Genomic DNA, 144,179 nt, shown 5'->3' with positions numbered 1-144,179 from the left:
GCCAATTGAAAACCCATTAAGCAGTGACAGGAAACGAAAAAGTGGAAAACTGGGATTTGTTCATAATTATTGCACTCAAAGAAAAGGTCATGTAATAACCCTGCCGTGGCATAATCACACTACAGCAGCACAACCTGGGTGTGTTTTAACACTGACACTTGGTAAAAAATGGATGAAAGGGCCATGATTTATATATATTATTATGAACGTTATTATTGCTTAATTTTTTTTTCTCACTTTACATTAGTATCTATGCAAAAGTGTAATTAAATAATCACAGAGTTACAGTATTGGATAGTACCAATATGTAATTATGCCATGGAATAGCATGTAGGTATATACTGTCGCTGCTATCGCCATTATAATTAATGGTATTAATGTGTATCATAGACACTATAATATATATATATATATATATATATATATATATTTTTTTTTTTTTTTTTATTAATATTATAGTTATATATATAATTATATAATTAATTGAATATAGTCACTATAGTCACAGTCTAATTTTTTAAGGCGTCTTTCATACTGTGAAAATAACTGCTAATTAATGAATAATATTAAATGACAACACGTACTGTACAGGGTTTGGTTTATGGTTAGCTGCCTGTAATTATGCATAATGTAGTGATATTACTATAGATACTACATGTAACTTGTGCACTATAATATTAACTGTTACTAGCTTCTTGTTGTCCAAGAGAGCAACAGTAACTAAGGGGGGCTTACCGATAGGTCCATCAGGAGCCTTAAATTGAGGCAAAATCATAGTTAACACTTTCCTAGTAGTGAGAATTGGTACCCAAACTGAAATAATCTTTATACTATTTGACTGGTCTCCCAGTGGTTATATTATGTATAGTTTGTCTTGCAATACATAATGAAATTAGACAAGACTACTTCAAGAAAATAGGGTCAAAAAAGTTTGGAAAAGTTTACCATATTAAATGGTCTGCAGCTTTCTGTTGAGGATCTCTAAACCTTGACTGACGAAGCTGAAAGCATGCCATGCATCTTTCTGCAACTGGACAGAATATGCAGGAAAAAATTGTGTTGACTGTCATCTTGATAGTTTGCTGACAGTTATATGTTATCATCAAGCACCATTTCATAGAGTGTGTGTAAATGGTCATAGTTGTGGCGTTCCACTAGCCAACTTGAAAACAACTCCGTTTAATTTGAGATGTCACTTTCACCCAATTTAGCAGAAATCTGGCCCCTTGCATGTCAGAGGTCTGTCATACTCAACGATTAAGAATGAAAGAGAGGTGACAGGCTAAATGACTGCCTCTGACATTTATCTATGATTCCCTGTCACAGATTGCAAAGCCCCATTTTGTCGTCAAATCAATGTGATTTCTGCCGAAATAAAAAAGGAGTACAACACAAACACACAGCTGTAATAAACTGAATTAAGATGCAATTTGTGGAGTAACTTGTGTGAATGTATGTGATTGTGCTTTTGCCTCTTTATAGACTTGCCATTGAAAATAGCATGTTCATAGGTGTGTGCAGCAATGTCATCATAAGGTATACTGTACTATATGTGTATCTGTTGCAATAACTAAAATAACTATTATGATTTAACTGGATGGGGCACGGTGCTTAAAGTGGAAGCATGACAAAAACAAATCAATTTTGCAGGGGGGAGGGGTGATTTAAATCGTGTTCTATACTAATCAATAACAGTAAAATACATAAACACCTTTTTTCACATAACTTCCAAATCATAGAATGAAGTTATTTTTAAGTGACCCAATAAAGTCGTTTCAAATTGACATTACGTGGTTCCCTGACAGGATTAATTCATTCAGTTCCACAGATTGCCACATCACTGAATTACAAGATTCTAGCTAATGACCTGTTAGCAAAGAATAGGCTATTAAAAATGATATGTATGAGGTTCTTCTTGAGTAAAGCAGCAAAGGCATGTGTTCATCCTTAGCTCCACTCTTCACCACCATTGTAAACCCACTAGAACTGAAACAGTTCAAAATCATTCAAAAACATTAAACTCTATCAGGTCTCCCTGTTTTGTTCAAAACACACCCCCACACACAAACACACACTTTTCCTTATCATACTGGGAAGTACAGTTTCTTTAATGTCAAGAGCAAAAATTACTTTTAAGTATTTGATTGGTTCACATACTGTCTACATAATTAAATCTAGTAGATGGCACATTTTAAAGAATAATATTAATCAAAAGCAATAAAAAACAATTTTAATAGTGTTCCTGTAGCTCAATTGGTAGATCATTGCGATATCAAGGTTGGGGGTTCGATTCCCCGGGAACACATGATATGTAAAAATTGATAGCCTGAATGCACTGTTAGTTTTTTTTTCGATAAAAGTGTCTGCTAAATGCATAAATTTAATTTAATTTAAATTTAATAGAGAAACACAGTTTGGTTCTGTAGATGACAAATAATGGTAGAGTAAATCGGACAATCTGGGGTTTTCAGTGAATATAGCTATCTAGCTAATATATTTTTTACATTCTTTACATAAAATAAAGCTATAAATTAGTGTTTCATATTTGTTTCTGAAATAAAAATCTCATTGGTTTCCACTGATTCTCCAGTGACTTTGTAAATGAAGCTTATGTCTTAAGATCTACAAGTGGGGTGCCCAAGTTAAGATACAAAATATGAATATTTTCCTTTTGGACAAAATGTTGCTGTTATGACTCTGTCCTTAATTAAAACAATATAATCTTTATAGCAGATAATCATTGTGGACTCCTGAGCCTATTCATGGCCAGAGTGCAAGAGTGTGTTTGTGCATTTAAATGCGTGTTGATCTCTCTCTCTCTCTCTCTCTCTCTCTCTCTCTCTCTCTCTCTCTCTCTCTCTGTCTGTTTTCTCTCTCTTTCTCTCTAGCTCTACTCTGTTACTTTGGCTCACATCCCTAAACTCCTGTCAGACATCTACTCATCCACAGCCCTCTCACCAGGGGTGGGATAAGATGTCCAAACTCTCCTCGACCTCCAACCCCCTCCTGCATGTTTCGGTCAGGCCCTTCAGCGCTGCCCTGGTCCCCCTGAGAGAGTTTTGCTGCCGATGCAAACATTAACAAACTGCACATCTCACTGCCCTCCTGTTAAGATAACACAATTAGCATGGGGATCAACCGCTCCGTCAGCAGAAGCCAAATCTCACCCTCAATACCAATTAACACGTAACACATCACAGACTAACACTAATTCTGAGAAGAAGGTTGATAAGGTTCTTATTTCCTTCAAGATGTAATTCTCCTTTTCACCTATTTCAGCAAAAGGTTAAGTTATAACCAGGTTTAGCTTGACAAAAAAAATTATGTTTTCATCTATACTTCAAGTAAAAATGTGTAGTTAGGTATCGATTGTATTTCTCTAATGTGAAGAAAGACATCAACGATAACATAAAATGAATGATATCCAATTAACTTAATTTATTCAGGTAATTACTGATATGCATAATAGTCTAATATGCCTATTTTAATTATGCTTGCAAGGGAATAATTTAACATTGTAATAATTAGGCATATTTTAATTAGTGCGATTATTGTATACATAATGAGGTTTACCACTTTTATTCCCTTAGAAATATGAAGATAATTTGACAATAGTTTTGAAATTCACCATGGAAAAAGGTACACCATTCCACATTCACATAATTCAAATAAAATAAAATACACAGTCATATGTAGAAATGGAAAAAGAAATACTTTTTCGGGAATTGTTTTCTTATCTCTTTATGTTATACTGAATAAATATTTTCAAAACGTCTGAATGTCACCCCATTCAAATCTTTATGTCTTTTACTCTTTCTCACCTCTCAGCAAACGTCACACTACACTGCAGTTCAATTAAGTCAAAGGGAAACTTTTCTAGCACATTGTCAAAGTTTCCTCTGACAGATATTTTCACCTCTGACAGATATTTTCACTTCCTTCTAAACATGATTCCAATCTGCTGAACAGCCATGGAGAAAATTGTGTACCATGCGGTAGAATGAAAATATCTCAGAATTATGTTTCTAAGCCAACTGTATCATTATAAAAGCTTGTTTTAAAAAAATGTTTCGTTTTATGGGATACATCAGTGAAATTCCCACTTAGTGTAATGCAAACTTTGGACACCTGTGAGGTGCAGTTTAAGGAACTTTATCGTCTTCTATGGGGACATTGTTTTCGGGAGTTTCGTTGCTCCAAATCACAGGTGGAAAAACAGGCATTTGATGGACTCACAAAGTCTGGCTGACTTTGATGTAGTGATGTCGCTTTGGTACGGTGGAGCTGCAGTCTCATGGGAAGTTGTGCTGAAGCTAAACAGGGGGAAATGCATGTCGAACATGCTCGGCTTTGGACAGTTGACAGCTGGTGGAAATAACAAAACAACCACTTCAATAGGACCCCAGAACATTCCAACACTCTTTCCTTCAGAACTGCCATGTTTGCCTTGTTCTGTCTTTGTAGAGTTTGTGTGCTCAGAGCGATTGAGATTTGGGGGGAGGGAGGGGTGACTGTAAAGGATCCAAGAGCCCCAAAGAACAGACTGGGAGTTGGAAGCTTCAGGTGGCCTTGGAGAGGATCAGAGCGACGAAAAGAAAAAAAGAACCAGAGGGAGCAAAATATCAAAGTTTTTTCATCGTTTTAAAAAAATACTTACTTAGGAGTTAGAGAGATGAAAAAGCAGAGGAAATATTCATTTTTATCCAGTAAAAGTGTGGTAGGGAATAACACTGTCCATGATTTGCGAGGGAGGTGCAAGAAGGTTTATAATACCAGGAGAGTGCTGTCTGTTAGCTTTGCCATTCATCTCAAAGACATTGCTCGGCTGCCGCAGGTATTCTGCCATCTGTGCTCATGGGTGTTCAGATCCAGATAATTCTAGGCACCATCACATCATGTATAAAACGTACACTTCTGCCATTTATAAAATTTGTGCAATTTATATGTTGTCTGCAAACCATTTTAATTTTGCCATAATAAACAATCTGGTCACACTTTATTTTAAGGTCCAATTCTCGCTATTAACAAACTAAACTCCTAATTTGTTGCTTATTAATAGTTAGTAAGGTAGTTGTTAGGTTTATGTATTGGGTAGGATTAGAGATGTAGAATATGGTCTTGCAGAATATGTGCTTTAGAAGTACTAATAAACAGCCAATATTTTATAATGGGCATACTAATAAGCAACTAGTAAATAGTGAGAATTGGCCTTTGTTACCAACAATCTCTCTAATGGCCAACAATGGAGAAAGATGTTCTTTGCAGACAATAGGTGCGATTATGATTTGTCATACATCACCGTCCTCTTCATAAAAAGCTATGTATCAGTTTAAATACTAATAGACTGTTAGGTCTTTTAATACCAATTTATAATACAATGTTTTTAATCTCTTATCACTTAAATCAGCGTAACAACTTTCTGATAATAAAAGAAGTTTAAGACCTAAAAATGAAATTGCTGGATGACTCAGACCTTCCTGTCATGTGGTGCTCTGATCTCAGAAATGAGGAATTATAGGCTGTCTCTGGACATGTAATCCAGGGTCAACGTAACCGGTCAAGATGAAATCCTGAGAGATCGTGTAGTCCACACTGGGCAACCTTTTCCTTCCCCTTTTCCACAAGGAAAAACACTAGGAGTACACCAACAATGCAATGGAGAAAATAGCTTCAAAGTTTTATTGAAGAATTTTTAATTGGTTTGATGTCAAATTTAGATAAATTTTCTTAACCATGTGTCTTTGAATCTTGGTATAGTTGAGGCAAAACTGCCTGTCAAAGAAAATCATATTCCAACACTTTTAAAAATAAAGGTTCATTATTTTTATTATAAATGGTTCCATGAAGAACTTTTAACATTCATGAAACCTTCCCATTGCACAAACAGTTCTTTACAGTGGAAAAATGTCTTTTACACTCAGAAAAATATATTGTAAGAACTGTTCCCTGAAAGAAATTCAAATGACACTTCTATGGCATCGCTCTGAAAACCTTTATTTTTAAGTGTGAGAATATGCATTGTATTACACTTTTGACAAGCCTTTGCCATTGCAGAGTTTGGACATGATGAGAGAGAGACTGCTTGTGACTAATCTTCAGTCAGTTAAATCTGGAAACATCATGGGTATGCATGTTTATTTGTAAGGCGCTAGTGAAACACTTCTGTCAAATCACCATTAATTCAAGCTGCTCTCAAAATGAGGAAGCAGAACACACCACAATGACACTTATAATGAGTCTATATGATTCCAGACAGACTCTAGGGTGAATTCACTGAACAGTATTTCAGTGCAAATAGTGTTTGTGACGTGATACGCATGAAAACAATTTGCCTGCAGCAATTACTGTGGTGCATCTATCCACCTTATTTCACAGTGCGGAAGTAAGCTATTTTCTGTGAATGAGCAAGACTTCCAATTCATTAGCTGGTATAGGTAAATAACTAGAAGAATAACAAAATGCATTAAACAGTAAAACTATTTGTGCTATAAACCAAAGTGTTTATGATTACAATGATGATTTTGAATATCAAGCAGCTTAACGGGCTGGTTTTTGTACAGCTAAAATAACTGGAAGCAGATGATACCGGAACCCTTGTACATTGAAGCTAGTAAGGCAGCATCTGCTCCCACATTAAAAATAAGGTGGGTAAAAAAAAAGAGATGATTGCGTATATTGAAAAAATAATGATAATAATAATAATAATAATCGGTTACACTTTACGTTAAGGTGTCCTTGTTGCATTGTAATTATACTTTTAAGTACTGAGTAATATTAATTAACTAATTTATTTACTATATGGTTATGTTTGGGGTTTGGTTTGGTTACTTGCATGTACTTTTGCATAATTTATTTTTATTATAATAGTAAGTACATGTAACGTGTGTAACAACGACACGTAAAATAAACTGTTAACTAATTCATGCCTCTAACAGAAACGATTCCAAAGTCTGGATCACAGCATAGTAACAATTAAAGATAACATACTCACACACAAGGACTGACTTGCAAGGCCATTTTAATTTACTTCAGAGCCAGTTTTTAGGACATACTTGCACCATTACCTGATTTGCAAAATCCCTTTAGTAAATAAAGTACCAATAGCACATAAAAAAGCTCTATCCATGCACACAATTTATTCTTAGCATATCACCCTCTGAGTTTGAAGTCGACACCCAGTTCAGCATCTGCACAGAGTTACACAAATTCACGACTTTTCTCACAGTCTGCTGAGCACCAATAGCCCTTTTCACTTGTCTATCTTCTTCACCTCCCATCTCTTTAGTTACCCTTCTCTTTATTCAATAATGGCATGAATTTCATCTCCCAGCCTGACAACCTCCCTCTCTCTTATTCTTATAAACACTCTTTCTGTTTTAACATTTCTTCTCTATTTCTCCAGCTGTGAGAACTATAAGATATTAAAGGTCCATTGGGTTTCACCCAGTACCAAAAGAAGAAATCAGGTGCGTGTGGCCTTCTCCGAGGGGAAGCCCCCTGTGGCTCGGCAACGACCTGCGAGATGGCGGCAGCATTACAAAGTCACGGCGAACACCTTCCTGCTTTTGCCTGTACTGAGTCATGACATTCTGACGAGTGACGCCAGGGGGGAACAAACAAGAGTGTGTTGCCAATTCATTCATCAAATGTGGTTTGCCCCCGTGGACTTGAGCGCATATGTGTGTGTGCCTTTCTACGCCCTTCAGGCACATCAAACTACTTACTGCCTGCTCATGAATTTGATGCAAAAATGTGTGCAGTAAAGTGAGACAGTGCAGGTGAGTGTGTGTCCTCTACTTCACTTGGTTTAGCTCGGAGAGGGCAGTGCCGGACGATAACGCCAAAACGACTTCACTTTCTCTTGTGCGTGTGTGCTGAAAGGTCTGTCACACCTCCAGCATGGTGAGTGACATCAGAAAATGTTTGCTAACTGTAGGAGCTTTGTCCTCGTCTCACATCTGTCTGCTGTCACAAACAACAAAGAAAGTCACGCGTGTCACTTTAGATCACATCATAACACAGAAGTTGTTTTTCTAGTTTGAAATTTTGAAAATGGTTTCTCAGACGCATTTAAACCATCTAGCTTGTGACCTTAAAAATCTGGTGTTATTCAGGCTATAAGAAACCGATTTAGCCAAATTACTGTGCTATTATATCAGCCCATAATTGTAAAGTTGAACTGAGAGCCTATTTTAAGAGGAAATACACCTCGGGTGCTAAAACCTTCATTATTTTTATTCTTTGTTATTACACATAATCATTCTTAAAACACACCATCATTTTACTGAATACAAAATTGCGTCTCATATATGCTTCCATTTAACAAATATTAGTTAATTAAACATCCATATAGCCTCGAGCAATGCAACTGTTTTAGTGAAGCCAAATTAAACCAATGCAAAAACAACTTACAGGAGAACAGTCAAGTAGACAAGATTTAAATGGAGAAATGAATAGCTTATTATTTTCAAAACAAGCTGGAAGGATGCCATTGCTGATCCGATAACCTCGCCGGATGGTTTGACCCCCTGTCTAGAGCCATTCTGTCTCATACGTCTTCACTGATGAACGAACATTATGTTAATCTGTGTGTGAAAGAACAGACAGTAAAGGGAAGGACCAGCTGCTCAGGTTTGAAGTCCACTGTGAACTCTCGAAAACTACAAGGTTAGTTATTTTAAAGTTTGAGAGAGTTTGCAAAATGGAAAACTTCCAGTAAATCTGTTCTGTAAATCTGCCTGAGCCATTGTATTTCCCAAAATGCTAAAGCAGCAGTAGCTTCAAGTCAACAGTGCAGGCATCAGTGATTTCTACTCTATTCTTATATTAGATCTCAACCGTCTCAAGTCACATGGTCCATCGATTGAGATTGAGAAGTTGCTTTCACATCAGAAGCACCTGATTCAAATGCATATTTATCCCAGGCCTTATCCTCTTGAAATTTGCTTTTCAGTGATTTTAATCACTGTCCCACATTTATGAGCATGCTTACATAACCTGCCAAAGTCTGGTAGATATGCGCAATAATACAAGTTAACAAACAGAAAACCCAACATGACCTCATTAGCAATTCTAAATACTTTTGTAATGTATATTTTAGACTCTATGCAAAATGCTGAGTTCAGCAGCCATTTCTCAGGCTATATTTACATCCATAACAGTATAGTATGCCCATATATACAAAAATGTACATGCAATTGTCAGACACAAATGCCTATAAATACTAATCAGATCAAGCATGGAAATGGGAAACCATGTGGGAGCATCACAATACATAGAATATGCAGATTTAGCCGCTAGATTTTCTAGACACTGCAGAAAAAAAGAGAGGAAACAACAGAGCAGCAGTTCTGTGGATAAAACATCAAGTGTTTGAGAGAGGTGGCTCAAATCACCCATTACCAAGCATGTGTTGAGTCTCGAAGTGGATGGGCAACAGCTGCAGAAGACCACTCCAGGTTTCACACCTGTCAGCTACTAACAGGAAGATAGGCACATGAGCACCGAAACTAGACAGCTGACGACTAGAAAAACCTTGACTAGGCCAATTCTTGATTTTGCTGTGACACACAAATAGTAGAAGTAAACAACCTGAAACCATGAACCTGGCTTGCCTTAAGTCAGTGGTACAGTGATTTAACTATACAGTAGCTATATTGTTGCTGTTGTTATATATGTTGCTGTGCATCATTTTATGACCAGCTGGTTTTCTTTTCCAAATCTGCTTTCAAATATAGCAATAAGCCACTCTAGGCTTGATATTACAGTTATTTTACAGGTATGAAGTGTTCCCCTTAATGCAAATGAGAGTGCCTAAAACTCCCTTAATGAAAATTATACCTATTATCTATGACCTCGAGGTACATACTCTAATATGCTAAAAGACACCAATGTTCGATAAATATAAATATATATAGACATACAGTCAGCTTTTTTTATAAAACACTTTGTACAATATAGATACAATGTAAACAAAAGTGCAAGGGGATACAAATAATTTCTTTCTAAAAAAAAAAAACAGTTTTGATTAATAAGTGAACAAATGTTGTATAAGTGTTTTCACACGTGATCACTGTGTGTACTGTAGGTCATCAGTAAATGAGTGTGGGATTAAAATGGCAGTTACCAAAATTAAACAAAAGAGTTTTTCAAATGATGTGTGTAATGTAGAGAACTGTGTTTAGAGTTTTGCTAAAGTTTGTTTCACAATATCAAACAGAGTTTAAAGCATGTAGTGTGCTTATAGTTTTGCAGATTTGGTCTAAAGATTAGTGAATGGTTCCACTAAGTGGGCCTCAAGTATCACTGTTTGTGTCTAATCAATATTTTGAAAGCTGTAATAGTTTAAGTAACATTGTGTATTTGCTAATTAGTTTTCTTAACTTGTTGTTCGAAAAGTTGAGAAAACTAAAAAAAATCTCCTACTAAAACAAGTTGAGAAAATGTAATCTCCTGAAGCTGTTTGTTTTATTTCTGGGAGTCCCTAAAAACAGGTTTGCATGCATGTGGTCTTATAATATGCATTTATTTTTACCTTACTTGCTCAACGACTCCCGAACAATTCATTTTTTCAAACCCCTCCTTTGCATGATGCTAATCTGCAGTTATTTTTCCAAATGGTCTCATTTTCATTTCATTATGACCGTAATCAGAGGTGGGTAGTAACGAGTTACATTTACTTTGTTACATTTACTTGAGTAATTTTTTGGGGTAACTAATACTTTTCGGAGTATATTTAAAAATGGGTACTTTATACTCTTACTTGAGTAAATTTCGGGGGGAAAATCTGTACTTTTACTTCGTTACTGTGGGCGACGCTCCTCTCGTTACTTTATCTTAATGCAATAAATGTTATAACTGCTTCAGTTTATTCCAAACGTGCCGTCTACTTTTCTCTGGACAATGAGCGATGCCCATTCGCGAATGATTCATTCTTTTGAGTCAATTCTGTTCAAAGGCTTGATCAAAAGAGTTGGCAAACGAGTGAATTGGTTCATGAATCAGTTTGAATGATTCGTTCAGTTCCCTGCCCCACGCGCTGAGCGTCTGAAGTGGTTCACGAGTTGTAACGTTTAACATCAGCAGCGTTGAAAACGTGGCTATGGAACTGCACTGAATCTGCAAAGGCTATTATTTGCTGCTAGCGATGGAGATCCTTATTAGATGAACACCGCGTGTGCTGTCTACTGTTTAACAGGTAATAACTTGGGCTACATTCGATTACAGTACACGATACCTGTGACATTAGTTGTACGTGTGACTTATAACAGAGAGGAGTCAAGTTGAATGCAGCTTCTAAAAGACAAAAAATAGCCGATTAAGATTGTATTAATTTTAATACAATCACACCGATGCGAGTACGTTCAGCAAGTCATATCATCAGCTGCTAAATTCAGATCTGTGATCGCTTGCTGGCGCTGAGCCAGAGATAGATGTGTTTTTACAGCGCTGCGCATTATAACAAATCACACATGATTCTTTTGAGCTTATTAAAGCATTGGCCAATCAGAGGTGTTCCGATGAGTCATCGCTAAAATGCTGGTGCTTCCTTCACTCGCTCACTGACTAAATACCTCTTTCTGGCAAATTCTCTCGTCAGAAACAACAAAGTGCAGATGTGTGTACGAATCTTTAATTAAGATATTGATTTCACAGTGTTAACAGTTTCAGTGATTTAATGGGAGTTTTCTGAGAGTGATTGAAATCTAGACTGTCAGTGAAAATGATCTTTAATAATGTAAATGTTATTTGTTCTCTTTCTGAACAATGAAAGATTAGTAACTTTCAATGTTAAATTCACATTTAATATAAAGTCAGTCGTATTAAAAATATGTTATGGCATGACACCTATATCTGTTACTTAAGTAAACAGACAAGCTTTTATAATAAATTACATAAATTGGAGTAAAGGCTGATGAAATATATACATTTATACACACACACATACATTACATACATTTTATCTATATATCTAAATAAAAATAGGCTCAGTATATATGACCCAAAGTAACTAGTAACTAACTACTTGAGTAGATTTTTTATCCGATACTCTTTTACTCTTACTCAAGTAACTATTCAAGACTAGTACTTTTACTTTTACTTGAGTAAATATTTCTAGAAGTACTTTTACTTTTACTTGAGTACAGTTTTTGGGTACTCTACCCACCTCTGACCGTAATGGCTGATAAAGAAATGTTTGAGAGAACAGTGCTGCTTTGTGTATAGAGTTACTCGAAAACTGCACATAGTGGCAAAGAATGAATTTGTATTTTCATTCAAACAAATTGCAAAAAGACCAACAAGTGGGTGGGCAATGTGCTAATGTTTCATGTTGACGTCATTTTAAAAACAACTCGTTTAAATTAGAGTTGACTCTTTCTTTTGAGTGACAATAACTTTACACAAAGTGCACAGATTTAAAACTTTGCAGGATGTTTTTATTCACTTAGAGCTGTGTTAAACACTTCATGCAAGGTAAATTTCAAAAATCCATAATAGGGGCACTTTAAACTTTTTAAGATATCTCAACATCTATATATATATATATATATATATATATATATATATATCTATATATATATATATATATATATATATATATATATATATATATATATATATATATATATATATATTAATATATATATATATATATATATATATATGTACATTTACCTACAGCAGATAAAATATGTATTGAACACATCACTATCTTTCTCTGTAAATATATTACTAAAGGTGCTGTTGACATGAAATTTTCACCAGATGTTGGTAACAACCCAAGTGACCCATACATATAGGCTATAAAGGAAATAATAAAAGTAAGTTCAGAAATTAAGTTCTGTGTAATAACATGGAATGACCCAGGGGAAATATTGAACACACTTACTCAAATTTAATTAATACTCCATACAAAAGCCTTTGTTGGTAATGACAGCTTCAAGATGCCTCCTTTATGGAGAAACTAGTCGCATGCATTGCTAAGGTGTGATTTTGGCCCATTCTTCCACTAAACAATCTTCAAATCTTGAAGGTTCCATGTGCCTCTTCTATGAACTCTAATCTTTCGTTCTTTCACAGAGGCATCATGCCCATTCAAAGTGAGGGATTTTGAGCCAAGTGGATTTTGAATGCAGATTCCAAAAGACAAAAACAAAAATTAGCAAATTAATATTTTCTATATTAAATACAATTTGAATACAATCGCACAGTGTGATTCGATCTTTCAGTGCATCATATCATCAGCTGCTAAATTTAAATCTGCGTTCGCTGGCTGGCGCTGAGTCAGAGACAGACTCATTTGTATAGCTCTGCATCATGACCAATCACACACGATGCTGCTGAGCTTATGAATGCAATGACCAATAAGAGGTGTTCAGATGAGTCATCCCTAAAATGCTTCTGTTTTTCTCACTCACTCACTGATTGAATACCTCTTTCTGCCAAATTCTCTAATCAGAAACAACAAAGTGCAAATTTGTGTACGAATCTGTAAGATTTTAAACTCACAATGTAAACAGCTTAAGTGATTTTGATGGGAATTTTTGAGAGTTATCCAACTAGACTGTCAGTGAAAACGTTCTTCGATAAAATGATCTTTGATAATGTTTTTATTCACATTTACTTGCAATTTTAAACTCACATTAAATATAAACTCAGTCATATTAAAAATATGTTATGGCATGACACTCATCTGTTAATTGAGTAAACAAACAGGTTTTCTATGCATACAGATTACATTATTAGGTTACTTTGACCATCGCCCACTATAGATCACACACACACACAACAATAAAAAAGTTAAAATAATTGAACTCAGAATGATATGATTTCCCACAACAATGTACTGGTAATGAATGAGGAGATAGCTACCCCCTTTCTATGTAAAGCGCTCTGAGTACCCAGAAAAGCGCTGTATAAATGTAAGGAATTATTATTATTATTGTTGTTATTAATGTCCATACAGAGAATTTTATTTTATTGTTGGATTCGCACCAGTCCTCTACTTCCATGGTAATTTTATTGCACGGCATTACTTATATAAGTAATTATTATTATTAGGGCTTGTCTTGAGTGCCTTCGGTGTCTCCAAGGGAAAAGAAATGCATACGGTTATTGTACTGTCTCTTTACTGCACCCTCTCTCTGTACAGTCATAATCTCATTGTCTCACTATTGAACCTCTCAACATGTCACTCTTCCACCGCTTGCAGACATGTAGTGTGTGTGTGTGTGTGCGTGCGTGCGTGCGTGCGTTTGCGCGTGTGTGAGCGGTGTTTATCGTGTCTTGAGCTCTCTATTCAGTTTCCTGTCGCGTCCACCGTTAACCGTGCATAATGAGCTGGCTGTTAGCCAATCGTGACTTTCATGCGGCACACTTATGCAGAATACAATCATCCTCCGTTGAAAAAGTTACAAATTAATTCATTTACAATGTAAATTAATGTATTGGTCATGGGACATTTCATTTTCTCTACAGGACTTATATCACTGGATTTCCAATAAACTTATTTGCTATTAAAACGCTGGCGTGGCTGGTTCTGAGTCTTTGCAGAGGTGAAAGTGTGTGATGTCATCGCCCTCTGGTGGACATTTGAGGTACTAACACATAATCTAATCTGAGCTAATCACGTCTAAAGATAAGATCTTTGGCGTTATAGCATATGATTTTCTCAAATAAATGCTCTGTTTTATAGTTAAAATAAAAGCCTTCACATGGCTTCCTATAAAACTTACCTGCTGAATAAACAGTTCACCCAAAAAACATTTAGTCACGATGTTTCAAACTCATGTGGTCTTTTCTTCTGTAAAAAAAAAACAACGTTAATTTTTGACAAATATATTTTTTCATATACTTGATGTGAATGAGAACTGGGACAGGCAAGGTCCGAAATAACCAAAACATACCAAAAAGGTATGATAAAAATATCCAAATGTCTGCAATCAGTCTTCTGAATCCATTCGATAGCTCTTGTTTAAACCTACATTGTAAATCGGACGAGCCAGTTCATTGAAAACATCCGTTCAAGGTAAGCCTACGTACGTTCAGGAATCGGACTCTATTCGCTCATAAACTCTCTTGGAGAGTTGGGGCAGATGTTATGACTTAAATTTAACATTGCTTATATTTCAGTCATTTCGTTACAGAACGTTATCGTATGGCTACAAAAGACTTGGAATACTGCCATTTTCACTTTAATGGTTCTTTTGTCATTTTGGAGCTTGAAAGCCCCAGAGCTCAGCGTGATATGGTAAGTAATTAATTGACATGAGTTTCATTTTTAAACATTTGTAAACTTTCCTTAAACACAGTGGGAATCTAGTGGGTCTCTAAACACCATTTTATTGTATCTCCATAAAACACATAGCCATCTAGAGTTCTACTTTTTCAGTATTATGTTATTTTAATATTTTACAAGCTAAAGACTGCCACATAGTACTATACATTCAAGTTTGTTGTTGTTGTTTGTTTTTGATGGTAAATGTAAAGGTTCAGTTCAGCACTGGTTTGACAGCTTCAAACTTTGTGTTTCTCATCATCTGGTTACTATTTCTTTCCTTCAGGCTTTCCTCTTCCTCATCATCTACTCTACCCGTCCGTCAGTCCATCCCTGCTTTATCACACACATACACACTTGCAGAAATACATCTGCAGGGTGTGTGTGAGTTATGGGGCTCTCTCCCCCAGTGTTGTTATGCCTTGGCACGGATGACCACTTCCTCCCATCATGCATTGTTTTGTGTTGAGCCTGTGGGCAGAACGTCCTGCCTCAGTATGAATGGGTCCAATCTCTCAATACTCACCGCTTTAGTCTCTCTCCCTCTTTCTCTCTCTCTTTCTCTCTCTCTCTCTCTCTCTCTCTCTCTGTCCCACTGATTGATGCCACACTATTTGGGCAAATTGCCTGCACACATCTTACCCAACCATTCTGGCAAGATTGTGTGTTTGCACGAGTGTGCGAAGGGCTGAAAGAGAGAAAAAGAGAGGAGGTACAGCCAGCATTCGCAAAGGTACAGCCAGCATGACAATGCAATCTAGCTTGAGGGGGAGAGAGATAGATGGATGGACGGACAGAGAGAGAGAGATGATAGGAAAGATCCATTGCGTTCTTCTTAATGTACTTGGCATCAGAGGATGGCGAGACCCGTGCCAAAAAGAACCGATTGAATCAGAAGAAGGTGAAGGAATATCACCCCGCCTGTGTCCATTTATGTGGATGTTTTCAGTCTGACAGAGTCCTGGCAGTGAAAAAGAAAAAAGTTAAAATGTGTATGCATATAGGATTTGGACCCTCTGCTCTACAAATTCAAGGGGTCTGGTTAACGCTCGGCGAGTGTGTGTGTGTGTGTGTGTGTGTGCAGGATTTGAGCTCTTCTCTGTACAGAATGAGCGATCCGTCTTGCTGGTGCTGAGGAAGCATTCCCATAATCCCACTGCTCAACTTCAAAAAGCTTTGTAAAAGACTACACAGCACCCTGCACCACAGTAAAACCCTCTCCGTCTTTATTCTCTCTCCTTCTCTTTCTGGTGCTTTTCTTCTCCTTCGTAGCTTCAGTCATCTCTGCCCCGTCTGACATCTCCTGCATTCCAATCTCTCTTCTCAATGCACTTCTCATCAATATTATAGAACTTTCTCTCTTTCCCTTGCTCACTCTGACTGTCTATTTCTCCCTCTGAACTCTTCTTCTTCTGACCCATTGCTCTTTGCTATGTTGAGCAGGTGCTATAGGATTATTTTCTTTATGTACTGCTAACTCTTATGTGACCTGCCGAGTGAGAGGGATGGAGAAGAGTGCAACCACGGGACAGCAGGAGGATGAGTGCCCTAATCAAGGGCACAATGACAGAGGTCAGAGGAGGTGGCCCCAAGTGGGATTTGAAAAAGCGTCCTCCTGCTTTCTTCCACCGAATCGCTTATTGTGTTATTTTCCAGTCATCTGGTTTTCTAAAGAAGTTAGCGAGAGCTAAATGGAAGAGAAGACCTAGCTGTTCGGTGTACATTTCAGCTGCCCTCTAAAGATACATACCTGCTGAAGAAAGTAAGGAACATGCACGTGTGTGTGTTCAGTCACCGTTTGACCCACTGCTCTTTCTGTGTTTTACAAGTACCGAACTTCAACGAAACTCCATGTAGTTGTGAAGAGTAGTAGACATGCGATGCCAATACATTATAAACGGCAGGGCCTATAACAAAGTCAGACCCTTCGATGATCGTGTAGGCCTGTCTTTTTCAATTAGCCCTTCTTTTGTTTCTTTCTCTCTCTTTCAGCAGGAGGCTCAGGAATACTGAGTAAAGCCCAACCCCTGCTTCAAATATTGATAGCTCTCTTACCAGGCCTCAATGCCCTTCCAGCATGACCGGCTTCTAAAACAGAAAGGAAAAAGTGTTTGTATGCGGCTCTGTGATCATTACCACTGAAAGTGATTTGTGAGTGTGTGTGTGATATTCTAAACTTGGCATCTGACACTTCACATCAACTTCATGTTGTTATTCCTCCCTCCCAAATACTTTCTCCATTTCCTCCATTTACCATTTACAGATTCCCTTCATACTGGCCTCCTCTACCATGACCACCGTAAACGTGATTTAAATCAAATTTCTTTAGTGTTCTTTAAGTGTTTGTGTCTAACACCTCCAGCAAAAGTGTCATGCATGTTCATTGTTATACTTTGGTCATGTTTGTCAAAAATGTTAATCAAAAAGAAATGATATGTAAAGAAATGTTGCTGTCCCTGCTTAAATGGTAAAGCATGACATTAGCATAATGTCCTATGTTTGATTCCCAAGGAATGCATGAACTAATCAAATGTTTATCTTAAATGCATTGAATGTCGCATTGGACAAAAGTGTCTGCCAAATGCTTAAATGAACATTTTGGACTTAATTTAAATTTAAATGTAATTTAAATTAAATGAGAGGAGATATGGTAGCAACCCCTGAGTTGTCCTTGTGGGCTGCACACAAAAACAATCAAACGTGTTGTAGTCAGATTCACACTCAGACTCTTATGTTCTTTTTAGTGATTCAAAAATATACAGTGCAAGCAGTGTAGTCTGATTAGCAAATGAGGCTTCACAATCAGCTTTTAAATAATAACATTTATAGAAGGTGTTATTCATTATCACAGTGTCATTCACGCAAACACCATCATGGTAACACACATAAAACAGAAATAATGCAATAAAAATTTATTTAACGACATTAGGTGTAACATACAGTACATCCCTAATGTACACAACTGATGAGAAAAAAAACAATAGGGCAACTTACCATTAACTATTTATCAGGATCTTACTGTAGCATTTTTACAGTCTTTTGTCTTTTTTTTCAGTGTTGAATTACACTCCAAATATTCATGGAATGTCATAGAGTTTATAGAGGATAATACACTTGATCTGAAGGTCTAGTTCAGACAAATATTCTGTCATAATTTACCCATCTTCACCATGATGTTTTCTTCTAAAGAACATAAAAGATATATTTTGAAGAATGTTTGTAAGAATTTCAGTTACCATTGACAATCACTGTTTGAAAAAAAAGCCTCATTGTACGAAACATTTCTCAAAGTATCTTCTTTTGTGTTCCATGGAAGAAATACGGTTTGAAGTGACATGAAGGTGAGTGAATGATGGCATAATTTGTATTTTATTTTTGGATGAGCTCTTTAACTAAAGGACTGAGAGAAGAGCAGCCCATTAGAGAAGCTCTTCAGATGCTTTTAGATCCATTCCTTCCTCCACTGCACTTACTCACTATCTTTCTCAGCCTTTCTTCATCCACTTCCAATGCACCGGTTCACCCTGAGTTGTTTATGAAATGTTTATGGTTTCTATAGGTACTCAACATATGTAAGAACCGCAGTATTCAGCTCTCCTTTTAGATTCCTAGCAAACCAGGTAAAATTGTGGTACATGGAGCTGCTCCTCATATAAAAGAGCAAAAACGGTTTACAAAAACACACAGCCCTTAAGGTTAAAAACACATGAAATATTTACTCATTTAATAGCCTGTCAGCATTGTCATTCCTTTAAAGCATGACATTTATTTGCATCTCCATCTTCCTCTCACTCTCTTTCTAGCACATGCTTTTGCTGAAATGAATTATTGATTTTAGTTTTAAGTTGGTCTTCCTTTTTGTTTCCGTTCTGAATATGAATACATATCACTTTTTTACTCTTTCACTCTCAAAGCTATCTTTTTTAAAGAGCGCAAATCCATGGACGTATGTGATCGTCTCCTGAGCCTCAAAATGCGGCCTCAGCATCCAGCCATTGATTTTGTTTCATCTTATTGAGTTTCTCCTTTCCTCTCCCCCTGTCGCTCTTATATTGTATCACTCTCACCTCAGTCCATCACTTCCAGTGAGACAAAACACTTTTAAATGCAAGTTACTAATAAACTTGACTATCTATTGTTTTCAGAATTTCAGTGTATTAAAAGACATTTAATACACTAGAAATATAGTTGAAGCCTGATTTTGATCTGAGGTGAAAGGGGAATAATAAAGAATAAATAAAGGTTGTCCTTGTGGTCTGCATACGGTAAGGTGTCATGTCCGATTCACAAACAGTTGACTCTAGTTGACACTAGTTTTTAGTGAATCAAATCAGTGAATTCCAATTCACAAACAAATCACTCTTATGAACTGTCTCAGGTTACGTATGTAACGAGACACTGCGTCCTCTAGGGGGCACTTTGGGGAACACCTCGTCGTGACCCGTGTCTGAAGCATACATTGAAAAAACACCAACTTGTTGGCCGGCTTAAGCCTCCGACGTCACTACCGGCGCGACTATAAATCAGCACCGGGAGAGCACGTCATTATCTTCTTCGTCTGAAGCTTGCGTCCGAAGCATGGCAGGGAGCTAGAGGATGCAGTGTCTCGTTCCCTACTCAGGGAACTATGGTTACATACGTAACCTGAGACAGTTCCCTTTCGAGGGAACTTCGAACTGCGTCCTCTAGGGGGCCCTCTTGGGGAACAATATACCCACGCCGCCATGCTGAGGGGAATGAAGGCCAGAATCATGGCGAGCACTAAGTACCAACTCTACCATTTCCATGGGAGTTGCCCCTGGGACGTTAGACGGCTGTCTGTGACAGTACCCTTTACGGCCAAAAGGCCTAAGCTACAAACCCAACTTAATTGTTAGAGCTGAGGGTAGAGCTGATGGCTTGGAATCAGGAAAGATTCCTTTAAAGGGATACTGCTAAAAACCTAGCATTTCTACCAAGTCTTGCCTGTCACACAGGGGCTACCGCTAGCTTACGCATAAGCTTGCTGAAAGAGCTGTCTCTATAGTTCTCTAGTAGCAACACCCTGTTTAGATAGGTATCCGAGGATACATAGGTGGAGTGGCGCCCAAGATGAACGGGGCTTTTACCAACTCAAGAAAGGGCACGAAGCAACCGCGCGAAGCCCTCACCATATAGGATTTTAGAAAGAATGCAGAATACTAGCGTGCGAACTTACCACAGTGTGGATTTCAGAAAGTGTGCAAAGACCTCACGTGCACACTTACCATAGCATGGATTTTCAAATACTGTTCTAAGGAGGGGCTCTCGTGGCACTCTGATAGAGCTGCTCATAGATGGAATTTTGCATCTCAAAACAGTATGATTGAGAGTCATCAACTCGATCTATGGAAACAATACTGGAGCACTCTGGGGAAAAAACTGAGAACTCAGTCTCATATGAGAGGAGAACTCCGAGCTCAGAGTAGCGCGCTCATAGGCGACCCTTTTTTTTTTTTGGAAAAAGGGGAGCGCTGCTAAGTTACCACAAGTATCACCCAAATAGCCCCTCATGTTGAGGGAAGTGATGCTTGAGGTGTATAAACAAATACACACTGGCTGAATGGAGCCCAAGGAACCAAGGTCTAATCATCTCAAGAAAGGGAACGAAGCGGAGCGCGTAACCCTTATCGTACATGAGTCTTGCGTGCAAACTTACCACTTGTGGATTTTTAGAAAGTGCGCAAAGTGTTCACGTGCACACTGACCACCATGTGGTTTTGAGAAAGTACACAAAGCTTAGCGTGTGTACTTAAAGGTTCCTAAGCATCGCAGAGGCGCTGAATCTCACAGGAGAGGCAAGCTCAATTTTACAAATCTCGGGCGAGGGGAGCATCACCTGAGGCAGCATATACAAGAAGACTTCTGTAACTTCCACCTCCACTTCCCGCTAGATGCGACAGCACCCCTAAGCGGCCAGGAGACCCCTCTGGGTGACCTGGCCGGACATCCATGAAATTCCCTGCAGTGCTATGCCAGGCCTGATGATCAAGGAGGCTCCCTCAGAAACCTGTGATCTCAGCCGCCTTATACCGGAACATGAAGCCGGATGGCTGGTGCTGGCGAGTGTTTAGTAAACACTGTAACTGAGCACTGAAAAAGGAAACTCACAGAGTTTATTAGTAGACACGATCCACCAGCAATTAAATACACATAAGTATATACAGAGATGGTTACATTTACTCACCCACCCTCCTGCGCTGGAGCCCCACTCAAGGGGTGCCTCCTTTTAGTCTGGACCATCAGTCAGGTGGTTGCTATGAACATAGAACCATAAAAACATTATAGGTCCAGCATAGGAGACTGTTATGCGAGAGGTTTCCACCTAACCTCGATCAGGTGGAGAGCTGGTGGTTACAGGGGAATTAGGAAGGGGAGGATAAAAGCAGAAGTTAACCCTCTGAAGTCGATTAACGCATATACGCGTTATGAGGCTATTTTTCCTGATAACCTCTTAGAATCCAGAGGGTTAAAAATCCCCAAAGGGAACGAGTCGATACCTCGGTATCACTCTGATTCGGAAGAGAACGTTGCCTCGTCTAGATCATACCCCTTAGGTTCTGCTTACCTCCTGGTGACCCACGATTCCTCTAACCCCTGCCCGCAGGTGGGGGAGGAGCGCGAGTTGCGACACTTGCCTTCTGTGCCCGTCTTTGATCCTCAGATTGAGACAGGCCAGGACTCCTATGTTGTTCAGGCTCAGACCTGGACCTTCGTAGAATGAAGGATCTGAAAGCAGCAGAGTGCGCCTTCGTCTCCCTGAACTTCTCAAATCACCATCTCAAAGGAAATACAGAGAAGCTCAGAAGGCGAAACCGGAGCATTGAGAAGAAAGCATTTTTTTTCCTCCCGATGTCTGCCAGGTTCATCCACAGATGTCTCTCCGCTTCCACCATGGCCACCATAGTCCTGCCCATGGCAGAGGCGGCCTGCTTGGTAGCACGGAGAGAGATCCATGGTGCGGCGCAACTCAGCTACCTGATCAGAAAAAGGCCCCTGCCTCTATCCAGGTCTCTTAGCAGATCAGTCTGATATGCTTGAAGCACCAGCATTGTGCTGTAATAAAGCCACAGCCTGACCTGCTACTGCGTATGCCTTGCCATTTAAGCGAGATGATTTTCTGAAGGGGCTTAAATGGCAAGGAGGGAGAGTACTCCAACATCTCTACATATGCAGGGCAGGAGAATTGAGAAGGCTCAGCCTCAGCTTTTTCACCATCCTCAAATATCTCCTGGTTTTCCTGGATAAAAACCCAGCAGAGCACTAACCTCAGTATCAGAAAGTGTTAAAGATATAACATCATCCTCCCGAGGCTCTCTTTCGTCCGCCACCCTTCTTTTTTTCCTTTTTTTTTTTTTACGAGCGTGAAAGGGAAAGTCCCTCTTTAAACCATTCAGACAGATCCACCTGTATTCTCACGAGCTCATTCTGTTCCATGCCTCAACGCGGACAGGTCCTGAACCGCGGGAAGCAGATGGCTGCCAATTTTTCCCCTTTCCTTTCAGAAGAGAGACGAACGAGAGCGGAGCTTTTTCCATTGAAAAAACGCTCACAATGCACGCAGATTGCCTCCTCAAAGACAATCGCGTGCGTGCTCTTCACCCAAACAAATGACGCAAAGATCGCGTGTGTCATCAGGTGTCAAATAACACCGACACGGATGCACACATCATCTAAACACTTGCTAGTTGTCGCCATGATAAACAGAGAAAGATCGGCCTTACCTGTTCTTTCAGATGTTTCAAACAAAACAGTCAGTGAAGATGAAGAAGATAATGACGTGCTCTCCCGGTGCTGATTTATAGTCGCGCCGGTAGTGATGTCCGAGGCTGTCGCCGGCCAACAAGTTGGTGTTTTTTCAATGTATGCTTCAGACACGGGTCACGACGAGGTGTTCCCCAAACGTCCCCTAGAGGACGCAGTTCGAAAGTTCCCTCGAATCGGAACTGGTTCTATTTAGCAAATCAAAAACATACAGAATAACCAATAAAGTTATTCTAAAGTGTTTTTCATTTTGAATAATCGTTTTCGTAATGCCAGTTTTATATTTATGCAAAAATGTTTTTTTGTTGTTGTTTGTTTGTTTATTTGAATATTATTTCTGTTAAATAAATAGAATTTGAACTGAATAGTTTGTGCTGGTGTGAATTTCTAAAATGATGGAAGGTTCCCTGTATAATTTGCAAGTAATAGCTGAGATCTGGAATCAACTCAAGTTGAGAAATGTGAATTGACACCCTGCCCTAACAGCAAGTAGATAGAGAAATTAAATTAGTATGAGTTTGTCAAAGTAAGAACGTACTGCAACAGACAACATAATTTCAGTAATTCTGGTCATCCCTTGTCACAGACTGACATCATATTCTGTGATGGCATTATACAGAATAATTAGATCATAATAAAGCCACAATCATCATAAGATAATGTAGCTCTCCCTCGAGAGAGAGAAAAAAAGAGAACTACTGCAGTCTCTCTCTCTCTCTCTCTCTCTCTCTAAAGACATCTTGACACAGACTCTCTCCTCAATTATCTGTGTGCCACAGGAAGACCCTAATATCTTTGCATACGGATCAATTCATCCCCACGTGAAAAAGAGAAAGCTATAGAGGAAACAGAATAGCCACCCGATCTTCCCCAGCTTGTTTATACCACAGCTTTCAGAGTGAATTGAATTCATGAACACAGGAGGTCATCCGTTATTGAGATTACCTGATTCTGAGATTCAGTTTCCTGCCTCTGATTCACAGCATCTTCCTGCCTGTCTGCTCCCCGCTGCTTGGCTTCCTCAACATTTCCATGGGCTCATCATCTCATTCCAGAAGGTTTCACAGGGCTCAGACATACACAGTTCATTTGAACTCTAGTACAGATTCTGCCAGGCCACTTCATCCTCCCAGATGATGCTGAGATACTCTCTCAAAGTCTATACAAACAGATGTGAAGACATATTCTGTCATTCTTGGCAGGAAAGTCATGGGATTTCATGCAAGTCATTTTGAAGAAGGGAGGAGTGGTCTACAAGGAGGTCCCAGTTCGAGTCAAGTCCTTTTTGTGTGGAGATGCTTAAAATGAGAGTGTGAGTACAGTACTTATGTGACTGGCCCCACATTCTAAGAAAGGTCTGTAACAATAGTTTGTACTGTGTAAATATAAAGGGTTTTTCACAGGAATTTTACCCTTTGATTACACATTGCGCTACGTTGTGTTGTGTTTTACAGTCCATATATTTCCTGGCAGGAAATTACCAATATTTAATCTGGTTTTCTACTGATTATATTTAATCAGATTTTCTAATTTCTAATATATATATATTCATGCTGGGATAGAAGTATAAATAAGGCAGGAGATTTAACAAGACATACAGAATTTCATTAAGAAAGGTTTTAAAGGAATATGAACCCCCCAAAAATTAAAGCTTACTCACCCTCAGATCATCTAAGATGTAAATGAGTTTGTTTCTTAATTTTAATTTCATATTTGGAGAAATTTAACATCATTTGCTTACAAATGGATCCTCTGCAGGGAATGGGTGCCATCAGTTCAAACAGCTGATAAAAACATCACAATAAACCAAAAGCAATCCACATAAATCCAGTCCATTAATTAACACCTTGTGAAGTGAGAATCGGTGTGTTCATCAGAAACAAATCCATCATTATGATGTTTTTAACTTTAAACCATCGCTTCTGGCCAAAGTAAGAGTCCATTATCCATAATAATGCTTCCTCCAGTGTCTTTTCACATCAAAATTCACCACATATTTGTTAAGATTTGTTTTGGGCTGTTTTGCTAATGAAAGGTGCTTGATCTGTGCATATCTCTTTTCTGAGTCAGACAAGACTGACTTCTCCTTTGATGGAAACAATGCAGAGTACTTGTATTTAATCTGGAAACAACAGCATGAAGTTTTATATTATATATTTCTTCTATATTATACTTCTTAATGACAGATTTGTATATTACAAACACCCAGCTTTTCACTTTATAAAACATTACTTGATGGACTTGAGTCATGTGGATTATTGTGATGTTTTTATCAGTTGTTTGGACTCTCGTTCTGACGGTACCCTTTCACTGCAGAGGATCCATTAATGAGCAAAGTTATGCAGCACTTAATATCTCCAGATCTGTTGAGAGGAACAAACAAATTCATCTTCATCTCAGATGTCTTGAGGGTGAGTACATTTTCAGCCAATTTTCATTGTTGGGTGAACTATTCCTTATTCCTAAGTACCAGCTCAGTTCCTGAATTTGGAGTGAATTTGTATTGAGTTAGCAACAGGATGCAGTTCAAATTTGAATACATGGAAGAATATTGATAATTAACTGAAATGCATTGAAATTCATACAGCTGTAATTTTTAAACAAAGCAAAGAGCATTGTTATTGAAAGCTTTTTTGGGGGGGGGGGTTGAAGTTTCAAGGTTTATGGGTCAAAGATAGTTTACTGAATCACTCACCAATTTCTCAAAGAAAATGGCATTCAATAATTAACATTTGAAAAATGTAGTGTAAGTCTTGTTTAATGAATGGATATCAAATTCAAATTTATTCATATTATTCTTTTTTTGAAAAATTATGTGTTGTTGTTACATGTTTTATAAATTCAGTATTCATTTGATATGTCCTTGCTCTATTAGGACCTTCTGTTTAATGCTGAAAACATATACACTAGGTGATTTATATAAAATAATATGCCTTAAGTCTATTGAATATAAAGTGTATTCAATAATTCAATAATAAAAATCCAAAAAGGTTATTTTTGTTCTGGTTTATGCTGTCTCGCGGAGCTGTATTATAGCTCTCATGCCCAAATGCTCTAATTTCAGCACCATGGACAGAGTTTCATTCAATTACTCTGTGTCTGTGCCGCTGGAGGCGTTCTTTAAAATGGCTTAACACAGCTTATTTCTTACCATTTCTTTTAGCTGTTGTGAGCACAATCAGCAAAGTAAAGCAGCTGTCATGTCAGCCCGACCCTGAACTCGCTATAGGAATCGCTTATTTTGGTTGAAAAAAAGTCCAAAGATACAGCAATTCCTCCTGGGTTTCTGAGTCATTCACCAATTTGTTGTTATTACAGTATATATATCAGTATCAACCTGTCCTCCAACCAATACGCTTGTATAGGTCGTTTGTCCAAATCCCTGAAATACGACCCATCAGAGCGTATACTACAATTGCGCCCCTATCGGCAAAAGGTCGTTTTCATATTAATGTTTTGTACTCTTTTATTTGCCCTCTGGTTTGCGTTTCGAGTAGCTCAGTTAGTAGATTATTGTGTTATACCTTGATATGTAATCATGCTATCATGGGTTCGATCCCAGGGAACGGATGTGGACGAAAATGTATATGCTCAATAAATCATAATTTAGCATGATTTCTGTGAGGGTTAGGTTTAGGGGTGGGGTTAGGTGTAGTCATTCGAACGAATAAGCCACCTAGTAAAATATGTAGGAAATACTGTGAGATCGGTGTAAAACGCCCACACATTGCATTTAAATAAACGTGCGTTTTGATTGGTAATGACGTTATACGTCAATTCATGACAACAGACGCAACGCGATACTGTCATTATTTTTACACCCGCTAGAGGGCGCTTAACTTTAAAACATAAATATAGGTCGTAATAAATGCTTGCACAAACGACCTATATGTATATATATATATGCACACGTGTGTGTGTGTGTGTGTGTGTGTGTGTGTGTGTGTGTGTGTGTGTGTGTGTATTTGGTATGTGTGAAACTGTTGAATGACTCAGATATATACTGATATATACTGTAATAACTGCAATTCAAACAACAAATGCATAAAAAAATTAGCTGGAACTTGATAAAGCTATATAGTGAAGTGAAGCACTCAGTATTTTGCATGTGTTGGCCAATAAACTTCTTCATAGTCAATAATGCAATGAGAAACAACTACACCACACTCTTCTTACCTAATTTACTTCAGACACAACACTTGCTCATGGTCAAAACCCAGACAAACAACACCCTAAATGTAAGTTTATTACCTATGAATCCTCTTCGAAACCGCAATTAGCCTTTGATAGTCTGGATAGAACAATGGTCTAGATTTGATGCGCTGGAAGGCTATAACAAACATAATGGACTTTAAAATCGACGGAGCGCACAGAATCACCCGTTAATGGGATGCTTTGCTTTCCCTGCCAAATTTTTTTTTGGAGGCATAAAGGTCAACTTGAAATGTCAACAGAACATTGTAAATAAGATACTCTTTCATTTTGCACATAAACACATACAACCAAATGCTGGATCTTTGATGGAGATGGAGGGCGCTCAGGTGGGAACAGTGCAAAGAAATAAGTGCAATGGGTACTGAGAGGACTGGGAATGAATTCCCAAATCGCATGGTTTCCATTCAAAAAAACCTCTTCTCAGTTAAGTTTAACGGTGACTGTTGCATTTCACTGTGTAGGGAGAGAGAGAGATATTCATGGTATTTCTGCATCACAGACCAAATATGAAATTCAGTAGTTCACCTTGCCTTCAAAAAGAAACCGTTCTCCCTCAAGAACACCCACACATACACACATCACACTTACGGGCTATAAGAAAAGTTTACCCGCACAAGCCAGAGAACAGAACGAAATACTGACATAAAGAGATGGCAGCTGCACAGAGAGAAAATGTGCCAGTGCAAAACGAAGCATGACAAATGGTGGAAAGGAATTCTCTGGAAGAAACGTGAGAACAGAGGGGAGAGAAGTTGGAGGAGTGAAGGGTAGAAGAGCCCCTCGGGCAAGCTCACAGTTTCTGCCACTTTTAATTTGCTTGTCTAATTGTGTAATAACTGGCCTCATCTTCCAAAATCCTCCTTGAAATGTAGGCCTCCAATCACACCAGGCCAACCGCCTAGCGTCCGCTGACAAATTCAGCCTGACTGTTGGCGGGGACCAAATTGATCGCAGCAAGGAAGCTACTAAAAAGCCTCCATTAAGGCTAGGAGAGTGTTTATAAAGAGACTCATTCAATAATCACCATGCGTCTGCCTCACTGGCTGCGTCTGCATCTTTCCTCACTTGAAAATACAGTAAAAGGGTCCAGATGTTTTGTAGGCATGGATTTATTTTATTATTTTTTTTTTTTTTCAAAACAAGGAAATTATTTAAAAATTTGAGAAAGAAAGAAAGAAAGAAAGAAAGAAAGAAAGAAAGAAAGAAAGAAAGAAAGAAAGAAAGAAAGAAAAATAAAGTGAAATTTGATACGGTGAAAATTAGATGTATAAAGTCACAGTCAATAATGCTATTGCTAAAATAAATCATATGTTTAACTTCCACTAAAGGAAATGTGAGATAAATGTCAAATGCTTGTGTGTCAAAAAAATAAGCAACAGTCATATGAAGGCAATTCAATCTGATGTATTTCCTTATGAAAAAGGAGAATTGAGTTCAGTTAATTGCTTTGTTTTTAATTTGGTTAATGACTTTGTTTTATATGTGTATATGTTAGACACTCTGATCCCATCTTCATCGTTTTTATGGACATCTAAACTAACTGAAGCCTGTAATAAGAATGAAGAAACTGGCAACATTTTATTTCAAAGTAACCTTGCTATATCTATGTACTAATATCATCAGCTAACATTATTAATAACATTAGTAACATAACTAATAAGTTAGTAATTAGTAATAACAGTAAATGATACATAATTACAAGCACCAAACCCTATTCTAAACCTATTTAAGTATATTAAGTACATGCGGTTAAATAATATTACTCCGTACTTATTTCTGAAATTACATTGGGACAAGGACACATTAAAAAGTGTGAACAGTTGTTATTTTCCTCAGTTTTAAATAGGCTATTCTCCTTAGTAAATTAATTCTTGTAGTGACAGTTAAAGGGTTAAAGGCAAATGATTGTTGACTCCAAGAGGACAGTGAAAGTGAGCGATACAGAGGGAGGGAGACTTTGCTTTTTTAAAGGAAAGAAGAGAGTATTTAAGTGGCAGCTGTGAACACGTGTCAAAAGAAATTTGGGTCAGTCTCTCTTCAGCTTCCAGAGATATCATTTCAGTCTCTATCGCTTTCACACTTTCAAACACACACACGCACACACAGACACACAGACGCTTAAGGCTCCCTAAGGCCTGTTTTGAGATAAATTACTTGACCCAGAGTTTGTGCTTGTATTGTTGAAATATGGATTATACAATATGATACAACAGCATATGCAAACATAACGCAATACCTCATTAGCACCCATTCCACATAATGTTTTTGTTAAGTATCAATATGAAAGACCGAAGTACATGAAATGTCAAATGAAGGCAAGACACTACAGGTTAACAGGGTAAAGATTTAAACTAATAAATATCAACATACTTCCCTAGATGATTAATCACAGTACACATTTTTTGTATTAACATTTTCTAAAATGTTACGTTTAAATATGCAAATTAGGCATTGTCTAATTTAATATGCACTCATTTGCATAATTTTAAGAAAATGGCTTTTAGGATATTCTGCACATGCAAATAGATAACGTGTAGAATAAACACTTAAATGTATAGTATGGATGCTTTCTTCTGCAGAACAAGCAATAGTTTTTTCTTGCCTTAAACAGATGAGCATTTTTTAAACAAATGCTTTTCTGTTTGAGCAGACTGTCCTGGTTCAATCTGTGTCCTGGCAGAGAGCTCAAGACGGCTGACGCAAACTGACACATGACTGGATGGCAGAGGTGACAGAAACTCCATATTTGAAAAAGGAAGGAGCAGAAAAGAACAAGACAAAGAGAGAGAGTGTGTGTGATCGAGCTTTTTGCTGAAATTTAAGTAAACACAGCCTGTGACAAATGAGAGATGGTACACAGACCTATATAGATTCTATATCATAGAATGGATGTGTTTGAATTTTAAAGATGGAGGCAGTGGGTGCATTTGATGTCAGAAAAAAAAAGCCTAAAAAATGACACTGTCGTGTCATAATTCGATGTGACATGGGTCTTTGTGATAGAGTGGATGTCAGTGGACATAAGAATGCATATGAAAATGTGCACGCTCCTTTCCATATTCCATACAGAAACAGCCCTGCGGTCCTGGAGTTGAGCTCCAGCTGATACATCTCTCACCCTGGATGCTGATCACTTTCTCTGTCAGCTGTGTCAACATGTCTATGGACATGATATAGCACAGAGAGAAGTCAACCAAAATAAAATTCAGGCATCATTTATAGTACCTCCCTTCATGACCTAAAAACTTTCTTTCTTCTTTGAAACACAAATGATTTGTTGAAGAACGTTGGCAAACAAACAGATGGTTGCCATGGACTTCCATTGAATGGACAAAAAAACACTCAAAATATTATCTTTTATGTTCCATAGAAGAATTAAATCACACAGGTTTGGAATGAAATCAGGGTGAGTAAATGATGACAGAATTTTCATTTTTGGTTAAACTATACATTAAAATCCATTTTAAAGGAACAGTTCACCCAAAAATGACATTTTGACAATACTTTCAATCATTCACTTTTAGTCTTCCCCTCCAGTGAATTGTTAACTACAGTAAACAGAAGAAACAATTAAGATTTTGTGATCAAATCAAATAGACCAAATTATATGAACTTGATCAACAGATTCATTTAAAAGATTTGAATCATTCACATACATACTTTTCCCATGAACACACTATTTGCCAAATTTTTCAGTGAATAATGAAACAAAACTTCCATAAGGCTTCAGAAGACCTATTCTCACCAAAGACGATAAGCGTCATCTTTAATGTTTTAATAATCATTCTAATTCTATGAGAATAGAGATGTCCACGCCACAACTATATCAAAACCAAAATAATTTTCTAAATGATGAATGATAAAGAAAACATTGACAATCAATCAAAATCTACACCACCTTTAAGATTTTGATCATCTAAGCTGCCAAACAGCATAACCATAACATGCACTTATAGCAAATAAATGTTATCAACCATTGATGTTGAATGCTAATATAGTTATTATTATAGGCATCCTTTTAGCTATCATTCTTGGTCTCAAGACAAATTTGGTCTTTTTTTTTTACAAATTTACCTTTTATGTTTTAAGGTTCTTGAGGGTAATTAAATAACCATATTAAATTAACTGATTTTTGAGAGAGCTCAAGTGTATAGCTAGTCTTCATCAATTATTTATACCCACCCGTCTGGTTACACTATATACCAATAGTAACTACATTCTACTAACTAAAGGTAACTGCAAATACATGTCAAGAAACTCTAATTCAAGTACAGGGTTAGGACTAGCAAACTTGCGTTTCACTTACATATAATCAGATAAAGCAAAGATTGTGCATATTTGGTGTGATGTCCGAGGATTACAATAAAGTTGTTTGATAAATAAAATCTGTTTTTTCATCTGCCAGTATAATTTTCTTTATTGCCGTTTCTACCTGACTCTTGCCTTCAAATGCTTGCATGTTACCACACATCTCTCAATTAACATCCTCAGTCCTTCTCTTGGCTTTATATTGAAGAATCGGGAAGCTAAAAGCAGTCTGTCTGAGTGAGTCTGTGGAGTGATGCTTTAGAGTAAATACAAATCAATACTGCCGTACTAACTCAATTTCCTGTTAGCGTGAGGCTACATACAGTGTTTCACTGAATTAAAGAGAGTCAGACAGGATGTGCAATTGTATCTAACATAATATAATTGAATATGGAAAGCCTGTCTGCTTATTTGCGCATGTAGCAAAAGATGCTTCGTGAATGGAGATGATAGACTGTGATTAGCATTGTATTATGATATATATGAGACCATTAGGTTTTAGAAGCTTCTTTTGAAATGTCCCTGAAAAACAAGCATGTGGTTCATTCCTGACAAACGGGGAAAAATGAGAGAGAAAGTGAGGCTTGTGTCTGATGTAACATTGTGCTTAATGGTTTCAGCAGAAGCGTGTTGAACGCCACAGCACTCGTTTGCGTGTTGTTTCATTTCTAGCTATTCATCCCGTTCACCGTTCCATGTTCTTCATCTGTAACCTCTCAACATCTCTTCTTCCTCTACTGCATATAGAAAATGGTTTTTGTATTGTAATTAGACAGCAATTTGTGAGCACAGAGTTGCTCTGCACACAAGTATGAGCTAATCTCAGTAATTAATCCTCATTTACTTAGTTGCTCGGTAGTGGCAGTCACCTCTGCTTTCTGCATATTCTCTTTCTCTCTCTCTAAATTAATCTATCATTGTAATCATATTCACTTTCTGGCCAAGAATAACTTGTTTTCGCTTCCTTGCTTAGCAGTAAGCGCATTTTCCAATGAAAGCATCATTGTCAAAATCATTACACCATATTGAAACGCTTTCAAAAAAGTTGATATATTATGTATAAATACGATAAAATATGCTGTTGGTCCTATGGGTGCTGCCAAAACACAACTGACCTGCCAAAGGATGGACACCCTGAAGTTTTTTTTGGCACCAAGACATTACCAGCCAATCCTTCAAGTCATGTAGGGTGTGCGAGTTCAAACTTTTTGGTCCAGTGCATCCCAAAGATGCTCAATTGGATTGAAATCTGGGCAATGTGGAGGCCAAGGAAACACCTTGAACTCTAAATTCCTCAAATCATTCCAGAACAATGTGTGCAGTGTGGCAGGATGCATTATCCTGCTGAAAGATGCCACTTCCATCAGAAAACACTATTGTCAAAAGTGGGTCTGCAAGAGGCCTTTATGTAGGTAGCATGTGACAAATGTACGCCCATATGAATGGCCAGACCCAGAGTATCCCAGCAGGCCATTGCCCAGAGCATCAAACTCCCTCCACTGGCTTGTTATCATCTCACAGTGCATCCCCAAGTAAACAGTGTACACTACACAGCTGTCCACATGATGTAAAATAAAATGGAACACATCAGACATTTTCCACTGCCCCAAGGTCCAGTTCTGATTCTCACATGCCTATTGTTGGCACTTTCGATGGTGGACATGAGGTCATCAGTCTGAATGGTCTGCAGTGTGTGTTGTGGCACATTCCTCCCAAAGCCATCATAAAAATTTTGTGGGACTTGTGCCACAGTAGACTTTCTGTTGGCTTAGACCAGATGGGATAGGCTTCATTGCCCTCACGTTTGTAGTTTTTTTCCCTCCTCAGAACACTGTGGGTAAATTCTCATCACTGTTCACTGAGAGCAATGCCTTGCTTTTTCAGAGTTCCAACCCTAACTGAACACTTGAACCAGCTAAACAAGGTATTCAGACTCAGTAAAAAATTTTCACATATATATTTTCACAATATATTACATCATGTCATAGGGAATTAGTGAATGGAATGAGACGGAGCTGAAGTGTGTGTCTGCACCGACCGATACATGCCACCCTCTTTCACCAAACAATGAGGAAAAGCATGGTAACACAGAGGACAAAGCCTGGTTGATTGCTCTTTGTGGAGTGGAGCGCTCTCTGTTTTTCAACCCCACGAAAGCTACAGACTTAAAGCTGATGTGACAAATTACAGAGGCAGTCTCACAATGCCTTCCATTCTCAAGCCGTTCCAGATATGAGAAATGGTCGTACCACATCTCTTTCTGTAGCGGGTATCCTGTTTCATTTATTCAAAGTATTTACTGTGGTGAGGTCTGGACTGACATGGGCAGCCATGTGTAAACAGAATCCTTCATTAAGATAAAACGCGAGAGGCAGGTCTGATAAATGCAGCAGATAAATGGCTGTGGATATTTGTCTTGGCCGTGGAAAGCAAGGTTTCATCATGGCAGCACTTGCTGGTTTCGAAGTCTTGCTCTTTTCTTTTTCGGCTTTCTTGACTCCTTGTTTAGTTTTCATCTGCCTTCTTCAATTGAAACTTCTTTCATCTGTAAAGGAATATTTCACTCCTCCAAAAGTTCTGCAATTTATTAATGTATGACTTTTTGTGAAAAAATTTAAAAAATAAATATTTTGAGATGGAAGTGAATGATGACCTTTTTGCTATCACAACTAATGCCATGTTTTCGCATCTCTCACTGTTGTCATGTAGACCAACAGTGTGTTGATCCTTACTGGGTTGGTTTCCTCTGTTCATTTATTATTTAGAGCCCATTCTAGTGGACATCCGTCCATGCCATATCCATGCAGGAAATGAAGACATAGAAATCAGGCACAAGTCATGAGAGTTTAAAGATATCACCAGACGCCCTCGTGATGGGACCAGAGCATCAATTATTCACCATCTTCCAGTATTTCAGCACCCAATCAACAGCTACGATGGATTTTATCCAGCATTTTATTCTTCAAGACTGCAAACATATACAGGAAAATAAGCAGGCGAACCATACCGTCCCAGTTTGTGTATGACCTGAATCGCCTGTCTGCATAAACACTATTGGATGATGCTAATTAAGACGGGAGAGGAAGTCTTATTAGTATGAAAACAGAGACAGAAAAAGTTTTAAAATTGCAGAAATGTGACTGCATAACAGGGAAGGTTAGTGAAAGTCACCCAGTACTCAGTGCTCAGAGATCTTGAACACTATTATTTTATTATTGTTATTTATTTTTTTCATAGAATAATGACTCATTTGAATAGTCAACTTCCTAAAGAGGGGTGTTTAAGCCTTCAGCCAAAAGCAACTTTGGATTCAAATGAATAAAGCCAAAGGTTTTGGTCACTGTGACCTAAAATCAATTTTATCTTAAAAATAGCAATGTTTCTGAGTGGCTTTCAATCATGACTAAAAAAAAACCTGCTGTGACTCAGTCTTTAGTGGAACTGGGTGAACGGATAGGGAGAGAGACTGAAAGACAGAGAGCGAGCGAGTGACTGAGGGAGTAAAGAGATGATAAATGCTCTGACAAATTAGGTTAAAGTATTAGTCTGGCTTGCACTGGATGTAGCACTGGCAGCATAAATATGACAGAATGAACGCAGCCAAAGTTTGTTATCGAAATGCAAGTACAAGGCAGCGGTGATGCAGTCAGTGACAAATTGATGTCAGGGGCTAGCATAATAAAAATCATTTACCGTTGCCGTAGTTACCCAACCCTCAGTCATGCATGCCACAATAACACTAATAACTAAATGGCAAAGGTTAAATAGACATGCACGCACATGCATTGTTTTTTGTAGATTAAACCAATATATTCTGGACAATATTTATATTTTTCCGATGTTAAGATATATAATTTATACATTGCCTAATTAGATTTTTCCCCTTTTATAATATGGTTATTTTTTTATCTCTAAATAGGCCTCTTGTTTTTAATTATCTATGTTTCTCTTTGATTTTCTCACTTACACGCAGTGTTGAAGGCATCTGCTTTTTTGAACGATTTCAGCATGTGGGTGCTGATATTATCTCCCATCAGCGCTACATTGTCTTTCAGCTGCTAATTAGCCACCATTGTAGTTTTGTGGCCAATCAGAGATCTTGCTGTCTGACCAGAGTTGCTTTATTTACATCAGATAAAAGGCATAATGGGATAGGATGGATTGTGGCGATGCACATTATGATCCAAAATCTGAGCTCCTGTGCCAACTGAACAACTGGTGCAATACCATTAGGGTTATTAATTTTGATAAGATAAGCCTTGTAATGATTCATAACCCCCTAAATCTCATCTCATCCATGAATAATTTAGAGGGAATATCGGTTTATTATCTGTTAGTAGTACACATATGTTCCCTCGCTTTCATTATGCTCGGACTCTCTTGATTAGGTGTAGCGTATAACGTAACAATGGGTATTTAACCTCTAAGGGCCGGCAGAATCGCTGGAAAACACAGGCAGCCGGTGTGAATAACACAATAAATTGCCGCAACAGTCTGTAATAGAACTGCACAAACAAACAGGCTGTGATGAATTCAATTTTCATAATTTTCAGATAAGATTGCCATCTTTTATTCGCTAGTGTACTGTATCGCTAACATCATTGTCTGCGGAGTTCTTCTGCTTCAGCTTTTCCAGTCCTCATGGTAATTTTGCCCCATCGTTTTTAGCTAGCAGGCAGCAATATGGCTGTGTGTCCAATTGGAGTGGCCAATATCCACGTGAAGATCTGTGTCTTTGTTTATGCTGTGAGCACAATTGCCTTAGTTTGATTACATCGGAGTGGACGTTCATTAGTGGGAGGACAGCAGACTCATATGCATTGTTGAACAATCAGGAAAAAAGTTAGCATCTATAATTAAAGACTTGAAGAGAAAATCTAATCTTAGAAAAAAGAAAGTCACATTGTAAGATATAAAGTCTGGGGTATACACTAAATCTGAAAAGATTGAGGTTAAGCTAATACTAATATAATTACAATATAAAATAATGTTTTGTTTCAATATCTATTAAAATGTCATTCATTACTAAAATGGCAAATCTGAATTCCTCCAGCAGTCATCAATCCAGTCTCATTATTTTTCTTAATAAACAGAGCCACATTATTCTTCAGAAATCGTTCTAATATGATGATTTGTTTATTATTGTTATTATTAACGATAAAGATGTAAAATATTGATTGATATTTAGCAAAAACGTTAGAAAATGAATTACATAAATGATGTTACTGTCACATTTGATCGATTTTATATCCTTGCTGAGTACTAATAAATATCTTAATAAAAAAACACTTACTGACCCAAACCTTTTAGACAGTGGTGTATATATTCACACACATATCATATTGTGAGATATTAAATCATATTGAAAGTAAAAGTGTCACAAATGAAAGCTATAAAATCGGAATTACACGAAACATATTCTAAAACATTGTAACACTTGTGAGATATAAAGTCACAGTTATGAGAAATTATGCCATAAAGATATTAAGTTGCAGTTATCCTTAAATTTCGATTACTCTGAAGCAGAAATATATTTCTATATACTGTATGTATTCTACATACAACAGAGTGTAAATCACAAGCTGTTTTAATAAGTATATTATTGATCAGTAATGTACTGCAAAAACACAAAAGTATGAGGTCAGGAAAAGCAACATTGATTTAACACTCTTACTCCAAAAAGCACACTATCATTTATTTAATTAAGCTCTTAAATCCATCATTTGAATAGTTTAACATTAATTGTCCCACAAGAGGCACTTTGTGCCTGCGGTGTGCCTAGCCGCACTGTCCCACCTTTCCTATTTTGTTTCACAAATTAAAAACCTAACTTGCTTTATTGACTGTTGTAATCTCTCCGGACTACTCAGTGTTTACTGACTAATAGCATGAGGGGAAGGTTATGCATTAGTGATGAAATCTGAAAGCTCGGTGGTTGAGAGTCTTCGGCGATGCTTGCTTTTCAGTCTTAACAGTGAATAGACTTTGTACTGATAAAACAAAAGCCTGAGAGAAATAACAGACTATAGGGACATGCTGCATCTTTTATGAGCAAATGTTTGTGTCATATTAGCTTAATCTCTTTTTTAAATGGATTTGGGGAGGTGATTTGGGAGCTTTTGTCTGGTGTGACTCTTATTTTAGTTTGGCCGGTCCAAAGTTAGTAGGAAGAGTGTAAAAGCAAACATTTGCTACAAAAAAAAAAATTGGGCTGTTAATGTCCTCAATCAAAATGGAAGCAAAACAAAACCTTTAATAAAACTTTCAGAAAACAGTAGCCAATATGATTGCAAGGTAGCAGATGCAGCCCAACTAATTCATTCAAAACGCCTGGATTTCACCACAACACCGCGACCTTCCTTTGTGTGGCAAAGTCACGCATAATGTTTTCAATTATTTGAGGTCCTTTATTTCCCACTCTCCTGCCATATGGTGACCTTCAGATGAGAGAGAAGCGCCAGCACGGCGTAGCAGTAATGCTTAGGCAGGAAGCGCAGCGGAAACAGGTGAGAACAAACACACATGTGCGCTTTGAGTGACAGGAGCACAGATGAGACATGTTTCAATCAAAAGCGTAACGTGTGGCGACGCTCAAGGTGTCAGCATCTGACAGTTGTCATTTATAAACACACTAATTAATTCAAGCATTAAAACTTTAATGAGGGAGACGGCGCAGGTGTGTCACTTACACCTCTGGCTGATTACAGACAGTAAATCAGATGAAGACAATAAAACACATGGAATACAACCTGATCACCACTTTCAGAGTAACAGAAACACTTTCAAATCAAAATGGCAGCAGCATACTTTTACAAGCAGATCATAAACCACTGGCAGTGCTCCAGTAGTATATTTATACAGACGTTGAGGAGTTGAGAGAGCACTTGTAAAGTGACTGCAAATAAGCATACACAACATATATACAGTGCATATACAGTACAGTATATACGCTACTCTTCAGAGGTGAGATCTTTTTTTGACTTTTAGTTAGCAAAGATGCATTACATTGATCAAAAGTCCCAGTAAAGGCTTTTATAATGTTGCAAAAGATTTCTATTTCAAATAAATGCTGTCCTTTTGAACATTTTAGTAGCATTGAAATACTATTAAACACTGCTAAAAAAATAAATAAATAAAGGAACATTTTTTAATCTGACTGGATTCTATTCTCTATGAAACTCCTGGGATATTGATCTGGTTAGTTAAGTAGCACAGGGGGTTGTTAATCAATTTCAGCTGCTTTGGATGTTAATGAAATTAACAACAGGTACACTAGATGGGCAACAATAAGACAGCTCCCAAAACAGGAATGGTTTTACAGGTGGAGGCCACTGACATCATTTCTGACTGTTTTTTAATAGCTTTGGAATTGGTTTGGGTCAGTGTCACTACTGGTAGCATGAGGCGATACCTGGATCCTACAGAGGTAGCACAGGCAGTCCAACTCCTCCAGGATGGCACATCAATACATGCCATTGCCAGAAGGTTTCTGTTTCTGTCTCCCAGGACAGTCTCAAAAACAAGGAGGAGATTCCAGGAGACAGGCAGTCACTCAGGAGCTGGACAGGAACAGACTTCATGAGGGCCCGATATCCTCTAGTGGGACACAAAGACCTCTACAGGCTAAACAACTGCACCCTGATTAGGATGAAATTGGGATGAAATCATTGGGCCCATTGTCAGAATCTATGCTGGGGCAGAGAGTCCTGGGTTCCTCCTGGTGTACGACAATGCCCGGCCTCATGTGGTGAGAGTATGCAGGCAGTTACAGGTTACACCTCAGACTGTCCAGGAGCTAAGTGATGGTCCAGATCTGGGAGGAAATGCCCCAGGACACCGTCCGTTGTCTCGTTAAGAGCACGCCCCGGTGTTGTCAGGCATGGAGGTGACCGTGATTTTACCAAGTAAAACGTTCCTGGATCAACACCCTTATGATTAACCAATCAGAATTGAGGGATAACTTTTCAGGAAATATCTGTTTTAGGCATACAATCAGGGTAAGCTGCTTCTACACCCTTATTAATCAGTTATCATGTCACACTGATTTCAGGAATAAATTATGGGTAGGGTTAGGTTTAGGGGTATGGGGTTTAATCGATATTTTTGGACAGTAATGGTGATCCAGGATCAACAAAAGATGTTGATCCAGGAACATGTCTTATTAGGCATGCATACAAGGAAGTGGGGGCCATACAAACTACTGAGTACCATTTTGAGCTGCAATGAAATTTCAGCAAAATGGACTAGCCTGCTGAATCATTTTTTCACTTTGATTTTTGGGGTGTCTTTGAATTCAGCCATCTGTTGGTTGATCATTTTCATTTCCATCAAACGATGTGGCATCCTTTCATTCCTAACACATTGCCCAGTCCATATCAGTATAGATATCCAGCATGATATTTTTCCCCATTGAGATCTGATGCATTTTCAAAGTGTTCCTTTAATTCTTTTGAGCACCGTAGTTTTTGTTAATGTTTTGAATTAGATTTTATTTGATCTGCTGTTAATGTTAATTTTTGTTTAAGTTTTAGCATGTTTTTTAAACGTCTATATAGTTTTTCATTTTAATCTTTATCATTTTTATTTCAGTTTTAGTTTATTTAAGTAAGTTAAGCTACATTAAAATGAAAAAATATTGCCTTGTAAATAAGCTAAAATAAAATATTCAATTTCATTTAAGTTAATATTTATTTTATTTTAACTAACAAAAATGTTTTTAATGGTTTTAGTTTTAGTTAACTAATTAATTCATATATTAAAATAGAGAATAGTTATAATTGTATTTACTGTATTTTATCAAATATATGCAGTCTTGGTGAGCATACAAAACTTCTTTAAAAAATTAAATAATCTTAACAACCTCAAACTTAAATTCTAGTGTACTATATAAACACTTTTACTTTATTTACATGTCACAAAGACTTTAGTATGTTACGTGTTTTGAGAACAGGAGAGTGTATGATTACCATTTTAAAAACAGCCATGAAATGCAGATGGCTGTTAAGTGATTCATAATCTACATAAAATGTCAACTATAAATATTTAATATCAAACTGGGTGACAATATTCAGTGTGTATGCTCTCCTAGTATTATGCATTATTCAACAACTTTGGAGTTTGGAATGCTGGGTAAGTTTTGTATCCAACTATAAATAGGCACAAGATTCTCTTGGTAGACCAATAGGATTGTAATGACTAATTCAGCTCACTTCTGAACAGCCACTTTCATTACATGGAGGTTTGATAAGTTCTAAACAGATCAATGCAATTGGAGCATCATTGTCTGGTAGTGTCTTCAGCCTCCGCTGGCACAAAAACAGAGGAATGAGAATGAGGGAAAACAGCAGGGCTATTTTTGTACCCAACTATAAAAAGGCCACACAATTCTCTTGAGTCAAAAACATGCTTGGTAGATCTTGAAGCACATCAGTATCAAAATGATCAAAACAGAACTAAAAATAGTTGAACTGAACTAAAAAATTACTTCTTGTAAGATTACTTTATAGTAAGGTTTAATTTGTTAACATTAGCCAATCATGAACTAAAACTTTTAGTGTTGATTTATAAACATGCAACTGTTCAACTGTTCGTTTCATAGTTATTTCATTAATTAACGTTACTTGAAATGTAAAAAATTTGTTAAATTTGTCGAAATTAACTTTAACCTAAGCTAACGAATGCTGTACAAGTATTGGTAACTGGTCATTATACCTAACAGATTAGTTATGTTGTACTGTAAGTACAGTATGGAAGTGCACTTTTTTCTCCTGGAAGCACAAGATCCTTTTTGTAGATTGTGATGCACATCTGACTATGAATGTGTACACAACTGTTGTTTCACCGGAAGATCAATTTTTGATTTTTTTTGTTGAAAAATACAAGGCCAAAAAAAAAAAAGATGCATGGATGAATTGTTCACAATATGATTAATATTAAGGATTTAGAAAATAATAATACAATTCTATTTCATGCCAACTTTAACTAACTCTAATGTTACCATTCCACTTATCTCATAACCAGTTTCAAAATATGAAAATTTAAGATGATATTGGAACTTTGTTGTCTATAGTAGTGTCTATTTCAACCTCATTGAGAAAAAAAAACAGATATGAGAATGAAGAGGGAAATGCATTTTCTCATGCAAAAGCCTAAAACAATCATTAATGTTCAATAATACTGAATTACGTGGTTCTAAATGGAAGGATAAAGGCTCAATGTAACCTATGGCCAAGCTGTAGTTGTGAGCAAAAAAAAAAGTCTCTGCATCCCATTTTTGACCCACCAGTTTACCTCAGTTAAACATTTACTGTACTTACTCTCCATGTCCATATATATATATATATATATATATATATATATATATATATATATATATATATATATATATATATATATATATATAGTACATCCAACCTCCTTACTGAGAACCGACTGAGATTTGTGGGTTGATTTGGTCTTGGCTTTTCCTCATGCCCAATGGAAGAGCAACAGACGAGTCTTGTCTTTCTGTCTCTGTATGTCTCTCTTAATTGTCTTCTTTTGGAAAGCGTCCTGTTTTGTTAAGAACAGTACTTAGCTCATTAATGATGTTCTGAGGCAACTGCACACCTCTGCAGGGCAACACAGCCTTCTTGTGCGATAGCTGGGTGAGAGCGCTGGGGTCTTGTTGAAGTGATGGTCTACGCAGAGACTGGAATGTGTCATCAATCACCATTTGAAGCCCGGAGACACTCAGAGTTCCTTCACTGCTTGCCAATTTATGCATCAAGTCCGGTTGGTTGCTCACATCTGTGGTCATTTGGTTTTGTGTATTTGAACCTTCTATACATGTAGTGAGGACTGACTTTCCTTTAGCCTGCAGAACAAGGGAAAGTACATGGATATACATGGTTACATGAGTCAAAGGCTGTTTTGTATGCAGTGCATAAACTTGATGCTCAATTCCAACAACCATTTTTCTGGAGAAGACGACATGGATATGGTTTAACTGACAACAAAGATAGAGATCAGAGCTGATCTACTGCCAACTGTTCTGGCCTTTAGAAGTGTTCATTGAAGCACAAAAGTCATTAAGCAACATTAAATGAAAAGGTTTGTTGAGTATTTGTGACATATATGTGAGTGTAGAGCAGGTTTTAGTGCTGACCTCTCTCTGAGGTTTGCCTGTGCTGGTCTTTGCAGTGCTGTAAGTGGATGTTCTTCCTCTGCACAGGTTATAAGGTAACGATGCGCTCTGCTTTAGGTCTTTAGGCCATAAGTCACTGCCATGCTGCAAACACATTAACATTTGAGCATTACAAGTTGCTTTTTTCCTACTTTGTGTTTTATCAGTTTAAGCAGAATCAAACACGTGATCTTGTTGATGTCAACGCAATGCTCTACTGTTTGAGCGCAAAGAAACAGGGCAATTTTTTACAGGTGAACGTTACTAGAAAAAGCCAATAGGAAATAACAATGTTTGCTAGAAAGCAAAGGTACAGAAACTTGTCATAATGACTACTCCACCAAAAAAATTAGGGTTGATAAAAAAAATATTATAAAATTTTAATATAAAAAAAAATAATAATATAAAATTTTATATTAAATTTATATTAAAAAAATGAAAGTACGGGTATTTTAAATGTTACAAAAGAATTATTTTTCAAATAAATGCAGTTTTTTTCCCAATTCTTCAAAGAATCCTGGAAAAAATTATAATGGCATCCACAAAAATATTAAGCAGCACCACTGTTTTCAACACGAATAATAATAAGAAATGTTTTTTGATCACTAAATCAGCATATTAGAATGATTTCCGAAGGACCGTCTCACAAACTACAAACCACAAACATTTATGTGCCATTAGTTCAAACACAACAAATAAAACTCTGAAATGTACTGTATCAGTCTTTCAACTGAACAGGATGTATTTTAGATTAAACTGATAACTATTTAGATAATCATACACTCAACACAAGAAATGCTATTGTTTATCCATTTATCACAATTGCTTTAGAGTAATCATGAAAGGGAAAGTATACAAAGAGCAAGAACGAATATGCAAAAGTAATAGTTTCATACAAAAAATGAATACCTTACTTTTTAAGCTTCAAGTCTCAGGCAAGTGAAATGTTTAAAACTTCCATATATTCTCGAGCAGCTCTAACTAACACTAACTTTTTGACCTTAATGATGTAGGAACAAATGTGCTGGAACATTCTGGACCTATTCTTGAGCTGAACACTTACTAAGACAGCTCATACTTTCCACTGTGACTTTATGGCCTTTGAGTTGTTCTTCACGTCTACATCCTCATTTTAGCAGCAGGTCTCATCTGCCTGTTCCTTTACGTACCAGCACTGCTCGCCAGTTTCTATGGAAACCATGCCAAGCAGAATGCTGGGTGAAATGGAAGCAGCGAGAGGTTAGAAGAGTCTCAATGCACAGAGTATCAATTAATCTACCTGCATGGACTGCACAACCGCTTTAGTACATGTAATAATGAGATACAACAATATGTAAACTGAATTATGGAACATGCCCTCCACTCCTCGTTTACTCTACCGCTAAAAAAAAAAAACTGCAACACCTCTCTGCATCCCACCTCCCCGGAAGAGGAAAAAAATTAAGAACCGAAGCGCTTTATTTTTCTTCCTCATATCAGTTCAAAGCCACAAAAGCAAGAATAAACCTCGACAATGAAAACAGCGAACCTGTGGGAAGTAGATAAGGATGAGGCATTAGGCCCGAAGAGAGGGGCAGGAAAAATCTGAGAGGGTTAGAGGATTGGAGGAGAGATCTAAACAATGGCTAAATCATCTACTACAGTACTTCTCTGCCATCTCTTGCCTTTGGTTTAAGTTATTAGCAGTGAATCAGCTGAGTCAGGCCCTTTGTGTGTAGTAGCGCCCGGCTTGTCTAAAGAAGAGTCTGCTGGAACCAGTGTTATTGTGGCAGTCTGCATGACCTTATTTCAGCTAGAAGACCTTTCCGGATAATGTGATTTATACTCATGGAGGATGACCTTGAAAACATTCCCTCAATTCTTAGGGCTAGTTTTCGTCTAACTTTCTCTGGGAAAAGGAAATGCAGTGTTATAAAAAGAACTGTGAGGGTGTCATGGCCCTTGTGAAAAAGAAGCACCACACTTTAGCATACTAATATAATACTGAAAGACCTTAGTGTAAACAGAATGTAATGTAAACAGCAAGCTAATTGCAATGTAATGAAAACGTATTATAGTCTAAATTTACGTAAAACCTTTGAGAGCTTTTTGATCCAGTTATGTAGGACATCTTTATATGTAATTCCCTTTATTGTTTTTGAAACATGGGCAAAGTTTAATGTCAAATGTACTGGCAGTCATTGATAGAACTAACTACAAACCCGATTCCAAAAAAGTTGGGACACTGTACAGATTGCGAATAAAAACAGAATGCAATGAAGTGGAAGTTTCAAATTTCAATATTTTATTCAGAATACAACATAGATGTCATATCAAATGTTTAAACTGAGAATGTATAATTTTAAGGGAAAAATAAGTTGATTTTAAATTTCATGGCATCAACACATCTCAAAAAAGTTGGGACAAGGCCATGTTTACCACTGTGTGGCATCCCCTCTTCTTTTTATAACAGTCTGCAAACGTCTGGGGACTGAGTAGACAAGTTGTTCAAGTTTAGGAATAGGAATGTTGTCCCATTCTTGTTTAATACAGGCTTCTAGTTGCTCAACTGTCTTAGGTCTTCTTTGTCACATCTTCCTCTTAATGATGCACCAAATGTTTTCTATGGGTGAAGGATCTGGACTGCAGGCTGGCCATTTCAGTACCTGGATCCTTCTTCTACGCAGCCATGATGTTGTAATTGATGCAGTATGTGGTCTGGCATTGTCATGTTGGAAAATGTAAGGTCTTCCCTGAAAGAGACAAGGTCTGGATGGGAGCATATGTTGTTCTAGAACTTGGATACCTTTCAGCATTGATGGTGCCTTTCCAGATGTGTAAGCTGCCCATGCCACACTCACTCATGCAACCCCATACCATCAGAGATGCAGGTTTCTGAACTAATCGCTGATAACAACTTGGGTTGTCCTTGTCCTCTTTAGTCTGGATGACATGGCATCCCAGTTTTCCAAAAAGAACTTCAAATTTTTATTTGTCTGACCACAGAACAGTTTTCACTTTGCCACAGTCCATTTAAATGAGCCTTGGCCCAGAGAAAACGCCTGTGCTTCTGGATCATGTTTAAATATGGCTTCTTTTTTGACTTATAGAGTTTTAGCCGGTATCTTTTCTCTGAGAAACTCCTTTCTGATATTGCTGATATTTTTCGCCGCAGCATTGGGGGAATTGGTGATCCTCTGCCCATCTTGACTTCTGAGAGACACTGCCACTCTGAGAGGCTCTTGTTATACCCAATCATGTTGCCAATTGACCTAATAAGTTGCAAATTGGTCCTCTAGCTGTTCCTTATATGTACATTTAACTTGTCCGGCCTCTTATTGCTACCTGTCGCAACTTTTTGGGAATGTGTAGCTCTCATGAAATCCAAAATGACATTTCAAAATGTCTCACTTTCAACATTTGATATGTTATCTATATTCTATTGTGAATAAAATATAAGTTTATGAGATTTGTAAATTATTTCATTCCTTTTTTACTCACAATTTGTACAGTGTCCCAACTCTTTTGGAATCGGGTTTGTAATATAACACTAAATATATTTTAATGCCATTTTTACTGAAACAGGTACGTCTTCTGTATTAAGTTATATTTGTAATTACACATTTGAGATAATGAAGTTCAATTTAGTTAATAAAAATATATATATATTGAATAACACTGTTTAAATATAATCATTTGCTTTACATATGCTTTAGTATGTCAGTCAACACATCAAAATAAACGTGCTTCATTAAAGTGGATGATTTAAATGTGATTTAAAGCAAAATTCTTAATTTGACATTATTACAAATATAACTTTTTAAAACATAGCAAAAACATTTGAAGCATAGCTGTAAAAATGTACGTGTATCTTAAAGAATATGTAAGTTCTGGCCTTTATTTTATTAACAATACATCTGTAAGTTCACTGATTAAAAATATACTTTTACATTTTCTCATCATTTGAAGTACATTAAAAGTGCACATTTGATACAGTTAAGCACGCTTTTTCACAATGATTTAAAGCTATGGTATTAGATGGTAATACCATGTATTTGCAAGGTACTCTGAAGTACTACAAAAAAATGCCTAATTTTTCATTTCTAGATTCGAAATAAACCGCAACTAAGTGCCAGATGTGGAACAGTACCCATCTTAAAATTACATTATAAAAAACTCTTACATGCCCATTTTTAACAATATTAACTGCACATTATGAGCACTTAGAAAATGAAGAAAGCTCACCTTTACTCTGATAATGGAGGTGACCCAGTCCTGCTGAGAATCATTCCCTTTACAGCAGAAATACCTTTTTCAGGGAGAACACAGAGGCACACATTCAGAACACTGAGGCACAGTCATGCAGTACTAGTTCAAGTACTAAGCTGTACAAAACCGTTTCAGACAGAAATATGTGTGTATATATATATATATATATATATATATATATATATATATATATATATATATAAAATAATCTATTATTCAGGGACAGATAAATGTTTTTCCTGAAAAGTGTGCTGAAGCGTGTGATTCACTGTGCAATTAGAAACAGAGTTAATTGCACTCACCACTGCTGTTTTTCAGTATAAACAGTAAAACCCCAACTGTTGAAAATGAGTCAGAAAAACAACAACAGAAAGTATTCCATTAGTTTCGCAGCATTACATTCAGGTTCTCCACATCAATTTACAACTATTTTCAGCTTTTCCTGATGGCTCCACAGTCTGACCCCTTGAGAACCTCTAAAGTGCTAAGATACCATTAAATTCAGCTTAACTTTCACAGCTAGCTGACAAGCCTAATAGAAAAGATGACCTATTTTGCTTGTGTAAGAGAATTATATCAATGTTACACAGCCTGTTATACTTTACACTCTTACAGATGTAGCTGTTTTGCTGGCCTACTTCTCGTTAATTTATTAAATTCATGCTTCATGGTCTAAATGCTTCCAACTAAATTATGACCTTACACACAGCATTTTAGTCATTGTGGCTGACAAACAGCTGTTATTTCCACACAACTGGTCACGCAATGAGCATTTAAATGTGTTTCTTCAACCTCTGGCACATTGTCCCTGGTGTTTTGTTGTTGTTGTTTTTTTTAAGAAAAAAAAACATTTATTGCCTTTTTTATATTGATTTTATTGCTTCATTCTGAAAACCCAGTATAAAATATATAATTCAAAGCATGATCTTATAAAAGAATGTAATACAACATGTCAATATGTATAATATGCAAATTATCTGCGCAAAGTCTCCCACTTCTGAAATCACTTCCACCACAACAAATACTTTTGCTTCAATTACATTTTCTTCAAAAGTGTCAGTGAGGAGCTTGACTGAGAGGAAATATGATAATTCAAGGAAAACATTACATTTAATTAAGGCATTACATTTTGTTTTATTTATTTTTTTTTGGGGGGGGGGGGGGGGGTCCAATTAAGTTGTACAGTCATTTTGTCATAAGAGTGAAAATATTATCATATTGTGTGTACATTAGGTTACCAAAAAAAGAAATAAATATATCTAAAAAATTCACCCTAAAAGAGAGCCTGCAGTCATATGACTTGTTGCCACCTTTTATTAATTATTTTTTTGTTTGTTTTAGGAAAATCATGGCCACATTATATTAATCATTTTGTTTCCATGTTTTGATTTAATTAAATCATGGCCACCAATTCGTTCCCACAATTTACTAATTTGCAGCCACATATTATTAATTTGTTTTAGTTAAAGTGTGGCAATGTTCTATTCATTTGTTCCCTTGTTTTAATTTAGCTAAATTGTGCCCACACATTTTTTTGTGGAATTAAATCTTAATTAATGATCATGTTATCTTGTTTTTTTTTTTTCTGCATGTCATGTGCAGGCTGCGACAATGTGTAAAATATCTTTCCACCACACATTATCAAACACCATACCCCATTTGAAATGTGGTGAAATTGTCACTGTGGTAGAAACAACCTGTCCTCCAACCAATACGCTTGTATAGGTCGTTCGTCCAAATTCCTGAAATACGACCCATCAGAGCGTATACTACAATTGCGCCCCTATCGGCAAAAGGTCGTTTTCATATTAATGTTTTGTACCCTTTTTTTTGCACTCTGGTTTGCATTTCGTGTAGCTCAGTTGGTAGATTATTGCGTTATACCTTGATATGTGATCATGCTATCATGGGTTCAATCCCAGGGAACGGACGTGCACGAAAATGTATATGCTCAATAAATCATAATTTAGCATGATTTCTTTTGAATAAGCAACCTAGTTGCTTTCTTTTTTCTTTTGAATAAGCAACCTAGTAAAATATGTAGGAAATACTGTGAGACCGATGTAAAAAGCCCACACATTGCATTTAAATTAACGTGCGTTTTGATTGGTAATGACGTTATACGTCATTTCATGACGACAGCCGCAACGCGATACTGTCATTATTTTTACGCCCGCTAGAGGGCATTTAACTTTAAAACGTAAATATAGGTCGTAATAAGGTGCTTGCACAAACGACCTATATGGTCGTTTTTTGTTGGAGGACAGGCTCGGTAGAAATGTTTATGACGGTTCCTGTGAAGCACATATGTCTGTCCACTGTTGGACAAAAACATGAGAGTGTGAAAATGAGTACATTTTCCAGTTCAGGAAACAAAAGCCTATAGTTGAAGAAACACCCTCAAAGGCTAAATAGTTTTCATGTCAATACCTCAATGAAACAATCAAATAAAATAATGTACAAACAGATTGCAAGTCATTTAAGGGTAAATGCTATTGCAAGAATCATGCCCTGGATACATTCACAAGAAAAATTATGAATAAATGATCATTAGCACAAAAAAGAAAAAAAGAAAAAGCGCACTCATAAATTACACTACAGCCATAAATCACAAAAACGCAACATTATAGAAATGAAACAAATCCACAGTGTTAACAATTTTCCCAGCAGGAGAGAGAAAAACATAGTACAGTGTATTTGCTAAATTACGTTTAATGAATTTTGTAATTGTGAGACATAAATCTGCTTTCAGATTGACTGTGATAGTCTTGTTTCTGAGGAGGGCATTTGGCACTGATCCAAGCAGCTCTGTGTGTTTGGCACAAGAGAAAAAGACTGAACTCGAAGCTCATTTGAGCACAAACCTAGAGTTAATGTCAGAACATTTATGAATCGATTTGAATTAAATATTTAGGATTATTAATACATCTTTCAGTGTGGCCACACTAATTTTGAATAATTTGTTTCATACCACTGTTTGTGGGCTCTACGTGCTCCAGATTAATATAAGTATCATAATGAAGGTTTGGGGAAATTGTTACAAAAAGCACCAGTTTGTTGATGAAAAAGACACGATTAGGTTGCACATTGTGTCAAATGGTTTTAAGTGCACTTGATAAAAGACCAATACCTGCTTGTTGGTTTCAACTTCCTTCGTAGCCCTAAGTAACATTTAAGAGACTTTAATGGAGCCTCTCTTTCTGGTTTGGTACTCTGTGGAAACAATAGCACATGTTTCAAAATCAACACAGGGATTTTATTAAAAAAGTATTCTTTGTCTACACATATTTTAAAGTACATGCTTTAATGTTGCTTTATTACAATGCTATATACATCTATCAAAATCCTCTCCAAACAATCTGCTTTATTTTCCCCAACACATTCACTTGAATCAAAAGGGGAAAAAACTTCAATTTCCTCTTTACAGCTGTTGGGAGCCCAAGGGCATTGTGTAAACTAGCATGTGCTGACAACACTGTTGTTGTTGCCTGGAAGGGATGTACTTCGTACGTAATGCACTGCAAAACACAAGCGGCTCAGGCGAACACATCGACGACAACAAAATAAGATCTAAACGAGAGTCCTAACTTACAAAGGAAGCAAGAAACAGAAAACAAAAGCATCAGAATATCAATTAAATTTCTGCTTCACAGCCAATTCCCACCTTCTACACTTGATAATTAGCAGAATATTTCGCAGCAGCCAGAAATTACACTAATTAAAGAAAGAACAGCCTTCATTCAGAGTGCCTTCGCCTCTCCGCCTTCCCTCCATCTCTCTCTCACACACACACACATCCACAGTTCGCTCAAATATCAGTTATTAACACATCCTGTACACTTTAGGAGACTGTGTCTTAGCTCACGGAGCGTGTGCCCCTGAGGAAGAGCAGACCGGCATGTGCACAGAGTGAATAAAGCAAGTATGAGGAGATATTACAAAGAGAGAACCTAACAGACTGCAGTCGTTTAAATCACTGTACTCATTTCAGAGGGTATGAGAAGTCGCACATTACTTTAATTCAAAATGAAAATAGCCATTAAGGGTTTATTTGTTTCCTTTTTTTCCCCTCCACGCTTATTACAAGCGGGCCCCTGCGATTGGCCCAAAGCAGGTAATTTCACATCCGCTGTGTTTTTTAATTACTATTTCATCTGTAAATGCATGCTAAGAAAACAAACAGAGCTAATATGAAATGCCACAGTGAAAAATCTAAATTGGTAAACTGGCGACTGCTGCAGGGCCGCTGGCGAACACAGATACTGCGCAGAGGTTGATCCCCATGAACAGCAGGGATGGAGATATTTAAATATTACCATGGGCAGAGATACTTAAAGACCGTGCAAACCATTTTGACTCTGAATTAAGAGTGGAAATTTAGGAGACTTACTTTTATGTCTTTGTATAACAGCAGTTTTTTGTCTTGTAGTACCAGGTATCGGTCCTGAAACTTATTCCCCAAAAGCAGTTTGGAAGAACCGTCTTTGAATTTGAGTTGCTCTCCTTTAATGAAATCTTTCAGTTTATCTGTCACAAACAAAGAAAACATATTGAGTCATGCCATGAACTATTTATGAGACAGAAACTATACATATACTGCAGCACTGCACCAGTGTGGCCCCCGCTACTTCAAACTCTGGCAAGGTGTCATACATTTTTAAGATGGCTAAAGTTGTACTGAAAAGCAAGTGAAATCTCATCTGCAACACATTTCCAGCTTAACACATTTGAGAGACTAGCAAATACACATCCTGCCACATGAATAAACCTTTGCATCACAGGACTGCTTAATATATATTAATATCTTTAGTGAGGCATGTAGGGAAGCTATTACTCAGTGCAGGTAGAAAATTATGATTCCTGGCCGTCATTACTGATGGTTTCAATAGGAAACCAAAAAGAGTGTAAAAGCACTTTCTAAAAAAAACCTGCTTTGCTTTTCTGCAACTACGCCATTTATCATCAAGAATGAAAAATTGATCAGGAAATTGGTACAGCGACTCTAAAAAGTTATGAAATTAGGCCAGAATCAGAAAACTTTATGACTAAAAGTAACTAGTGCTAGGCGATTTATTATATTTTTGCAATGATCTTATTGGCCACCAAGTTAATTCAGTTCACTGATTTAAAACTCAGATTTATCGATTTATTAGGGTCATCAACCAAAAATATCTCAATGTGGGATTTTTCATATGATAAAATAAACATGAGAGAACTAAGATAGGTGTCTGCGGTTTTAATAGCATCTCTTATTTAAACCTCAATAGTACAAATGAATGATATGCTAAAGTCTGATTCAGTTAATCATTTGAAAGGGTCCGATTTTTACTTCAATTATTTATTTTAGTCCTCACCTGAGATTGCTGGAATTGGCATTTTAATGTTTTAGTACAAATATGTTAAAATGCTAAATAAATAAATGAACAGTATCATTCTTGCTAATGATCATTTAGTATACTAAATACTAACAAAGCTGAAAAATATGAGATGAACACAGCTCTAAGAATAACCTCAAGCTAATCTTTGAATGTGGCTCCAATTAAAAACTGACTGTAAATGTAATAAAATAATAAGGTTGTTTAATCTGTCGATCATAGTTTAGAGCGATCTGCTGGGGTAAGACATTCATTGTTGGTACCTGAGTTGGAATCTGTCATTTTAGAGCCAGAATATTTCTTAATGAGCAAGAAGGCCGAGCTGGGATCCTCCAGAGAGCTCCACTCCAATACCTGCTCCAGAATCTTCTCTTTGTAGTGTAAGGGCCGCTCTGAGCAAAGAGAGAAATGATGAACGCAAAGCTCCATCTGACTTCTTTCACAATTGATTGCAACTCCACAGAACAGAGAGGCCAGAAACATATGCTATGCAAATATATTAACACTTCTAGCTTCGAGCTACACAAGCTCGATTTCACACATCATTGTGCTTCAAAACATGTCAGAACGCAATTCATATAAGTATGTTTGATGGACTGCATGTTGCAATGTGGAGAGCGGACATTTGTGTAAATGTTATGTACATTTATACAAAATGTTCCCGGATAAACATACAAAAGAGTATCGTGAATTTATGAATCAGTAGGACTGTATATTCTTACATAGAGATTTCATAAAAAAAAAAAACAATGCTCCTCATCATCACCACCCCCCCCAAAAAAACAGTTTTTGCTTTGGGTTCATCCTCCACACAAGCATAATTATGTGGTGCAAATTTGTAATTATCGCCAGCCAATCTGACTATGATTAGAAAACACACTCAAGTGCAAAATAGATCCATTATCAAGTTGTAATTTGTAAAAAGGAAAACACAATGCTTGCTATTGGCAAAAATCACTCTTACACCACCTGTCTCTCCCTCCCACAAATGCATCACAATCTGCTAATAGTTTCGCATAACCCTCATGAAATAATAATATTACTAATCATGCGCATTCACTTAGCTATTGAAGCATTTTAATGTGTGTGTAAGCCTTAGAGGAACATCATTAAATGCTCTAATAATTTGCTATACACTTGCTAAAAAGACGCTTTATGTAGAATTCACTGGCAAGTTCAATTTAAATACTGATTTCAACTGTTTTTTATTGTTTTATTGTAAGATTTAACAGCAGCAGGACCCTTACCCATCTCTCCATTCTCAATGACCTCAAAAGTGGTCCAGAGATCTTGAGCTTTGACCTCCATCCCCTTCATCTCCAGAGTGCTTATGGCAAGCTCGTCCGACCTCATGCTAGGAGACACCTTATAGACACAGACATCAGTATTATTCTGTTTTCTGTGTTTTAAATGTTCAAGACTTCATTTCCTTGTGCAGAAGGATTTATCTATTTTTGCTGGAGGAGAAATGAGAGGAAAATAGGAAAAAAGATATCAAAGTGTCAAGAGATAAAACACTCTGAAGCAACCTCTATTAACTGAGGTTTACCTTGACTACTGATAAAACACAATTACTCTCACAATTGAATCAAACATGCCTTTGATTAACTGCAGTTTGATTTAGTCTGTGGCAGTATACCCTCTAGGTTCACACACACACACACACAACAGAGAGAGAGGGAAACAAACCTTGATTAAACAGCACTTCTCTGGCTCCTTTTTTTCTACGTAGACTTCAAATATCAGGTCACCAGCAGGAGAGAACTGCAAACACAGGTAGAGACAAACACACACACACACACAACTTTAAATACATACTTAATTCATATAAATATATAGAAAGAAAGAAAGAAAGAAAGAAAGAAAGAAAGAAAGAAAGAAAGAAAGAAAGAAAGAAAGAAAAAGAAAGAAAAAAAGAAAGACTGAACTCGGAGAAACTAAGAAACTAAGCACCCAACTGTACAGCAGTCTTTGTGGATATAATACAAAAGCAATCAGCAGCCCATTCAGTTCAGACCAGCGTCTGTGTGTGTCTGACTAAATGACACACAGCTGGAGTCCCACACATCATTTAGCAGCATTACACAACAAAAGCTGGCAAACATCTTAGCTCATGTAAACCACAGATTTAAGCTCCTCTTCTAAACGAATGAAACTGCGTTGGCAAAATGTATTTAAATGTAGCCTAAATGACACACATGCTTCTGTAACATTCTATAAGAACAGTGTATAAACACTCTTATTCAGATGTTCTGTGTCTTACACAACGAAACGTGGTTATTTTGCATCCAGCGAATTGTACTAGTCAAAAGTTTAAACACAACTAGCCGAGTACATGTTTCTACTATCTGATTTAGAGCAGTGGTTCTCAACCAAGGGGGCTGAGATACACTGGGGGGCCGCGATAAACATGGTGACTTAAAATGTTTACATTACATTAAAAATAATTAAGTAAAATGCTATGTTAGTTGGTTAATATGTGAGCACCTCTGGATCCTGTTCAGGTGTAATATACAGTACAGACCAAAAGTTTGGACACACCTTCTCATTCAAAGAGTTTTCTTTATTTTCATGACTATGAAAATTGTAGAGTCACACTGAAGGCATCAAGGGCTATTTGACCAAGAAGGAGAGTGATGGGGTGCTGTGCCAGATGACCTGGCCTCCACAGTCACCAGACCTGAACCCAATCGAGATGGTTTAGGGGTGAGCTGGACCACAGACAGAAGGCAAAAGGGCCAACAAGTGCTAAGCATCTCTCGGGGAACTCCTTCAAGACTGTTGGAAGACCATTTCAGGTGACTACCTCTTGAAGCTCATCAAGAGAATGCCAAGAGTGTGCAAAGCAGTAATCAAAGCAAAAGGTGGCTACTTTGAAGAGCCTAGAATATGACATATTTTCAGTTGTTGTAATGTTCAGTTGATGTATATAATTCCATATATAATTCCACATGTGTTAATTCATAGTTTTGATGCCTTCAGTGTGAATCTACAATTTTCATAGTCATGAAAATAAAGAAAACTCTTTGAATGAGAAGATGTGTCCAAACTTTTTGTCTGTACTGTATGTGTATGAAGGGCCTTAAAATAGTGTGTAGGAGAATAGGTGACCACTGAGTCATAAAGGTTGAGAACCACAAATCTAAAGGCTTATGCTTAAAAATGAGTTTTCCCATAAATAAATGTGACCAGGGACCACAAATCCAGTCATAAGGGTCAATTTTTTGAAATTGAGATTTATAAATTATCTGAAAGCTGAATAAATAAGCTTTCCATTGATGTATGAAATGGATGAGAAATTTTGATTTTTGTTAGAATATGAAAATATTTGGCTGAGATACAACTTTTTGAAAATCTGGAATCTGATGATGCAAAAAAATCGAAATATTGAGAAAATAGCCTTTAAAGTTTTCCGAAGTAAGTTAAGTTCTTAGCAATGCATATAACTAATCAAAAATTAAGTTTTAATATATTTACAGTAGGAAATTTACTAAATATCTTCATGGAACATGATCTTTACTCAATGATTTTTGACATAAAAATGTTCAAAATGTTCAAAAGTATTTTTCATGGGCCAGTTCCAACATTGTCCTTGCCCAAACTTAAACACATTCACTGAAACTTTTTAAACTTGGACAGTATCAAACAAAGGAAGATTAATTTGTTTTTCAGCTTATCTGAACAAATTGTTCCTTATGGTGCCAGCGAGGTATAAAGCAGGAGACAGAAAGGTTAGGTAGCATAAAGAGCTTGCCGTTTGCTCTAATTTGCTCAAAACAATACCAATACAGATCAAAGTGATTCTGTGACCTGTAAAAACATACACACATATATGCCAACACAAGGAGGTTAAAAGCTAAATGCACACATGCATGGCCTGTAACATCATGCTTTAGAAAAACCTACAAACACACACATACACACCTATTTAACAGGAAGGTTAAAAGGGATGACTTACTGTGGTGTCCTTCCACCTGGTGATAAAGCTGTTTTCTTTCTCCATTTGCCTAACCTGCTCTTCACTGACCTGTTTTAATGGACCCACACAGATAAACACAGATTAAAGCCCCTGTGCACAGTAAACAGACCTGCTCACATCCCCAGCAGCAAAGTCAGGGCATTTCAACTCTTCAAAAAGAGTCCCCTAAGTGCACAAGTTTGCTATGGCCTGTCAGAAAAATTACACAAGCAGGTCAATAACATACACAAGTGAAATAGAAGTTGTCAGATGATTTTAATATATAATGGCCAACAATTGATATCTAATGGTGCGAGCTATTTTTGCATTTCTAAATGTAAATATACTGGAAAAGAAATAATGCTCACTTAAAGCTAATCTGTTAAATGTAAGCTCAAAAATGATCCTACAGTACTACACATTATGTTGTGATGCTTAAATGTATTTTATAAAATATTGAATGAATGATTTTTAATGCTTTTTAATTTTTTATAACAATACCTTAAATTTCATATTTTGACAACATTGTCACATTTGTAAAACACAAAACAAAAATGTTAACTTATACAGTAAACTTTAAATTTGCACCTGCATGCCTTGCTGTTATGCTGCATATTACTTTAGTGAAATTTCCCATATTTTCCTCTAGATCATGGCTGTTAGCAACACTAAACTTCACGTTTCACACGTTCTCCCTCTCTCCAAAAGTACAAGCGTGTGTATGTGCGAAGCCAGGGGGCCTCTGAATGTACGAGCGGGCCGAGGGGGAATTAGCACAGCACATCACTGTAAATCCCATTACAGAGGCACGTGTCCAAGTGCAACACGAACACCGTCCCCTTCTTCACACACTTACACTAAAGCTGCGCATTTCACGGAGTTGAATGGAAATGCTTTTCACTGTTCATAGCACTATGGAGTTTGTCATATACTCTGTAATGGTTAAACAGCCACAGCTTGCCAGTTTGTTATAGCCCTCTTCAAATGAGGGGTACAACACAGAAAGGCGTCTATTCTCACGAACAATAATTAGAATGGACAAGAAGATCAATGTCTCACATGTCCAATTCTTCAGTAATGAAGAGACCAAAACTGACTACGAAATTAAGTTCTTGTGTATTAATAAAAAGGGTATAATGGTATAAATTATTCATTAACCCCACACACCTGTGAAAACAACACTGTGAAATGTCTTTTGGCTCTCAAACCGTATATATGAGAGGAGTGAATATTGGAGCGGTCTCATATTTAGCAGGCCCTTGGAACTCAAGCGACAGGGATCAGCAAGGTTTGATTTCTGAGAGAGAACACACGTTTAACTCACAGAGAAGAGCTGGATGTAATTGTTGATGAGGTCCTCCACCACGCGGGTCTCCTGAGCTGTGTGTCCCTCCGTCTGAAACAGGCACGAGGAGAAAACACACGCCAGATTCTGCGTGTTCATCTGGTTGATACGCGAGCACCTCTGGATCCTGTGCAGTTATAATATATGTGCATAAATATGGAAATACTTCTGGAAAAAGACCTACATAAATCATAGATGAGTAAACACACACCGTCCATACAAATGTATACGCTTCCGAATTCACTGAATTCTGTGTGTAATAACTGTTGCAACTCTTGCATGCAAGATCGAGCTTAAGTATTCATAATAATAATAATAATAATTAATTACATTTATATAGCGCTTTTCTGGGTTCTCAAAGTGCTTTACAAGAAAGGGGGAATCTCCTCATCCACCACCAGTGTGCAGCATCCACCTGGATGAGTAAAGTAGTATAGCAGTATAACTCTTTATGATGCCTAAATTAAACTGTAATATTTACATAGATTGACTTATGTATTTTTTTATTATTTATTTAATCATACTACTGTTGAAGATTTTGCTGTCTGTAGGTTTGTTTTTTATGTTTCTGAAACGTCTCTTAAGTTCATCAAGTCAGTAAAACCATCATACTGTGAAATATTATTAAACTTGAACAACCGTTTTCTATTAAAAATGTTATTTATTGCTGAGATGCAAATCAGAATTGATATATTCCTCCATTCTTCAGAACCATGGGATAATTCAGAAATGTAACGTAATACTCTGATTTGCTGTTTTAGAAATTTTGTTATAATTATCAATGCTGAAAACAATTGTTCTGTTTAATATTTTTGTGGACACCATGAGAAATAAAAATTTCAAAACCACAGTATTTATTTGAAATAGATTTTTTAATGCAAAAGTGTTCACTGCTTTTAAACTCAAAGTGTTTTTAAGTTTAAAAATATATATATATTGTGCAGATTTTTTAATGGTATTGTACTGTATGTAGTCAAATAAATACAGTATTATCAAATAGGAAAAACATATTTGATCACTGTGTCACTGTGTTATTGTAAGCAGAATTCTAAGGCAATTTTATGAAGAGAGCGATGGCAGGAAGTGATTTAAATAAAGCACATATAAGCAACAAAAGAAAGCAGGCAGGTGTAAATGCTGTGTAGATCTGAACACAGCAAAACGGTTCTTGTACATCATGGGGGAAATGTTAGGCTACACTCCAAATATGCCAAAAGGGCCAATTAAGCCTTCTTCAAACAAATCCAGTCATTACAAGAATATTTTGAGCAATATGACATACCCAGTGAGGGTTTGGAGTGCCCATGTTTACTCTGAGCTATAACCAGACTTCAAACATCAACACAATAGCAACTGGAAATTTTACTGGCTTCAGAGCATGTAAATGCAGAATGTTGTAGTAAAAAGTGTGAATTACCTGTACAAATGCTGCAGCAGAGCACCGAGTGTTGACCTGTTGACTTCGGGTAAACTCTGAATGTAGGACGAATATTTTTGTACTCTGACCTTCTCATCCTGTTCATCTGCATTTATGGACAATAAACACTATTTAAACTAGAAATGTAATGTGCATCCTCATAAAGTTATGTTTGCATTTTACACACATTCAGTAGTTTGGTGCTGGTTTTTACTCACACCATATGAAGACTGTTCTCATACTACTTTTCTATAAAAAGTGTTTTAATTATATATGATGTCAATCAACCAACTTAATGCATTTTAACATTATAAAATGACTAAGAGAATCCACATGCTCATTAGCTGATGACTCTGTAGCCACGCTAGTAGCGTTTCATGATATAAAGAGTGAAAATCAGTCAAAAGAACAGACTTTTGCTTTTATCGCACTTTACCCGTGGAAACAATGTGAGAATCAGTACCTCTACAACTGAAAAAGCAAAAAAGATCTGAAGCCAGACGACTGACTAAAACAAAGATAAAGAATAAAGATCATGCTGATCCACATCGATGGATAGCAGTGTGGCATTTAACACCTACCTTGGTTTACTGTAATTAAAGTACAAAAAGAATGCTGATGCAAACACTAGCTAAAGAACTATTGAACACACCTTTAATAACAACCAACTGGACTTTAGAGTAGTTTGATCTATAATTGAACACAAATTAATGTTCATTCACAGGAACAGATTAAGTGGTTGGCAGCACTAACCAAGGGCAGAGATCCAAAAAGGGTACAGCTCTTTAGCCAATAGAGCATCTTCACTGTGAGACAGGAAGCTCTTGAGTGTGTCTGTGACATCCTCTAGCCGGTGGTCTTGAGCCCGTAGCTTAACAACCCGAGCGTTCTTGGTAAAGTCCTGCAGGAGCTGGGCCACACGGCCCGGGTCACCGTTCTTCTGGTAGATTCCCTCATAACACAAACCTGGGGGAAAGGTCAATTGTAAGAGCTTTGTGAGATAACTTTATAGTGTCTTCTATGATATAATAAAAAAAAATCTTAATAATTTTCAAAAATTAGATACATTAAATACTTCACATTTTAGATCTCACAGGAATATAAACAACTCACCATATTGGGTGACAAAAGCAATGCAGCTATCCACAATGATAGGAACATCATTTTTATTCATCTGCTGGTTGCAGAGAGCCATACCGTCCGTCCCAGCTGCCAACTGGATGGAAGAATGCCACAGTGCAAAGTCCTTGTCGGTGATGCCATGTATGTACACAGTCCTGTATTGAAAAAAAATACACATACACATACACATTTACAAATTAAAATATAATTCACAAAAAGAGGAGTTATGACAGCATGGTGACAACACTGTATACTTCAGTTCAAAAGGCTCTTATGCTCGCCTAACAGACCAAAAATACAGTAAAAACTTAAATATTGTGAAATATTATTAAAATAACCGTTTACTTTATATATATATATATATATATATATATATATATATAATTTTTTTTTCTGTGATGGTAAAGCTGACTTTTCAGCAGTCATCACTCCAGTCCTGTGTCAAACAAACCTCAAAAAAACATTTCTAATAAGCTAGGTGCTCAAAAAACCTTTCATATATCATTGTTAAAAACTGTTGTTATGCTTATTTTTTTCAGGATTCTTTGACGAACAGAAAGTGAAAAAGAACAGCATTTACTTAAAACAGAAATATTTTGTAACATTATAAATGTCTGTTGACATTACTGCCACTTTTGATCATTTTAATGTGATTGAATACACAAAAGAAAGTACTAATTAATTTGTTTCTTACTTTCAATGAATAAATGAAATACCAAACTTTTGAACGATAGTGTTTGTTCACAAAAAAATATATATCAGCAGTCTTTTATGTTGCATTGTGGTGTCTAGTGTACTGTACCTCCCACTCTCAACCATGAGTAAGACCTGAATCTTCTCATCACCCTCCATATGAGTGGACACAGCTGAGGAAAAAAATATAGGAAAAACTTTGCTGAAGCAGTCCATAACTCCATTACCTTGACAGAATGATAAAAGCACTCTTAGACAAACTAAAATGAAAAGCATTAAGACTGAAAGAAAACAGAGGAACATGAAGTGAAACAAATGATGAGAGCTTTAGTGTTTCGTAAACTTTCCAGCTGGAGTAAGTGGAGCAGAAAGCTGAGTGCTGCTGGTCATTAGTTTCTACTGCAGTACATGAGAAAACTGCCTCACTGAACCCATCAGACGCATGCACAGTTGTACATACACATTCAGAGTCATTGATTCTTCAACTAATCTTCCTCACATCTGTCATTTTCCCAGTCCCTTTTGTCTCTCTCTTTCCCTCAAAATACCAGACCTCTGTTGAAAATCATATTCAATGACCAAAACTCTCTATCAATCTTTGTATTATGTTTAATAAATTAATCAAATTTATTAAGTCAATCACTTGAATTCAATCAAGGTTGTTTGCCGTTTTAAGGTTGGCAAATTTTGTTTACCAATGTTATTGAAAAAGATTTTTTTTTTAAAAGGAAAGGAGCGCTACTGGGCACACAAGGTTTATTAAAAGCCATTACTGAAAAGAGGCAAACATTCACTATCACAGTTTGATAAAAACAAACACCACTCACTTCATCCTTTTAACCTCCCTTAAACATTAACGCCCTTAACTTTTATTAAGGAATTAAAAAAACAGAATTAAACCAAACAGCCTTGTAGTGCTGGGGCTAGCATTGAAATTCCAGTAACACCTCTCTCGGCTCTCTTTTGCTTGTTTACACATATATGGAAATTATTTACAAGGATAGAATGACTTCAGATTAAAGGTGGCCAGCGAGCTTTCTTTCCATTCAGTGTTGATAGATGAAATGAAGTCAATTTTAAAAGTAATTATCCTTAAAGTTCCCAATGGACATTCAGTTTTTATTGCAATAACCCAACTGTTGAACAAAAGGATTGATACAACTTTCAAAAATACCTTAATTTTTTTCTAACTTTTGCCTTAATGACAGCAGCACTCAAGCAGCATAAACTCCATAAGCTTGTGTAAAAAAGGTCTCCAGCATGATCTAAAAAGCATCTCGAATTTCAATCTGACCAACTGTACAGAGTCACATAATTAATGTCACACGTTTATTTTGATTAACTAGAAATGCAGAACCTGAAATATTTCTCAAATGTGGCTTTCAAATTTAAGGTTGTGTTTACATTTGTAGTTCAGCTCTCATGGTCCAGACCAAAAATGAAAACTATACATTTGGTTTGTTTAGGGTTAATTTTAACACCGAATCTAAAGATACAAAACTAAGTGCATAAGGATATGGTCCCAACCTAATCCCCTAAATTAGATTTTTTTTAATCCCAGATTTTCAATGTGGCCTCTGACTTTTGGACCCCACTGTACTTGAGGCAACTTTTAAGATCTTCAAGAACAAATGGATCCTTATATCAAGAACCTGCATGTACTTGCGTGACACATTTCAGGACCATGGACAGCTAAGCCTTTGACAAACACTACAACATTACCATACTGTCTTTCAGGAAGTTTAGAGAAACTATTCAGAGGTGCTTTGAAGCATTTACTTACAAAAGACTACGAGAATTCCTTTCAAAAGCTTCAAAAAATATTATGTATGACTTTCAGATGTCATTTCTACACAAAGCTTATCCACTGCTAAATGGATGAATCTGACATTGCTCTACTGTTTATGGCAGAAGCTAGTAAAAAAGGGTGAGCTAGGGCGAGCTGTGAACTGCTGGTCTGCCTATGTCTGTGGCCTAATCTAATTTCACAGAGTTGCAGCTCTTTGAGGCCCATATGTTCTGACGCTATAGAGATCTTAAACCACTGGAGACGCTTCGTTAGCGTGCCACGCTACATTTCAAGGCTCTGCGAACTGTTGAGGCATCACCCTCTTAATCCTGCCCTGAGTATGTTGGCTTTCTGGATTTGATCCTTTTTTTGGCCTTGAACGGATTAGGAAAAAAAAAGATTCATTGATTTTTTCTGCCTCGTTCTAGCGCAATTGATTGAAAATGTTGCAAATCTGGTCCATGGGTGCCAAGCTCATGTCAACTACCTCCCGCCCAAACATGATTGCCATCGGCAACAGCGGTCTCCCTTGGAGACAGACGAGACGTGTGACCAGACGAGTCTTTTAGAGACATGGGAACGGAGTCAAACATTAGCACACTGAATGCCAACAAGGAAATACTAGCAATAGACAGAGAAGGCACAGAAGACTAGGGCTAGTATTTCAGACGAGATTTCAAGAAATGATTGTGAGGCTCAAGGTGTCTCATATTAATAGTGAGACACTTTATCTCAGACATCACTAATGTAATTCATTAAAAGAATAGACTATGGACAATCTTCTTAAACAGATGATCCTACAAATGCCTACTAAGATCATATAATGAGTGTGAAAAATTTAATAGAATTAAAAGGGCACATACAAACACACATTCAGTGGTCAATTTTAGGATTTGTTCACCCAGAAACTATGAACTTGAATGACTTTCTTCTGTAGAACACAAAGGGAGAATAATGTGATGGATGCACTTACATCCATTAGAGACATCGTTTTTAAGCTCCAAAAAGGATGATTTAACACAATGAATGTTTCATGAATGCTATGTTAGCCATTATTTACTGCTAATGTTTGTCTCGAGTGACCTGTTAACCACTGCAATCAGATCACTGAATCAGAAAATTGAAAAAAGCTGGGAATTTATATTATATTTATATTATATTATATATAAATGGAAAGAATAAGCTTAATATTTTTAATCTCATATATATATATATATATATATATATATATATATATATATATATATATATATATATATATATATATATATATATATATATATATATATATATATATATATATATGAGATTAAAAATATTAAGCTTATTCTTTCTATTTAACTTTCATTTAGGATGAAGTACTAAGATTAGAAAAAAAATATTATAAAAATTAGCTATATAAAGATATAAAGAGTTTTTTTTGGGTAATTTTAGAGCTTGGCAGTCCCAGTCTCATTTACTTTCATTACATTAAAAAGAATAGCCATGATAATTTTATAAAAACTAAACAAAAGAAAGAAAGTCATACAGGTTTGGAAAAACATGGATCAACTATTCCCCTAATATCTTTGATTTGACTGTTATGCATGCATTTTTGTTCTCACTAAGCTCCTGTAGGCGTTTGAGTCGAAGAACTCCCTCCTCTTCATCTTCATCTCCAGAACAGAAGTAGAGTTCTGTGCCCACCAGTGTAAACCATCCCATTCGCCAATGATAAAGGTCATGACCCTCTTTATAGTGCAGTCGCCCAATAAGCTCACCATCCTGCCTCAGCAGAGCATCTGCCCTTGCAGGGACAAAACACTGAAACGAAAGAGAAAAACATTAGATGCGTGAGAAGCAGAGAAAACATTTAAAAGTCAGGGGCTTGTGCAGATGACACAAAGAAGTTTCTAGTGTTTTCTGCCAAACAGAAACTACAGCTAACCCTGGAGTTGCATTAAACCAGCATATACAGATAGAAGTACAAACACAAACCCCCTTTGAACATTCCCTAGCTGAGCTCTCAGAGTTACACAAACACTTCAGCCTAGACACTAGCACCTCCACACTTTACTTAAATGGGAATACGTGTGTGTGTGTGTGTGTGTGTGTGTGTGTGTGTGTGTGTGTGTGTGTGTGTGTGTGTGTGTGAGAGAGAGATGAGAGGCAAGTGAGATGGATCTGTTTGAAGGAGTAATAGCATACACCCACTCGCACAAGAAAAACACTAACGCACAGACACAACAGGGACATAAACACAATAAAATGACCTTCAAGAGTCGATGCATACAGCACAGTGCGACAAACACTGCAATTCATATTTGCACATATATGCTGAACCCCTGCAATGTTGAAGTTGCACTAAATCTTTTAAGAGTTATTTTATGTGTTCGAGTGAGTGTAACCTTGGCGATGGCATATGTCCAATCCTGTTGTGCGTCTGAGGTCTCCGCTCCAAACACCAGCACTCTCTGAGAGCGCAGGTACAACTCAAAGGTGAACACTGGCCTGAGGGAGGTGTGGAAACAGCACAATTAACACACACACACACACAAAGTGACTGAAGCACGCACATGCCCACATGCTCACAGCTGTGAAACAGAAAGGATGGTGATTAATCTCTGTTAGTCTTTTGCTCTTACAATAAACAGCTGAACGCTGGAGATTAATCCAGAGGGAAAGGTCACTCTCTTAATGGCTTTAACAGCTCTGACTTGTGGCCCATATTTTTGGACAGGGGGATATTTATGTTACAGTAGCGAGAGTAAAAGAATTCAAGAAAAGGGGATATTTCAGGCTAATCGGGTTAGAGGTCAGCCAGCATTGTTTCCTCTCATTTCTTGTTAGTGTTTGTTGGTGTATGGAAACTTTGAGATTTGATCACATCTAAAACACTTTCCGTAACCTCTAACCCACAAAAGGTGGTCAGATGAATGATTTGAGGATGTGAGAGAAAGAGACAGAGAGGGAGGGGGAAACACGTACCCTGTTTCGGTGATGTTCTCAGTGATGTTGATGGCCAGGCTCACCACATCGCTGATGTCAACCCTGCCTATGGGTGTAGCGTTTTTCTCATTTTCATAGTAACTAAGGAATCCACCTTCCAATGTACACCAACGGCGGACCAGGTCTGAAACATACAAATAGAAAATTAGTAATTATAGCATTTAGTGGAACTTCCTGTTATTGCTCATACAAACAGATTGAAACAACTTTAATGCATAAATTCTCCATTGTTGCACTATAGACATGAACAACAGACAATTCCACAAATATAATCCAGTCATTTCAACAGGAATCCACATGATTGGAGTCTCATGTGAATGTGAAAAAAAAGTTCCCTGTGTAGTTTGTGTTCAAATTGGTCAGGCAAATTCACCAACAGAAAGCTGCTCAGTTACTTTTGTCTGAATAGCTTCAAGTATGCAATTTTGACAATATACTTTCAGAATTTGGTGTAAAAACTGCACCATTAGAGTTGCTTTGAAGGATGACTGTGGTCAACATCCAGAACATGTCAGCAACCGCATAGTGATGTGTTAAAAACATTTAGACTACATTTTACAATTTTATATGTTCATAGTAGGCTCTCTATTCGCTCAGCATACTTTAGGCTTTGCTTATTACAATACAATTTAAAGAAACCAGAGAGTTTCCAAAGAAGGCCAGTTGCAACAAATGGTAAACATCTCTAGGTTACGTAAGTAACCCTAGTTCCTCGAAGGAATGAGATGCTGCGTCAAGCGCTTTGGGGAAACGCCAAGATCAACTCTGAATATTGAGTGCAATCTGTTCAATGGAAGGGCATGACGTCACGGGCCGGGTGACGTAACGACCAGGAAGCTATAAAGGCACCTGCCACGCAGCTGACTTCAGCTTTGAGTAGGGAAGCAAGCGCCGGCAGGGGTGCCAGGAGTATGGCTCTGCGACGCAGCGTCTCGTTCCTTCGAGGAACTAGGGTTACATTCGTAACCTAGAGATGTTCCTCTTCAGGAACTCGAGCTGCGTCAAGCACTTTGGGGAACGATGTGCCAACGCTGCCAGACTACCAATCCCCTGCCTAGTGTGTATCCGAAGAGCACAGCTAAGGCAAGAGGACAGAAGAGCCCGGAGCGGTTTTGCATATCAAGATTGTAAAATCTGGCAAATGTACAGGGCGTGGACCATCCCGCAGCGTTGCAGATGTCCAAGAGGGACACGCCTGCTAGAAAGGCCTTAAAGGCAGCCATACCCCGAGTAGAGTGAGCCTTGGCTCCCAAGGAAGGGGAAGACCAGAGGACTCATAGGAGACGTTGATAGCCTTGACTATCCAATGACTAAGAGTCTGCTTAGAGGCAGGGGAACCCGTTTTAGGAGGACCGTAGCAAACAAGCAATTGGTCAGATTTTCTCCACAGCTCTGTGGACGTATGCATCCAGTGCTCGCACTGGACACATACAATTTAGCTTTTCCTGGTCTGGCTCCCGAAAGGGAGGAGGGCAGAAGGCCTGCAGTACTATAGGTTGTGGGGTAACAGAGGGAACTTTAGGAACATAACCCGCTTGAGGGTATAAGAATGCTTTGGCCATACCAGGGGCAAAGTCTAAGTAGTTAGGGGCCACCAAGAGGGCCTGAAGATCTCCAACTCTCTTTAGAGACGTAATCGCTAGTAACAGGGCAGTCTTAAGGGTCAGATATCTATCTGATATATCTTTTATTGGCTCAAATGGAGCTTTACAAAGAGCCTCTAACACCACAACCAAGTCCCACGGGGGAATACGGGACCGTACTGGAGGTCTCAGCCTCAGTGCATCGCGGAGGAAACATGTAACTAGGGGGTGTCTACCCACTGACTTACCATTGAAAGGGATGTGTTAAGCAGCTATGGCGGCCACGTACACCTTTAAGGTGGAGTGAGTTAACCCCGCAGAGAGCCTAGCTTGTAGAAACTCCAGAACTGTACCAACTGGGCAGTTAACAGGGTCAAGCTGGCGGTCTCTGCACCATGAGGAGAAGAGTTTCAACCTCAGGGCGTACAGTTTCATCATAGTCGGAGCTCTGGTTTGGGGGGGGGGGGGTCTCAATAACCTCGGTTGAAAGACCGGAAGCTACGAGCTGTGCCCCCTCAGGGGCCACACCCACAACTTCCACAACTCCGGGCGAGGGTGAATTATTTTGCCCTGCGCCTGAGAGAGTAGATCTGTCCTGATCGGAATCTCCCATGGAGAGCCGTCGAGGAGAGAGATCAGATCTGCGAGCCATACTGGGCCTGGCCAGAACGGGGCAACTAATAGAAGACAGACCCCATCCCAGCGTACTCTCGCCAGAACTCCCGGGGGCAGAGCGATAGGGGGAAAGGCGTACAGACAAAGCCTCAGCCTGGTCTGTACCATAGCATCCAGTCCCAGCGGAGCTGGATGAACTAGAGAGAAGCAGAGGGGACATTGCGATATCTCTTGAGTCGCAAAGAGGTCCAAAAACTCTCCATATCTACTTCACCACCTCGGGGTGAAGCCCCCCGGGCCTCGGCCCCTGTCTCAACAGTATGTCTGCTCCCACAGTCAATCTCCCAGGAATATAGACACCTCTGAACGAGAGGAGTTTGTCCTGGGACCACAGAAGGATCTGGTGTGCCAGCTTGTACAAGGGGCGCGAATGCAGATCTCTCTGGTGACTGATATAAGAGATCGCCAATGTGTTGTTGGTGCACACCAACACATGGTGACCTCTCAGGTCTGGGAGGAAATATTTCAATGCTCTATGCACAGCTAGCATCTCTAGACAACTGGTATGCAATGTCAGATGGCGACCGCTCCACAGACCGCGGGAAGGGTGGCCACTCATGACCGCACCCCAACCGGTGAGGGATGCATCTGTCGCTAGCGTTACACGGTGACCAAGAGCTCCTAGCACCGGGCCCTGATTCAAATACCAAGGTTTCTTCCATATGTCTAAGGCACGAAGGCATCACCGCATGAACTTGATAGTTCGTAATGGATTCCCCCTCTGGGAAAATCCCTTGGTCTTGAGCCACCACTGTAGGGGTCTCATGTGCAGGAGGTCAAAAGGTATCACGTTGGACGCAGCTGCCATAAGCCCTTACAGTCTCTGAAACTGCTTGACAGTGAGTGACTGGCCTTCTCTGACTCTCTTGACTGAGGTAAGGATTAACTCAATTCGAGCAGGAGACATACGTGCCTGCATCCGTGGTCGAATCCCACACTACACCTAGATAGGTGGTTCTCTGAACTGGAGAACTCTTCTTGGCGTTCAGTCTCAAACCCAGCTCCCCCATATGTGCGATAATGCATCTCGATGTCGAACTGCCATCTGCTCTGATTGAGCTAAAATCAACCATTCATCGATATAGTTCAGAATGCGGATGCCCTGCATACGGAGGGGAACCAGAGCCGCATCTACACATTTCGTGAACGTGCGGGGTGAGAGTGCAAGGCCGAAGGGAAGTACTCGATATTGGTGGGCTTTGCCCCCGAAAGTGAACCTCAGAAACTTCCTGTGTTGTGGAAGGATGGATATATGGACGTATGCATCTTTGAGATCTATTGTGACAAACCAGTCCTCGGATCTGATTTGAGCTACAACCTGTTTGACAGTGAGCATTTTGAACTTCAGTGACATTACTGAGAGGTTTAGATGACGTAAGTCTAAGATCGGACGCAACCCCCCATCCTTCTTTGGAACTATGAAATACCGGCTGTAAAACCCGGACTCCCTGTCTAGAGGAGGGACCACCTCGATGGTCGCCTTCCTTCATAGGGTATTCACTTCTTGTTCCATCACCAGAGCCTGCTGGGGGCCGACTACTGTCGGTGTAACCCCATTGAATGTCGGCGGCCTTCCTTCATAGGGTATTCACTTCTTGTTCCATCACCAGAGCCTGCTGGGGGCCGACTACTGTCGGTGTAACCCCATTGAATGTCGGCGGTGGATGGCCGACGATAGCCTCTTTCTATTCTGTGCAGGACCCATTGAGATACATTTGGCAGTAGTTTCCATGCTGCTAACTAATGTACTAAGGGAATCAGTCTCTCGAGACTGACCTCTGGTGTAAGAGGCCCCCGAAGCTCACGGGCGGAAATAACTGTGAGCAGTGCTCGCTGGAAGCCGCTGCGCCCTGAAACTCTGGCAGGGTTGGCAGACCCACCTCCCGAGGGCACTGAGGTGAGATGGGCACCGTGTAATGAGGTGGACACCGCTCTACCCCAGTAGGGGCCGCCCTCTGTAGTCGTGACCGAAATGCGTCATGACTTCTTGGCCGTGGACCTCCCAGCCTGAAGTATGGCTCCATCGGATTTGGATTAGGCTGGGAAGTCGCTGGCCCAGAGCGTTGCTTCAGCCTCTGGTCCCGAAGCGGGGAACACGGGCGGCAACGCTCTGTTTGTACGCGGAGGGAGCTGCTCCCGCCCAGCAGTCCCTCCAGTACTAACTTCACGAGTTAAATAACTGTCATTATATTCCAGAATTTAATGCAATCAAACAATCAGACAAGTAAACACGGTCTGGATTGTGATACAATACACATTGAAGTGATATATTGAACTTCTCGAAGTTAGATAACGGTCATTAGATTCCTCAGAATTTAATGCAATCCAACAATCAGACAAGTAAACACGGTCTAGATTGTGATAAAGTACACATTGGAGTCATATATTGACTTCTCAAAGTCATTAAATTTCTCAAAATTTAATGTAGTCAAACAATCAGACAAGTAAACACGGTCTAGATTGTGATAAAGTACACATTGAAGTGATAGAACTAACTCCTCCTTATTAAATGGAGTTTAAACAACCAGCCAAGCGGTCGGGTATGGAAAAATTCACATCAAAACTGAAAATGATGTAATACACGCGTTGCCTCGAATAGCTTAGTCACACAAACAATATTAATCCCCTCAGAGATTAAATAGCTGCTCATTAACGCTGCCCGTATAATGTTAGGCATTACACTGTTTATTGTATGCTGGTGCTTATGCAACTTTATGTCTGTGCAACTACAAGCTCGCCGACGCCCTCCGTGTCAATCTCCTCGGAGAACGAAAGGCGGAGCATCAAGCCCGATTTATAATAATATAAACCGGGTATGATCCATAAAGAGTAACCAGAATTGGTTTAGTTTTTTAGAAGAAAAAAATGGAAATGATCTAGTCAAGAAAATAAAAAGAAGTGATTTAGCCATACATTATTCAAATGTACGTAATTAATTGAAGCTTATCTAACTTATATGTTTGTATTCAAGTAATAAATAATGTATCAGACACTTAAATACATGTCCTTTCAGTACAGTTGACTTATTGGCTCAGTCCTTTTAGTCAGCAGTTTTCTGATTATGAGTATTACCCTCAACACCACTTTTACTGTACTCAGCCAAAATGACAAAATTATATGTAATTGTAAAATCAGACAAAATTTTATGATTTTACAAGTGCTTTACTCAACACTGAGAGTGTGTTGAGTTGCAAAGCACAAGTACATCTGACAAGGCCATTTTTAATAAAAAAACAAAAAAACAGTTTCCTCCCAAAGCAACCATTTAAAAAATGATTTAATAAAACAAAGTGATATTTCATTATGTGAAATATCAGAAACACTGATATTTAATTTTATGAGTATGAATGCCTTTAAAGAGGTGTTTAAAAATGCAACAAAAACATTAATGCTAACTAAAAGCGTTTGGCATCACATAAAAGTGCAGTTTGAATCTATAAAAGATAAATCAAGGAATGTTAAGGCCTGTAAAGAGAGCACATTAAGTACTAAAATCAAAGAGATTCTCTGCAATCTGCTTCATAAATATTTCAATAAGATGTTACACTCTTTTTCCAACTATTACATTAAGTTAGTTAAGTATTACTAGCTTTGTTCAACACAATCTAAAATATTCAGAGCAAAAGTCATTTTCATGTAATACAACTGTCATTTGTCTTGTAAAAAAAAAAAAGGCTGATGGTCTCTTTCTCAGCGGAAAGGCTTATGTGATGTTTCCAGAGGGGAGCTATTAGACAAAATAGTGGATTAACTCCATCCTTGTGTTACAGTGACACAATGTTTTGTTCCTGACAATGTCTCACCTGATTCATCTATAAAACTGGCACTTCATTAATCCAGTTAGCTGGGTTTTGTGAGGGAACAAACTGTTCTGTCGGCAATGTCAAGATGAGAGTTAGGAGACCCTACATTATGGGCAAAGAGGGGTTATCCACGTGACATTCAGAGTGATATTTAACCTTTAAAGTGATGGTTGATCAGTGAGAAACTTCAGGTGACAGCGCTGGTAATTGGTCACTGTTTGGCAATATCACGACACAATAATGCAGTGTGTACATACACATGCACACAAGTCCACAGGCAGCTGGCATTTACTATCAACAACTATCCAATGTGGCTGTCTCTCAGTATCGAGTGTGGTGTAATACAATAAATTGCTGGTATTTATTTCCCTCACACCTCTTCACCTCATCTGTCTGAACCTCTCCAGCTCAAATGCCACCACAGTAAGTGCACAAAAACCCTCTTGTCACTGTCTTTTCATTTTCTTGTTTACAAAGGGTATGGATATATAATCTCTGAACCAGTCTTCTCAGGAAACATGAAGAGGTGTCCTTTTCATTAGTCATTATATTTGAATTTGCACATCATGTGGACAAGAGTCTTTGTCTACTTCAACTACATCAGGGTCTTTAAGTGAATTGAAACCATTTTAAAAATTTCACATCCACATCTCAATACCAGTCAGGTTGCTGAGGTCAAGCCTCCTGAAATTCAAAATGATTAAAAGATGATATGAAAGGCTTTTCACAAGCAGAGTTGCACATTTATGTTGTACACATCTAACATGTGCTTGAATCTTGAAAAGGCTGGAGCATTCCTGAAAGATGTGCATATCTCCTTTATTTCTGTTGTGTCAACTTATTTTATGCATATTTGTATACACCCATAGGCCATGGCTGTCTTTACCTGTGATCATTCAAGGTTATATAGGTAGACAGGCCCGAGAGCTGCATGTGCTGTTGAGAGAAGCATTCAGTAAAATACTAATGCTTGAAAGAGGAAAGAGACAAAAAAAATATTACAAACATGGAGTTTCTTGCAATGACTATAACAATCCAAGTACACCTTGTTAAGTGTTTTTTTGTGCACAACAAACAACTATCAACTATACCAGGGATAGGCAACCTCGGTCCTGGAGGGCCACTGTCCCGCAGAGTTTAGCTCCAACCCTACTTAAACACACCTGAACAAGGCAATCAGTGTTTTCGGGATTACTAGATAGATACAGGCAAGTGAGTTTTTATGAGGGTTGAAGCTAAACTCTGCAGGATAGTGGCCTTCCAGGAGTTGCCTATCCCTGAATACGTTATTGTTCAAAATTTGGTAGTCAGTAAGCTTTGTTGTTAGAAAGTAGTCAGCAAGTTTTGTTATCACTTAACCAAAACACTTATCACAATAACATTAGGCCTTTTTCACAACGAACGCATAAGAAAAGCAACAATGTATCTACAACAGCCGACTGTTCTGCTCCATACAGAAAACAAAATTATTTCTGTGCTACTATATTGCTAATTTTCTTTAATATCAACCATACATCGCAATCAGGGGTTTTCCATTGAGAATTATTACAACTTAATGGTGACAAAATGTCATTTATGAGAAAATATGTAACATGAGAAGTGGAATCACATTATTAATCTCCAAAGAATGACACTAACCCCCAAACTGGAGCTATAAACTAATTGAATCAGCTGTGATTCTGTCAATGCAGTCACTATGTATGCATGGCGCCCAACAAATGTCTACAAACAACAGGAGAGTAGTTTACTGAAGTAGTTTATATACTGTTTTAAACACAGCTATATTGCAACAAATGTTTTGAAAAGTAGGTTTAAAATGCATTTTCTGCCGAGTTTACTTTAGTACAAGCAGTAAAAGGCCCAGCACCAAAACACACATGTACAGTACGCTCCTGGTAGACAGAACCACTTTGCTAGCAGCATGAATACTGTAACCTATTAACATGGATGCAAAAATAAATACGAGCTGCTTTCACGTGCATCAACTGTTGAGAGACTGTTGAAGAAAATCTAAAGGTCAAATCGTTGTGAGCATTTATTTATAATGTGTGAGTAAAGCGACTCATATTCATGCAAGCTCAGTGTCTTGGAGCCCAGTATCGCACGGTTCAGAGGCTTAGTCATCAATGGACATTCCTCAAAATAATCTTGTTTTATCATTTACACAGGCGGAAACCTCATGGGGGACCTCTTTCAATTGCGGATGGACATTGTTTGCTATGAAAGGATCGGAACATTGATCCAGATGAAGGAAATGAATGAGTCTCGATTGAGAAGTTGCCCCGGCTCTGAGACACACAGCTACCAGCAGTGACAGGCAATGGGAGCTTGTTTTAGATGCATTATCCCCTTTAGAGCATGGGGCGTTTCACAAGTACACACACACACAGAGGAATTGCGCTGCATGATTTATAAAGGGGCAGATGTGGTTGTTTTCTCCTCTTCCCCTAAAAGCAAGATTCCTCTGCGGGTGTCAGCGGAAGCTCAGTAAAGACACACAGAAAAACACTCTTTCAAAACGTGCACAAACATCAGGGTTGGGCAAAATTCGGAATTTGAGAATACGCTTTCAATTTATGAATGTACATTTCAAACGAATTGGCAACACCCCATAGGACGTGTGACAGGAAGAGGAATTTACTGAATTAAAATTCAAATTTGGTTCAACCCAACAACAACAGATAACTCAGGAGTTCTATTTAGCTGCCTTCTGGGAAAATGATGATAATAATAACAAATAAATAATAGAGTAAGAGAGTAAATTCTTCCACAACGGTGCATAGAATTACATGATTTAACATAAATGTCTATAGGTAGCATTTCAAACATTGTCTATTTATATAATGTTTCTGGAAATACACCATATGTTGTTTTATTTTATTAGCCTATGTATTATTAAACACAACACTTTATTGTAATTATGAATTCCGTTAGAATTCCGCATTTCTAGTTTGAGCAGTTACAATTTCAATTGGCTGAATTCACTGAGAAGCAGAACTGGAATTTAAAATACATTCTCAATTCAATTCTGAATGGTGCATTAACCCTAAACACATACATTTATGCACACCCACAATCCAAAATATCCTTTACAATGACATCTAGTATTTTAGTAATCCATTAAGGCTGCCGAATACTCCTGTGAATTAATTGTGAGAACCTTGTTTTGTAAAATATCAATGCCAAATAAATGGGAATTTAAAATGTAGAGAGATTAAGCAGTGTAACAGAGATAGAAAGAGCATAAGAGACAAGATCGGATGAAAAATCCCATCTCCATAAGTATACGAGAACAAAATTGCTATGAACAGAAACAGAGGAGAGAGATGAACAACACAAACTGTGAACCTTGCATGTTTCAAACAATGAAGTAACATTGAAACGCTGAAGAGGTTTTGATCTGTGTTTTCTGATCATGCAGTGTTAGGGAACAACTAAAAGCAGCAACAGAAAAAATGGCTCAGATTAAATCACTGGATAGTTATCTATTTAAAAAATATACTGGCCAATAAGCATATTCAGTGTGGTTGGCTACTTTTTGTTAGTAGCGTGTGGTGTTTGCTCCTTGTAGCAAAAAATGTTGCTACAGCTTTAAAGTGCAAGTCAGTGCAACAACCGGACAGCCTCAAATCCAACAGACCGTGCTTTTATTAAAATCCCCAGAACGAAACCATAAATTATTGACATTAGGTTTTATATAGAGCATTTTAGACCATTAGCGTAAAAGGCTTTAAGGCAAACCTCAATGGAAGAGCTTTAAAAAAGTAATTTTTTTAGGAATGGCACAAGCAACGTTTTCCTGTTGATTAAACAAGTTTAAATGCACGGTTTAAGTAGTACTGCTGAATATTTTAGAAGGGACTCTACTATTAAGACACCATTAATTTGTCTGCACACTGTTTTTTTTTTTATATTTTATAATAAATTTAATAACAAGGTACTTTCAGCTTGACATTAACATTCTTTTTTTAAAGGCATGTAAGATATTTAAACAATGTTGGCTTACAAGTAAAAAAAATCAGTAAATAATAAAAAAGCAGGGTGGGGGCAGCAAACTGATGATTCTCTAGAGCTGTAAATCAGCACAAGTCAGACAATTAAAAAAAATGTTGCCTGACCTACTGTTTCTAAGCAGAAGAGAACCAAAAGGTTTTCATATTTTTGAGGAGATATTTTTCTAAAGAGTCAAAGAGTGGTACTTGCAAGTGCAAAAGTCACCTACACTATGCAAGTGTGTTGTGTGTGGCTGCCATGGTAATGTTATGTGGTTGCTAATGTGATCTGAGTGTTTTCTAGAATGGTGCGATGCGGTTGCTAGGGTGGGTACTGGGTGGTTAATTAATGGCCTAAGTTAAAAGAAGCCAGTCCCATATGACTATGATATTCTGGTCTCTGACATGGCTCACATCCCTTCTCCATTTTCACTCCTTTAACATTACCTAGGCCAAAATTGTACGATTAATATCGTAAGAAGAAAAACACCCTTGTGAAAAAGTTCACTTTAGAATACTTTCTAAAAGAGTCCTTATTACAGAAATAACATAATTTAAAAGAATATACAAGAGCAAACTAAATGTATGTTCTCGGACACTCACATGCTAATTGTGCACTGAAAACCCTAATAAGTTGACTGAACTAAATTGATTGAGTAAACTCGTTGCCTCAATTTAATTGAGTAATGGAGTCTCCCAAAACTTACATATTTAAGTTTATTTAACTTGACGCTTTTGTAGACTCTACCTAAATCACTCAGAGGTTTTAAATGTTGATACTTGATTCATTTGAAGTCACCATTGTGGTGGAAAGTGTTTGGTTTAGTTGGGATCTTGGTCCAGTTGCTGCTGGGTTGGTGAATTTTAAAACGCTGTTTTTGTGGTGAAAAAAGACAAATTTAAATGAGCTCAGGTGTTATCAGATGTTTTTTGTTGATGAGAAAGTCATCACATAATACGTATTTGAGATCATAAAATAAGTTTTGTTTGATATTTTTAACAGGCACCAAGAGCAAAATACTTATTTTGAAGATGGACAAAATGAATGCATTTGAAATATTTTGAGTAAAAGAATCAAGTACTCACACACACAGACTTCTAGATTTAGCATATGCATCACAACAACGGTGACAAACAAAAGAGCTCCATAGCACAAACTCATCCTTATTTTACAGCCTTTTTTGTTCTGATTGTCACCATTGATGTGATGCATATCCAAAATCTTGATGTCTGTTTGTGACGATGTGATCTGTTTTCAAAAAGTAAGTACATTATTTTATCTACTAGGTTTCTATCCATAAAAGTGAATCCACAGTTGCAGCAAGACATTTTATTTTAACTTGTCACCATTACAAGCAAGATGTGCATGTCTGATCTCAACTCTCATTGCCACAATAACAGTGTTTTACAACACACAAGTTACAGCAGCAAGAGACAAGCTAACACCAATAAAGAGCTGATGACACCTGAGCTCATTTAAGTTTGTCTTTCTTCGCCACAAAAACAGTGTTTTAAAATACACTGTTACAGCAGCAAAAGACAAGCTTTCACAAGAAGTAACTGGACCAAGATCCCAACTAAACCAAACACTTTCCACCACAATGGTGACTTCAAATGTATAAAGTATCAACATTTAAACCTCTGTTAATTCTCAATAAGAGCTTCTCTAGATGTCTGACAGAAATAAAGTCACAGAAAACCTTGTAAGGAGGATCTGTGAACGTCTATATCGGACGTACAGAAGACATAAAAAACATTTTAAAAAAGACATCATAAAACATTCTGCCTCCTCAGTGGACATCTTTTCAACGTCTGCAAAGACATAAAAAGATGTCCACTGGACGTAACTTTGCCCAATGGATTAGGTTGATGTTAAAATACGCAAACATAGTAATTTTTTGTTAAGTTTACTCAAAAAAGCGCTAGCGATAAGTTGCCTTATTTTTTTAAGTTGACACAACTTTTTTTTTTTTACAGTGCAGTATAGGGTTTACTGTATTTTCATAAATATTGTGACATTTTGTCAAAAGGTCAAAGTTTAAATATGCTGTTATTTGTTTTACTTCAGTGTGCAAAAAGTGTGCGGTCAAAAATAAGAACATAATTTTCTGTTAAATTTACATGTTGAGTTAACTTAAATATATAAGTACACTTGAAATTAATACCAAGTTAAGTGAACATAATCGTTTAAGTACATTAAATAAGCACCAAGTTTGGTGAACTGAGTGATTTAAGTACAATCTACAAAACCGTCAAGTTAAATAAACTTAAATATGTAAGTTTTGGGAAACTCCATTACTCAATTAAATTGAGGCAACAAGTTTACTCAATCAATTTAGTTCAGTCAACTTATTAGGGTTTCCAGTGTATTGGTTTAACGAGTTAAGCAGTAACGTTAGCTGCCATGTTCTTTCTCTCAAAGGAAAACGATTGGGCCACTTCATCAAATACTATAAGTTGTCGTTTCAATAATCATACCATATCAAAATCACGTACCACAAGGATAACATATTTCACTAGTAGAAATCATGCAAAACAACTTTATATCTACATAACTTTACTCACCTAACATAATACACTAAAAAAAAAACGTCATCTTGAAATGTAGTTCAGCAAACCAAACAGACCAAAAGGACGAATTTTGTAATCCACCAATCAGTGCTTTTGTTCTCTTGTTGCTAGGCAGAATTCCCCCCATGGCCAATCACATTAAAGGAAGAACAGAGTGACGTTGAGTTTTTCCAAAAGGATTACTCATGATTTTGAGCTCACAACACTTGAAATCTTAAGTTTATGCATTTTGAAGGTAAATTAGTTAAATTAACTCATATTTTTAAGTGGCAGGGCCACTAACCAAGTTTAGTAAGTTGTTTAGTCAACTTACTAAACTTGGTTACTAAACTTGGCTTACTATTACTTGGTTTTTTAAGTCAAGACAACATTAGGGTTTACAGTGTGTGTTTTGTGTGTTGCAACTTTTGTGGTTGCATTTTATTTCACAGTATGTGCACTTACCTGTATTTACAGTGAACTAACCTAAGAAATGACTGGATGATAAAAAGTTAACTATATGGGTTAGGTTTAGTTTCAGGGTTAATACCTAGTTATTACCCAGTTATTGTAATTATTATAAAAGGTACATAAGTAAATGTGTGAAAGGGCTGTAAAATAAAGTATAACTGCTTTTTGGTCCACTTAGATATATATTTATTTGGGATTTAATAACTCCTATTGTATTTGTAATATGAAATATGATTGAAGAATGGCTGCAGCTGAAAGTACAGACAAGCACTGGAAGTAAATTAACTTAGATTTAAATATGTATGTTATGTACTCAAATTTGTGATTACATACTTAGTTTGAGGAATTTGCTATTTAATACTTTAAATCTAATAATATTTTAATAATATATTAAATGAAATATCAAATAACGCTGCAGAATTTATAAACGCGTACTTTACATATGCTTTAGTATATTAGTTAACACATCATTAATAGTATATTAGTGGACTTAAAAACATTAAGAGATTCATATTAAGAGATTGTTCTCAAAATCTCAAATGTACTTTCAAGGTGAAACATTTAATTTGAGGTTATTACAAAGTGTACTTTTTAAAAGTTGTGAATATTATGAAACTTAGTCATGAAAAACTCTCTTGAAGTTACTTAAGTGGTCCATTATTTCATAAAAATCATATTTTCTGTAAGAATAAAAAACACTGCTCTTTAGTACAACTAAGTGCACTTCTTTTTTCACAAAGGTATGCATTTTATCTATACATCTTATGCAACCGTGGTTTATTTGAGAATGTTCTGAAGAACACTCCAAAGTTTGGTCTTGGCGTAACTGGCAGTTCAGGAAAGTTTTAAGATTCTCATCCGCTTGCTGAAGTTTCTGTTTGTTCAAAGAATAATGAGGCATCTGTTTATTATCATAACAGATGTTCTTTAAACTTTCAAACAGTCATCACATTTACTTTTAAGATACTTAGAACTGCATTAAACCATTTTCAACTATCAGGGTCTAATTCTAAAACACAGCTTGCTTATTTCCAGTGCTCATAAACACACACGCACACACACAGTGATATCAGGGAAAACAGGCAGAGGACCAAAGCAGGCTACCACAGCTTGAGACAGATGTCCCCTAGGGATACAAGATAGAGACGAGCCGAAAAAAAGAAGAAAAAAAAAACAAACAAGCTCCTACAGTAGAACATGTGCTCCAGATGCTTGTGCTACTCCACCAAGAGTCCAGCTTAATGTAGGGCCCTTTCCTGGCCCCGTCCCAAGAGAGAACTTCTGTCTAACCACCGATGGCCCTCTCCAGATTCTTGAAAGAGAACAGCGTGAGCACAATGGGTGCCAGAGAGACGACGGGGAAACATACTTGAAAGAATAACATCTTTGGGGGGATTTAGTGTTAGAAGAATGGGGTACTCAAATGAAGGGGACATAATAATATTACACAAATACGGTGCAACCATTTCCAGCCATGGGTGAGGATAAACAGGAAGCGCAGATGAATATTCATAGGTAATTATTTGGATGAATGGATAAATGAGGAGGTGGGTGTTTGGATGGATGAATGCAAGGACAGACGGACTCACCGGGTCTTCCTTTCCGGTCCAGAGTGGCCTTGCCAGCGTTCACAGAGCAATAGAGAAATCCATCCATAAAAGACGGAACATCAGCCGAAAAACTGCTGTCAAATACTGCTTCCAGCTTAGGAAAATCTATAAGAGAAAAAAAACAGAGAGAGATTAAAAAGAAAAAGGAGAACAGCCGATTAGGAATAATCCTATAATGTGGTGAGGACGAGAAATGCTGTTTATATGGAGATCAATCGCATTATATGCAAACGCAGCTCGCTATTCCTGCTGCTTTCAAGTGAAATTCAAAGTTTTTAAAAACTATTTACTTCAGAAGCTTCTTGATAACCAGTCAGTCTTCCTGCAAGGTGTCAAACAGCTTTTAACAGCTACATTTCATCCATTTTAATATGTTTATTTCTCATTTTCCAAGGTTATTTATTTAGTAGGCTTGTAAAACTTCCATTCAAACATAGAAGCTCAAGGTTAGAATTTGACTCTGCTACCTTCATTCTGCTCTACCTCTTCATCTGCTCTCCCTATTTGCCTCCTTCCATTTTAACTCCTTTTTCAGCCAACTACCTTATCACGTACTGATTAAATTAGCTACTACGCTCAGGTTCAATTTTCTTCGGGAAGGCCGGCAGTACAGATGAGATTTTATCACACATTTCCAGTCGCCAATATGGAGAAAGTTCAAATAACTTTAATTGAAAAGCCTTTTAATTGAGGGATCTTTCCATCCATCCATCTCTTCCCTCCAGCTACTGATACTCCTCCGTTCGAACGAGAAGGATTAAAAGTGATAATGAGATAGGACGGAGGGAAGTCCAATTTGGCGATCTCTGCACACATGCCTCCAACATGCAAATTGAGAATGTATGCGTATGTGTATGTTTCCACTAGACTATAGTAATCGGAGAGAAACAATAGAACTTGTTGCAAGTTAAACGTGTGAGTATGTGTGTAAGATGATGACTGAATTATCTGACTGAGAATCACATTTACAAGCCATTAAGTTAATGAGGCCATAGCTCCACACAGATACAGAGGTTACGCAAATGTTGTCCTGCTGTTGTTATGATGTCAGTAAGCTTAACAAAACATTGGCAGAACACTGTAAAACATTTTTTTTTCGGCTTTGCTGATTGGAGGATAGCTTAATTAGGATCGTTGGCACACTTCCTGTAAAGGCCCCAAATGAGCAATGTAATGACACACACACACACAATCTACAGCTAATTATAGACACTTTCAGGGGCAATGCCGTCTTTAGGTAAGGATTTGTGTGTGTGTGTGTGTGTGTGTGTGTGTGTGTGTGTGTGTGTGTGTGTGTGTGTGTGTGTGTGTGTGTGTGTGTGTGTTAAAGTCGTCCATTAGCATGTGAGAAATGCCTGAAAATTTGGTTGAACACCAGATGCTCTGTATTTAAATGCAAAACAGTAAAACATAAAACTTTCCATTTAAATAGCATGTTATTTATGGGGTCAGCAAGATTATTTTTTTTTTAATAAAATAAATTAAATTTATCAGTTTTGCACCAAAACAGCATATTAGAATTATTTTTAAAGGTTCATATTAAATGGCTGTTGAAAATTCAGCTTTGCCATCACAGGAATTAATTAGATTTTAAAATATATTTAAAAAAAGAAAGTGGTCATTTGAAATTGTTATAATATTTCACAATATTACCATTTTTACTGTATGTAGTTTACATCTCATTATCTGCATTCAGTATTGTTTTATACAAAGTTTTACACACTTTCATGCATATTTGATAACATGTTCACTTCTGATACTTCATCTCCTTTTCCATCACAAATGGAACCAATCCTGGTTGAAAGAAGTCTCTCACATTCACCAAGGCTGCAGAAATTTGATCGAACATACAGTAAAAACTGAATTATTGCTAAATACTATTTCAATTGTAAATATTTATTCAATATTAATACACTTTAAAATTTAACTTATTTCTGTGATGGCAAAGCTGAATTCTTTTATTATTAAGTGTCACAATCCTTCAGAAATCATTGTAATATGCTACTTAACATTTGTGGAAACAGTGATAATTTTTTCTGGAATCTTTAATAAATAGAAAGTTTTTTTTTTGTGTGTGTGTGTGTGTGTGTGTGTGTGTGTGTGTGTGTGTGTGTGTGTGTGTGTGTGTGTTTGAATTTGTCTATGAAAGACAGTAGAGATATGACAGGAAGTGGGTGGGAGAGAGAGATGGGTGGTTGGGAACGGGAAAGGTCCATGAGGCAGGTGTCGACAAGAACAGAATTGATTTGAAACAGAAATGCTTTGTAACACTATAAATGTTGCTACTTATATTTTTGATCAATTTACTGTGGCCTTGCTGAATAAAAGTATTACTTTCTTTAAAAAAACAAAAACTAAATAAACAAATGTTACTGCCACTGGACATTAGAAAGGTAGTGTATATGCGGTGGCATGCATTTCAAGGGATATTGCAAAGAACGGCGGCCTGTACACATCATGATGAAGTGACAGATTCTATAGCACACACACACCTGTGAGCTTGTTGTGGTAGAGAAACTCCATCTGCAGCCTCTGGCCCGCTTTCTGAGCCAGAAGATATGGGGTGGAGTACTGAGGGTCACCTGTTGCACACATCACATCTGCCCCGCTGAAAACCAGGGCCATGGTTTGCAGGATGTCAGGGAGAACCACTGTTGCACACAGCGCCTTCGGACACACGCACACACAACAAAACATGTTGCATGAACACAACTGGGCATCAGTGATGGGATGAGCACAGCAGCACGCAAAGACTCCACTGAAACTGACAGCACATGATGAATTAACTAACAACATTGTCAAAGTACCACTCCTTTTGCGGCTATGAAAAGCAAACATTTGTTGCATGCAGCTTTACTTGGAACCTTGGTATGGAATAACATTGACATTGACAGGAAGCGAGGCATCCAAAGAAAGAATGCAGTCAGTCCAATTAAAAAGAGATGGAGGGGGAAAGAGTCAATAAATACAATAGTGTGTCTCTGAGAGAGCAAGAGAGAGAGTGTTGGCGGGAGTAATTCAGTCGAACACTGCTTTCATCTAAAACAGTCCGATCCAGCCAAGCTATCGATCCACCTCAAACAAGCTAGATCCGCTTGAGAACAAGGACACTGAGACAGTAAACCACACACATACACATATATGTACAGAAGAATCAGAACATATCAGACTACTAGTGAAAAGTATTATATCATTTCAAATTATTTTCTTATTTTTTGTAAAAATGTTAAAGTACGATTCTTTTTAGGAAATCACTTTTATTAAGCAAGGATGCATTCAAATTATCTTTTAAACTTTAACAAAACATTATTTCAAATAAATGCTGTTCTTCTGAATGATTCATTGAAGAATCCTGACAATCATATATCATCGTTACTACAAAAATATTATGCAGCACAACAACAGTGTTTCAACACTGATACTAATAAGACTGTTATGTGAGCACCAAATCAGTATATTATAATGATTTCAGAAGGATCGTGTGACACTGAAGACTGGAGTAATGACTGCTGAAAATGTAGCTTTGCCATGACAGAAATAAATTACATTTTAAAGCAGAGTCTTATGCTCACCAAAAAACTAAAGATTTTTTTTGTACAAATCTTGCCAACCCCAAACTTTTGATTGATAGTATATGTTATGAGCATAACAATGAGTAAAAAGCTGAACTGGAAAAATAAATAAATAACATGAATACCGGAACATTTCTTTCTTTTGGTTTGTCTCATTTTAAATCACAGCAACACTTGACTTGCTTTAACTCCACAAGTTTTGTGCCATCCTGATGATCATGTTCTCCAGCAAGATATGCACTGTGACAGTTTCTTACTTGATGACAATAATGACAATACTACATTTAATTTAGACAAATAATAAAGTAAAAAATAATTAACTATTTTCTATCCTAACTTTTATTTTCTGTGTATTTATTTTTTGTACTAGATCAAAAAGCATAAAACACCAGTTCCCTTTCATTTGGTGTCTAGGTGACCTTATAATGTTCTTCCAATGACATAAATCCCAAGGGTGTCCCTTAGCGCGCGCGTGTGTGTGTGTACACATGTTCTCTAGGTCACATTTTCTAAAGAGACTTTCTGGAGGTCACTGATTTTAATTGGAGTTGTTGACTATAATCCTGATAAACCACACACATATAAATACTCCACAAATACAACATCATTATTAATTGTGCCACTGACTGCAAAGACTGAAATAAAATTCAGCAGCCATCATTCTAATCTTCAGTGTCACATGGTCCTTCAGAAATCATTCTAATATACTGATTTGATGCTCCAGAAGCATTACTTATTATTATTGAAAAATAATATTTTTGTGGAATCTGGCTTATTTTTACAGCAGTCTTTGATGAACAGAAAGTTCAAAAGAACAGCCTTTATTAATTTACATTTTTTGCAACATTCTAAATGTCTTTACTGTCACTTCTTGATGAAATGTATGTGCGTGTGAGGCCATTAAGATGCTTTCTTTTATATGAAATGCCATTAAGATCTATCGTGGTGGGGACTTCTATCACACTGAGCAAATTATAATTCTCATCTGCTAAATCTGCATTTCAACATTCATTTTCACATTAATTTGCATGCTTATTAATCAGTTCAACTTTGGCTGCATGGTGGTCCCAACAATGTAAGCACTTTAAGGTTTTTACTTTTTTCAAAAAAAGAACTTCTTCTGAATTGTTGTTAAATCTCATAAACCCAAAACCACTGCCTGCCAGGCTGACTACTGCTCGAAACTTCATGCTCAACGAAAGTATCAGACAGGAACTAAAATGAAAACTTTAAGACATATATCACATCAGGGCTTAAACAAAAACTTTGAGAACAGGAAGGATTTTTCTGGAACATTTTGTTTGTGTCTGTCCCAGACGTACCCTTCCATTTATAATCTAATCTCACCTCTGTATGTACCTGCACTATATTCTTTATCTTCCTCTCACTCTCTTTGTCTCTCTCTGACACAAACGCACACCACCATATAACTTTTTCAGAAGAACCCCTGAAAACTCCCCAGTGCTGCTCTCATCTCACACACACGTAATCCACCGTTCCAATCCTCTCGCTCCCTCTCTTTTGCACCCCCCCTCCAGAAAACAAAAGCAGGCTTGATCTGTTTTAGTGCTGACGGTAAGGAAAAACAGTATCTTTTGGCTTAGGAAAGAGTAATGTGGACAAACTCAGTAGGAACAATCAAAACACACAAGCACAAATACAGCATAATTCTGAATTATGCACAGGAAATTCATCAAATGTTTTGCGACTGTAACTTTACAGCACTTTGATTGTAGTTGCAATATTTAGTGCTATGCAAAAAGATTCAAAGCAGAATCTTGGTTTTAACAAAACTCTGGCAACCAGCGCTGAAAATTGATGAGAGCCAGTTACCATGGTAACCCTAATTTACACCTGGGCTACCAGGTGAGCCAGAGCAACAACAGATGTGCGCACACACACACACACACACACACAGACCAACATATCCAACCCTAATGGGCCTTTTAATGAGGTAGAACAAAAATAACACAAAGCCAAAAGCCAACGTTAGCACACAGGCTCTCTTACACACACCTTGTTGAGTTCCTCTTGAGTGTTTAGACCTTCTAGAACTTTCTTGTACTTTCTCTTTTTGTACTTCCTGCGAATAAAGGATGCACGCTGCTCCAGAGACGGCTGCATGCAAAGCTCCTCCTCTGAGGGAAGATTTGCTTCCCAGAAGCTGTTGAAATTTTTATTTCCAACGTCTAAAAACAGCTAAAGAGAGGGACAGACCGTGAGGACAATGTATTACACAAGAAAGTTAGATCACCCAAAAATGAATTGTCTGCACTCATACTCTCCCTCATGTCATTCTAAACCCTGATTTTTGCTCGAAAAACACACTAAGGAATTTTTAATGAAACATTTCCATTCCAATGGACTTTCAATGGAGGGACAGAAATCTCTCAGGTTTCATTAAAAATATCAATAACACTTTAAGTATAGAAATCAATTCTTAACATTAAATAGTTGCTTATTAGCAAGCCTATTTTAACATATTGGCTGTTTATTAGTACTTATAAAGCACATATTCTGCATGATCTCTAATCCTAACCAATACCTACTGTAAACTTACTAACTATTAATAAGCAGCAACTTAGGAGTTTATTGTGACAAAAGTCATAGTTAATGGCTTTGTTAACGGTGAGAATTGGACCTAAAAATAAAGTGTGACCGAAACATCCTCCTTTGTTCTTAAGGCTTTGGAATGACATCAGGACGAGTAACTGTAAATCAACCAATTTTTGAACTTTGAAAAACTATTCCTTTAAAATCAATATGTTAGATGTGACTGCCACAACTTATCTGTACCTCAATGAGTTTGTTGGTCCATATGCTGCTGTCTAGCTTCATACTGCGTACCTTTGAGATCCCAGGACCCAGGAATCGATGCTGACCTGGAAACAGATACTGATCTGAACTCTTCACATCTAAACCAGGCAATGTTAATTTAATAGTCAAAACGTCCTGTTAACTAAAAGTGTCCTGCTTAACTTCAAAACTAAGCACAACCTCACACTAAATGATATAAAGCGACGACTTGTATGACACACATACAGACAGAGTCACACTCATTATACATTTCATCGTATCCTTCCCAAGCACTCTTTTCTCCAGCCTGCCATAGCTATAATTGCAAATGAAAGGCGCGAAAAAGCCATTAATTGCTAATGAATCATAAGTAATTAATTGTGTTTGTTGGTCTGCGCATTTATTTAGCTGAACTCCAGGCACCGTCGTAGTCGTTGTTTATGCGAGAAACAGATGAATTAAACATGGCAGGGAGAAACACATATTTGAATATGGAGTGTGTGATTTTCCGGCATAATTAGAAGCATTATAGAGTACCAGTTTGCCATCAAAGATCATTAGAGCCGCCTGAGAGCCGACGGGTCTAAAGATGCTTTGTGTATGTGTTAGTGTGTGTGCATTAAGGGCACTCGTTAAGGGTTTTGTAGTGCCATTTAAGAAAACTTCTAAGACAGGAAAGTACCTTAAACACAGCCTTTGCTTCAATGAAACCTTATTTAAAGCATCGAAAGAGAACAAACCCATTAGAAAGGTGGAGAAACTATTGAAAGAAAGGAGGAGTGAAAAAATGGGCATACCGGGAGTATCTATGGTAACCACAGCCTCACTTGAGGAATGTCTCCAATCACAGAGTTCGATTTAAAGAGCTTATTGCAATTACACTAGTAAAGAAACAGACAAACCCGAATATGTGTCACAGCCAGGGATGCTGATTGATATCAAAGTGTGTTGGAAGATGAAAAAAAGATGGGGCAAAAAAAAAAAACAGAAGTGAATGAAGGGGAAAAAAAGAAGTGGAAACGTTAGATAAGTATTATTAATGTGAAGCTAGATCGTGAGAAAGAGTCACTTCACCTGTCTCCCACTGAAGACAATTTGCTCTCATTTAATCGTTAGCTGTTCGTTATATTCCCAGTATTTTGCTCTCGCTCTCCTAATTGTCGGCTGCAGAAGCACAGCTAATTAAAGTGTCTGTGCCATAGATCCCATGAAAGTTGTGGTGCACATTTAGGGAAAGTGTTTCCCCACTCGTTGGCTTATTCAGCAGCCATTTGCACATGTTCCTCCTGTATTGTGACCTAATGTAACATTACATGGCTGCGTAACTGAATTAATTAGTTAATTTATGGCACTGGAGGGTGGCCACAATAATTAACCACAATATAGGGAAGAAGAGCAGAGGAACTGACTTAAAGAGCGCGTTGGTAGAAAATGCGCCTCCGGGCGGGTCCACAGTGCGCGTTGACTTTGCTTATTACCCACAGGGATGCGCATCACACAAACATGCCAAATATTAAAGACAAAAGGATTACAGTGTAAAAGAATATTATTGTGTAGGCTACATAAATATAAAAATGAAATGATGGATAGACATTGCGTGTATTAGAATTAGGCTACCTAATTTCAGCCTATTACTACTTATAATGATGAATGAAATTCTATTTCATCCCACGCCTTCTTCACCTCGGGAAGCTTTGGTGGATTCCTGCTTGTCCCGTAGATGATCTGATCAGTTTCTTCACTTGAGAAGCGTTCAGCTTTTCCACCAACAAATTCCGCTAGGTAAATAGCGATCTGCCATGGAGCGAGCGCATCTCGCTCTTAAAGGGAATGGGAGATGACACTCTGATTGGTTTATTGAATGTTGCGCCCATTACTTATTAAGAGAATAGGGACAACCCATTCCAAAAATGCGCCCCGGTGCACGGATCATTTTTCCGACGTTAAAATAGCAAAAGTGGATTTGGCACGCCATGAGTGCACCTGCGCCATGTGCTTTACACTTTGCATTTAGATCGTTAAAATAGGGCCCATAGTCTGTACCTGTAAAAAAAACAAATAATGAATAAATATAAATCTGTTTGTGCGTTGTTTGTTACTCTCTATGACGCAATAACTGTTCCTTACCAAACGTTTGTCTATTTTTCAGCGACAAGTTGTTTATCTATCCACGTTAAACTGTGGTGTAATCAATATTCTTTTCACAGCAAGTGATTTATAATAAGTCCAGTAACAATTTTGGGGTCAATAACATTTTAATTTGTTGCTTGAAAGAAGTCTCATGATCTCCAATGCAGCATTTATTTGATCAAAAATACAGCAAAAACAGAAAAATTATTAAGAAACATTATTATAAATGAAAATATCTGTTTTCTATTACAATATATGTTAAATATATGCTAAAGCGCAATTTATTACTCTGATGGTAAAGCTGAATTTTTAGCAGACTTTTCTCCAGTCTTCAGTGTCACATGATCCTTCAGAAATCATTCTAATACTCTAAATTGGTGATCAATATTCTTTTTTTACTTAAAGCAAGTTCAAAAGCGAAACCCTTTGTTTGATTTTGATAAGCTTAATAAAACTATTAATTTCTTTAAGAACAAAATCCTACTGATCCTTTTCAACAGAAGACAAAGGAACCAAGTAAACTTTTATTGCTTTGTGCTTTAGAGTGTGTGGTTAAGACATAGTGTGTTTCATGTTCCCTTCCTGTTGTATCTGTTCTTGATCTGTTCTTTGTGTTCGTAATTGTTTCTTACCAGCACAATTCTTGCAGATGACCACACACAGGTTGATGGAGGCCCATTCTGGGTCAGGAGCCTGACAATCAGCGCACTTCCTGTTGGACCTGTTGAACCAAACCTTCTCCAGCACCTCATAATTACACAACGTCTCTACGATGGACTCCTGAACTGCTTCTATCCATTCCTCTCTCTCACGCTCAGACTCCACTGTGAAACTGACACAAATGATACATACATACACTTTATCAGACTGATTATAGATTAAGAATTACAGTAAAAAATCTAGTCATTTTTAAAGGAATTTCAGGAATTTTTCTTGTGAGGGTGAAAGATTACCCCAAACAGATTTCACATTGGATTCAGTTAGTAACATGAATTTGCACAAATAGTTTCATTGTTATTGCATGGAAAAGAGCGCTTAACACATTTTTCAGAATGTCTACTTTTGTCTTCCATTAAAGCAATAAAGTCCTATAGGTTTGGAACGATATGAGGGTTAGTAAATTAATTAAAGGATCCACAGTTTTGGGTAAACTATACCGTTAAGCTGAAGCCCAAATATGTTACTGTCAAATTTTAACAGGGCCTGTATGCCTTAACACTCTCAAAGCACTGACTCACATGTGAGTTGTTGGTGTGTGTGTGTGCATAAACAAAATATGTTAAACATAAAACTCAAAGTTTTATTTAAGTTCACCCTGGCTTAAAACCCAACAGTTTGAGTCCCACTGGGCCCAGGTCAAGTACCAGACAAATAACAATGGTGAACACCATTTTTAAATGTTCATTATTGCATTCTGATTGGCAGTGATGAGGCACAATGCAGCCCAAATGTAAAAACCAGTAATAGCTCCGAATCTGCTTTCCAATTCCATTATGAACCCCTCTGCGCCCATTATTTTAAATGAGCACAGAGACCTTGATACGTCATTTCTGAGAAAAATTCCAATTATTTTGCCAACAACTAATACTAAATAGTCATCCGGCCTTATATCGCTCAGCGTTTAGAACGCGACTACAAACAGATCAATATTCTGTCCTGTCCACAAAAACAAAGCTAGGAGATAAAGAGGAAAAATCTTTAACAACGCGCAGAAAGAGAGCGATAGCTTTTCATAGTTTGTTGTTGTTGTTATTGTTGTGTCTTGTTTTTAGCAGGGGAACTGCATGAGCCATAAAAGGATCATTAAAAAAAAAAACACAAAAACATTTCATCGATTAGGCCTCCGCAAATGGCTGCTTTGTTGGAAACATCAGCTTGTGTGGGGTCACAGGTGAGCGATGCCTGTACTGTACAGCTGTTATAACAGAGCTGATATTTATAAAGAAAAAAAGAACTAAAGAGGAAGAAAAAACAGATCAATAACGAGTGTGCTTCAGATGGATAGTATCAGAGTGGCAGGACAGTCATAATGAGAGAGTGGGTGCTAGAAAATAACACAGCAGGCAACAAACTCTGAAAAAAGTGTTACTAAAAAGGCTCTAAAAGAAGAAATCGACAGAGTTTCCTCTGCCTTTAATACATATCACACTGCCCAGCTATGCAAGCACTCAATTTCATTATAAACAGCCAAAAAAGTTTCAACTATTTGAAACTAATCTTTTTGCAAAATTCAGCCGTTTAATCCATATTATATTTTGGTTGGTGCGGTTACTTATACTAAGAGGTAAATCTTGTAAGTAGGAACGCCTTAATAAATGAACCAAAACTAAAACTTTCACCTCTCTTGAAATGTTACAAACTAGGTAGTGAATGTAACAGTAAGTAAATGTTTAGCTTACTGAATTAAGGTTGGGTTAAAACAATCAACAATGTACAATTCCAGATACAGCTGTGAGAAAATGTAGTGAATACTTGGCATTCTAGGAATCTGGAGTTTTGTAGGAATGGCTCAGAAAATGTTATTTTGTTGCAAACATACATTCACCAGCCCCTTTATTAAGAACACCCATTCAACTGCTTGTTAATGCAAAAATTATCAGCCAATTACATGGAAGCAACTCAATACATGGAAGCAACTCAATGCATTTATGCGCATAGACAGATTTGGCCCTATTCTTCTAAACTACAGTACGTTTGTACAGTAAGTTTGGATTCTTATCACACGATATCTGCAATTTTCATGTACCAATTTGGATGGTACTAACATCTCAGAGGTGGTAGGGTCTGTTTTGTACATCTGGGATTTGCAGAGATTATGCGCTCTATATGCATGCATTGCATATAATCATTCTGATTTTTTTTTTTGTAGTAAAGGTATGTAATTAAAACATTATGTAACTAAGTGCAGAAATGATGGTGAGTAATCTTGACTGACGCTGATATTAAAGTAGCCCATCTTAAAAGTTCACGTGATCTGGCTGAATTTTATTATTATAATTTTTTTATTATTATTATTTCTTTGCCGGGAAGCAAACATATAAGAAATTTGCATGAAGAAATTTGTTATTCACGTCGACCAAAACACACAAGGAAACAATATCGTCCGCAATTACAGATGGAATTCGTTTTCAGAGGATCAATGAGTTTGCCAAAAAACAGTAGGTAATATGCTCTGTAATTATTACAGAAATTTTGTGAGGAAAACACAGACGTGACCTATTCAGACAGGATTAATATCGCAAAGTAAACACAAAGTGAAACACAAATTTCTCTAACAACTCCCTTTCAAACCGAGCATCAGAATGAGGAAGAAATGTAATTTAAGTGACTTTCAATGTGGCATGGCTATTGGTGCCAGATGAGCTGGTCAGAATATTTCAGAAGCTGCTGATCTACTGGGAATTTAACGCACAACCAACTCTAGGGTTTACAGAGAATGGTCAGAAAAAGAGAGAATATCAAGTGAGCGGTAGCTCTGTGGCTAAAGATGCCTTGTTGATACCAAAGGTCAGAGAATGACTAGACTGGTTTGAGCTGATAGAAGAGCTACAGTAACTCAAATAACCACTTGTTACAACCAAGGTATACAGAAGAGCATCTCTGAATGCTCAACATATTAAACTTTGAAGCAGACGGACTACAGCAGCAGAAGACCACACCGAGTGCTACTCCTTTAAGTGCAAACTTTTTTTTTTTTTTGAGAATGACAATGATATCACAATACTCAGATGACCTCCACTGTATTTTAAACTTTGTTTAAGGATATGATTAATAGGATTACTTTATTAACCTATAGACATCGCTCACTTATGATTTAAAAAATAAACAATATATTAAATAGGTTGCTTTTCCTGTAAAACAGCTTCTGGTGACATTCCTTCACTAAATGCTGTCATTTAGCAATAGAACCAACATTAAACAACTAATAATTAATTGCTAAAATGTAAATATCAGAAGCCGATCTACTGAATGCTTCTGAACGTTGAATGTTTAATTGTTTCCTCAATATTTTGACAATCTGCTGTAATTTTGGATGTTCATGAAGTCACTTGGAATTCACTTGTGCCTAAATAAGTTTCAGGCCCTGAGGCAGAAAATCAGCTTCATTATTATACACCCTATATTGACCCTAAATATCAATATTATACACCCTCCAGCATAGTTTAACTTTTGAATAAGCTTTTGGAGTAAATACAGCATTTTGTTTTCTACTAGCAACAGATTTTATATTCTTTGTAGGTTGTTTGAGGACTTCTTGAATTAAGGATAGTAAAATGCCCACTCCTAGCAAATGTAGAAATGGAGTTTGATCCAGGAGTAACCTGCCTGACTCTGGACTATGGGGGCCAAAAACATCCTATCATAATTCTTCCCAGGCTTATGTGCTTCAAGAACAATTCTCCTAAGTTTCTCTGAAATATCTTTTGATCCACCCACATTGCACTTGAATACAATGCATTTGTGAAAAGCAGATCAACAAAGTTCTTCTTTCTATGGCAGAATAGGTCAATCCCAGACTGGAAAAGCAATTGCACTCTTTTCATAACTCAAAAATTTTAGAGGTTTGCATATTATTTGTCAATTATTTTAAATTCTTACAATATGAATATGTTCCACACAATGGTAACTGTCTTGCTGTCTAACGTCTAGATGGTCAGGTTCTTTTGTGTGTGTGTGTGGAAAATGTAAAAAAAATCTAAAGATCTTTTTTACACAGTAAAGTAACCAATATGCAATGAAAAGTTTACATGGATGTTGAAGGTTTCTTCATGGAGCCATTTATGCCAAAAAGTGTTGGAAGCATATTATCCTCAGGTGACTCTTGAAATTATCTATAAGCAGCAACTCCATTAACACTCAGTCACACATCTAAAAAATAGTGCTCCTCAACAAAACACACACACACGCACACACACACACACACACACACGGAACTTAACTAATGCTCACGGTTGATCCAAACTAGGGATGTAACAATTAACCGCATGCTAGTTGAGATGCTAAACAAATCGCGATTCATTTAGGGGTAGGAGTTTACATGAATGCATGTCTGAGGGTAACTTACTGTCTTTAGAAAAGTTTAGATGGTATTTTTTTCATTATTTTCATCTTGCCTCTGTATAATACATATTAAAGTTCATAAGTGCAGCGTTGCTTCGTTTACAGCAGAAACCAAGGAAACGCTTTAAGCACCGCCTGCTGGCAGAGCGTGAATCTGCATATCATTCAGCCCCTCCACTGTTTTATGCAGATATTTTTATGTATAGTTTCACAAAACTGAAGTCAAACCATTCTATTTTTGCTTCAAAATTTTGAAATTATACAATCTAATTTTAATTAAAAACTGCTTGTGTTGCATGTATGCAGCATCTTTGTCTGGATCATGATTAAAATGCATAGATGCAGATCACAGACAAAGCCTTATTTTGTTTATATGAAGAGATCTATTGTATTTGTGTTACTTATTTGATTTGGGGCTTGTTTTAAAATTTAAAATTTAGTTTTGTTATTTACATTTACATTCTATTTAAATTTTGTCATTTAGCAGACGCTTTTATCCAAAGCGACTTACAAATGAGGACAATAGAAGCAAGTGCAAGTGCTATATTAGTATATTATTATAGATATATTTCAATTTCACAAAGAAATGTACAGCATTTTGTCCAAGAAATAATAAAACGACACATTTAATTCATAATTTGTCTTAAATATCTTTTTGTTTAAAAAATGTAAAAATCATAAATCGAATAGTGAAATCAAAATTGTGGATCAAATCGTGAGTTGAGTGAATCCTTACATTTCTAATCATAACATTATCAGAGTACACACAAATTTGAAATGAAATGTCTATTATGTTAGATGGTTTTTTTTTATAGAGCAAGAACTGAATAAAATATTTGTATAAATAACACAACACTTGGCTAGAGGATAAAATGCTCTAGTTAAGTACTGTAGGTAAGTGGCACACTATGGTTTTGAGAAGTCTATATACTATATTATACAAGCAACAATGCAATTTTTATTAGAAGTTAAATTCCCAAAGAACTATTCAGCAAATGAAAGCATATGAAATCAAATGTTTATGTAATCAGAACCTGTATTTGAAATTTAAAGCATCTCTGAACTCATAATCTGGAGGCACTTGTGTAAATAAATAATTATTTGCACTATGAAAACGTAATCCTCTAAGTCTGACCTTGAGTGAAACTTTGATGATTTATTTTGCATAAAGTGATATTAAGGACGTCAGGTAAGAAGCTTAACTCTGTTTGAAGGTCATCTGAAATCTCTTTAAAATAACATCCACCAGTCAATTTATACTAATATTTTATTTTGATAAGAGATTTTCTTATGCTTATATACAGTAAATAATATTTTATCAAGTTTACCAGAAAGATTTGAAAGGTGTGGTGATCTCAAATCCTTTCCTCTCAAATTGTTTCACACACGCAGCAGTGAGGTCCACCTCAGTGATGGCCAGCCCAGTATTAAAATCCTGTGAAGAACCAACATAAACATCAAAACACTCAGTTTTTCATATCCAAGAAAATTCCAACATCAGGAACTAAAACAAAGAAATGAACACAGTAGAGTAAATGAAGCAGATCAGCGACTGCTATGTGAATGGCCCAAAGCATTCACACAGTCAGACATTATGTGTGCCTGTTTAGAACACTGTAGCTGCAGGGAATGAAGTGAACAAGGAAAAGAAATTCTAACTATAAAAATGCAAGGACACTGTTGTGTGAGACGGGTCAAAGGGAGCACAGCACAGACACTGAGCTCACTGGAGGGTGAACACACACTGATCCATTGATCAGAGTCTGAATGAACGACAAAGTTTGTTTCACACAAGAATAAGCAGAAAACACAGTCTATAAAGAAAGTTTGCTATGTAACAATTACTTCAAGGGCAATATGAAAACCTCTCAGAGGAAGAAGGGTTGATTCAAGGAGGAAAGAATAATGGACAAAAAAAGCAGATTAAAACAGATAAAGGCAACTGCGCTTCAAGACACAACTGTATATATACTGTACAAGCATGTTGTGAAAGTGTAGGTAGCTCTTTTTATTTTATTATTGTCCTGGGCCACTTCAAAACAATATTTTAAAGAATGCTTTTCTTAAAGCAATTCTTCAGTGAATTATGTAATGTTATGAAATTTTAGTCTAGTTTTCCCTGGTTTACAGGGGACCTGGGTGCCTTTTAAGAAAACCACGCCAAACAGCATTTGAACTTGACAGCATTGTGAAAAAGATCAGTATGTGACATTTTGATAATGACTCCTTTTGTGTTTTGAGTCTCACGAGGGCCAGTTTTTGAGTAAAATCAAATGATATGTGGAAGATAAACTCAATTGGACTGACCAAGTATAGTTGTGAATATGTGATGTCTATCACAGTGTTTTAGACACACTCGCTTTTACATGCAAGAATCTAGAAATTTATATTTATTTATACTGTATGTATAAATACACAAAGAACAACAACTGTAATGACATCTATATTATGTCCACACTAACGATAACAGTGATAACAGTATTGTACGAGCCATAGTGTTGTCGCCTGCCACTTTAAATGCTCAAGCTCATTAAAGTTGTGTGTTTTCTTATTGACTTAAATCATAAGTGCATACTTTGAATATAAAGAGTATACTTCAGAGAGACTCAAAGGTGTATGTTCAAAAGACTAATATAACAAGACAGAGTCAGGTGTGAACAGTAGATGTGAAAAGAGTTAAAAAAGACAGTGTGAAACCGATGCTTTGATGAACTCATAACGGCAGTGAGTTCATGACCAGAGCAAGAAAACATACTTATTTTACATTATAACTTTTTGTCCTTTCAAAAGAGGCAAAAAAGGCTCTGTTACAAGCCTAACGGAATGCCTTGCACATTACAACAAAGGCTGCTGCCTTCTCATTAAGCATTGTAAATAAAATAAAACAACAAAAGCAACATAAGTGACCATTTGGAATGTTCTAAATAAACAGAAACTCTCACACAAACCATACAGAAGGTTTTATTTTTTTAACAGTACATTTAAATTCAATTGAACCAGTTTTCTCAATACTTTTATGTAGACACAACATATTTATTTTGTACGAGTACAGACAATATTTTGTCTTTGTTTGTGCTGGATTGTTTCCTTTTTTCATTCTCCTAAGCTAATAGCAATAGAATTACCTTCTTTTACAAGCATACATAATTTTGGCCAAAATAAGGTATCTAAAACTTTACACGGATTAAGTGGTTTGCATGCTGTGTTATAGGAGTTACATTTGCATAGCAACCTGGATTTCAAAAAGAAAAAAAAATTACCGACAGTTTGTTGGTCAATCCATTGTGGTCCTGTGCTTTACTTTTTGTTTGTCACGGTACATGCATTCTGAATGTTGCATAGCCCTGATTTAAAAACAGCACAACAAAATGGAAAAAAAGAACAGGGGTCTTGAGACGTTTTTTCTCAAGGTTGAACTAGTTTTAACTTGATATGGCATATTAAAACTGCAGCACATGCAGCCTATACTCCATTACACTGAAACTATCAAATTAAATGCCACTAAGTGCATTTCTAATAAACATTTAATGAAAAACCAAATAATTGTCCATTTAGACATTAGCCATCAGAGACCCTTTGAAGTGGCCATGTGTTTGGTCTTTTTGTGTTCTTTGCTGTGGAGCAAATATTTGAAGTAAGGAAATTAAAAATCGATGCAGCACTAAACTGTAGTGGCGTCACGTGACTTGGGCTTGCCTGTTAGGTTGACTTTCATTACCTTGGGGAAACATCGTGGCCTGACCTCAGAGGAGAGAAGGGCAGCACACTTCATCCTATCCAAGATGGGAAGTGGGGAAAAAACCAGCGTCCTGGGCAGCTCGTTCATCTTGTTAAATTAAATACTCCACTTCACTGAACATGAACCAAGCTACCCACCACCGCACCTTTTTCCTCTCTCTCCATCTTTATGCTCCTTTGTGTTTTCTTCATCCCTCACCAGCCACTGCTGTCTTCACCTCCTTTTGTTATTCCTCTGTTCTTGTCTCTCTGCCCACTTCCTCTTTCCCTCATTCCATTTCTTTCCCCCATGCCCTCTTTTCCTCCATTGCCTCCCATTTCTCTCACCACTTGTCGGAGTGATTGCCACGGAGAGGATTTAATGCAAAAACAATACAATCAATTTCCATTTTCACTGCTCTCTTTCTCTTTCTCTCTCCCGCATGCTAAATCGCCTGACGAAAAACAATTTCCTTGCAGAATGAAGACAAAGATGCTTGCTTGTGGTAATAAGGAAAATAATGAAAGACAAACAGAGATGATAAAGTGTGTGTGAGCGTGTGTGCCGCCTATTCATACAGAATAACATTCTCAGCTTAATCTCGTTTAAAACTGAGACCAATTGGGCATAGATCACATACGCATGCATGCGAAATGTCAGGGCTTGTGTATGCATTGTAATAACTATACTCTCAGCATATGGGCTCATTCTCATAAGGAGGGAGCACAAAACAGACGTCACATACTTTAAAACATGAAGTGTGAAAGTTTCAGTTATCAGTATCCAACTATATCCACATAAACAAAGAGTGCATAAGGAAAATGTTAGTAATTAACACAGCAATAAAGTTTCAATATATATAAATAGAGTTTACACAGAGACAGACAAGAGATTGACTTACAGACAGACATACAGATTGGTCAAAGTTTAACTGTGAAGTCTGAAGGTACTATAGACACGAACATATATTAAAGACAGACAGACAGAGAGACCGACAGATGAGATAGATACCTTCAAACTTCAAACATGGATGTTTAAAGGTAGAGAGATAAACAGAAAGACTGATCGAAGCTTGAAGGTAGACAAACAGATAAGACAGACATAGAGTGGTCAAAACAATGCCTTAGGGCTGTGAAGTTTGAAGGCAGACAAACGGACAGACGTATAGATGGATGGTTAGACAGACAGAATTATGTGAACAAACAAAGGGAGAATAAGACAGACAGACAGATATAGATAGATAGATAGATAGATAGATAGATAGATAGATAGATAGATAGATAGATAGATAGATAGATAGATAGATAGATAGATAGATAGATAGATAGATAGATAGATAGATAGATAGATAGATAGATGGCTTAGCACAGTGAAGTTTGATGGTGGACAGATAGACAGGTTGGGAGACCCTGGACATGGTTGCTGAGGTGTGTTACTTATTTTAAACTCATGTGGGCAGCAGCAGTATGAATCCAAAATGTAACAATGTAAAAAAGACCCAATTTTTAAAAAAGAAGCATATACTGTATAGATCTACCTGGTCTGTTTTACAGAGTCTGAAGCTGGTTCCCATGAGGCTGAGGTAGACTCTTCCTTTGAGGCCACGCAGCTCGACGTAGCCACTCTTGTTTGTGTTATTTTTGCGAGGCTGATGGGAAATGGAGGGCTGGGAGCTCACAGTAGACTGGAGAACCTCTAGCCAATCCTGACGTTCTCCTTAGAGGGAAGACAGAAGATGGAGGGAGGTAAGAAGAAATAGTGTGTGTGTATGTGTGTGTGAGGAACGCTGCAGTCTGTTTGAAGTACGTTAGTGAATGTACAGGTATGCGTGCGTGTGTGTGGAGAGACGCCATGCCATGGGAATAAAAGGGAAGGAAAAAGTGTCTAATATTATTGTTATACTTTATAAACTTTAAAATCTGCAAACAAAGCAGGTATGCAAAAGCCCCTGTGCCTCATTGCATTGTGTCTGCCTGTGTGTTTGTGAATGTGTGTGTGAGATGGGGGAAGGAAGCCTGTGAGGGTTCTCTTGTGCTGTGTTTAAATAGGGCTACAGGGGCTTGCACAAATTCATTGCAAGCACACACACTAGCCAAGAAACATTAACAGCTGGATACTCTTATCCTCTGCAGGTCTACAGCACCTGCCACATCTAGAGAGAGAGAGAGAGAGAGATGGGGGGGGGTGAGAGAGAGAGAGAGAGCAAGAACTCATTTCATTAAAGGTGAGTGTTTTTGCGTACAGTGTCTTTTGGACAACACTAAAATGTGCTTGTAGTCAGCAAAAGGAGTTTTCAGGTGCAATTTAAGTGTTGTATATTTTCAGATATATAACCACATTTCACTCCTTGAGTTTAGATTGTGTGGCCATATCTACCTATACAACTTATTCTATGTACTACCTCAATTTTGTTAATACTTGGGTTGATTTGACAACAATTGACAACATTTTTAATTGTGATTATTCATATTAATCCTAATTATTTGTTAATTAATCAATTTTAAGGAAAGAACACAATATGTAAGTATGTTGGATTAAACAATTACACTCACATGTGCTCTGCATATGTATAAATTAAGACACCTAAGAGGAGGTAGATTTTTGGCAACAGTGCTCTTTACTCATCTCATTCCCACATCTCATTCTGTATTCCTCACACTGCCCAGGAAATGCAAAGACTGAAATTAAAACCTGCAATAATGAGATAATATAACAACTTTGCTCACACTTTATGGACATGTGTAAAGCTGCTTTGCAAGACTGCTGCTTGCGACCTTCACTCGTAGGTGATAATTAATTAACACCATAAAAAAAGTATAAATAACTTTACTTTTGTTAAATATTCCATATGGGTTTATGAATATTTATAAATATGATTAAATCCATTAAGAACATTTTCTCTATTTTTTTAATTGATTAATATCAGTTCTCAAAGACAAAAGTTTAGCTGGTTTTTGAATGGTTAGCCCATTTTTATAAGCAATACAGTTTGGTATCAGTAAGAATACTAATACTTTTATTTAGCAAAGATGCATTGATCAAAAACTGCTTTTGAATGGTAGTGTCAAAATAACATTTAGTTTCAGGTGACTGATTCAAAACAAACTGACAGCAGAACTGAACACCCACGAGTCATCATGAGCAAAGATGGCAGATTATATAGACTTCTTCAAAAGAGAAACAACATTAAACAATTTTTATTTACTTTGACAGCCCTAGTTATCACTGAAAGTGACCATGGCTTCAACACATCCTCATAGACAGTTACAAATTGCAGTTTGCCATTACTAAATGTTACAAACCTTGTATATTGGTGGCTGCAAAATATATTCTTCCCCTTTATCCATGAAAAAGTTGTTATTCCCAAAATATTACACTCTATTTGAAAGAAGAGGCCTGCACAGCTGAAGACTGCCCCAGAAAGAGTACACAGCCATGAATGTTTGCTCACTCACACACTCTCTCATCTAAATGATCCCAGTGTGCTCGATCTCTAGCACTAATTCTCATTCTTATCTTTTGTGCTCATCCCATGACCACCCACTTCCAGCGCTTTCATTCTCTCACTCATTCTCTCTCTCCTCCTCGCTTGTGTTTATCTTAAGATTGATGACTCTTTCAGACTGCTATAAAGCTGTTTAAAGATGCATGAGCAGATTGGACCAGCGCTCTGCTCTCTCTCTGTATCAGATTTTTTATTTATTTTTTGATGGTGGAAAGTACAGTTAAATGCATGCCTAAACTGACTTCCCTCAGAGTAATTTACTTACCATGGGTCAGAGGTCATTACACAACAGCTGGAGATAAAGTAGGTACTGAGGAGGCCATTATTTGCTGATTTTCTGGGACACTATGGCACACAGCAGTGCTATTAGCCTCAGATTTACTACAGTAATTGCAATGGGGAAAGTACAGGCTGTGTCAATAACATGGTTATTGACTGGCTCATGGTGAACTCCTCAACCTTACATTGTTCATTTTACTGCAAGATGTCCGAAAAGTCTTAATGGCAATGAGAAAGTCAAGTTGCTCCATTTACTAATAATGACAATATATATGATATACTTAGGTCTGCAGACATACAGTGGCCACAGAAAGTACTTAAAGATTCACGGCACACAAAACTACAAATATATTCACCAAAAAATAGCACAGAATCATGCTAAAATGCTATTATTAATGAACTAGCTATATTATTAAAGTAAAACTCTCAATAAATCACGACTAGTATAACCTTCAGAGCCAATAAATGCTGAAACAGTTTTACATTGATCTTGAGTTGCAGCTAAAGTATCAGAATACCCCTTAAACACCACGAGTCTCTCCATTAAAAACATAATCAGCCTTTTCACAGTCTTTAAATCAGGCTATCATTGCAGCTTAGTAATGAATATTAAGAAAAATATCCCATTAAATACACAGGCAATGGTGTGGCAACTATATACACCAACAGTGTGTTTACTGTACATATTAAATCCACAGCTGTCACCATCATCATCATCATCATCATCATCTCGGGTGTTTCAGGTTTATGTCATAATATTGTGATCTTCTTGAGCCTGGCTGGCTTCGCCTCTCTCTTTCACTCGCTCTGATTCAGTGTGGAAGATCTACTCAGAAAATCTTATCTTATAGCAGAGATTGTAAAGCGATAAAAATAAGATTCAAAAGATGAAAAAAGATCAAGAGTGAGAGTGGGAGTGAATTGGTTTAAAAGAGATTAGCAGAGAGGGATCGAAACGTGAGACAGACAGAAAAGCAAAGAGGCTCACCTTCTTTCTCTGCCCGAAACACAAAGGTTCTTGCAGACGTGACCACCTCAAACTTATTCTCACCAAGAGCACGAACTTGTTTTACTGTCGAAATGGGTATCAGGCCCTTCGAGTACATCTCCTGCAAAGAATGAGGGAGACAGAAAAATTATTCATAGCACAAAGTACATACAGACAGATTACAAACTACCAGTCGCAACTCTGGACAGACTTGACTGAATTTATGTCTCTCATGATCTCAAAAACGTCCTTCTTTCTAAAAGCTTAGTTAAAAAAAAAAAATGAAACAAAAAGCTTACAAAACAAAAAATAGTGTATCGTGTACTTGATTGATAGTGTACAAACATATTGCAACATCACTCTAATACACGGTTTCCAACAGGGACTTCAATCCAGTTATAATGCCTCTGCTATATATATATATATATATATATAAAAAAAGAGGGATTGAGTCAAGCACACACTCACACACTCAAGCAGGCCTGATTGCTAATACCAGTCCCCAGCTAACAGGCTCGGCACTCCAGTATTTATAGTCTGATGTTTTGTAGGGAGAGATGAGGGAAACAGAGCTAGTTGTTTAGAGAAAGCAGTGTTTGGTCTCTCTGTGTGCTTCAAACCAACATAAGCCTCCAAAGCAGCAGTAGAGCTCTGTGAGACCTCCTTTAGTCTGCAGAACTCATACACAGCACTCCAGTCGCTCTGAAACAGCAGACTGTGATGGATAGAAAAGGGCAAACACTGTGGAGAACTGAAAATGAAGGGGGAGGAGGAAAGGGAGAATGGAGATCTGTTGCGCAGGTAACATTTTAGGCAACATAGGTGACAAGTCTGTTCTAAAAGATAGACATTTTAATTAAGCAATCCTGTTTTGGTTGAATATTAAGGTAGCATGGCATACATTGCTTTGCAAAGAAGGCAATTCCATTATGCACTGAAGCATGATCACTTTTAGGGCCAGATTTACTAAACAAGGGCAAATTAGCATTAGAGTGTAATTTCCCAAAAAGTGCAGATGAGAGGGGAACATTCTGCGGGTGATTTTGACAATGCTTACATTAAAGTACACAGATGCAGCCAGATTATTTCTATTATGACCAGTGCAATCTACCAAGAGCAGCTCAAATTACCGTCTGCTTTAAGACATTAAATAATGGTGCAAATACCAGTAATCTGACTAGCGCAAACAGTAGTAAATCACATTGGGTGATTTATTTTAATACTCTCCTCCCATAAATGTTGTGTCTGAAAGAGAAACTCCTACAGATGCATATTCAATAAGATCAGGTGCAAAAAAAACTGTCCATGCCTTTTTAGCGCTAATTCTCCACTGCGCGTCTTTAGTAAATCCTAACAGTATTATTTTAACGTCGAAAGAAGGTTTGTGCTGGTGCAAGTTGCTAGTAAATCTGGCCCATAGAGTGTTTATTTGTATAATCCATAAATTTCACCTGTGTAGGTCATTCCAAAACACTTGGTTATGAGGTTTCACTTCAGTTAGAATGCCCTAGAAAAGAGCTGCCTATGTTGACCGTAAGAAGTGATGTAGTTCACTGGGTTTAGGAATAAGGCTAGAGTGAACGGCAAGGACAGGGGGAAAAGGCAAGGGGAAAAAAAGAAAAGATTAATTTGTCCATTTCAGTTGGCTGTTAATTATTATGATGACCTTGCACTATTTCTAGAACTTGTCCATACAGAAATAGAAGAGAAGATTTAGTGAGGGACCCCCTCCTCAGCTGCCGCAAATGGAAGAGGTAATTCCAAAGATAGACAGTAAGAGAGCCGATGAGGGAGAGAAAGCGAGAAAGTAGAGAGAATGAGAAAGAGAGGGATATGATAGCTTGGGGATTGCTTGATAGAGAGAGAATGAGTGAAGAACCAAGGGATCAAGGAAGAGAACCTCACAAAGCGGAGAGAGTGTAAGATTGCGAGGAAAAAAGAGAGAGAAAGAGGGGTCAGAGAGAGCACCATCTCCTCAAATTAAGGCAGCATGTTAACAACGATGGCTTCAGCTAACCCTAATTATGGTAGGGGGCAGCCAACACCTCTCTCCGGGATTTCATTCCTTGCTCACTCTCTCCAATTCTGCATCCTTCCCACTGCCAACTCGCAGGCATATTAATGAGACTTCCTCTGTCTAAAATCTGGACAGCAGTAGATGAGAGGAAAGAGGGATAAAAGTGAAGAGGTGTGCATGTTTATAGGAAGCTAAGTGGCAATAATGAGGAGCTCTGTAAGCTGGCATTAATTATTCATTATAATTACAATTTTCAGGGTCGGACTGATGAAGGGGGCTTAAGAGTACATGTGCAAACGCAAGCGCATCCATTAAGAGTTTAGAGATGGTTTAAGCACTTTGGTGTGTGCTTATACAAACACACATATAACAAAGACATTTGATGCACAAAAAGTTTATAGCAGGATTTATTTGTCTGGCTTGCACAAATCTGTGACGACGTGTCACACTCACAGCAGTTGTTCTATATATGCACTTTGATGTTCATGAACACATACATCCGAATGTGCGATAGAGTTGACTGATGAAGTCTGCATTCGTTCAGAGAGAACCAGAGAGTGCCTATAATGCCATTAGCTTTTGTTTTTACCAGCACTGGTTTAGTTCTGCAGTGGAGCCATGGGGACACCAGCTGGCACAGGGCAGCTAATGCACTTGAGTGTGGAAAATGACTTGTAAATGAATGGTGTGCATGATGCATTTGCATTTTTTGCAACATCCTACACTAGCCAAAAGCAGACAGTGGAATGTAGCATTCTAGAAGATTCTACGCTACCGTCAAAAATCTGAAATAATTAAGATTTTTTTATTGTCCTTGAAAGAAGTCTTGAAAGCTCTTTTCTATTTTAATACATTTAAAAATGCAATTGTATTACTATTATCTAATGTATTACTGTAATGTAATACTCCAGCCATTTCTCCAGTCTTCAGTGTCACATGATCTTTGAGATTTCTTTCAAATACGCTGATTTGATACTCAGTTATTATCAATTAATGTTGGTGATCAATTATAAGTACTGTTTGTTAATACTGTTTCTATTTTTTGCTGCATAATATTTTTGTAAAAACTGTCATGTGGGATTATTTGATAAATAGAAAACTGAAAAGAAATGTGTAAAAATCTTCAGTTACATTTTAATATATATTAAAGTAGAAAACAGTTATTTTAAACTGTAGTGTAATATTTCACAGTATTACTGTTTTACTGTATTTTGATCAAATAAATGCAGCCTTGGTGAGCATAAGCCTCAATTTGACAAGGAGTGTATACATTGCAGAACATGGGAAGCTCACTTTTGCTCTAAGTTAGATGGACTACAACCATCAAAACCCAGGGGTTGGTGGTGAGAAAGCTTTCCACTGGCGCTCCCAGGAGACTTTTGAGCTTTTCTGGATTTTCACACAGTTGTACTTCAGATACAAGGTAACTGATCCCAATCCAAACATCGCCACACACCCTGCCTACTGACAGGTAATACTCTAAACCTCTCTCACTCACACATACAAACTAAAACTCATGAAAGTGTTACTTGGATCCCTAGACATCACAGACCTGGTCGCAAGGTTGATGAAACATCAGGTAAGTTTGGGGAGACCATGCCTCTCTGTCCCCGAGGGTCCTACAGAGATCCAGTGGGAGTGCCTTGCTTGCCTCTCTCCCACGCTTAAGGAGGTCTCTGATTGATGACATCATTATTGTGATGTCAAGAAGCGAGCAGTGAATGAGATTAACCATTTCAATCAGTAAAGAGACTAAGGAGAGAATGTCCCCGCTGAGGACTATAAGTTGGAGGAGACTTTCTTTGAAACTTTCCTTAGTATTCTTGATAAGCTATGCTTGTTAAGGCAAATTCTGTTGCTTGCTTTATTTTTATTATATAGAAGGAACCAGTAAACAACCACCAAGCAAACAAACTTAAGAGCAATAAAAACTGCTATGAGGACCAACTATTTAATGTCCGGGCAACTGCACAAATCACCACAGCAGAGCTTCATTGAGGCTCCCACTCACACAAAACATTTAGTTATGGATGCAAAAGTCACCATTAACTCCTAATGCATAATGTCATCGCAGAGAAGCTCTTAATTTAGAAGACCCATGGAACCCAGGTATGGAAGGCATTTTCTGCCAAATTTAAATAAATAAATGAAATGATTAAAATTAAAATTAAAACCAGATTAACGATTTCATTACAGAAAACTGTACGCGAAATATGTGACAAAATTGAGAATGAAATTAAATGATTTCATTTTCACGGTGACATACCTGTCAAATTGAAAAATAAAATGCAATTGGTGATTTCACATTTCATTTTCAATACAGTCTCGAGGCAAGACTGCCAATATTAAAATGAAAAGCCAAACGTGAAAAAGAAACTACACATACAGTTTTTACAAAGCTCTTTATTAACGCTCACGCAATAATAGTGACACAATTCAAATTTAAATGTAAATTTTACTTGTCATTTTAATTCCTCTTTTATTTCACTGTTTTCATTTTCGTTTTCATTTTCAAAGACAACCTGCATGCAAATTATATGTTAATGAGTGGGTGTGGCTTATTCAAGTAACGGCGCTAGAGACAGTCGTCGAAGTCTCGTGTGCATGAGTTGAATGGTGGTTGAAACAATTTTGTCACATATTTTGCGTACAGTTTTCTGTAATGAAATCGTTAATCTGGTTTTAATTTTAATTTTAATCATTTCATTTATTTATTTAAATTTGGCAGAAAATGCCTTCCATACCCAGGGAGCTTGTGCTTACTATGCACTTATTGCTAAATGCTACCGCTAAATCAGCCTTTTAAATGTGATGAAGTGGATACTGACGATGGAAAATATGTTTCCATAATTCCTTAAATTAAGTGTCATTATTTTAGCAAGTTTTGACAAACTTGTTTCTCTTGGCAAGATATAGAGTTAAGGCCATATATATTTGGACACAGGCACAATTTTTATTATTTAAGCTGCTGACCGAAACATATTAAAGTACAGTTATATAATGAATACAGGCTTAAAGTGCACCCTCTGATCTTAAATTTGAGAGTATTCAAATCAAAATTTAAGTAAAGGTTAAATGATTAAAGCTCTTTAATATGTAGCTCCCTATTTTAAAACAAAAATACATAAGTAATTGGACAGTTGACTCAAAAGCTCATGGAGAGGTGTAGGCTTTTACTTTGTTATTTCTACATCAACTAAGCAGATAAAAGTTCTAGAGTTGATTCTAAACGTGCCATTTGCATTTGGAGGCTGTTGCTGTGAACCCACATCATGCGGTCAAAGGATCTCTCCATGCAGGTGAAACAGACAATTGTTAGTTCCATCAGAGAAATAGCAGGAACATTCAGAGTGACCAAATCAACAGTGTGGTACATTCTGAGAAAAAAGAATGCACTGGTGAGCTCAGCAACATAAGAAGGCCTGGACATCCATGAAGGACAACAGTGGTGGATGATTGGAGAATCATCTTTGTGGTAACCCTTTCACAACATTCAGCCAAGAGAGGAACACTCTCCAGGAGGTAGGTGTGTCATTGTCAAAGTCTACAACCAAGAGAAGACTTTACTGCCTTATTAACTCATTCTGATTCTTCAGTGTATGATTCTTTGAAACCACTATGGGAACGGGACCTAGGAGTTCTGTTTAATTCTGAAAATTGGACCAAGATCTGCGATGGTATCTTTCCAAAATGTACCTCAATTTCCATACATGAACAAAATTTCAAATTTTTCCACAGAATTTATTTTACACCTGTTCGACTGCATAAAATGTTCCCAGGTTGTTCCGACCTCTGTTTTAAATGCAAAGCTTGTAAGGGCACATTCTTTCATGTATTTTGGTCTTGTGTTCACATCCAACCATTTTGGAGAGGGGTCCACTCTGCAATCCAGGAGATAACAGGGAAACGTTTTATTTTATCCCCCTCACTTTTTTTGTTGAATGACATTCCTAAAGACCTTTTTGACTCGGACCTCAAATCTCTGTTTACTACCCTCATATTTCTGGCTAAGAAATTTATATTACTAAAATGGTCTACATCTCAGATCCCTACAATTTCCATGTGGATTTCTCAGCTGTCAACCTTTCTTCCTTTGGAGAAATTAACTTATGACCTCAACCACAAACAGGACAAATTCAGGAAACTTTGGGAACCTCTCCAATCCTTCCTACACAAAATTTGAAATTTTATTTTTAGAGATTTTTGGCTTCTTCTGTTTTGATTTATTATGTTTTTTGTTAACAGATACACTTGTACATTTTATTTAAATTGCAGCACTTGGGGTTTGTTTGTTTGTCTGTTTATTTGATTGTTTCTGTCTCGGTTGTTTGTATTATTTGAAAATCTCTAATAAAAAAAAAAAAAAAAAAGAGAGAAGACTTTACAAGAGCAATTAAAGAGGGTTCACCGCAGGTGCAAACCAAGCCCCGGGTCGGACTCGGGTCGGGCTTGGGCCGGTAATTCTGATAAGCTGTCGGACACGTGGCCAGGCTCAGCAGGACTCTAATAGGGTATAGGCAAGGCAAGGCAATGCAAGTTTATTTATATAGCACATTTCGTACACAATGGTAATTCAAAGTGCTTTACATAAAAGAAAGTAAAATAATAATGAAGAAAAAATAATGACAAGAATAAAACAAGCAATTTTAAAACTTTTAAAATTAAAAAAAAAAATTACTTATTTAAAATGAATTTAAAACAGAAAATGATTTTACATTTAAAAAGAAAAAAAACTTGAAAATATAGTGCAATCAGTTCGGACATTGCACAGTGCTCATTCAATAAATGCACAGCTAAACAGATGAGTTTTATGTCTAGATTTAAATGTGACTAATGTTTTAGCACATCTGATCTCTTCTGGTATTACCCTTGGTATTTCTAACTGACTCGATCCTAGTGATCTGAGTGCTCTGTTAGGTTTATATTCAGTGAGAATATCTGTAATATATTTCGTTCCTAGATCATTTAGTGACTTATATACAAGTAAAAGTACTTTAACCCTCTGGAGTCTAAGGGTATTTTTAGGGCCTGGAGAAGTTTTGCCATGCCCTGACATTTGTGCTTTTTTCAGTTTCTTATACACATCTAAATGGCTAAAGTCTAGTCTCACTGTAATCAGCACAAACTTGGCTATAATAATATGTGAGTAGCATGTATGTACATGATTGTGTTTTTGAGAAAAAAAAATGTTATGCGTGGTTACTGAAAAACTAAAAATGTTAAAAAAACTTGAATAAGGCCATAAAACACATACAGAACATTGGTTCCCGGGAATTTTGAGAACTGGAGCTTGTAGCCTAGAATTGTTATTTCTAAATGATGTGAAAATCATCTTGTTTACTCACTCACTCACAGAAAACAATATGTAGATTTAAATTTTCTAAGACACTTTTTGTTTGTAAAACTAGCTTACTAACTATTAAAATCAATCCTAAATGTAACTGAAAGCCAGTGTGAGGACCCGAGGACTGGTGTGATATGCTCAGATTTTCTGGTTCTATTCTGGATGAGCTGCAGCTGTCTAATGGTCTTTTTGGGAAGGCCGGTGAGGAGCCCATTACAATAGTCCACCCTGCTGGTGATAAAGGCATGAACTAGTTTCTCCAAGTCTTGGCTGGAAACAAAACATCTAATTCTTGCTATATTTTTTAAATGATAGTATGCTGATTTAGTTACTGCTTTGACATGATTACTGAAACTAAGGTCTGTCTCCAGAATCACACCAGGATTCCTGACTTGATTTTTAGTTGTTTGACCCCTAGAGTCAAGGTATGCATTCACCTTGAAAACTTTATTTTTGTTTCCAAATGCAATGACTTCAGTTTTTTCCTTGTTTAACTGAAGTTCTGGCACATCCAACTATTAATTTTATCAATGCATTGGCAGAGGGAGTCAATGGGGCTGTAGTCATTTGGAGATAAGGCTAGGTAAATCTGGGTATCATCAGCATAGCTGTGATAGGCAATTACAATAGTACAAATGGAGTCACTCAAAATATATAGCAAAAGCAACCCAGGAGTTTTTGAAGGTAAAAAAGTGGATTATTCAGCAATGGCCAAGTCAATCTCCTGATCTCAACCTGATTGAGCATGCATTTCACTTGCTGAAGTCAAAACTGAAGGCAGAGAGACCCACAAACACACAACACCTTTCGTCAGCTGCAGTAAAGGCCTGGCAAAGCATCACAAAGAAAGAAAACCCAGTCTCTGGTGATGTCCATTAGTTCCAGACTTATAGGCAATAGGTGATTGTCTTCTGAAAATCTTTTTGTCATGCTGGTTGAAGTGGTCTATATGTATTTATATGTATTTGCATATTCCGTAGAAGGCGTAGGACCAAGAAATGTTTGTCCAACCAAAACGCTCATTCAGAGTGTTTTTATTGACTCTACCTGCCTGACAACATATGTATTTGAATACCTCTGCGCACAGGGATGGTTCAGACAGGATACGTCATCAGCACATTTTTTCTTTCAGCACTTTCCTCCCTGGTTTTGTAGTACTTTTACTAACTGTATAAAGTTTTCTCACTATTGAATGACACATGATGTATTGTAGTAATGTTGTATCTGGTCATCGGATCTGTTCATGTTTATGCCTTCAGGGGGCGTGGCTTTGGACAGTGATTTGCAGGGAGGGTGGGATGTTCGCTTTCAGTGCTATCCGGCTAAAGTTATCATTTTCCAAGATCTCCTACTGCACATTTAAGGCAGTCATTTCCTGCAAAGGATTCTCAACAAAATATAAAAAAAATAACCATTTCTTTATGATTACATTTATTTGTCCAATTACATTTGAGTCCCTGAAAATGGGGAGACAGTATATAAAAATGGTTGTAATTCCTAAGCATTTTATGTTATATTTTGTTCAACCCCTTGAATTAAAGCTTAAAGTCTGAACTTCAATTTCATCTTGATTGCTTCATTTTAATTCTGGTGGCATACACAGCCAAAATTATGAAAATTGTGTCATTGTCCAAATAAATGGACCTAACTGTATTTACAAGATATATTTGCAGTTTCATTCAAATGTTTAGGGGGAATGCAATTTTTGGTCACACTTTATTTTAAGGTTTAATTCTTGCTTTTAACAAACCATTAACTATGACTTTTTCCTTAATAAACTCCTAATTTGCTGTTTATTAATAGTTAGTAAGGTAGTTGTTAAGTTTAATTAGGGATGTACATTATGGTCATGTAGAGTATGTGCTTTATAAGTACTAATAAACAGCCAATATGTTAATAATAGGCATGCTAATAAGCAAATAGCTGTTTCCATAAAAATGAACATTGATAATAATAAGACATGTTACTCAAGCAGCAAATAAGCATATAAGAATGAATTCTGAAGGATCAATTACATAAAAAATAATAATAATAAATACGTTAAAACAGAAAACAGTTACTTTAAATTGTAATAATATCTCACAATTATATGCCAACAAGTAAACAGGAGCTTGAAAGGGAAAGAGTGACTGGTATGTTTGAAAGCTATAACAGGCCGCTCCACTGATGTTTCTCTTTTGATTAGGCTTAAAGGGCTAAAAGAAAGACAAAAGCATGGTACACGCAGGTTCACCCAATGCTCCCTCCTCCGTCTCTATTACAGCGTCCTCTACCCCCTCTGTTTTACACTGATGATATCACCTGCTCCAGCAACCAGTGCTGTTTCTGTCCAACTGTGATAATAATACTATATCTGCAAAAAGAGTGGTTGACTGTCGACAACTATGGAAGAACATTTTAGGTTTATCCCACTGGAAGTGGAAGTTAATAGAGGGATTTGCAGCAGTTAGGACGCTCTGAGATACTTTAAACTAGGGGTGTGCACGGATAGTCGAACATTCGAATATTTGTTCTGCTCTAATTATTCAATAAATAAAAATGATATTCGAATTTTGCAAAAAAAAAGTTCACAATAAAACCTAATTTGGTCACTTTCTGTGATTCTCTACGGCATATTTGAAGATGTATGCAAGCAAAAAATAATTAATGAATGAATACGGGGCCGTTCACATATCACGCCTAAAAACACGTGGAAAACGCTAGGTGCGCTGCTTTCTCCTTCTTTCCAAGGCGCTCGGGCAGAAGCGCTCCCGAGGCGTCTGCCGTTGCTAAGTAACAATGACTCGCTCTCTCCATAAAGACGCGGAAATTTCAGCAAAGGATAAATGGATTTGCAGCACATTGTTGTGGCATCTCTCAAGCAACGAATAAACACTGCTAACTTGGAGAATGCAGTGAAAACTCCTCTTCTCTTGTCTGCCATAGACCCTCGGCACAAACATCTCAGGTTTCGCGATGAAAACATGAGAGAAGTAAGAAAAAAAACTTTTTTGAACATTATCAGAACATTTTCCTTGATGCGAGTGGTGCGTAACCAACGATGAAGAGGATGCAATGCCCACTCGTCGGAAAAGGCTGAGCCAGTTCTTCAGCGATGATTACAGAGAGTCCAGCCGAGACGAGTGGGAACAGTTCTTGCTGGAACCATGTATTCCACCAGATGAGGATCCCATTCAGTGGTGAAACGAAAACACGAAGCGCTTCACAAAACATATTCGCTTAGCACACCGTTATTGTGAGTCCCGACAACGTCTGTGCCGTCAGAGCGCGTTTTCTCCGCGGCCAGCATTATTGTTAACAGACTAAGGAGACGACTTTCCCCCGATTATGTTTACATGCCCGTATTTCTTAACAAGAACATGTGAAAAAAAAGCAAAAAAGATTTGCTGACAGTTTAAAAGTTTAAAAGTTAAGTGTAGGCTACGTTCTACAATAGCCTAATTGCTGCAGGCTGCTTTACGTTTTTTCTTTGTTCACTTTTTTTTTTTTTTGCTTTTAATCTGTACTTTTGTTTGTTTGCACGCATTGTTAAAGGTTTTCATGGTTTTCATTTGTGAATGTGTGTGTGTGTGTGTGTGTGTGTGTGTGTGTGTGTGTGTGTGTGTGTGTGTGTGTGTGTGCTTGCGTGTGTGTGTGCGTGTCACCTTATCGCTGCTGTAGTAAGTGAGATTTCCTCCTTCAAGCTTCACCCATCTTCTCTGAAAGACACAGTTCCTACAAATACAAAATAAATTGTCATGTTGTCAAAAGTCAAAACACATCATTATTCATTTCACAATATTAAACTGATTATCAGTGAGGGTTTATTATCAGGACAATTTTAAACAAAATGAATACATTTGGCCAGTGCAGCCACTCAACTGGCACAGTGGTGTTTCAACTAGCAAAATAAAGCATCATGAAAAAGGAAGAAGAGAAAAAAAAAACTGAAACAGGAAGGCCAGTTTCACAAGTTGGTTTAGCATGTATAGAAACTGATATGAAAATAAAGTGTGAAATATGCTGTAAGTTAATGCCCAACTCTACTGAAGCTTTGTACACTTGCTTTCAAAAATGATTCATATTTGGGGTCAGCAAGATTTGTTCATGTTTTTAAAAGACGTCTCTTTTGCCCATCAAGACAGCATTTATTTGATAAAAAAATAAATTATAAACAGTAATATGCAACATATTACTATAATTTAAAATCATTGTTTGCTATTTGAATATATTTTTAAATAACATTTATTCTTGTGATGCAAAGCTGAATTTTCAGCATCCATTTCTTCAGACTTCAGTATCACACAACCCTTTAGAAATCATTCTAATATGCTGATTTGCAGCTCAAGAAACTGAATATAACCTATGTTGAAAACAGTTGTTCTGTTCTTAGAACTGGAGCATTTAGTAATCAATGCTGCTAAATGTGAAATATGTATTGTGTCATAAGAATTACAGTAGATTAAAGCTTTAAAGGTTTGGGCACAATGCAGTCAGCTCACTGCAATGTGAAGTAAGTTTCCTGCTTTTGTGTGTTTTAAATATAGTGAAATATATGAAATATAGTGTATGAGTCATGCAGACTACTTTCATGGTCATGAGGTAATGTGAACTGAATGGCAAAGAGCTGCATGAAGTGCATCTTCTGTGTTCAAAATATAAAATAACATTTTTGGGTGAACTATTCCTTAACATTTATGTGCTTAAGTACTTGACTTACAGTATTCTCAAGAATAATCCTTAAAAAATGCCTGCGTGGTCCTTACCCTTGAGGAGAGAGTTTATCTAGCCAGCCTTCTTTGGTGACAGCATTACGGGTCCCATAGAAGCAGGCATAGGGAGAAATGGAAACTTCTGTTATAGAAGGAAGGCTTGGTCTCAGTAGGCCTGGTAGGTCATCATGTGCCATACTGTATATGTCCTTCACATCTGTCTGAGGCTTGGCCAAAGCTGATGTTCCAGTGCTCGAAAGAAGAGTAGGCGATGTAAGATGTTTAAAAGAGCATTCAGTAGCCATTTGCTGACTAAGCTTGGATTCTTGGACAGTGGAGTAATCATCATCATCATCATCATCATCATCATCATGGATATATTGTTGCTTGGAAAGGTCTTGCTTCTTGTTATTGTGTGTGCTTTCTTGGTTTTGTGTCTGCTTGATTCTAAAAAACAAAAATCAAAATAATTATTCAGTTGGTGTAAGGAAAAGGCTAAATAATAGCATTCACTATAATTACTTAGGTAACTTCATTTCATTTCCATTGCTTTACATTCTTTAACAGGATGACAATATTTCGAGAGAGGAACACTGTTCCTGAAGAACATTAAAGGGATAGTTTACCCAAAAGTTAAAATTCTCATCATCATAATTTTCTCACCTTCAAGTCATTTCAAACTAAAGACAATATTTTGAGTAATGTTTTAGCATTTTTTTTAGGCCAGACTTTTTGGTTACCCACCTTCTTTCAAACATCACATTTTGTGTTCTACAGAAGAAAGGAAGTTATACAGTTTTGCAACAGAGTTTTATTTTTGGGTAAACTATCGCTTTGAGAATAGATAAGAGGTAAATAGAGATAAATAATAATTGATAATAAACACTTTCATCAATGAAAATAAATTCACACCCAAGGTGCTGATTACACCTGGCCATCATATCCTACAAACCACAGTATTGTCTACAGAGATCCTCCGAGTACCACAGTGGACATATGAAAATTTACAAACTGTGTTAAAATCACCGAAACCATCAAGAATTAGAGGACTTAACATACAAGTTTATTATTTTAGAAATAGGTTGTTAAAAAAAACAGGCTAAAGCCGAGTTCAGACTGCAAGATGTTCATAGTCGGGTCACTGTTCTTTTCACATTGCATGACTATCTTGGCCAGCATTCAGTCAGCGTCAGAAGCTTTCACACTGCATGACTTTACAATAGGAAGAATCGCCGACAACTCTGTCTGGCACGCAAATTGCATTTCACAACCAAACACATGCGAGATGTGACCAGGAAACAACGTGATATCACGCGTGCAAGACCGGAGTTCTCACATGAGAGATAGCTCAGCTGAAACGTCAAACAGACACGGGTGCTACTGACAAATTTCTACAAATTTTTCTTCCATTTCATGGGTCCAAATAGACCGAGATGAAAGCCTTTTTCTGAAACGAAGCCATGATTGCTGATATTATGGTCTATAACTCCTCCCCGAACTCCCCGCTGCTCTGTATCTTGCTCACTCATTGGCTGTCGGTCATCGCTGATGTAGTTTTCAGTCAGAACACACTTCACGCAGCAGGATTTTGAATCACCGAAAGGTCCAGATATTTAGCATGCCAAATATCTCACGGGCGTCGGCGACTCGTCTGCGATTCTCTCAAATAGCATCTTTGCTCATTCCCACTGCGTGATTGTCACTCGCGTAAACGAGCACTGATTTGCCTGTGATTTGGGGCATTTGTATGAGATTTCTCAAAATCTGTTGGTGAGCCAAAATCGGGCTAAAATCATTCAGTCTGAACTCGGCTTTAAGGACACTGAAGTTCTCTAAACTGTTCACCTCAACTTCTGTTGATCCAGGTTCACTTTTACTCCTTGACTAGACATAACCTCATTGCCCACATCCTGAAAAACAAAAGCAACCAAGATTAAACTAAAAGCAAGAATATTTTCTAAATTCTGGTTTCAAATTCCATTCAGCCTTGTTTTAAATGTATTTCGGCATTTTCAAGACCTGTAGACTTAAGGGACTTAATCGTACCATAATGTGTTACATACACTACTGTATATACAATTTATCAGAGTATTTATGTTTCAGAGAAGAGCAATGACATTTTATGATGTTTTTTTCTTTGGTTTTCAAGTGCATGTAATGTGCTCACCTACAGAATTAGACACTGCTGCTTTTAACGTAACACATTTTCAATTATGAATTACAACACTGATGACACTTGGTTCATCGTACTGCTGGGACAGACTGCTGTTTATGTCACACCCAGGGGCTGGCTATGCTTTAACTAAGCCACACCCCTTCTCAACTTCCACCTCGAGGAGGTCCCCAAACCCGACCCAATGGCCAAGCAACACGAGAACAAGTAAGTGATAAAACAATCTTTATTTAAATATTTAAAAATAGCTTAGGGAATAGGGAAAGGGCAATTAAAACTAAACTCTGACTCGGCCCTCCAGATGGGCTATGGCCGGGAAGAGGTCAGGGAGCAAGGGGGCCACGGGGATCCGGGGCGTGGGGCTCGGGCCCCGGCCTGAGTCTTAGGTATCCGTAGCGCCCTCCTTCTTCCTCCTCTTCGCTGAATACAGCTCACGGTAAGTACTGGTTCACTCAGTTCGTTCTCGAGGTGCCCACTCTCTTTCTCTTCCTCCACAGGCAACAGCTCTTCGCTGATTACAGCTCACAGTAAGTACTGATTCACCCAGTTCGTTCCTTGGGTGCTCACGCTCTTTCTCTTTCTCCACAGGCAACGGCTGGGACACACAGGCACAGTTAGTTCAGCTTGGTTTTGCTCTCACCTCTTCGCTGATTACAGCTCACAGTAAGTACTGGTTCACACAGTTCGTTCCTTGGGTGCTCACTCGCTTTCTCTTTCTCCACAGGCAGCGGCTGGGACACACAGGCACAGTTAGTTCAGCTTGGTTTTGCTCTCACCTCTTCGCTGATTACAGCTCACAGTAAGTACTGGTTCACACAGTTCGTTCCTTGGGTACTCACTCGCTTTCTCTTTCTCCACAGGCAGCGGCGTAAGTACAGGTTCCCTCAGTCTCTCCTCGTGTTACCCACTCTCTCTCCTTTTCTCTCCACAGGTATCAACTTGGGCACAATAGCACAGTTAGTTTGCTTTGAATGGCTCTCACCTCTGGGCTGGACACAGCGTACTGTAAGTACAGGGTTCGCTCTATTCCTCCTCGTGTTATTCACTCTCTCTCTCCTTTCCTCTCCACAGGTATCAACTTGGGCACAATAGCACAGTTAGTTTGCTTTGAATGGCTCTCACCTCTGGGCTGGACACAGCGTACTGTAAGTACAGGGTTCGCTCTATTCCTCCTCGTGTTATTCACTCTCTCTCCTTTTCTCTCCACAGGTATCAACTTGGGCACAATAGCACAGTTAGTTTGCTTTGAATGGCTCTCACCTCTGGGCTGGACACAGCGTACTGTAAGTACAGGGTTCGCTCTATTCCTCCTCGTGTTATTCCCTCTCTCTCCTTTTCTCTCCACAGATATCAACTTGGGCACAATAGCACCGTTAGTTTGCTTTGAATGGCTCTCACCTCTGGGCTGAACACAGCGCACTGTAAGTACAGGTTTCCTCTGTTTCTCCTTGTGTTACTCACTCTCTTTCCTTTCCTCTCCACAGGTATCAACTTAGACACAAAACACAGTTACTCTGCTTTGGATGGCTTTCACCTCTGGGCTGGACACAGCGTACCGTGCTATCTCCGGAGATCTGAAGCACGCTCACAACATATACTGTACTGAACTAGGCCAGGACCAGCAATCTCCTTGTCCTCCCACGCCGAAGTGCGTGAAGGCGGGGGTTTATCTGACAGGACACACGGCAATACACAGCAGCCCACAGCAATATACAACACCACGTCAAAATTATAGGTTTTCACAGCACGAAGACTCACCCACCACACTCAGTGTACGGAAAGGACACCCGTCTTCCTTCACTTCGCTTGGTTCGGATCTGGCGATGGAATATGCGGCCTAGCTAGTGATGTCGTCGTTGCGACTACTTCAATAAGTATTCCTTCGGCTCTCCCACCACACTATATTAGGGGTAGGGCCACCCTCCTCCTCCTGGAGAGATCTACACAACGCCAGGTCAATATACAGGGCACTTTCGACTGGCTCTTAGTACTCACATCAATGCCACTTCCAATCCCCTTTTTCACGTCGTCTCAGTTCGCCGTATAATCTGTTCACTTCTCAACCTTTAAGGTTCGCGATGTCTTCACAATCATACAATTCCAGCCTGAGGGAGAGAGAGAGTTAGACAGCTACCAGCAGCGTACCAAGACGGGCACAACCCAGTGCTTCACACACACCAAAGAGAGCTTCCTAGACTGTGAAATAACTTGGCCTTAAGTACTGCCTTGTCCAGCGTATCCTCCAATCACCAACCGCTGTCCCTAACTAGGCACAGGTGCATCGAATTCCCTGATTTTCCTTCTTACGGCGCTACCGGAAGTTCCGGTGTTCTGTTTTTCCGGTCCGGGCGGAAACACTTCCGGGCGGAACCAAACTTCCCGAATTTTGGTTCCGCCCCTAAAGATCGTCACCTTGTGACATCCTCCCCCGCCAATCCGTTCTAGTCCCTAGAACGTCCTCGGGCTGTCCACTCCCCATAGCGGGCAGGGGGTCGGCCTCGGTTCTCTCGCTGGGATCGTCTCACTGGTGAATCGGGCTCAGCTTGTTCAGGGGCTGCTTCTGGTTCTCTCGGGGCGATCGGGGGTGGTGCCACCACGGGTCTCCCTGGTACCACAGCCCAACCTTCAATCCAGGGGGCCGCTGGTACAGGTTCCGTGGGGACTTCTTCCACGGCTTCAGGGTAGTTAGGGCATGGGCGAATCATGTTCCGGTGCACCACACGGTCGGGGCCTGACTTCCCTTCTGGCCGGATGGTATAGACCGGCTGCCCCGGCCTCTGCTGCCGGCAGACTACATAAGGGGTGGCCTCCCAACGGTCACTCAGTTTCCCCTTCCCCTGCCGCCGATTATCTCTCACCAACACCCTCTCTCCTGGCAGTAGAGGGGCTTCTCTAGCAGTCCGATCATACAACCGCTTACTTTTCTCTCCTGCCGTCTGTATCCTTTTCGACACCTGCTCGTAGGCGAAATGCAAGCGCTGGTGATGGCGCCCCACCCACTCCGTTACACTTGCTTCCTCTTGGTCGGCTATCACTCCTAGGACCAGGTCAGTAGGCATTCGTATGTGTCTGCCAAACATCAGGTAAGTGGGAGCGTAACCCGTAGTACTATGTATACTGTTGTTATAGGCCTGTAGGAGGTTTGGCAAGGCACTCACCCAATCGTCCTGCCGTTGTTGGTCCAAGGTCCCCAGCAGCCCCAATAGGGTCTGATTGAATCTCTCACAGCCGCCGTTCCCCTGAGGATGATACGAAGTGGTGTGAGTTTTCGTGCAACCGTACAACTGGCATAGTTCTCTAATTACCCTGGACTCAAAGTTGGCTCCTTGATCGGAGTGCAGAAACTCCGGGCATCCGAACGTCTGGAAGACGGCCCGCCATAAAACTGTAGCGGTGGTGGTTGCAGTCTGGTCGAGGGTGGGGATAGCCCAAGCGTACTTTGTGAACAAATCCGTTATTACCAAGATGTTCTGGTAGCGATCTCGTGGTCGGCCCAGTGTCAAGAAGTCCATAGCCATGATATGAAGGGGGGCCTTCGCATGGATGGGTACCATTGGCGCTCGGACCTCCCGTCTGGACTTAAACAATATGCATCTCGGGCAAGCTTGAATTAGGGCGTGCACCGATGCCTCTAGCCCGGGCCAAAAGAAGAATCTCCTAAGCAGGGACACGGTCCTCTCCTGTCCCTGATGCCCCAACTGGTTGTGGTACGCCGAAACTAAAGCCGTTACCTCATCTGCGGGTACCACGATCTGGCGTACTTCTTCGCCCAACTTCGGGTCACTGACCCTTCTGCACAAAACGCCATCTCTCAGCTCCAGCCTGTCCCATTGCCCCAGCAGCCTCCTCCCAGTATCCGTCTGGGCTAACCTCTCCGCTGGCGTCAGCCGTCGGCCCTGTTCCAGCCATTCTCTTACCAGCCGCACATCTTGATCCCTGGCCTGTCTCTCCCTCCACCGACGGGGATCCCATCCCCAGTTCTCAGGCACGGCCTCTTGTCTGCTGCCTGGTGCCTCTACTGCTCCTACCATATAGCCCTCCTCCGGGCTGGCCCCTCCGGGGCTTTCCGCTTCGGGCAGCCTTGAGAGGACGTCCGCGTTCATGTGTTCACGCCCTGGTCGGTACTGTAGTTGATAGTCAAAGTTGGCCAGTTGGGCCACCCACCGCTGCTCCACGGCTCCCAGCTTCGCCGTCTGTAAGTGTACTAATGGGTTATTGTCTGTAATGATCGTCACCTTGGCACCCCAGAGGTAGTCTTTAAATTTCTCACTTAGGGCCCACTTCAACGCCAGCAGCTCCAATTTGAAAGAACTATAGTTCGCATCGTTCCTCTCGGCTGGGTGGAGGCTCCGGCTGGCGTACGCGATGACCCTCTCAACTCCGTCCTGCCGTTGAGCCAACACCGCTCCCAGCCCGAGATTGCTGGCATCTGTATACAAAAGGAATGGTTTTGTGAAATCTGCGTATGCCAAGATAGGGGCCTGTAGCAGCTCCTGCTTCAATGTCTGGAACGCCGACTCACAATTTGCATCCCAGTCTACGTTGGGCGACCCCCGGCCCCGGTTACGACCTGTGCCAACCAGCAACTGATTAAGGGGTTTAGCAATTTTTGAAAAGTCCTTTATGAAACGCCTATAGTATCCCACAAATCCTAAAAAGGATCGCACTTGCCTCACTGTCCTCGGGGCCTTCCAGTCCTTCACGGCCGATACCTTTCCAGGATCTACGGACACTCCAGCCGCACTGACCACGTGGCCCAGAAAGTTGACTTCTCTCCGTAGTAAGTGACACTTATTGGGCTGTAGTTTCAATCCGTACTTCTCCATGGCCCGAAAGACTTCCTCGAGGTGCCTCAGGTGTGAATCAAAATCTGGGGAGTAGACAATCACATCATCCAGGTAAACTAATACTGACTCCATTAACTGACCTCCCAAGCACCGCTGCATCAGCCGCTGGAAGGTGGCCGGAGCGTTACAGAGCCCGAAAGGCATCCGGTCCCATTCAAATAGTCCAAACGGGGTTGTAAAGGCAGTCTTCTCCCGGTCTGCTTCGGCCACCTGCACCTGCCAGTAGCCACTGGCCAAATCTAGGGTAGAGTACCATGCCGACTGCGTGAGGCTGGCAAGCGAATCTTCGATCCGTGGCAAAGGGAAAGCGTCTTTCTTAGTCACGAGGTTCAGCTTACGGTAGTCCACGCAGAATCTCCAAGCCCCCGTCTTCTTTTGCACCAGCACTATGGGGGCCGCCCACGGGCTGCTGCTTTCCCTAACAACTCCTTGCTTCAGCATGCCTTGCAGGAGTGTACGTACCTCGGTATACAAAGTGGGCGGAATTGGGCGATACCTCTCCCGGCTGGGCCCTGCATCCCCGGTAGGTATATGATGTTGTACCACCTGGGTGCATCCGTAGTCTTCATCGTGGGTGGCGAACACATGCTGCCATCTCCGAAGGAGGGCCTGTAACTTCTGTGTCTGTGCCTGCTCTAAATCCTCCCCTTGTAACGACTCACCCGCCAGGTGGCTCGGCACACTCCTCTCCATACCACCCCATGGGGTGTCTACTTGTGTCAGGGCCACCTCGATGACAGTGGGGCACACCTGACGAAAACTAATATCCCTCTCTTCCCTTACTTGGTGGGATGTAACCGTTGTCAGACGGGCTAATCGTTGGTGCCGATGTAGTTGCACCGCGTATGGATGTACATTCCGTATCCTCACGGGGACTCTCCCCCGCCGGACCGTCGATAGTCCTCGTGCCACTTCCACTTGTGGACAATCCACATGGGGCTCCACCAGCACCCACTCTTCTGGGCCCGCTCTTCGGGGCGGTACTCGCGCCCACACAACAGCCTCACTTTTTGCGGGGACAGACAAAGCAAAACGACACATCACTCTTCCTACCTCTTCCTGTTCCCTGCGGACTTGGCTCATTTGCACCCTTCGACAGTCAGCTACCACACACTCCCACTTGGGCCTCTCTGCAGGTGGTATCTTCGATACGGGCCTAGCCCGAAATAGCTCTTCCCAGCAATCAGCGAGGACATTCATGCCCAACAGGGCTCGATGTGCACCCAGACAATGGTCTTGCACGATAATCACACCTTTCTGGGGGACCATCACTCCGTGAACCTCTAGGTCCGTCAATCGGTAGCCAATATATGGGATGTCGAGGCCGTTTGCGCCCTTCAGAGTAAGCCAGGGGGCCTCCGCCCCTGGTGCCCCTTGTTTCCCAAACACTTCTTCGGATAAACTCTCAGCAAACAACGTCACTTGGGAGCCTGTGTCTACCAGGCATTGAATCTCCTTGCCGCACACTCTCACCTTCGCCACGGGGCTACGCCCAATCATCTGGCTCCTAGAGCCATATCCTCTTCCAGGGTCTTCTCGAGGGGTCCCGGCCACACGACCCACAGTGGCCGGCCGACCTAAAAACCCCCTTCTGACGCCCTGCGGGGCCCACACTGGCGGCTATAGTGACCTGGTTTGCCACAGCGGTTGCAGATGGGTCGCCCTTGCTCGTCCCATTCGAAACGGGGCCGGTTAAAGTGGTTCGGGCGCCTGAACGGCTCTCGGCCTCCCTCTGAGTACACTCGGTCTCGGGGCGCCGGCCGTGGTTCCTCCCGCGCCCGTCCTTGGCGCAATTCTCCTACGAGGGCTTTAGACAGTTCAGACATCTGATCGCGGACATCTTTCAAAAGTTCAGCCTTCAGTGCTTGCTTCCAGTCAGGGCCTCCGGGTTGTGCTGGTGCTACTTCACTGACAACCGCACACACTGGGGAACCACTCACCTCAGTCTCATCACCTTCCAGGGCCAGTGCCTCTTTCTTCAGATCTTCGAACGTAAGACCCGGGTCCCTTCGAAACTGGATACGTAGGCTCTGTCTCACCGGACCCTCCTTCAACCCCAGAAGAAACTGGTCCCGCAATAGAGTCTCTCCATCTCCCAACCCGTGGTCCCGACGGGTCTGTAGTCGGGCGAATTGCTCTCGCAACCTCAGGGCGAAAGCTCTAATCGGTTGGCGGGGGCCCTGCTTACAATTGAAGAACTGGGAGCGAAGGACAGCTACGGGGGTGTGGTCACCATACTGTTCAGTGAGGAACTGGAACACGGTTTGGGCGTTGGCTCTAACGGCTTCGGGGGCGGCATGCACCTCTCGCCGCGCTTCTCCATCCAGGGAGTTTAACACAAATTGAAGCCGCTGGGCTGCACTAAGGCCCTGTAGGTCGGCCAAGTACTCTAGTTGAGCCTTCCATTCAGACAATCGTACCTCGGATTCTGTCCCCCCATATTTTTGAATCCAGGGGCTCCCCATAAAAACGGGCATGGCACGGGGTTGGGCTGAAAGCCCCGCGTTGTCGGTCATTGGACGACCTTGGTTACTCAACTCGAGGTGGAAACCCTGCCGACTACGCCAAATCTGTCACACCCAGGGGCTGGCTATGCTTTAACTAAGCCACACCCCTTCTCAACTTCCACCTCGAGGAGGTCCCCAAACCCGACCCAATGGCCAAGCAACACGAGAACAAGTAAGTGATAAAACAATCTTTATTTAAATATTTAAAAATAGCTTAGGGAATAGGGAAAGGGCAATTAAAACTAAACTCTGACTCGGCCCTCCAGATGGGCTATGGCCGGGAAGAGGTCAGGGAGCAAGGGGGCCACGGGGATCCGGGGCGTGGGGCTCGGGCCCCGGCCTGAGTCTTAGGTATCCGTAGCGCCCTCCTTCTTCCTCCTCTTCGCTGAATACAGCTCACGGTAAGTACTGGTTCACTCAGTTCGTTCTCGAGGTGCCCACTCTCTTTCTCTTCCTCCACAGGCAACAGCTCTTCGCTGATTACAGCTCACAGTAAGTACTGATTCACCCAGTTCGTTCCTTGGGTGCTCACGCTCTTTCTCTTTCTCCACAGGCAACGGCTGGGACACACAGGCACAGTTAGTTCAGCTTGGTTTTGCTCTCACCTCTTCGCTGATTACAGCTCACAGTAAGTACTGGTTCACACAGTTCGTTCCTTGGGTGCTCACTCGCTTTCTCTTTCTCCACAGGCAGCGGCTGGGACACACAGGCACAGTTAGTTCAGCTTGGTTTTGCTCTCACCTCTTCGCTGATTACAGCTCACAGTAAGTACTGGTTCACACAGTTCGTTCCTTGGGTACTCACTCGCTTTCTCTTTCTCCACAGGCAGCGGCGTAAGTACAGGTTCCCTCAGTCTCTCCTCGTGTTACCCACTCTCTCTCCTTTTCTCTCCACAGGTATCAACTTGGGCACAATAGCACAGTTAGTTTGCTTTGAATGGCTCTCACCTCTGGGCTGGACACAGCGTACTGTAAGTACAGGGTTCGCTCTATTCCTCCTCGTGTTATTCACTCTCTCTCTCCTTTCCTCTCCACAGGTATCAACTTGGGCACAATAGCACAGTTAGTTTGCTTTGAATGGCTCTCACCTCTGGGCTGGACACAGCGTACTGTAAGTACAGGGTTCGCTCTATTCCTCCTCGTGTTATTCACTCTCTCTCCTTTTCTCTCCACAGGTATCAACTTGGGCACAATAGCACAGTTAGTTTGCTTTGAATGGCTCTCACCTCTGGGCTGGACACAGCGTACTGTAAGTACAGGGTTCGCTCTATTCCTCCTCGTGTTATTCCCTCTCTCTCCTTTTCTCTCCACAGATATCAACTTGGGCACAATAGCACCGTTAGTTTGCTTTGAATGGCTCTCACCTCTGGGCTGAACACAGCGCACTGTAAGTACAGGTTTCCTCTGTTTCTCCTTGTGTTACTCACTCTCTTTCCTTTCCTCTCCACAGGTATCAACTTAGACACAAAACACAGTTACTCTGCTTTGGATGGCTTTCACCTCTGGGCTGGACACAGCGTACCGTGCTATCTCCGGAGATCTGAAGCACGCTCACAACATATACTGTACTGAACTAGGCCAGGACCAGCAATCTCCTTGTCCTCCCACGCCGAAGTGCGTGAAGGCGGGGGTTTATCTGACAGGACACACGGCAATACACAGCAGCCCACAGCAATATACAACACCACGTCAAAATTATAGGTTTTCACAGCACGAAGACTCACCCACCACACTCAGTGTACGGAAAGGACACCCGTCTTCCTTCACTTCGCTTGGTTCGGATCTGGCGATGGAATATGCGGCCTAGCTAGTGATGTCGTCGTTGCGACTACTTCAATAAGTATTCCTTCGGCTCTCCCACCACACTATATTAGGGGTAGGGCCACCCTCCTCCTCCTGGAGAGATCTACACAACGCCAGGTCAATATACAGGGCACTTTCGACTGGCTCTTAGTACTCACATCAATGCCACTTCCAATCCCCTTTTTCACGTCGTCTCAGTTCGCCGTATAATCTGTTCACTTCTCAACCTTTAAGGTTCGCGATGTCTTCACAATCATACAATTCCAGCCTGAGGGAGAGAGAGAGTTAGACAGCTACCAGCAGCGTACCAAGACGGGCACAACCCAGTGCTTCACACACACCAAAGAGAGCTTCCTAGACTGTGAAATAACTTGGCCTTAAGTACTGCCTTGTCCAGCGTATCCTCCAATCACCAACCGCTGTCCCTAACTAGGCACAGGTGCATCGAATTCCCTGATTTTCCTTCTTACGGCGCTACCGGAAGTTCCGGTGTTCTGTTTTTCCGGTCCGGGCGGAAACACTTCCGGGCGGAACCAAACTTCCCGAATTTTGGTTCCGCCCCTAAAGATCGTCACCTTGTGACATCTACTCACAAGCAAACCACTCCAGAATTTGTTTTCAATCGAGCTAAGACCACATTTGTTTTATGGTTAAATAAACCAAACTTGGAGAGAAAACAAACCACTGAAGGCAGGTTCTAAAAACAAATGTTCCAGATGTAAAAATGTCTTTGCTAAAACTGTAACTTGTGCTCTACATGTGAGGTCATTGTAAATCATGTTACCTTATATGTTCATTTTAAAATAACATATTCCAGCACAGGCAGGTTTCGTATGCACTCACCGGTTCCTTTTCTGCTGAGTTGTACAGAAAAAGCTCTCCATATGGGGCAATGGGGGACAATGTCCTTTGAAGTGGTGCTGTAATTAACACAACAGGAATGAAGCATTATGACAAAGCAGGTTGTGGTTTTGTGGTTCGATTCTAGGAGGAGCTGCAAAGGAGAAAGAGTAAGACAAAGAATGAACGAGGCAAGAGAGAGAAAAGATCAAGCATAAAATGAGATCCCACACACTGTCCTTTAGCAAAGCCAGCTTGGAAAATGTACCAAAGAGGGAGCAGCTTGGGTGACTGGTTGTCAAGGTGACAAATGACCACCATATCTCTGCGGAGACAGTAAGAAGCAGCATGAATTCCTGACTGTTCCCTCCGGATGGACACATACATAGATATATAGCTAATATACAGGGCCCCCCACTAGATAAGACCCTACTGTAGGGTGTTTGATCTAGATGCCGCTAAGTTATCTATTATTGAACTGTACTGTATTTTATCACATCTTAACCCAGTAGCAAAAGTGTCATTTCAGATCTGTGTCATCATTTATCATCATCAAGAGTTGACCTTCTGCCTACAGATGAAACGCTCTCGTTCTCTCTCTGCCCTGTTTTATCGGTCTTCTACAAGAACCTGTTTCAGGATAATTGTGTAAATCACTCACTGAGCATTTTGGAAATGTTCGTAGGACAACACAGTCCTTTTTAGCCTCATTCTTTGCTGTTATCTTGCATTTTCATAGCATTCTATGTTGATTAAACATTGATTTTTCTCATCGTATTTTCTGATCATCAAGTTCTTCTCTGTTGCAAACTAATTCCAAGTTCCCAGTACTTCAAATTTTTTGTACTTAAAACATCTACCTTCTCAAGCAGGTAGCACAATAAAGGGCTACTACTACTACTACTTCTCCAGGGATTAAGAACAGAATTAGGTTGTAGATCTAGTAGATATAGATATTATTAAACCACTTTTACACCTAAGCCTGGTTTCTGACTTCAGTTTAACTCCCAATTCCCGTCTACACACACACACATCTCGCTGAAACTATTTCCAAAATATTCCTCTAGGATGCTAAAAGCACCTTTCCTGCCACAATTACAAACACTGCGACATGTTCAGAACGGGGACACAATGGAGCATTTCAAAGCCAAAGTCTGTTTCAAAGACACACACACACACACACACACACACACACAAGCAAGCTGCTGTAGGTTTGGCAAACTAGGCTTCTCCACATGCATGCACAAGGAGATATAAACCGCTGAAGCTGAAATAAAGTGAAGCGCAGTGTACCTTTCTGACTGACTGTGGGGCAGATGAGTCCCTCTGACTTTGTGAGGTGGTCATTGTTGTTTGCTGCCACATTCCTGCACACATATTTGTAAGGAGAAAAGTGTGAATGTTTTGTGCATTTCTGAATGGATGGAAAACAAACAACATTTTGCTGTCCCATTCAGTGACATCCAGGTTTTAAACTAGGCTGGGGCCCTCCGAAACTGAGCCCCAGCACACAGACTCCAGGGCTCGACATCAACGGTGAATAATAACTGCCACTTTCTGGCACTGGTGGATCTTTTTTTGTTGTTTATTTTATTTACTTACTGTAATTGACGGAAACCATACTTGCAATTTGTCCTATTTATGTGTCTATACTTGAATTTAACCTATCCGAGTACAGTTACACACAGAGCACTGTTCATGCAGTCCACCCACCTACATTGCTTGCCAGTACTGGGAATCGAACCATCAACCTTTGTGTTACAATTCCATTTTGTTGTGAATGACTATGCATGCAAAGCATGCCATCAAGCTGACTTTCAGAACACTCTGCAGGTGGTTGAGGCAGACCGGAAGCTGGGGCATAACCTAGAGTTAGAGCACCACACCCTCAATACACATACTATGCTTGATGATATAAACTGCATAGTCATTTATGACAAAATGGTGCTGGCAGGGGGCAAATAAGTAAAGAAATGTAAAAAAGTAAATAAAAAATGAGCAAGCTACCAAATCCCCAATTTCTCCCGGGCACCAAGAAAGGCTGCCAACTGCTCCAGGTCCTGTACTAAACATAACATCACTTTCACTGTTGTACATTATGAAATTACATAATTTTTGATGTTTTACTGTCAAAAAATGTAAAATGTCAAATACTTCTAAATACTTCTGTATTATAAGTTTGGTAATGTTGCTAGAACACAATAATGCAAAAAGTGTTTAAAAATAAAAACACTTAAACTCTTTTTTTTCTCTATTTAAAAATAAAGAATGAATTGCAAATGCTAAGCTGCATTGTTATACTATTAAATATTTTCTATAAAAATAATTAATGTCCTAGCAGTGACAAATGGCTTGTTTTATATTTAATTTTATATTAAATTACATTAATGTAGTAAGTTGAAATTTGGGCTACAATAAATATTTTAACTGCTACTATGTAAAAAGGAACCCTGCTGTAAAAAGCACCTTATTTGTTTAAAGTGTTTGCAAACCAAATGTTATTACACTTTTGTTCATATAGCAGTAGGCCTTTTTTTAAATGAAAAAAAGTGCACAATACACTACTTTTGAATGCATTATTTTTAGTTTTGTGCATAACAATGCGATTAACTGCGATTAAAATATGTATAAAATCTATATTTATATATATATAAAATCACTCACATATGCAACCAAATCTTCACTCTGGGCGACTAAATGATGTCTAATATTAGTCAGTGACTAATAAATTCTCAGATTTTACTCGCCAGTGTGAGTTAAGATGTTAAGTATAAGTTTAGCACAGAGTTTCACTCTCCATCAAGTAATCTGTGCTGTTTTTCAGTTCAATGCACTTGTGTTTGACGTATCATAAACATAGTGTAAAGGCACACGACTCATCGTCGCTTTGTCTCACACATATGCAGCGAGAGAGAGATAGAGAGAGAATTGACGCGCTACAAATAAACGGTATTCTTTGTTGTATTTTTGTGTCAAAATAACGGCGTTCCTTTGGAATTCTTCAGCTTTTAAGAACTGCCGTGTGTTCTGATAGTGGGTGAAGCTAATGCGCGAACGGCAATCTCATTGGCTGGCGCTCATCTATTATCGTCCCTGTTTTTATTTCTGCAAATCAGTTCAAGCGAACGCACACAACCTGATTAATTTTCATAAATCCAGCAGCACATTAATCCTGAGTAATCCTTGGTGCGTTTTATAGTTCTTATTAGTAGAATTCGTATCATTATCATCTTATCAGTATTCTTGTTAGGTTCTTTTCCAATTATTATTATTATATATATTATTATTTTTTTCTTTTCTTTTCTTTTTACAGAAACACTGACTGAAAAAAAAAACCCAAAAAACCACCATCGGTCTAGTTAGAATTTTTTGTTAAAATGACTAGTAAGCATTCAAACATGGTTATTAAGTTTATTTTCTAATTACTAAAGTTATATTATTAAATAATACTTGATTATTATAATGCTTGACTGACTCTGACACTTATGTGAAGAGTGTACTTTCAGATATTTCAATAACTGTGCCATATATATATCAGTCTGTCGAGTAAACTAAAAAGTTAAGTTAAATTGCCAAGGTGTCTGTAGAGGGTTGATTATACACACACTCACACACTCACACGCACACACACACACACATACACATACACACACAAAGCACACAATAAGTACAAGAGTATAACACAAACACTCAAAGAAAAGTTAAATTATGCTAAAAAAAAAAAAAAGTCTAAATAATTTCACTCTTCTTAATTGTTTGTGTCCTTACAGTATTATGTTTCAGTTTTAGACTTTTCAGTTTCACATCAGGAGCGTGATGAGATTTTATGCTATGATAAAACTGTTTCAACAGAAGTTAAACAAGAAGATTGTGGTAAATTTTACAGTCAATATTATATGTTTTGCTCAATTTCCCCAAGGAAATAGTTCCAAACTAAATCTTACTGAATGATCCAGCTGTTTGAACAAATCAGGTACAGTCAAAATGTAAGTGCATTGTCTGGCATTTTGTGACATTCTTTCAAATGAAAGACTTATTTTTCATGATTGAAGATTTCTTTAAAATAGTGTGAAAATAATAATAATAATAATAATAATTCATTACATTTATATAGCGCTTTTCTAGGCACTCAAAGCGCTTTACATAGTCTGGGGGTATCTCCTCATCCACCACCAGTGTGCAGCATCCACCTGGATGATGCGACGGCAGCCATAGTGCGCCAGAACGCCCACCACACACCAGCTTACTGGTGGAGAGGAGACAGAGTGATGAAGCCAATCAGCAGATATGGGGAAATATTGTCTTGTCTTATTCTTGTCAACCCTGTATCGTCTCGTTTCCTCTCATGAGGTAAGTGTCTCGTCACACCCCTATTTATGATATGCTGGCATCCACCATGTCTGTGTTGCTGTGTCAGAAACCAAAAATATTTGACACCAAAAAAAAAGAAAAAAAAAAAGGATTTTAAGCCAAAACAAATTAGTTTTAGAGAGATGAAATCATCGACCAAAACAGTTATTTTCAGTGCTGCTCAGTTGGCCCGATTTACCTGTGTCAGCACCTATTTTGTGGAAAAGGTACAATAGGTAAACATGGTAGCACTTTGAAAAAAAAATCTGCCTCATAGCCAAAGAACTTTACTATAACTGTGTCAAATTATGATCTCAGAAAAATTCTGTGTTTGGCTAAATTAAAACGTTTATTTATGTAAAATAAAAATAAATTAATTAAAAACAAAAAATATATATAATAATTTCAATGCATCACTAATGAAAACAAATAAAAACATATTGATAAATGTTTCATTCATTTACATATTTACTCACCAGTCATAAGGAGGTATGTAGGGATGTTCAGGGATCTCTGGTACAGGCCTGTGTCGTAGTTTAAAGGAGCGGGTGACCCTCGGCTCGGAGGGTTCCTTATTGAAGGTGCACTCCTCATATATTTCATTTTCAACCATTTCTCCCAGAAACTCTACAGAAGCTCCTTCTGAGGAAAAGTCATCATTCTCATCTGGAATGGGTTCTTCTGAAAAGTTCTCCAGTGATTCACTGCTGCCATGCTCAGAGGTGGAGCTAGAGCTGGAGGAAAGTGTATGAGGAAGTGTAGCAGAACCAGTGGCCATACACTCTGAATCAGCAATAGTCCTTGAAGTTTGCCTTGTCACCTGGATGTCACTGCCCTGAGAATGCTGACAACATGTTTCTCTCTGCTTAGCCTTGGGAAACACCTTTCTAGGTCTTGGCATCGGCTTTCTCCTCACTGGCACTTCACCTCCATCCACTTTCATCATCAGGGTCTCCAGGCTGCTAAGGATCCTCCGCCGGTGTCCTGTGGGAATATTGTCCATTTTAAGAAGCTTCTCATCAGTTAGGCTCCTGAGGTCCTTTAAGCAATGGTAGCCAGCCCGGGCGAAGCTGGAGGCATATTGGAGCAGGTGTAGACTGGTCAGCCACTGAGTAATTTCCTGGTCGGGCTCCATAGAAGAGACACATGGGGTCTTCAGTGGTCATGAAGTCTACCATATGCCATTGGATGATGAGGTTACACTGAGGCAAGCTGAAAAGATGTAGAAACACACCCTTACTGTAAGGTGAATAATTTTATTTGCATTAAAACAAACAAACAAACAAACATGTTGGTGTTTAGGAGTTGAGCAACCAAATGCCAAACTTATCCGATTTAAGTATAAATCGTCTTGACAAACTAATAAAACATTATTATTAGAGCGGAAATGCTCCCACAATAACAAACTGGTGTGTAATACTCTTGGACATATCGTCCTCTTGGAATTATAAGGTTCTATCTGCATTCCGAGTAGTTTTGAGATATTGAGCTTCAAATTTTTGTATTCCTTTCAACTGTGTAGATAGAACCTTATTGTTTTTTTTTTAATAAAAAGTCACATAATGTACACAACATTAAAAAAAACTATCACATAAATGAAATATGTTGACACAGAATAAGAATATGTGAATACTCAATTTTGACAAAAATGTCAGATAGAACCTTATAATTCCAATGGGACGATATTTTTAAGATATTTATGCTGCAAACTTTAAATATTCCAGCGTTTAGTTGATCCTGTTAAGCACTCATCATCACAGTTGTAAACATGACAGCTTTCTTCTTCCATGAGTGGGTTTGGCATCACGACAAACAATTGTTTTGCTTTTTTTAGGAATCCTGTAAGCACTTTATTTTTCATTGATATTAAGCAGATGTAATTAGATGTAATCAGCTCAAAATGGTACGACATTGTATGTTACAATTGTAAACTTAAATTGTGAACCTTAAAAGCAGGGACTAAAAATATATGTAGTCTTTTTATAAAATACATTTTATATGTATTAGGCCTATACATAAAGGATCCTGCAAGCACTTTATATTTCCCTCCTTTACTTGTACTGCACAAAAAGTGGTTCAATAACATTGAATATTACAGGGACTGATTATTGCAAATGCAGATCCCACTGTGTTCTGGTTAAATAATTTTTATTTATTTATTGGTAAGGTTTGCATATGGTGGTGTGTTCTTAATGACAGCTTTCCTAAAAAATATATCCTTTTCCTAAAAGAAATATTCCTATATATTACCTTGCTTACAGTATCGCAATCTATCTCAACATATCATATCATAACCCCTGTATTGTGATACGTATCATATCGCCAGATTCTTGGCATTACACAGCCCTAATTTACACTAACTTGCATGCGTCAACTGGCCACTTTTAGTCATGTATAAAAATATAACTTGTTGGCACACACAAACAGACTATTTTGCTAAGCAACAGTGGATAGCAGAAGAAGAATCCAGGCTCAGCTATTATCTCTGTACTCTTCTATTTGGTGCAACATTTTGAACAAAAAGGCAATTGCAACAAAAATCTGTACTGTTTATAGTTACAAGCTATTTTCTGCTAACTATTTTATTTGTTCCAATAAAATCAGGATGGAAATTAAATGTAGATAGTGGTTATAAATATAAAATCCTAAATATAAAACATTTGGTTTATTGCTTCAAATGCTGAATCTGAGTATTCTATGTAGATTCAGACCTTGTGTTACTCATAAAAGGGTGTATTTTAAAATGTATGACTCTTTGAAAACTCTATACAAAGTCGATGCAAGAACACTTTGTTGGAAGCACAATTGATTCTTGTTGTTATTTTTAAAGGCTCTCTAAAAACCAATAAATCTTCTCCATCAAAGAACAACAAGAAGGCTTTACATCATCCCTGTTTCAGCTTCTCTCATTTCATAGTATAATGGATAGATCTCTGTTATTTTACTACTGTAGCTTCTAGATCTCTGAATGGCTAAGCACTAGTGTATTTTGTTATGCCATTCTTATAGAAAATGTATGAAAAGAGTAAGCATGCCATCCTCAAATCTCAACACAACCAGCTATTGTTACGGACCATCACATTGCAAAAGTCACCCTCAAATAGTTCTGCACACGATACAGCAGACAAAAATAGATTGGATTGTGTCTGTATAGTCAGATAACTAGCCATCCACTTTTTGCCCTACTCATAAAGTAGATCCATTTTCTGCCATGTTATAAATAGTTTGTATAATCAATCACAGTATAAATGTATGAAGGTTGACAGGTGAAAAGGCATGATAAATGACTAGCTGTCTACAGTGTTCTGTTCATATAGAATATATCGAATGAACTCACTCTCATAATTTGCTTCTCATTCCTGTAAATTTCAGGTAGTCCCCCTGGTTAGGGAAATGACTGCAATTGTCTTTCATAACCCAATTATGCACAAGACAACCATTTTCATTACTCCAAACAAGACAATGGTATTTCACTGCTGTCTAAAATGTACACATTTTGGCTATGTGAGCTATCTTCTGTTTTTTAGCGGTTTTAGTTGGAAATGAATTGTATATACTAAACACTTAATAAAAATAAAGCACATTTCTGGATGATATAGATTTTTGACATTATTTCCATGACAATTTCGTAAAATCCCCTTTGAAACCCTAATCTGCATTCCTCATTAAAAATCAATTAACATTTTCATTTCAATGTGTTCTTCCACGGCAGAGATGTTTAAATAGAGTAACAGTAAACTTAATCAGTGATGTGAATATTATTTCCACAGTATTTAAAGAGCTCTTTCAGTACTCATTGGTGTTCTATGCTTCTCCTTTTCTCAGAAATACTTCTGCATTTAGCTAAAACTACAACACCGGTCACAAATATAAATAATAGGGATGTTGACGATAAACCACGCGCCGGTTGAAAATCAATTGAAATTTGTGACAATTCAAATCAGTTGAGATGCTAAACAAATCTCGATTCACTTAAGGGTAGGAGTTTATATGAATGTATGTCTGTGGGGAACTTACTGTCTTTAGAAAAGTGTAGATGGTATTATTAATTTTCATCTTGCCTCTGTATGAAAATAAATAAAACGCTTTGAATGAGAAGGTGGTCTGTACTATATATATATATAGTACAGACCAAAAGTTTGGACACACCTTCTCATTCAAAGCGTTTTCTTTATTTTCATGACTATGAAAATTGTAGATTCACACTGAAGGCATCAAAACTATGAATTAACACATGTGGAATTATATATGGAATTATATACATAACAAAAAAGTGTGAAACAACTGAAAATATGTCATATTCTAGGTTCTTAAAAAGTAGCCACCTTTTGCTTTGATTACTGCTTTGCACACTCTTGGCATTCTCTTGATGAGCTTCAAGAGGTAGTCACCTGAAATGGTCTTCCAACAGTCTTGAAGGATTTCCCCGAGAGATGCTTAGCACTTGTTGGCCCTTTTGCCTTCTGTCTGCGGTCCAGCTCACCCCTAAACCATCTCGATTGGGTTCAGGTCTGGTGACTGTGGAGGACCCCATCACTCTCCTTCTTGGTCAAATAGCCCTTGATGCCTTCAGTGTGACTCTACAATTTTCATAGTCATGAAAATAAAGAAAACTCTTTGAATGAGAAGGTGTGTCCAAACTTTTGGTCTGTACTGTATATATAGTAAACGTATTATATATATATGCAATATTGTTGTAATTGATTATATTCCTTCTATTGTCGTTTGTTGCATTGCAGTGTAGACATGGTGTAGACTTTGCTGCCGTACCACATAGCTATATTGCCCTAAAAAAAACTTTTCATTTTCTGTCAGTCTTAGTACACAATGTAACTTCAGAATAGTCAAGTTTTAAATAGGAAAAATTTGGTCATTTCTGAGCGAGTATCAAAGAGTTCAATATCATGAAACCTTATTAAAAGAAAAAATAACTATGTTGTGATATATATCATTATTGTGATATAAAATTACTCACATATCATATCGCACACCGCCAGCAATAGATGTTAACGACAAGACAGCATAGCTTGAGTGTTCACATTGTTACATGGTCCTTTGCCTTTAAGCTTAGATTTTTCAGAATAAGAAATAGCATAAGTTAAAGGGGTCATATGATGCCATTTAAAATTTTCATTTGTCTTTGAAGTGTTACAAACTCTTAGTGCATAAAGAAGATCTGTAAAGTTGCAGACTAAAGTCTCAAATCCAATAATAGGTTGTTGTTGTTTTTTTTACCTTAAACCATATAAACACATTGCTTTACACCAAATACGTCTGGACGATTAATCGAAAAGTAATCGAAACCGAAATTCAGAACCTCTAACCGACATAATTTTCCCATGTCGGTTATTTCGTTTTTTTAATCCTGTTAATACTTCCCCCTTAAAAGCATACTACCACATGTGTAGCCACATGACCCGTCCAGTCAGTGGCATAAAAGCAAAACATGGAGATGAACGCCTGTTCAACACATAGTGATGGTGCGCAAGCAGAGAGCCTTACGTCTTCACTCAACTTTGTCAGTTGTATTTGTTTTATGGTCTGGACATTCAAGCGATTAGACGATCGGATGTGTATTATTATATCGAGCTACCATGCTCGTGCTAGGGCTGTCAAAAAAATTTGAATTTCGAATATTCGTCGAATTAAAAAAATGTAGGTGTCCGTTAAGGAGGCAGCTTTAAGGCCGGCCCGGGTATACTTCACATTCCGCGTTCTGTCCCGTCTCACACAGCCTCATCTGCACAGCTTTCAGAAGGCGGATGAGCTCGACGAGCAGTACCACTTCTGTCTCATCATTCACCTCGTGCATGGCTGTTGACAGCCGCGCACCCCGTCGCGTGCAGGCAATTTTTGAGACCGCGTTGACGGATGATGATGAAAATTACATAATGCGGATGGTGCACGGATGCGGATGGTTAAATTATACTTTGGCCTTTATCAGTGGTGCACGAGATGCAATGACAATATAAAAGTGTCATTGCATTAGAATGTTTTTGTTAACATATACAGTTGAAGCAACTAGATGCAGCGCTGCTGCGATGTTCAATCAAAATATTGCGGAAAAAGAGAATGTGGAGAAGATGTTGTTTACATCAAAATTGAAACCAAGCCATTCACACAGAACGTGTATTTCTCGCATTTTCTAGAGAAGGACATCTATTACAGTTGCACTCGCGTCTCACACAATAGAGCCGCATGTTTAGAAAGCCATGTAAAATTAAGGTGGGTTCCGTTTTTTTCAAAAACATATCTTGAGACTTTATGATAGGTTTTCCCCATCCTACTGCATCTCATGTTTAAATGAAAAATGTACTCTGTGTTATTGGCTTTCACCCATTTGTATTAAACTATGCATGTACACATGATGCTGTTTTGTTTATAGTTCTTTAAGCTACTTAAAGGAGCATTGCGTAGGTTCTGAAATTTCTAACCGTTACTGACACCAGTGGCTGTTAGAGGAACTGCAGCCAGTCTCATGCTCGTTCTCAGTGCGCACGCTCTTTTTTTTTTTTTACTTACGAGGAGTGTCCGTGGTTGTCTGAATTGTGCTGGAGGCTGGTCGCTTCTTTCCATCCGCAGAGTCCATTTGAAAACACTATTGCCGCTGCTTACTATAATGGCTGGCGTGCCGTACGGTTGTAAGCCCAAGTAGACGAGAACGCGCATGACGTCACATTTTGTGAATTTTCGCGCCAATTCGGGCCCGACTCCTCCACACACAATTGAACCTCCACATATCTCCTTTAATTATAATTGGTTTAGAAACATTATTTTAAATATTACACACTTTTTGCACAGTTATATTTTCTTATGCTTTGAATAAACGTACATTAGTAATATTTTGCCCAGTGCGCACTTTTGTGGCCTCAGAGCATAAGCTTTTCTTCACCCTAACTAAAATTTTACAACCCACAGCTTCACAATAATATAGAGACAGTATGACTAATTCGCACACACAATCACTCGTACTGGTACTGTGCTAGCTTATCTTTATCCGATCTTTATTTATCTCTTACATCGAGCAATAATCTGTAAAAATGTTACAAACATAGATAAAATAACTGCTTATAGTGAGCTATGATGTCAGATCGCTCTTTCAATAGGAAAAAATATCTCACCTTTAATAATCAATCATATTTACAGTACAAACCTTGGCAGTGAATTATTAGGGCAAAAAAAACGAAACAGAAACAAAATAATCGTTCATTAATCGTAATCGAGGTAAAATGTTCAATTAATCGAGGTTTTGATTTTAGGCCATAATCGTCCAGCCCTACCAAATACACAACATAATGTTATTTTTTAGCACTGTCATGTTATCCATATTATATATGGATATTTTAAGTGCTGTCAGAATTGTTGCAGGAAGTGATGCAATGGCAAGTCAATTTTAATCAATCAAAAAATCTTTGTAAAATATTTACAATTAATTGAATGCACAAAACTTTAACAATTTAATACATTATTACGTCACAATAAAACTTCCCTATGAAATGTGTTTTATTTTACAGAAAATCTGTGTAATTATTATTATTATTATTTTCTGGTTTCTTTGTTTTATAATTCCATACAAATGTTTTATAAAATATGGCAGTAATCTAACGAATAAATAAAACTTTAACATTTTAATTAATCTTTTAAAATGCAATAAATTGCAAACAAAGTGCTGCACAACAGAAGTTTACAGTGATGAACGCTGATAAAATTGTGTGAAATCATTGTTTTATACTAAACTTTATTATTATTGTTGTTGTCTTTATTACTTAAATTGAGAAGCACATTCTACTGTATAACAGTTATATATTTCTGTCATAATTTCTTCAAGTTATAACAAACTTTTATTTTGTGAGGTTGTAATAAAGACTTTTGAGTTATCCTTAAAAAAAACAATGATAAAATGAGGCACATTTCACGATTTATTCTTAAAACTTTTGTAAAAAAAAAAAAAATCTTATTTAGATATAAAAACCTCAACAAGAAAAAAAAAATCCAAAAAGTAATAAGATGGAAATTACATTCAATTTATTGCAATATGGTTGTTCATTAGATCAGGTTACTAAATATAGGCTACTTCAAGGAAAACAGCTAATCTGTACCTAAACAATTAAAGTAACTCTACCAGACTAACTTCGAGGTATTGTTCAACGAGCATAAAACGCTGCTTTTGTTCAGATCAGTTTAAACCTTGTTTAACAAATCAGATTTTTCAGATCTGAAAATCTGTGTCTGGGTAACTGGCTGAAACATCACAGCTCTGGCACAAACCAATGCTTTCACAACCTCTAAACCCGAACTGACATGCATCAGACTTTTACCAGTTCAGACTAGTTCTGTTGTTTTGGCTGTAAATTCATCTGTCACTTGGCAGAAGCAGGCAAATTATTCAGATTATCCAGGCTTTATGGCATGCTTTCATCTCCGAAAACCAGTGAAAAAAAAAAACTATCCAAGGTAAAAGAACATTTGAATAAGACTACATTAAATACAGCAAGGATAAACATGGTCACAAAAAAATAGCGTCTTCATATCATCACAGCAAATCAACAAAAACCATAAATCACACTTGTTCTTATGCATTCACAGAATTATTCATTTCTGTTATTTTGCATATTGTTTGCCATACGCAGTTCATGATAATATCATAATTTCAAAGGCTTTTTTTTACAGTCTGCTTGATAAACAGTTTTAGTACTGTGTTTGTTTACAAATTGCAAACAACACCAACTCAGACAAAAAAAAAATTGTAACAGTATGTAACAGAAAAAAATCTTTGCACATTTGAACTGTATGCAACCAGTACAGACAGGTTAATCAATTGCTCATCATTACAAGTAGAAAATGTTACTCTAAATGCAATGGAACACCCAAAATGCTTGTCTGTCAGATAGACTTTTCCTAAACATTGTTGCAAACTGCATTAATTTGGATGTGGTTATATTCTACACAAATGCCCCTCTCCACTTGCAAACATTCTGAAATGTTTTTTCTTGTCTTCATAACAAGCACAAGCATGTAGGCCCGTGCCTGACGTCCACTGTAAACCACAATGATTAAAGTGTAAAGAATGTACACAAAGAATGTGCTTAAAGGAACAGCTTACCCAAAATTTGTCGTCATTTACTCACCCTCGGGTCATTCTGTGAAACCCAAAAAGGGATGTTAGGCCGGACGACAGTCCATGAAAGTGAATAGTGACTGAGACTGTCATTCCGCCTAACATCTCCTTTTCTGTTCCTCAGAAGAAAGTCATTATGGAGGGTGAGTAAATAATGACAGGAGTTTCACTTGAAGAGATTTTGTTTGGCTACTTTACTGTCCCCATTTAACTCTTGAGTCATATACCAAGCATTTCTCTCCCATAAAAATCCCCCACTACAGGGCAAAGTCCAGCTATTAGGAATGTTTCGCAGCATAAACACATCAGGGATCACAATATAATCAAATCTTTAGCATGGCACATAATAAACAGCTAAAGCTGTCTATTATTTGCTTGTGTAAAAAAAATTAAAAACAGAATTTTAAAGTAGCTCAGACTTGGTTCAACAACAAAGTAAATATTTTTCCTCCAACATGTATTAGGCTTTCTGTTATGATAACAAATATTATCAGTATTGCAGAAACATTTATTTTGCGTGAAAACTTTTTGGAGGATAAGTGAGAACTCACTTAATTAATAAGTGTGCCTCTTTTGGCATTTTTTGTTTTGACGGCCCGAGTGAATGAGAGTTTGGTAAAGATGGCAAGATATTCAAAGACTCGACTTTTCCAGATCAATTAAACACGAGCGAAAACGTTTTTACTACACAGCTGACGCCTCTTTTCCTTTGTAGTGATGCAGAAAACGAGCTACAAGCATGTTTTCCTCGAAACAAGCTTTCCTCCGCTCTGTACAAAATACATTGATCTCAATGCGCTGGCGTCCGAAGGGACCGTCTGCAAAGTGCGAAACATGTGACTAACAAAATAATAACCTCATAGTAACACGATGTAATTTCACCAAATTCAGTTCACACATCACTGCTCTCATGCTTGTTATACTACAACACTTAGCCTATTTTTTTATATATATATAATTGCTTTGGCACATTTTTCATGACTTATTATATTTTTTATGAAAGAGCGTTATATTAACAAGTTGAGGGAGTGTTTACACAAGGAGTGTCTGAGCAAAGCGCACTACAAAACAAAAACGTGTATCCCAGTTAGTCTGTTTGGCTAACTAAACTGATTTATGACAATATACGTACAATAACATAACGCCATGAACGAAAGTGAAGAGCTCAAAGCGAAATCTTGTTGTTAAAGAAAATGAAGCGGGTCTTTTCTCGAAACGTAGCCTACCTCAAACCGTAATCACCCTTCTTGCTGTCAAAATGTCGCTGTAACTTTCTGACGAGAAGTTGTCACTGTCTGCTTAGTTGAAAACGTTTCATGCCGTGGCTTGTTTCCATCCAGCGCTCGTTCCGGATTCGAGTCTAGGCGCGCGACTCTCCACGCCTACCGCGCCTCTGTTACACTTCTGTGAACATGTGGGACAAATTCCAAGGCATGAGGTAGAGTCGATTACAATTTAAATAGCATGGCAATATAACAATGTTGGCAATTAGCTCAATTTGAATAAATAAATAAATAAATAAATGTCTCTTTCTCGGTCTTTGAATCTCTCTCCACTCTTCTGCATGTTGCAGCTTGATGCGCCTCCAGCGACGGATTCTGCAGGAATTCATACATTTACATTTCTGTTTCCTGGATGACATATTTCTTTAGCATGGAAACTATTTGCATGTTTGTATATGACTGGAAGCATAAAAACAGTTAAACAGTTCGTTCAATACAGAGAGAATGTCAAGGGTTTTCAAACCTGCCCTGCACATCACCCAATTCATGTCTTGCAGTCTCTTCTAACGAGCTGATGAATTGAATCAGGTGTTAGATAAGGGAGACATACAGAATGTGCAGGGCTAGGGATCCCCCCAGGACAGATTTGAGAACCACAGGCCTGTGTTATCTGTCATAGCAGAATCTTTAAGTCATAACGTTGCACATAGTGTGTTATGATATTGTTTATTAACTTTATTAACTCAATTCATGCATCACAGGAGTAGGCCTATGCTGTCCTACTTTTGTGCTTTTTTCGGCAAACATCATCAACATTTACTTTAAAACATAATTTACACCGCTGTGATTTTGATCACAAAATGCTGTATAACACAATAAATAATTTATATTAATAATTAATTTATTGTGTTATACAGCATTTTGTGATCGAAATCACAGCAGTGTAAATTATGTTTTAAACATTTGACAATTGCATTTAAAATAATTACAGCAATATTTGGGAATTAACTCACAGAATCTCACTGACATTGGTGTCTCTTTGGTAAAAAAAAAAAAATATGATGATTGTGATGTAAAAAGCTTACGACAGCTGAGGGATTAATTATGGATATTTTTGTATTGTTTAGATGAACATTTTAAGATTAAAGTGTATTTAATCTTAACATTTTCATATTAAAATGTACATAAAAGACAAATGGCAAGTAGAAAAAAATGATTTTTAATGCGACTTTCATAATGCATGTAGTGTAGTAAATATAAGCGGACTACGCCACCTCCTTATTTAAGGCAGGAGGAGCCCTCTAGGGGTCACAATACGGATTATGGACAACAAATGTAGTTTGTAACAAAGGGTAACAATTTTATTGTTCCAATAGAACCATCAAATGTTAAAAACTGTTAATAACATTCACAGAAGTTGGAATTGGCTCTCCTCAAGACTGCAAGAGGGTCGGGCCTGCTCTTGTGGACCTCCTACTACCTGTAAGAGACAGAAGAGGACAGAAGAAACCCAAAGCCTACACTGCAAATAAGTATTAACCTTTAAGTCACTATTTCAGTGCCAACTTTCAGTACACACCACACAGCAGTGTCACACCACCCAAATCCCCCACACCGAAGGAGGTCTAGTGTAGATGCAGGCCCGGCCCTGTACAAAGCCTCTGACCACTGGAACACACAAAAGAGGAGAGCAGTACCAAAGAAAACAAAACAAATGACAAATAACATTTAAGATCAAAATCAATATCAAATAACAATAACAAACCACAATACAAATCTAAAATATACAAGGAACAGTGGCTGGTCTGCCCCTTTAACAATAAAGAGACATGCATGTTAATACACATCAATGCAGCCCACAATTTAAAACAACAAAACAAAACCTACTTCAGCGAGAGTACAACTGCAACACAGTTACCCAATCTCAACTCTCAATCCCCAAACATGATTGATAAAAGGTACTATGAAACAAGAGAACAGATTACCACAACATCAAATACATTTATATATTAATTGCATCAAACTCATGAATGATCGGTCTTAAAGTGTATATACTGCGTTTACCGTTATTCAGCATTCCAACACGGCCATCAGCCCATTGAAGGTACCGCAGCAATAAATGTTTGTCTGCCTCATTTCCCAGACCGAGAATAAACCTCTTAAATAATCAGCCTAAAAGAAGAAAATAACAAAGATGGAATTTCACCATCAAGGAGCAGTTGGAAACTTCATGCAAAACAACCCAAACTAACAAATAAAACATACCTATGAAAGGGTACGGAGGCTGCACGTTGAGCACAACAGACACACGCCAGAACTGCAGAAAAAACCACCACCTATTGCTGCAAGAACCCTTTATGCGATCTTAATAATAGAACTAACCAGACATGGGGACTTGTGACTTGGTGACTTGGACTCGAGTCGACTCGAGTCGCTATTTTTATGACTTGTGACTTGACTTGACAAAAAATAAAATACTTGAGACTTGACTCGGACTTGGAAGTTAAAGACTCGGGACTTGACTTGACTTGAGACAGGATGACTTGAATGACTTGAGTGTTAATCACATTATGTTTTCAGTTTGAATATAAAATATATAAATTATTTTTAAAAAATAAAATTGATTACTCAGCTGGAGCGCAGGCTGAGAATCGCGTTGTCATGACTGGACCAGGACACTATCATCAGTCATGCTCTCTCTTCCTTACGCAGACCACGCCCACTTAGATCAGATATCACATCACATCAACATCTCAGCTTGAGGGGTACCGAGGGTCATCGCTTTTGTCGTCAATAATTCGCGCCTAAAACGCGTGGAAATCGCTAGTTGCGCCGCTTTCTCCTTGTTTCCAA

General features: G+C 38.3%; 1 protein-coding gene across 1 annotated transcript; it reads right to left on the bottom strand.

Moving 5' to 3' along the window:
- Positions 1-41,955: 41,955 nt before the first annotated feature.
- On the bottom strand, positions 41,956-141,546 carry arap2 (ArfGAP with RhoGAP domain, ankyrin repeat and PH domain 2). Its single transcript, XM_059535474.1, has 33 exons — positions 141,330-141,546; positions 131,462-132,197; positions 127,929-128,002; positions 126,639-126,715; positions 116,312-116,376; positions 114,521-114,913; positions 113,420-113,489; positions 102,415-102,535; positions 99,180-99,358; positions 95,253-95,359; positions 89,496-89,695; positions 86,734-86,819; positions 85,954-86,136; positions 82,858-83,032; positions 80,345-80,470; positions 65,661-65,805; positions 65,081-65,183; positions 64,298-64,496; positions 61,014-61,077; positions 60,203-60,366; positions 59,843-60,055; positions 59,090-59,195; positions 57,652-57,799; positions 56,328-56,396; positions 54,059-54,133; positions 53,617-53,734; positions 52,633-52,761; positions 51,385-51,521; positions 50,125-50,207; positions 47,297-47,332; positions 46,971-47,034; positions 42,729-42,851; positions 41,956-42,437 (listed from the first exon to the last, which is right to left on the bottom strand). The coding sequence occupies exons 2-33, from the start codon at positions 132,118-132,120 to the stop codon at positions 42,108-42,110; spliced, it is 4,821 nt and encodes a 1,606-aa protein (XP_059391457.1). The 5' UTR covers positions 132,121-132,197; positions 141,330-141,546; the 3' UTR covers positions 41,956-42,107.
- Between the last annotated feature and the right edge of the window lie 2,633 nt (positions 141,547-144,179).

Source organism: Carassius carassius, chromosome 3 (genome assembly GCF_963082965.1).
Source record: "Carassius carassius chromosome 3, fCarCar2.1, whole genome shotgun sequence".
Lineage (NCBI taxonomy): Eukaryota > Metazoa > Chordata > Actinopteri > Cypriniformes > Cyprinidae > Carassius > Carassius carassius.
Note: the sequence above shows the minus strand (reverse complement) of the source record. Positions and strands in the feature narration are given on the sequence as shown.

What these genes read in the sequence shown, in the direction of transcription:
- arap2 (XM_059535474.1), bottom strand. Translation starts at nt 132,120, where the DNA reads ATGGAGCCCGACCAGGAAATTACTCAGTGGCTGACCAGTCTACACCTG. An exon ending in GACTCTGTAAAACAGACCAG is followed by an intron (nt 95,360 to 99,179) that starts GTAGATCTATAC and finishes GGTTCTTCACAG; the next exon opens with GATTTTAATACTGGGCTGGC. An exon ending in TGCTTTTGTCACCCAATATG is followed by an intron (nt 60,056 to 60,202) that starts GTGAGTTGTTTA and finishes CCTTTCCCCCAG; the next exon opens with GTTTGTGTTATGAGGGAATC.